The 121,896-nt window shown below is 38.4% G+C and overlaps 9 protein-coding genes, 1 non-coding gene and 1 pseudogene across 11 annotated transcripts; 7 read left to right on the plus strand and 4 right to left on the minus strand.

Annotated features, from left to right (window-relative positions):
- Positions 1-19,370: 19,370 nt before the first annotated feature.
- LOC147930457 (small nucleolar RNA R71) lies at positions 19,371-19,477 on the minus strand. The gene has a single exon (XR_015576780.1). It is a non-coding gene; the product is annotated as a small nucleolar RNA R71 (small nucleolar RNA).
- Positions 19,478-36,292: 16,815 nt separating this feature from the next.
- LOC147930458 (uncharacterized) lies at positions 36,293-39,511 on the plus strand. The gene is made up of 2 exons (XM_087476877.1): positions 36,293-38,820; positions 38,917-39,511. Exons 1-2 carry the CDS (start codon positions 36,293-36,295, stop codon positions 39,509-39,511), a joined length of 3,123 nt encoding a protein of 1,040 aa, XP_087333003.1.
- A 753-nt stretch (positions 39,512-40,264) lies between these two features.
- On the minus strand, positions 40,265-43,393 carry LOC147930459 (uncharacterized). Its single transcript, XM_087476878.1, has 7 exons — positions 43,294-43,393; positions 42,980-43,112; positions 42,396-42,604; positions 41,706-42,278; positions 41,577-41,642; positions 40,888-41,459; positions 40,265-40,807 (listed from the first exon to the last, which is right to left on the minus strand). Exons 1-7 carry the CDS (start codon positions 43,391-43,393, stop codon positions 40,265-40,267), a joined length of 2,196 nt encoding a protein of 731 aa, XP_087333004.1.
- Positions 43,394-46,169: 2,776 nt separating this feature from the next.
- On the plus strand, positions 46,170-47,781 carry LOC104773476 (class V chitinase-like). Its single transcript, XM_087479489.1, has 3 exons — positions 46,170-46,939; positions 47,029-47,427; positions 47,549-47,781. Exons 1-3 carry the CDS (start codon positions 46,273-46,275, stop codon positions 47,569-47,571), a joined length of 1,089 nt encoding a protein of 362 aa, XP_087335615.1. The 5' UTR covers positions 46,170-46,272; the 3' UTR covers positions 47,572-47,781.
- A 24,044-nt stretch (positions 47,782-71,825) lies between these two features.
- On the plus strand, positions 71,826-74,261 carry LOC147930460 (class V chitinase-like). Its single transcript, XM_087478186.1, has 2 exons — positions 71,826-72,585; positions 72,681-74,261. Exons 1-2 carry the CDS (start codon positions 72,294-72,296, stop codon positions 72,890-72,892), a joined length of 504 nt encoding a protein of 167 aa, XP_087334312.1. The 5' UTR covers positions 71,826-72,293; the 3' UTR covers positions 72,893-74,261.
- Positions 74,262-83,896: 9,635 nt separating this feature from the next.
- On the minus strand, positions 83,897-83,997 carry LOC147930461 (small nucleolar RNA R71; annotated as a pseudogene).
- Positions 83,998-88,906: 4,909 nt separating this feature from the next.
- LOC147930462 (class V chitinase-like) lies at positions 88,907-90,602 on the plus strand. The gene is made up of 3 exons (XM_087478019.1): positions 88,907-89,761; positions 89,851-90,249; positions 90,371-90,602. The coding sequence occupies exons 1-3, from the start codon at positions 89,095-89,097 to the stop codon at positions 90,391-90,393; spliced, it is 1,089 nt and encodes a 362-aa protein (XP_087334145.1). The 5' UTR covers positions 88,907-89,094; the 3' UTR covers positions 90,394-90,602.
- A 5,819-nt stretch (positions 90,603-96,421) lies between these two features.
- On the plus strand, positions 96,422-98,869 carry LOC104774053 (class V chitinase-like). The gene is made up of 2 exons (XM_087479746.1): positions 96,422-97,181; positions 97,277-98,869. The coding sequence occupies exons 1-2, from the start codon at positions 96,890-96,892 to the stop codon at positions 97,486-97,488; spliced, it is 504 nt and encodes a 167-aa protein (XP_087335872.1). The 5' UTR covers positions 96,422-96,889; the 3' UTR covers positions 97,489-98,869.
- An 8,021-nt stretch (positions 98,870-106,890) lies between these two features.
- Positions 106,891-108,586, plus strand: LOC104723063 (class V chitinase-like). Its single transcript, XM_010441355.2, has 3 exons — positions 106,891-107,745; positions 107,835-108,233; positions 108,355-108,586. Exons 1-3 carry the CDS (start codon positions 107,079-107,081, stop codon positions 108,375-108,377), a joined length of 1,089 nt encoding a protein of 362 aa, XP_010439657.2. The 5' UTR covers positions 106,891-107,078; the 3' UTR covers positions 108,378-108,586.
- Positions 108,587-114,540: 5,954 nt separating this feature from the next.
- LOC104731580 (class V chitinase-like) lies at positions 114,541-116,158 on the plus strand. Its single transcript, XM_010451002.3, has 3 exons — positions 114,541-115,317; positions 115,414-115,818; positions 115,928-116,158. The coding sequence occupies exons 1-3, from the start codon at positions 114,654-114,656 to the stop codon at positions 115,948-115,950; spliced, it is 1,092 nt and encodes a 363-aa protein (XP_010449304.1). The 5' UTR covers positions 114,541-114,653; the 3' UTR covers positions 115,951-116,158.
- A 165-nt stretch (positions 116,159-116,323) lies between these two features.
- LOC104731582 (bifunctional aspartokinase/homoserine dehydrogenase 2, chloroplastic) lies at positions 116,324-121,584 on the minus strand. 2 transcript variants are annotated; one of them, XM_010451004.3, is made up of 18 exons: positions 121,332-121,584; positions 120,899-121,136; positions 120,436-120,816; positions 120,256-120,344; positions 119,867-120,170; positions 119,742-119,794; positions 119,446-119,654; positions 119,250-119,337; positions 119,044-119,157; positions 118,814-118,912; positions 118,513-118,707; positions 118,355-118,437; positions 117,758-117,983; positions 117,485-117,630; positions 117,244-117,379; positions 117,064-117,147; positions 116,891-116,983; positions 116,324-116,788 (listed from the first exon to the last, which is right to left on the minus strand). In XM_010451004.3, the coding sequence occupies exons 2-18, from the start codon at positions 121,119-121,121 to the stop codon at positions 116,543-116,545; spliced, it is 2,769 nt and encodes a 922-aa protein (XP_010449306.1). In that variant the 5' UTR covers positions 121,122-121,136; positions 121,332-121,584; the 3' UTR covers positions 116,324-116,542. The 2 variants fall into 2 exon arrangements, with proteins under 2 accessions (XP_010449306.1, XP_019089713.1); XM_019234168.2 differs by having other exon boundaries at positions 120,436-120,810; positions 121,332-121,575.
- Positions 121,585-121,896: the final 312 nt, after the last annotated feature.

Raw genomic sequence — 121,896 nt, forward strand, 5'->3', positions numbered from 1 at the left:
AGGATACACAATTGTAGCTTAGATAGTGTTAGTTTAATGAGCATGGGTTTCGGCACAAATAATAGAGGATGAGAGAAAATTGAAAACTGAAGGGTCATAACTGATTCACATATTCATCGGTTGATTTGTTTTGTCTCATCTTCTTCGTCTTTGTTGGGGTTTTTACAGTCTTTAATCTAATATATAGAAACGTGGTATGAAGTTTTTTGTTCTAATTAATGATAAAGAGAATATATCTTTCGTTTAGTAACTTTGTGTTATAAACCACTTAAGGATGGAATCCATAACCAATCCCATTCACGGTCCATAAGTGTTCAAGACTTAAGGCCCATCGGCCAAGGCCTCTCGGTCACACCCTATTACTAAGTCGGTTTAGAGTATTTGTATGGGACTAAGTCCTACACTATATATATGTAACCTCAATGCTTAAAGATCAATAAGAATAAGAGATTTCAACCTTTGAATCCTCTAATTTACAACACGTTATCAGCACGATAGACTCTAAGTCCAGCTGAGAAAAACCCTTACCCTAAAACCCTAAAAGCCGCCGCCTCCTTCCCTTGTTCGAAGCATCTATCGGCGATCGATCCTTACTCATCCGAGTTCTATCCACGGTGAGTTTCTGTTCGGGTTTTGCTCGAGTTCTGTCCGAGGTTCGCGTTTCGTGATTCTGTCCGAGAGATCCGGTTCCTGCTCGAGTTTTTCTGTCCGAGTGCTAACCGATTCCTGTCCGAGGTTTTGTGATCGAGAGAGAGGTACAACCGAGGTCTGTTAGCTCCCGGTTCATATCCAGTCAGACCCTAATTGGTGAAAGGTAAATAAGATCAAAAACCTCCTTAAGAACATATAAATCGAATCCGATCCATTAACTTATTGGAACCCTAAAACTACAAAGTAAGCAATCAACAAACATGTCTTATGCTAAAACCCTATAACTTTAAAACTTAAAATCGGATATCTTGATGCTTAGGGTTGCATAGATTGATTGTGAATTGAACCTATTGATCATGATTAAAAATCGGTTTGGTTGCTATTGCTTGATTGTTTGTTACATGCATCATAAGTAAATCGGACCATGTATAGGATATTATAGAATCGGTTATTGCATAAACTGATTGCATATAATCAAGCTGCATCAACCATTAAAACTCGAGCACATAGACTTGTTTCTTAGGTTGTTAAAACTTCCAATTCAATTCAAGTAATTATCCTAAAAATTTAAGAAACACTAGTTTGATTGTTCTAGGATGAATCTGATTATACATAAAATTGTTTGATAAAATTCTAGAAATTAAAACTTACAAAATCGGAATTAAAATATAGATTAGGATAACTCCTAAAATTAATTCAAGTAATTATCTAAAAGCCTAGAACAATATTTACTAAAATCCTATTTTGAAAAGGAAAACTTAAGAAAAAGAAATTCTATCTAGTAAAAAAGAAATTGTTGCATGCTAGTACCTATCTAGGTTTGTTGTCTTGCATGCATGAATTAAACCACGAAATTATAAGTAAAGGCAAGGCATGTTTCGGTCTCAAATATCGCATGGCCTAAGGCATGTTTCGGTCTCAAATACCGCATGACCTGAATTAATATTGATTGCATGTTTCGGTCTCTAATACTGCATGCTAATGATCGGTTGTCTATTTCTGTATTATGCAGATGGCAAGACTCAAGAACCAAGAATATGGTATTTTGAATGCTTCTGGAGATAACTACTTTCAATGGGCAATGGACACTAACATCCATCTGAAGTCAAAGGACTTGTTTGAATGCATTGAAGAAGATAATGAGTGTACTGACAAGCAAAACTACAAGTCCATTCAGCACATACATCATCACCTTGCCGAGAGTCTCAAGAATCAGTATCTCTTTATAGAAGATCCTTTTGGCCTTTGGACAGAGCTTAAACGCAGATATGGACACCAAAAGACGGTGCTCCTACCAAAGGCCGAGTTTGATTGGAAAAACCTAAGGATCCAGGACTACAAATCCGTGGATGAGTATAACTCTGAGCTTTTTAAGATTGTCTCACTTCTTAGGTTGTGTGGTACTGAAGTGACAGAGAAAGAGCTGCTAGAGAAGACATTGTCTACTTTTAGCGCTCACAACATAGTCTTTCAGCAACAGTATCGGGAAAAGGGTTTTGACAACTATGGGGACCTTATCTCGTGTTTACTGCTAGCTGAGTAGAACAATGAGCTGTTGTTGATGAATAGTGCTATGAGACCTCCTGGTACAACCCCATTACCAGAAGCACACAAGGTTGATTTGGCAAAGAAAAATTCTATAGAGCCTAAAGAGCCCAAAGAGCCTAAGGAGACCAACTATGTCCACAGAGAAAGACACTACGGTCGTGGCCGTGGTGGCAGAGGACGTGGTGGTCGAGGACTCCAAGCTAGCCGGTTTGATGGTTACGGCAGTGGAGGTCGTGGCCGTGGTGGTAGGGGACGTGGGTCCTTTAAACCACAAACCAAGGCTAAATCGGTTTGTCACCGATGTGGTATGTCTAACCATTGGGCAAAGAATTGCAGAACACCCAAACATCTTATTGATGCATATCAAAAGGTCTTGAAGAAGAACCCAGAAGCCAACTATGTGCATCTCGATGGTGAAGGAGACTTTGACTATGAGAATGATGACTCACTAGCCTATGAGACTTCCGATTGCCTTAAGAATGATGATTGAATTTCAGTTTTTATTTTGGTTTAATTTCTATGCTTTTAGGCTTTAATTTCGGTCTATGTATTGAATAATTGCTTTGGTTTAAATTCAAGGATTTTATTTTATATCATTGTGTTATTAAAATTAAAACATAAATTATTGTCCTATATATAGAGATGGCCGAGGACATGAGTGTACTAGTGGTGGACAGTGGTTCCAGCCACACAATATTGAAGGACAAAAGATATTTCATAAACCTCATAATGAAAAGTGCCAATGTTAGTACAATTGCGGGTATAGCAAGCTTAATAGAAGGCTACGGCCGAGCTCACATATTATTACCTAATGGCACACATATTGAACTAAGTGATGCCTTGTACTCACCCAGCTCTAAGAGAAGTTTATTAAGCTTTCAAGACATTAGATTGAATGGTTATCATATTGAAACCAAGGGTGAAGGAAATAAAGAATTCCTATACATTACAGAAATGGTGAAAGGACATAAGAAGGTCCTAGAGACTATACCTGCACTAGCCACTGGTTTATACCATGCTAAGATCAATATGATAGAAGCTAACTTGGCAAAGCACAAAATGTTCAATGAACAATTCACTCTATGGCATGACCGGCTAGGCCACCCGGGTTCGAACATGATGTGTAAATTGATTAAGAATTCGAATGGGCACACTCTTAAAGAAAGAAAAGTTATCCCTAAACATCTCACTTGTGTAGCATGTGCACAAGGGAAACTTATCATAAGGCCATCACCAGTAAAAGTCACTAAAGAGACTTTAAACTTTCTAGAAAGGATAAAAGGTGATATATGTGGACCAATACACCCACCTTGTGGGACATTTAGATATTTTATGGTTATGATAGATGCATCAACTAGATGGTCACACGTTTTCTTGTTATCCACAAGGAACCTAGCATTTGCTAGGCTGTTGGCTCAAATTATAAGGCTAAGAGCACATTTTCCAGATTTTCCACTTAAGACTATACGTCTAGACAATGCTGGTGAATTTACATCCCAAGCGTTTAATGATTACTGTATGTCCATGGGGGTGAGTGTGGAACATCCTGTTGCACATGTCCATACACAAAACGGATTAGCTGAATCCTTCATTAAACGAATACAATTGATAGCTCGGCCATTGTTAATGAGATCGAAGCTCCCTGTGTCGGCTTGGGGACACGCAGTCTTACATGCTGCAGAACTTATACGCATCAGGCCATCTAGTGAACACAAATATTCACCATCCCAACTATTATCGGGTCATGAGCCAGACTTATCCCATCTCAAAATATTCAGGTGTGCTGTTTATGTACCTATTGCTCCACCACAGAGAACTAAGATGGGACCTCAAAAGAGGATGGGAATATATATTAGATATGAGTCTCCCACAGGAGATTTATTTAAGGCCAGATACGCGGACTGTCAATTTGTTGAGTCTGAATTCCCTATGTTAGGTGGTGAGACTAGCAAGCTGGTTAAAGAATTAACATGGAATCAAACATCCTTAATTTGGCAAGATCCTCAAACTCTAGCATGTGATGCAGAGGTTCAAAAGATTGTTCATTTACAGAAGCTAGCTAATCAATTGCCTGATTCCTTTGCTGACCCAAAAAGAGTAACAAAATCGTACATACCAGCTTGTAATGCACCAATACGTATTGATGTTCAAAAGGAACACAATAATCAAGTTGCTACAGAGTCTAAACCACGTTTGAAACGAGGTAGACCATTAGGTTCCAAAGATAAGAACCCTCGGAAGTCTAAAGGTACAAAACAGACCGAGGTTAAGGGAATTACAGAAAAAACAGACATAGCCGCGGCAAAGCCTAAGGTACCAAGTGAGGTTTGGGACGCTGAACCCCAAGGACCTGAAGGTATTGATAATAATGAGATCTCAATCAATTATATAATGTCTGGAATTCAATGGAACCGAAAGGATGTCGACATCAATGAAATATTTGCATACAAGGTAGCACTTGAGATAAATGAGGATCATGAACCCACGTCTATATTAGAGTGCACTCAAAGCAAAGATTGGTTAAAATGGAAAGAAGCTATTGACGTGGAGTTAAACTCTTTAAAGAAGAGAAGTGTGTTTAGTCCGATCATAAGGACAACACCTAATATAAAGCCAGTTGGACACAAATGGGTCTTTGTGAGGAAGAGAAATGAGAATAATGAAATTGTGAGATATAAGGCACGGCTTGTAGCACAAGGATTCTCTCAAAGACCAGGAATAGACTATGAGGAGACATACTCCCCTGTGATGGATGCAACAACATTTAGGTACTTAATAAGTCTGGCTATAAGAGAGAAACTAGATTTGCGGTTAATGGATGTTGTAACCGCATACTTGTATGGTCCACTGGATAATGAAATTTATATGAGATTACCAGAGGGTATTGAGCTCAAAGATAAGAGTGATTCTCGAGAACAGTACTGCATTAGGCTGAACAAATCTCTTTCTGGACTGAAACAGAGTGGTAGAATGTGGTATAATCGATTAAGTGAGTATTTAGCTAAAGAAGGCTATAAGAATGACCCAATCAGTCCATGTATTTTTATTAAGAAGTTTGCAAACAAAGGGTTTGTTATTATAGCAGTTTATGTTGATGATTTAAACATATTTGGAATCCCTGGTGAAATCTCCCAAACAATAGAGTATTTAAAGAGAGAATTTGAAATGAAAGACTTAGGAAAAACTAAGTTCTGTTTGGGGCTACAACTTGAGTACATAAATAATGGAATCCTTGTGCATAAAATGGCATATACAGAAAAGGTACTCAAGAGGTTTAATATGGACCAAGCTCACCCATTGACCAGCCCAATGGTTGTAAGAAGCCTTGACTTGGATAAAGATCCATTTGGTCCAAAGAAGGACAATGAAGAAGTTCTTGGTCCTGAAGTGTCATACCTCAGTGCTATAGGAGCATTAATGTTCTTGGCTAGCCACACTAGACCAGACATATGTTTTGCCGTAAATCTCCTAGCAAGATTTAGTTCTTGTCCAACCAAAAGGCACTGGAATGGTATTAAACATGTTCTGCGTTACCTACAAGGAACGACAGACTTTGGTTTATTTTACACTAACTATAACAGAGAAGGTTTAGTTGGTTTTGCTGATGCAGGTTACTTGTCGGATCCACACAATTCAAAGTCGCAAACAGGCTATGTATTCACACACGGTGGTACGGCGATCTCATGGCGTTCTATGAAGCAAAGCATAGTAGCAACCTCATCTAACCATGCGGAGATCCTAGCAATTCACAAAGCCAGCCGTGAATGTGTTTGGTTGAGATCTATGACTCAACATATCAAGGTCGATTGTGGGATGCAGAGACTTAAAGACTTCAGGGATGCTTAAAACAGGAGGAGCAATGTGTGTTGTACTCTTTTTCTTTCACCATGGTTTTGTCCCACTGGGTTTTCCTGGTAAGGTTTTAATGAGGCAGCATCCCTAAGCACATTGCATCGATTCCTTAGCATCTTGCATGGTTATGTCATCCAAGGAGGAGTGTTATAAACCACTTAAGGATGGACTCCATAACCAAGCCCATTCACGGTCCATAGGTGTTCAATACTTAAGACCCATCGGCCAAGGCCTCTCGGCCACACCCTATTACTAAGTCGGTTTAGAGTCTTTGTATGGGACTAAGTCCTACAATATATATATGTAACCTCAATCCTTAAATATCAATAAGAATAAGAGATTTCAACCTTTGAATCCTCTAATTTACAACACTTTGTATATTGTAATTTCATGAATTTTCTCGTTGACGTCTCTCAAATAGGATTGTGGTGTCTCTTTTTTTTATTTTTACTTCGTTAGTAACTCACTTAAATATTATTTATAATTAATTTCCCTCCATCTCCTCCCTCGGAGAAAAATCGTTGCATATCTTTTAATAGTATAATTGAGCATATCAATGCGAAGTTCAGTGTTGTCCACTTTCTCTATCAATAAGATACGGCAACCCTACTCTCATGTTTTCATATATCTCTTGTTCCTCTTGTCAAAAATGTTTTTTTATAGTTGTTATTGATAATATTCATTTGATATTACGGTTTTTGTTGATTTTATTTCAAATTTATAAATTGTTATATAAACATGGGACATACAGTTCAAAGAAGAAAATGATTGAGGTATCCACTTTGATTAAAAAATGATTGAGATGTGGAAGAAACTTTTTTGGGTTAAATGGGGTGAGAAGAAGATGATATTAATTATGTTAAGTACCGGGTTAAGTCAAACTGGATATATCGCTTAGAACCGTAGTAATTAACTGGGGTAAAAAATAAAGTGGGTATTGTTTATTAAAGAACAAATTTTTATTTTTGGTGTTGTTTAAAGAACCAAAAATGTTGTCTAGGAAAAGGAAGAAAAGTAAAAAAGGGATAAAACACTTACACTGTTTCTGTTTTAATGTTTGATTAGATTGGTAAGGCTTATCCATGTTTACAAAATGGTTAATCTGTTAGGTACATGTTGTAGCTATTAGCATTTGGCAGATTAAATGTTTGCTTCATATCCGTCTAGGTTTTGGTTAGGCACCTAATTAGTTTCTACACATTCTTTAATTTTCAGGTTATGCTTCTTCAATGTACAGCAAAAGAAGGACTTGTATAAGGAAAAGGGTTTCAAATACGGGTAAAAGCGGAGTTTTGCTAGCTAATCTATATTATGAAAGTTGGCCAACTCTCTCCATCATTCTGCCACATCAGCAATGGAGAGAGTGCCATATGTCGATTCTTCTTTATGCTGGTTTACTGATACTCTTCGTCTTCATTTGCTTGATTTATGTAGTACTTGATACTTCGACCCTTTTCGCCTTCTCTTGCTTTAGTAACTGCTCCTTTATAATATCTCTCACATCCTGCTGTTTTTTTCGTAGTGAACGAAGATGTGGAAGATGAAGATCAACTACAGAGAAAGGAGAACTTGAAGATCAAGCATATTCAGAGAGAGTACTCTCAAGAAATCACCAACTAGAATATAGATTAGAATATTGAAGATAAAAGAAGACTGAACTTCCTAAAGAAAGAAAATTGTCTTATACTAATGTTAAGACAATCTTAATATCATCTAGAAATTGTCTAATTGGAACGGATTAGTATGCTTATTATTCCAAATAGTTGTTGGGTATAGCTTGTGGCTTCTTAGGCTTCTCAAGAGTCTATATCCACCCATGAACAAATTTATATTGATTGTAACTGGTTATTTTTTGTAACTTACCTATACTATGTTAATGCATTAGTAATGATTTAATTCTTTTGCTCAAAATAGATTACAAGTTAGTTTCTTCATTATGAGAATTGCATGCTATGTTTTGCTTACTGTTTTCTTCAATTATTCCTATATTTCTTGCTATGGTACGGTGTAGCAGGTTTGAAAAAAATCAAATCCTTATATGGCAGGAGACGTGAATATATAGAGAAAGATGTTTAATTATAGTTCTTCTAATTATTGTTTGTAAGTGATTATATCCATTCTCATCCGATAACACAAGAAAAATCAAAATCTTCTCCTAAGTTTACATTGTTGTGTTGTTTTCCTTGTCTGCAAACTTTTTTCAATTATTCTATCTGCTCAATTATACACAGAATTGCAAGTTCATTCTCACTATGGTGAACCTTAAGGATTTTGTCTTTGAGTGGTGTTGTTTCTAAATTTTTATTTCATGTATCTAGGGCCGATATGTATGTTGTTAAATTTAATCTTACTATATAATAAGAAGAAACTGGTCATTTTGTGTTTGATTCTTAAAATGTATAATAGGTTATGAGACTTGGGAATTGGTCAAATTTACTATAGTTTTTTACCTTACTGCTACAGTGCCAGAGAAAAAGAAGATTCAATCATGTGTAGTGGCTACTCCAAATTTTCAGTCACATGATATGATATTGATTACCATGATTTGTGCTTTCGTTTTCTACTATTCAATACGCAATATGATATTGACAGTAAAAATGTAATTGTTCATATCGCCAAAAGATAACCCGTACAGTGCACGGATACTCATCTAGTTAAAATAAAGGCATGTTAACAAAAAAAAAAAAATATAGGTATGGGAGTATATTGTTTATTATATAGGCTATAATGTGATGTCAAAATATGTGTATATAATGGCTATAGAGGAAAAGCAACAAGTTAAGCTCGGATACTGGAGAATATTTGGTTTTGTTTTGATGATATATGTAAAACAAAACAAAATAGTTTATGAATTCAGATGATTAATAAAATATTAGCAAATATAGTTTCTGTTTGATTAATAATTAAATATTAATTCAGATGATTTATGAATTCCTCCTTTCAATCTCTATAGTTTGAAGTTAGAACCTACTATTTACAGATTGGGGCTTCTATAGTGAAAGCTAGCAATGTGAAACAGAGCAGCGGCTGGAAAATATATCTTCATTGCATAATGTCTCAAGTTACAACTTGTGTCATATTTATAGTAGAAGACACAATACCTTAATGATTACTGAGATAACAAGGTTGATCTCTGACAAGTGTCCCTATCAATAACAAACGATTGATGATGCTAAAGGAGCATATCTGTTCTGCACTTGGACTGTAGTGTGAGCTGGTTGCAGTGTACGGTACAAGGCACATGGAGCATATCTTGCTTCCTCTTTGTTTCCGTTAGTCACAAGAGCAAGTTGACAAATTGCAATGGGCTTCTTATCTTCAAGGTCCATCTTTCTTTCTTTGTTACTCCTTACATCCCCCCGCAAACTTTGTGTGGGAGGACTGACCACACCAAGTTTGTATCGGAGATCACTAAACACTTGAAGTGGCAGAGACTTGGTAAATATGTCCGCAACCTGATGAGCAGAAGGGATATGATAGACAACAAGTGAACCATCTGCAACCTGCTCTCGGACATAGTGATAATGAACCTTAAAATGCTTAGTTTTCTTGTGCAGAGTCGGATTAGCAGAGAGATATACTGCAGACAGATTGTCACAGTATAACTCAGGGGCTTTAGTAGTAGGCATACCAATATTCGCCAGAAGATCCACTAACCAATTCACCTCTGCAGCTGTGTCAGACAAACAACGATATTCAGCCTCTGTGGAGCTACGAGAAACCAAAGTTTGTCTCTTTGCAGACCAAGAAATGAGATTACTCCCCAAGAAGGTGCAAAAGCCACCAGTAGAGCGACTTGTAGTTGGACAACCAGCGTAATTACTATCACTGTAGGCTCTCAAAGTGAAGTCTGCATCCTTGGAGAAGTTGACACCATAATCCACAGTTCCTTTAACATATCTAATGATTCTCTTGAGCAAGTTGAAGTCTGCAACAGTCGGCATATGCATTCTTTGACAGACTAGATTGACAGCAAACTGTAGGTCTGGTCTTGTAAGTGTGAGGTACTGAAGTTTACCAGCAAGACTTCTGAAAAACGTAGGTTGCTCAAATACTTCATCTTGACCTTTGACTTTTTGAAGCTCAAGAGGAAGAGGTGTATCAGCCGGAGCACAGTCTGCCATACCTGCTGCAAGATGTAAATCTTCTGTATATTTATGCTGATTCAGAAACAAATCTTCAGAGTGATAATGCGCCTGAATCCCCAAAAAATAACTAAGCCTTCCCAGATCTTTCATACGAAACTCCTGATTAAGACACTGTAGAAGCTCATCGATCAACACTTTGTTGTTGCCTGTTAGAGCCATGTCATCAACGTACAACAATAATATAATGATGTCATTGCCTTTGAGATATACGAACAGAGAAGGGTCTTTAAAGCTGCATTCAAACCCAAATTTCAACAGAAAGTTACTGAACTTGTCGAACCAGGCTTTGGGAGCCTGCTTTAATCCATAGATAGCTTTGTTAAGCTTCCAAACATGCGAAGGATTCTCATTGTCGACAAACCCTGGAGGTTGTTTCATATACACTGTTTCAGTTAGATCCCCATGGAGAAACGCATTTTGCACATCGAGTTGTTTGACTTCCCAATTCAAGGTTGTTGTAGCATGAAGAATCAAGCGCACTGTGGCAGTTCGAACTACAGGACTATATGTCTCAAGAAAGTCCACTCCTTCCTCCTGGTCATAACCCTTAGCTACTAGGCGAGCTTTAAGCCTATCTAAGCTGCCATCAGCTTTTAGTTTTGTTCGAAACACCCATCTGCAACCAAGAACATTCATGTTCGGAGTGTGCAGAACTGACGTGAACGTGTTGGTTTGAATGAAAGACTCATATTCATCACCCATAGCAGCTGTCCAACCTGGATGTTTGAGTGCTGTAGAAATTATTTTTGGCTCCTTGATTGTTGTATGAGTTACATGAAGAGCATATTTTGGATTTGGTTTACGTAATCCATCTTTACCTCGTGTAATCATAACATGATCATTGACAGTATGAGCTTGCAATGGAGGAAAATCATCTGCAGTAAAAAGCTGTTCATCACTCGAGTTTGCAATGGAGGAAGAACTATCAGTGTCAGTGCGACCCGGAGAAATAGGAGAAGCTGCAGGAGTAGCAGGTGACTCTGGTGCAAAAGGAGTAGTGTCTTGAGCAACAGAGACTGATGCAGGCTCAGCCATAGCAGGAACTGCAGAGTCAGATATTACTCCAGGATCCTGAGATGATGAGATAACTGATGCATCAGAAGCATTTGGAGACAAGAAACTTTGTTGCCAAGCAGTAAGAAGCGGTGTTGTTGCTTGAGGAATAAGAGCAGAGTAATCTGTTTCAAAAGGATAAACATGTTCATCAAAAAGAACATGTCGACTTATGTAGACCCGACCAGTTGGAGGATAAACACATTTGTACCCCTTGTACTTTGCATTGTAGCCAAGGAAGACACACTTAAGCGACTTAGGATCAAATTTGTTGGAGCCGTAAGCTCTCAGTGTAGGATAACAGGTGCTACCAAAAACCCGGAGATGAGAATAGTCTGGCTTTGCTGCAAACAGAACCTCATGTGGACTCTTAAAACCTTGATGAACAGAAGTTGGCAACATATTACTGAGATGATTCGCTGTGAAGAATGCCTCAACCCAGTAAGCTTGTGGAACCTTACTCTGAAACATCATGCTAAGCCCCAGTTCAGTCAAATGTCTGTGTTTTCTTTCTGCTAAACCGTTTTGCTGTGGTGTGTGAGGACATGATATTAGTTGTTTGATTCCATTATTTGCGAGATGAGTTACAAATTGGTTGCTAACAAATTCACCACCTCCATCACACTGAAACATCTTGATTTTCTGACTAAACTGATTCTCAACAAGTCTTTGAAACAGAAGAAAAACTGAGTAGAAATCAGACTTATGCTTCAAAAGATAGAACCAACAATATCTTGAAAAATTGTCAACAAAGATAACATAATAATTAAACCCTTGAGTAGACTTAACAGGAGCAGGACCCCGTAAGTCACAATGCAGTCTCTCAAGTGGTCTAGTAGCAACAAAGGTTGAAGAAGTGAAAGGTAACTGAGCACTCTTTCCAAGTCTGGAAGATTCACATGACTTGTTGGTGTGTTTATTGACAGAAATAGCTGCAGTTGAGGAGAGGTGTTGAAGAATCTCTGCACTCGGGTGCCCCAGACGGTTATGCCAGACATCATCACTAGTAGCAAGCTGTCTCATGGAATAGAAGTCACTGATTGCAGGGTTGTTCAACACATAGTAATCCTTACTCCTGCTTCCTGTTGTGAGGAGCTGTTTGGTATGCTTGTCCTTTACACACACACCATCAGAATCAAACTTAACAGAACAAGGATAATCATCACAAAGTCTAGAGACTGAAAGTAGTGACCTAGTGACATTCGGGCAAACTAGCACATCGTTTAGAGAAAGATATTTACCTGAGAGAGTCTGAAGAGGAACAGAGCCAATATGAGTAATTGGTAAGAATTCTCCATTTCCAACCATTACAGAGTCGTTTCCTTGATATGGTTGTGCCTGCTGCAAGTTTGCTGTCGAGTTTGTAATATGAGCTGTTGAACCACTATCTGGTAGCCATTCGTTACCAGTGTGTTGTTCACCCTCTGAGACTCTTATAGCAGCTAAGACAGTTGGTAGTTCAGGTTGCACATACTCCACAGATTTGACAAGTTGGGCGAGTTCCACCAGTTTTGTTCTGTCTGTTAGAGCCGTTCGGATTGTTGCTGTGTTGAGAGAAGCCATGACCTCTAGTGGAATAATTTCCTCGTCCTCTGGATCCACCATTGGATTGTCCTACGCGATTGTTAGAGCCTCCTCTATCAAAATAACTCTTCTCAGCCTGAAAAGCTAGATGCGGTGTGACCATAGAAGCTGAAGCATACTTCTTCAGTTTGTCATCAAAAGCAGTAACTTTAAACACCACATCTTCATAGCAAAGTCCAGGAACAGTATCCATGGAGTGCTCAATCACAGTAGCAACAGACTCATACTCTTTGCCCAAACCAGACAGTAAACCATGTATTTTCTCCAAATCATTCATAGGATAACCAATAGAATCAAGCTGATCGAAAATTTGCTTAAGTTCACTAAGATAATCTTCCATCGTTTGACCTAACTTATCACAAGCTCTCAAGCGGTTTTGCAAATCGAACTTTCTAGTGGTAGAGACTCTATTAAACTTTTTAGCAAGAGCCATCCATACCTCATGAGCCGAGTGCATCCCGTAGACTACTCTGAGTGCTGGTTCTGACAGAGAGCCGAAGATCCAAGCCATGACAAGCTGGTCATTACGTATCCACTTCGCAAAGTCTAGATTTGGTTCTTCAGAGAGTCCTTCATCAGTGTTAACAGACCGAGTTGCTGGAGGACGAACAACAGAACCATTGACATATCCCAGAAGCATTTGCGGTGAGAGAAAAGACTCAAACTGAGTTTTCCATAAGAGATAGTTGGACTCTGTTAGCTTGAGAGTCACAACCTAAGAAATAGACAGAGCAGAAGAGAGGGAGTCATCAGGAGCCATTGATCGTACTACTGATGCTCTGATACCATGAAAGCTAGCAATGTGAAACAGAGAGAAACAGAGCAGTGGCTGGAAAATATATCTTCATTGCATAATGTCTCAAGTTACAACTTGTGTCATATTTATAGTAGAAGACACAATACCCTAATGATTACTCAGATAACAAGGTTGAAATCTGACAAGTGTCCCTATCAATAACAAACGATTGATGATGCTAAAGGAGCATATCTGTTCTGCACTTGGACTGTAGTGTGAGCTGGTTGCAGTGTACGGTACAAGGCACATGGAGCATATCTTGCTTCCTCTTTGTTTCCGTTAGTCACAAGAGCAAGTTGACAAATTGCAATGGGCTTCTTATCTTCAAGGCCCATCTTTCTTTCTTTGTTACTCCTTACGTATAGTTTATACTTTATATTGATGTACCATTGTTGTATGGCAGATATGCAAGCATCGTTGCAGTTGAAAGTTATCTTGTATGCGCGCGTGAAGCATCCTATGCTTCTAACCTATTGTGTTACTCTTTACTTAGAAGTCATAAAATTACGCAAACACAGATTTTACTTTCTTGATGAGCTAAATTTTGCCATCATCTTATTTTTTATACTAACTAATTAGGTTTGATTGGCCATATAAAACTCGGTTGCGTTAGTTTTGTATATGTAAAGAGAGAAAAACATGACTAAAAATAATGTTCTTAGTAAAACATGCTCAAAAAAAGCTCACTTGTGTGTAACTTCATAAAAAATGAAATAAAACTGAAATAAAACTTTAGGTTTTTTCATCAACAGAAATCAATTACAAGTTAGTGAAAATAATTAATGTGACAACAAAAAAAAGTTAGTGAAAATGAGCAAATGTTAAGTTTTAAACAAACCCGCACTATACAGTTTGTGCGGGGGTACTTTCCTGGTTGTAATAAAAACAAACACCTACGTGTGTATCTTGTATTTCACGCTTGGTTATATCACTGAAAAAAAAAGGGGAATTGGCAGCAATAACGCACAAAAAAATTATATTTCATTGAGTAACCATTCTAACCAAGAGAAGGTAATATTCTCTGTATTTTCTATATTATTTACTTTGTTATTCCTGTTGCATGATCAACAGTGGCCTATCCTATGTCTCTTTCCTACAAGCCAAAGAAAATTAGTGTTAAGTTAGGAAGGAGAGAAAGTTCCTTATGGGTTGTAAAAGAAAGATTTGCCAGGGATTGACGGAGAGAGATCTGATTTTGCAATCAATTTATGTGTGCAAACTAAACACACTTCAATGTCAGAACAGTCAAAAATCGAAACTTTTTGTGTGTTTGTTATATACCTCACAGCCAGGCAACGAATCACGAACGAAATCGATCTCTTGATCAGTCAAATTGAAATTAGCGAGGAACTTGATGCATTCTTCTAAACCAGCAAAGATAGTGTACTCTCCACCAAACGGGTTCTTACGAAAATACAAATCTTTCCCTAAAAGAGAGAATCTAAAAAGATGAAATTTTTCTGGATTCAAAAGATTCGAAATTTAAGGAGTTTTATTTGACATACACAGATCGCTCAGATTGTTTGCCAGTTTCCAGTAAGCATAAGCCATGGTGAATTGGTAAAGATCATTGAGCAGAGGTGTCACCATCGGGCTAGTGGGTCCGTTTATGACCCGACCCAATTGCTTCCCATCATCAACACCGTTCTCTTCCTTCTTCTCCATTAAAAACTCTGGTTTTTTTTGCTGTGTCGTCGTCTCCGACGAGTTTGTTTATAAGTTATAACTCTTTTGAGCTCTATCTATATACATAAAAGTATCTGACTTTGTTTCAAAAACTCTCTCCACTCGCTTGGACTGTGACTGGATCGGAGGGAACAATGGCTAGAAGAGACTGGGAATCGATTCGGCAAATAGAGATTTCAATTGGGGCTTTGATAAGATGCCCGACTATCACTCTGTTTATCTCTCTAAAAACAGAACGGAAAGTAATTTTTTTTTTGTTTTTCTGGGTCATCTTCTCCAATCGAAATGGAATATCTATGGACTCTCCATTATAAAAAAATCGATGCGTCGAAAGAAAATTTTGGTGGGTTTACAACGCCCATCAACAACGACGGCTGATTCAAAGGCATGAGAGGTTGTGGACTCGCTAATCAAAGTGGAGCTTCAAAGGCATGAGTATCTCCGTCTATTCTATTCTATTGGTTCAACATTCTATTCCATTTTCTAATTTTGCAAACAATTATTCTATATCATGTTCGTGTGCAATGCTATTACCTAGTTTGGGTTCTCAAGGTAGTATCTTGTAGGGTTTAGTGACTCTTCTTTTTATGCGTTAAATTCAAAATTGTTTTAATTTATGGATGTGTAATTCTTTTCAAACTTCTGAGGTCTGTCATTTATATCTATAAAAGTATTTATCTTTGTATCTATATACAGAATTTTTAAATTTAAAAAATAAAATTGCAAATTTATTTTTATTCTTATGGTCCCCTGCAATGCAATTTCAGATTTAAATATGAGTTTTATACTATATCAGAGATATTGGGTTAATTTAGCATTAAATACAGTAAAACTATTAAACTACGTTCTTCCAAAAAACTGGTGTAACAAAATTATAAGGTTATGTTAGTGATTAGACAATTTAGGCGTATACACTAAATACACCTACAAAACTAGACCAACAGGTCATTTGTACCCATTGCCAAAACAACAGCACGTGTTTGCCACATAAGAGTAGTTTGGTGGTTGGCCGGGGAGTAAATCGGTAAAATCACACACCCTATGGTTAGTTACATAATTTCATCGATTAGCTTGCTATATTCTTTATTTCATTAGTAAATTTGGTTATCCACCTAATTCGCCCAAAAAAAAAATTACTTTTATGAAATATGAAGTCGAAAATAAAACAAGTTAAACAACGTGCTTACTTTTTTCATAAACGACTAAATGAGTACCCCGCACAGACTGCACAGTGCGGGTTTGTTTACGTCTATATATATAAATATATTGTAATACCTTTTTTTATTCTTATGTTTTCACATTTGAAAGATAGAAAATTACATAATAAAAAATTAAAGTTGTTTTGTGTGAAGGTAAACAATACTAAAAATGAAAGACAAATTGAATTGTATTCCTAAATTTTGTTTAAAGCTAAACATGATTCTAAATTTCCCAGTGATATTTGTAAAACAAAACTATTAGCATATTTTGTTTAGAAAGTGAAAATAATCATACTGTTTGCCTTCTTATTTGATTAGTAGATAAAGAAATTTTAAACATTCAACAATTTTTGTCTAAAACTTAAGTATTTAGATATATTCGTATTTAAATTTCTCAATTAAATATAATACAACACTCAACTTTTTTTTATCAATAAAATTTACATGCAGTTTCGCAAACTCATGGAAGATCTTTCAGATTTTTCTTAGTTTTAGGTGTATTTAATTTTAATTCGTGTAGACATGTGGCGCGTTCTCTACTGGTGATATTTTACTCATATAAAAAGAATTGGTATCTTTTATAGTATAAATTATAATCCAAAAAAGTATATATATATATATATATATATATTTGTCAACCAAACATTAGTTTAAAAAATAACTCCAAGGTTGGTTGCCCAATGATATGTCTATATGTTGTCTCTCCTTAGCATGTATTTGTCATGCATTTAGCTAGGATAACTAGTTGTTTTGCATCATTTTCTAGTCTCTTTTATACACTTTACATATTTAGGTAGTTCTTGCATCATCTTCGCATATATCGTGCATCTCGAAGTATTTCAGGTATCTAGAAGACGTCATAAACGCACCAATCAAACTACCAGTCGAACTACCAGTCGAACTACCAGTCGAGCCACCAGTTGAGCCACCAGTCGAACCACCAGTTGACCTACCAGTCGAACTACCAGTCGAACTACCAGTCGAACCACCAGTCGAGCCAGCCTCCCCGCGCATCATTCGAGCCACCTAGGTCGAGCCATGATGAGATTGCATTCCACTCGACGCGCACTGACTCGATCACACATATCAGGAAGGAAGACGCTCTGTCTCACACGTTTCAGGAGATTCCAAAACCGACTCTTTACCTTGTCGTTTTATGTATAGGGCTTTCCATGTCGATTATATATAAATTTTGTTAAGTCTTTGCCCAAGACATTTTTTATCTCGTTTTTGTTCTTTTCTTGAAGGTTTTACCTAGCCACCTAAACGTTTTGAGACTTTGTATCACGATATCTTTTAATTTATTCAGTTTTTGCATTTGATTTCTTCTACAAAGTTTTTCTTCCCATTTTTATCTATCTAATGATGCTTGATTCAATGTTTTCTGAGTTTGTATCGTTCATGATGGTTTCTAGATCCGAGTAGTGTTAGAGTTCTTGGGGATGGGATAGACTACGTGGAGGATCTTAGGATGTAGAGTGTTTAAGCTTTATTTGCATGATTCCCTTCTGGACTAGAGTTAGGAATACTAGTTTCTCTTTGATCACTTGGAACTAGGTCTTAGACATTTCCACACCCAAAAGGTGTTCGATGAAATGTCTGACCAACTAGTGCCAGAGACTTACATTTCTAGTCTAAGAGATTAGTTGTCTAGGATGTTTGTTGACGTGAATGAAATTGTTTGTCATGCCTGCTTGATCATGTTTCTCTAGCGAGAGCTAGGTTTGGAAGTGGTTGAGTCTGAGTAGCTTATGTCAAGAGATTGGATTAGCTAAGTCGTGATGTTCATTGTTTAGGGATAGTTTGTTTGTGGCATGTTAAACACTCTGTAGACTAGGATACTCCACCAAAATCAATTACTCCCATCCTTAGGACTTCTATCTTTTGATTTATATTGCATTCCTGAGACCGTTTTGCATCTTGCTATTTAGTTCTTGTTTAGACTCGATTTCGTTTTTACTCACGTTTACTTCTTGTCATACATTTTCGTTTCTAGTTGTGTAACTCATTTCTGTTTTGCATTCTTCTCATTCAAGGATTGTTAGACAAAAAAAACACTCTTAGAATTGGCTTGACTTGTTATTACTTGATTGCTAGCATCATCCCATTTGGATTGACACCTTAAGTACTACAAGACATAAGGTTAATTGAACCTGCTAGGATAGATACAAAAATCTTAGTATCAATTTGGCACCGTTGCCATTTGGGATTCGTTTTGCTACATTTAAAATTTCAAGTTTTGCAAGATTAAGTTCTGTTACACTTATCATTCTGAGTCCTAACTTGCTTTGGTTGTCTGCATGTTTGTTTTGCAGATCAGGTACTTGTTGATTGCAACCTTTCATGCACACCAGGTCAAGAGGACCTCAGAATCTCCTTCTTGCTATTGACGACATCAATCGGTTGCAAAGACCATGACAAGCTCGTACTTTCACTGATCGTCCCACACCAGTCAATATGGAACAACCTAACGGACCCAATCCGAGACCGCGACACATTGGTGCTGGAGATGCACCAAACACTCATACTCAGCGTGATGGAATCGTCCCTCCTGTTGTGCAGAATAACAACTTTGAAATCAAAAGTGTTCTGATCTCCATGATCCAAGGGAACAAGTTTCACAGGTTGCCTATGGAGGATCCACTCAACCACTTAGACGAGTTTGACCGTCTGTGCAGTCTCACCAAGATCAACGGAGTGACTGAGGATGGTTACAAGTTGTGACTCTTTCCATTCTCCTTGGGAGACAAAGCTCATCAATGGGAGAAAAACATTCCCAAAGGATCAATCACCACTTGGGACGAATGCAAGAAAGCCTTCTTGGCAAAGTTCTTCTCCAACGCCAGAACTGCACGTCTCAGGAATGACATCTCTGGCTTTGCTCAGAAGAACTCAGAATCATTATGTGAAGCATGAGAGCGTTTTAAGGGTTACTAGAGTCAGTGTCCACATCACGGATTCAGCAACGAGTCATTACTGAGCACTCTCTATCGTGGTGTGCTACTAAAGATACGTATGCTGCTTGACACTGCTTCAAACGACAACTTCCTGAACAAAGACGTCGATGAAGGATGGAAACTCGTTGAAAACTTCGCCCAGTCAGATGGCAATGATAACGAGGATTATGACCGCACAGTTAGAGGAGAGTCTGGTTCTGAGCCGAAGTACATGAAGGACCTCAAGAATTTCAATGAGAAGCTTGACCGCATCTTGCTCAGTCCGCAGAAGACTGTCCACTTCGTATCTGAGGAAAACCCTTTCCAAGCTTAAGACGGGGAGGGTGAACAGTATGAAGAGATCAGCTACATTCAGAATCAAGATGGGTACAATAAGGGTTACAACCCCTATCAGACGAACCCCAATTTGTCTTACAGGAGTACCAACATTGCAAATCCACAGAATCAAGTGTACCCTCCTCAGCAGCAACAACAGGGTCCGCAAAAATGTTTTGTGCCTTACAATCAAGGATTTGTGCCTAAACAAGAGTTCTAGCAAGGTTATGCTCCTTTCGGACCACCACCAGGATTTTCACCTCAACAAGTTCAACCTACTCAAGCTCCAGATCAAGAAATGAAGCACATGATGCAACAACTTCTTCAAGGTCAAGCTAGTTGTTCCCTGGATACTGCTAAGAAGGTTGCTGAACTCAGTCAGCCGATGGAATGTTCTTACAATGATCTGAATGTCAAGTTTGAAGCTCTTAACTCCAAGATGAAATATATGGAAGGCAAGACTGTTTTTACTTCTACCCAAAGAACTGGCCAACTACCTGGAAAAGCAGTTCAAAACCCCAAGGACTATGCTACTATCCATGCCATCACCACTCAAGCTATAGATGTAGGGCTCACTGAGGACAATGAGAGTTTAGATGGGGAGGATTTTCTTCAAGATGAAGTTTAGATAAAAGATCCTGTCGAGGTGCTCAAGGATCCAATTAAGTCAGCCAAGCAATCTGATCCTGAACCTACTAAAGAACCCGCTGCTCCCAAGAATAAACCTGTGATATTTATTCCTCCACCATACAAGCCACCTCTACCATTTCCAGTGAGGTTTAAGAAGCAGCTTACTGAGAAGTATAAAGCTCTGTTTGAAAAACAAGTCAAGGAGATTGAACTTAGGATGTCTTTGTTTGATGCATTTGCACTTGTGCCTCAATATCAAAAGTTTTTAACTGAGTTGGTAAGAGAAAGGACCAAAGAGAAGGAGGGGATAGCTAAAGGAGCTCAAGCTAAGGCTCTGGAAGATGAGAGGGTAGTGCATGTCACAGGTGGGGTTATTCATGAATGCAAGACTGTTATTCAGAAGATTATTATCCCAAAGAAGCTAGAGGACCCTGGTTCTTTCACCTTGCCTTGTTCTCTATATCTATTGGCCTTCACAAAGTGCTTATGTGAACTTGGTGCTTCAGTCAGCCTCATGCCACTCTCTGTAGCTCAGAGGCTAGGATTCAACGAATACAAGTTATGCAACCTCCGCTTAATATTGGCTGATAGGACTACTAGACTGCCTCATGGTCTACTAGAGAACTTGCCCATCAACATTGGACAAGCTGAGATTCCTACTGACTTTGTGGTGCTGGAAATGGATGAAGAGCCTAAAGATCCACTAATCCTGGTAAGACCTTTCTTAGCTACAGCTGGAGCAGTCATTGATGTCAAGAAGGGGATGATTGATCTCAATCTGGGTAAAAACTTCAAGATGAAGTTTGATATCAAGGATTCTAAGAAGAAACCAACTATTGATGGGCATACCTTCGTGATTGAAGAGAAAAATCAGAAAGTTGGGTTTGACATCTTTGAGAGTGTGAATGAGGCAGAAACTGAGGTTTTGGTAACCAAAGAGAAAACTCAAAGTGTCACTCGACCATTCTCCAACTCGAGTGCATTGTTACCCTTCCTAAGCATCGAGACCTACTTCCTGATCACCAACCGCAAGAGACAAGTCCTTCCGCGCTTGACAGTTTGTCTGAACTCCAAACAACCAATATTTTAAGGGATACAGTGACGGAGTTAACAGTCATGTTGGAGGAGATGAGAGGGCAAATCATGCAGCTCCAGGATAAAGTTAAAATTTCTTCTCCAAGAAAAGCAAGACAGAGGTTGGGGATAATGAAGAAGAGAAGATATTTTCTTATTGAACCTGGGCAGGATGTTAAAGAGTATCTGGCTAGACCAAACATTCTAGAGTGGTCTCCAAAGCCTCTCTATGACCCTCCCAAAGCGTAAAGATTATGCAAAGTCAAGCTCTGAGACTTTAAACAAGCTCACTTGGGAAGAAATCCCAAAGGTATCATTGTAAATATTTTTTTTAGGATCCTTGTGTTTTTAATTTTTGTTTTTAGTTTTCTTGTGTTCAAGAGTCTTACGAAGAGATTATGGGCAACAAAGATAGGAGATACAGAGAAAAGAAAGTTTCGTCCACTCTCATCGCACACTCGAGCCAACGTCCTCTTACTCGTTCCTCACCGCGTCTCTCGAGCCACGGTCTGACTGCCTTAATCGACCCACGGTCCGACTGCCTCAATTGAGCCGCATCTCCCTCGACCCGCTGTTCTCGCCGTCCCGACTGCCACAATCGAGCCATGGTCCAACTGCCACAATCAAGCCACGGTCCGACTGCCTCAATCGAGCCATGTTCCGACTACCTCTCTCGAGCCACTCATGACACCCGCTCGAGCCCACATCAGGGCATGCACAGAGTTGAGAAGCAGATCGAACATCAAGGTGATTATCAGCCCACAGAGGTGGTTGTGCTAGTATATATCGGACCATGGTGAGTCCAGAGTCGATGACATGCAGTGTGACGAGCAGCCGAACATGTATCAGAACACGCAAACGGTTGAGCAGCAAGTCGACCAACCAGCTGAGGTCACTCCTGCGGATCCGGAACAAGGTGAAAGAAAAAGTCAATATCATGCTCCTCCTTGGGCGAGCACGGACTCCTTTTTCTACTACTAAGGTACTCCTACCTTTCCTTTGTATATACCATTTAATTCATGCATTGCTTGTGTTGTGATTCTTAAATCCTTCTGCAAATTTTTCTTACATAGGAGAGTGTAATTTAAGTTTGGAGGAAGGTTTGAGATGATGTATCCGATGTTGTGTTTTATGATTCTTATTTCAAAGTCTCATAACTTATACTTATGGTGTTTCCTTTAATTAGATTAATTATACCAAATTCTAATAATTTAATACACCACAATTTAGTCCATGATCACATGGTCCCGATTTAATATCAATCTCAAACCAGCCATCATATCATGTTTGAGTTTGCATCCATCTATTTGAATAGAAAAAAATCAAAAAAAAAATTGAAAAAAGAAAAATCAAAAATTTCCACAAAAACAGAGTGTTCATGTAGTTTGCACTTGCATATTAGGATTGAGTCTAGTGTTATCCATATAGGTTTGTTGCATTTAGCATAGGGGTTGATGATGATTGTAACCTTGGTAGCATGCTGAATTCAATAGGATAGGATCAAGGCCCTTGTTATTAGTTCTTTGATGCTCGTTGATTGAACTTGAAATGTAAGACTGGACCAAGTTTTGAATTCTCAAAATTGCATTCTAGTCTTGATTGAAGCATGTCTTTAATTGACGTCATTCCCTATCTATCTGAACCTAATTTTGACTTGCAATTATCTTGTTATGCATTGAAGTCGAACTCATGGATACCATATACATACTTGGATTGTCTTTCACATTTTTACCACCCTTGTCAATCCAAGTAGCTGATTCCCATCTTTGGAACAGTTCCCCGCACCCTTAACCAACCATTCTTTCAAGACAATTATATTCTTGAGTGTCAGACCTTTTTCGAGTTGAGCTTGCTAGAAAGTATTAGGTTTTAACCGACAAGAGTAGGATCCTATGTAGTTCTAGTTCGCGTTATCCGGACTAGTAGGACTAGGTGAGAACTCGATTTTGGGTATTGGGATGGGATCTGTGCAGAAAAGTGAAGAGTAAAAGAGAAAGCAAAAGGGTAAAGAGTCTTTAGGAGGGATGTGTTTTCAAAGTTTACAAGTCTAGTAAAGGATTTGGGTTGAGCAAAGTAAAAGAGTTATTGGTTCTGGGCATAAAATAAAAAGATTAGACAAAGAAAAGAAAATAAAAACACTTAAGATGTCTAGAGTCCTTAAAAGAAAATAAAAAGAACCATAGTGATAATAAAGATTTCTCAATCCGCTAGAATGATAAGAAGTGAACTCCTCCTAAGACTAAGTGTAAAGAGTTTGAGATGATATTTCTGATAAAGGGTAGAGATAGGACCAACTTCTGGGTTAGAATGTTAGGGCTGAGTTTCCTTGGGGACCTTTGGGTAGACAGGGCGCTGCTCTTGTATGTATTAGTTGGTTTCAACCTTTAGCCTTCTTTTAAGCTCAACTCCTTTTCATGAGAGAACCTTGTTCTGTATTGATAAAACTACTTGAGAAGGAGACCACATTTGTCTCTAACCTTTTACCTTAACCAAATGAGTTTGACGACATTGCATAGCTTGATTCACGGTTCTTTGTTAATAAATGTTAAAGGGAGTGATTGATAGGATTGCATGTGTAAATTAAAGAAATAAAGTTGCTTCACCATGCATCATAGAACTAAAAACAAGGACCTTGATTCTAACTATTTTATTCAGCATGTTTTAGGTTCTGAGACCCCATCTTCACACTTCTCTTCCATACTTTGTTCTTGATTGTTTGCTTGAGGACAAGCAAAGAATAAGTTTGGGAGAGTTGATATGTCTATATTTTTCCTCTCCTTAGCATCTATTTGTCATGCATTTAGCTAGGATAACTAGTTGTTTTGCATCATTTTCTAGCCTCTTTTATATACGTTGCATATTTAGGTAGTTCTTGCATCATCCTTGCATACATCGTGCATCTCGGAGTATTTCAGGTATCTAGAAGACGTCAGAAACGCACCAGTCAAACTACCAGTAGAACTACCAGTCGAACTACCAGTCGAACTACCAGTCGAAATACCGGTCAAACTACCAGTCGAGCCACCAGTCGAGCCACCAGTCGAGCCACCAGTCGAACCACCAGTCAAACCACCAGTCGAACTACCAGTCGAACTACCAGTCGAACCACCAGTCGAGCCAGCCTCCTTTCGCATCATTCGAGCCACCTGGGTCGAGGCACGATGAGATTGCATTCCACTCGACGCACACTGACTCGATCAAACATGTCAGGAAGGAAGACGCTCCATCTCACACGTTTCAGGAGATTCCAAAACCGACTCTTTACCTTGTCGTTTTATGTTTTAGGACTTTCCATGTCTGACTATATATACATTTTGTTAAGTCTTTGCCAAGACATCTTTTATCTCGTTTCTGTTCTTTTCCATGAAGGTTTTACCTAGCCACCTAAATGTTTTGAGACTTTGTATCCCAATATCTTTTAATTTATTCAGTTTTTGCATTTGATTTCTTCTACAAAGTTGTTCTTCCCATTTTTATCTATCTAATGATGCTTGATTCAATGTTTTCTGAGTTTATATCGTTGATGATGATTTCTATATTCGAGTAGTGTTAGAGTTCATGGGGATGGGATAGACTAGGTGGAGGATCTTAGGATGTAGAGTGTTTAAGCTTTGATTTGTATGATTTCCTTCTCGAATAGAGTTAGAAATACTAGTTTCTCTTTGATCAATTGGAACTAGGTCTTGGAAATTTCCACACCCAAAAGGTGTTCGATGAAATGTCTGACCAACTAGTGCCAGAGACTTACATGCCTAGCCTAAGAGATTAGTTGTCTATGATGTTTGTTGACATGAATGAACTTGTTTGTCATGCCTGCTTGATCATGTTTCTCTAGCGAGAGCTAGGTTTGGAAGTGGTTGAGTCTGAGTAGCTTTTGTCAAGAGATTGGATTAGCTAAATCGTGATGTCCATTGTTTAGGGATAGTTTGCATGTGGCATGTTAAACACTCTGTAGACTATGATACTCCACCGACATCAATTACTCCCACCCTTAGGACTTCTATCTTTTGATTGATATTGCATTCCTGAGACCGTTTTGCATCTTGCTATTTAGTTCTTGTTTAGACTCGATTTCATTTTTACTCACGTTTACTTCTTGTCATACATTTTCGTTTCTAGTTTTGTAACTCATTTCCGTTTTGCATTATTCTCATTCAAGAATTGTTAGACAAAAAAAATCACTCTTAGATATGGCTTGACTTGTGATTACTTGATTGCATCTTGATTGCTAGCATCATCCCATTTGGATTGACACCTTAAGTACTACAACACATAAGGTTAATTGAACCTGCTAGGATAGATACAAAAATCTTAGTATCAATTTGGCGTCGTTGCCATTTGGGATTCGTTTTGCTACATTTAAGATTTCAAGTTTTGCAAGATTAAGTTATGTTACATTTATCATTCTGAGTCCTAACTTGCTTTGGTTGTCTGCTTATTTGTTTTGCATATGAGGTACTTGTTGATTGCAACCTTGCATGCACACCAAGGCGCTGACTCTGTGCTCCCAGTAACAACGTTACATCCTCACTATTGCACAGCCACCAGCCTAACCCTTCCAAAGGATCTGATGCCTTTTAAGATCCATCGATCTGGCACCAGGGAACGGGGATCCGGACCTCCAAGGTTAAAGGATCAGAAAGGGTTGAACTGGAAGACCTCGCTTCCTCCCATAACAACTTATCAGTAACTGCCTGATTAAGAACATCACATTGCTCTGCCTCAATACCCTGAAAAACTTTTTTATTCCTATCTTTCCAGATAGACCAGACGATCCATGGTAGGCAAAAAATAATATCCGAGATAGCCGACTGGGACGATGCCCGCCAAATTAGGAAATCTAGATTTGAAAAAAGAGAACCAAAGGGGAATCCATCAATGCATATATCTAGTGGGGACAAATCCAAAATCCGACGCGATCGGGGGCACTCAAAAAGAGCATGATTGATAGTCTCCACCGCCGAGCCATAACGTGTACATAGAGGATCACACCAGACACCCTGATGAGCCAAGCGTTCCAACACAGGAAGGGAGCCGGAAGCAATCTGCCAGAAAAAGTGTTGGATCTTTGGGGGAACCTGAAATTTCCAAGCCTGAGCCCGAAGAGGCGTGCACGTCGGCCCATATTCTACCTCTTTTATTAAATCACGGGCGAGCCGGTAACCAGATTTAACCGAATATTTCCCTGATTTAGTATAATGCCAAATCAGTTTATCCGGTTTAAAAGATTTACTAATCTCCATAGATAAAATTATTTGTATATCTGTCAGATCCATAAACTCCTCTAGGATTGGCATATGCCACTCCTTCGTAGTTGGATTAATCAAATGGTTGACCATTAGATTGGGATGTAACTGCCGACCTCGACCATTTACTGGTCTCGGCTAAATATTCGGAATCCACGGTTCTCGCCACACCGAGACATTACATCCCGAACCTATCGCCCGCCAAGATCCATGTTCCACCAAAGCCTTGGGCCTGATTGGTTCAAACGCAGCGTTTACGGTTGCGGTTGCGAGAGATTGCGGAAGCGGACGATTGCGGTTTCAAGCGTTATTAAGCGTTTTGAATGACTGATTTAGCATTTTAAAATGGGTGCGTTTGCGGGAGTTTAACGACTGGTTGACCAACGGTTGCATTAGCGGTTAAAACATAATAAATGTAATATATAATTATTTAAATATTTAAAAACACCAAAAACTTTATTAAATTTGATTTATAATTAAATATATTTAAAAATACTAAAATAATTATTCAAAAATAAATAAATTTCATATTGAAACACTTATTACTTTATGCATTTGGCTTTTCATCCAAAATTTAATCAAGTAATGTGATAAATGACAAAACTTATGCTTTAGATTATAGATCTTCTCTGCTAAATCTCACACACTCAATAAGTTCCTTACATTGAATTACAAGGTTAAGGTAAATTAATTATGAAAGAGTAAAGAAGAGTCATTGGTAATTTGTTTTAATGTTTTAACAAATAATTTTATCTTCTTAAACTTCTAATGAAATGTTATATTTTTTTTAGATTTAATGGAACGTATGTGCGATGTGCAAATAGTTTTACATCATATTTTTTGGTTTTTTGTTAATTGGAATCTTATTTTCTTGTAATTGTTTATATTCTAATCTCCTCAATCGAATTTGTACTTCAATTTCTCTCATCTTTTATGGGTACAATGGTTAGGTTGAAGATATAAGGAAAAAAAAATTCGTGTTTTTGACTTTTTTGTTTAAAAAAAACAAAATTTCCAACCGCAAACGCTTGCGGGAAGCAGCTTTTGGAATTCAGTGGTCGGAAGCGATTGGGAATAGTTGGAAGCGATTGGGAGCAGTTGGAAGCGATTGGAAGCGATTTGTATGATTGGCACCAATCGCTAGCAGCCGCTACCATCCTCAAAAACAACATTTGCGGGAGGTAGCGGAAGAACCTATCAGCACGGCCAAAAAAAAGTATATTATAAGTTATAACATGCAAATTGATGCATACACGCATATTGGTTTTTATGTTTCAATCGTGCGAGCTGTTTAGGACCACCAATTGGTTAGAGATTCTCCAAATTTGTCTTCTAATATAATACTTTCTTTGTTTCATAATATAATATGTTAAGAGAAGTATTTTTGTTTCATAATATAGAATATTCCAACTTTCTATGCAATTTTAAGATTAATTTTATATTTTTTATTATGTAGTTTTGTTTATAATTTGTTAAACTTTTTAAAAATTACTATTTTTTAATATATATATTTTAATTAAAACATTTTATATTTTAAAACAGAGGAAATATTATTTTTATCGATAAGAGTCGATCTATAATCAATTTCTATTATGCGAATTAACACAAATAATGACCAGTATAATCATCATTGAACGATGCTTCATAAAATATCTAATATCGAGTCGCGATATTATTGTAATGCATGTCAACTAGTATATTGTTTAACAAATAGACTCGTTAGAATTATAGAGTATAACTAAGTCTTTTTATTTTATTTTCTTGATTAATAACACATTCAATGTTTTAAACTAATAATAATAATAAACTTATTTTTGTTACTTTAATCAAGTCTTTATTTTTGTTACTTTTATTTACAAGATGTATGCCGCCACGCACATATATTAGAGCACGTTTTATTGTATTTGACACATTCAACGATATATACTACTAGTATAATTTCATTTATAGTACAATACGATCATATATAATAACAAGAAAAAGGAAAATAAATCACTCAATTTTCAGTTTACACAATTAAGATTATATAAAGACTATGATACAGTCTTTAACTTCTTTTCTTTTTAGCGAAATTAGCCGTACTACTTATTAGCGCACATTTATATAAATCAGAGTAAGTCTTCATAAGTTAATAAGGTTTGGATAAATCAATATAATTTAAAATCAGATTTTGTACAATAGATAAACATAGGGGTAAGAAAACGGACAGTAATCTTTAATACCCCTATTCATCAAAACAATTTCTCAAAAACCCTTCAGTGGTAAAAAGACAATATTACCCTTAATGAAGGTTGTTAAAGGTTAAATATAATTAAATCGGTAAATATTCAACGAAAAACACAATAGCTCAGTGGTTGCGAGTTCCATGCGCACCCGCGCGCCGAGAGTTCGAATCCCACTATGCAGGGTACAACTAGGGTGCAACTGGTACAACTAGGGTGCGACGGGTACAACTAAGATGCGATGGGTACAACTGGAGGTACAACTTAAGGAATATCCAGTACAACTGGATGTAGTTGTACGTTCAATTTTTTTTTCGAAATTGTTAGAGGGTAGTTTCGTCATTTCATTAAAGAAGGGGATAGTGAGAATAAGTGGAGATGATGCAGAAAATAATTTCTGATATAGGGGCACTAGAGAATTAAATCCGTAAGAAAACTGACCATATATGATATGTCACCTAATTAATTACAAATCCGACATATGAAACTGAAATATTCAGAGATGTGTGACATATTCGTTCATCGATTATCCGTTAAATTTGCAAGAAACTAATTTGTGTTATTTTTAAGTATCCCTCTATATTTAATTTGACCAGTTTTAAAATGTTTAGATATATGGACTATAAACGAGTCTTCAAATTAAACTATTATATGGACTATAACCGAGTCTATTTTTATTGTATTCTCTCTATTATATATTGGAAGACTTTACTTTAGTTGATTTCTTAGAGAGTTTGAAAATTGTGCATGAATTATAGATAATTGTATGGGATTTGTGTAAATGATTCACAAGATCGATCTATCTAAATATTTCCTTTAAATTTTTGTAAGAAACTTATTTGTGTTATTTTAAATAACCCATCTATATTTAATTGACCAGTTTGAAATAGTTTTAATATGAAGTCTAATCCCAATACGGCAATACTATTGTAATGCATGCGAATTGTTAATTAAATAAATAGACTTGTTAGATATATCAAGTTTTATTAACAGGAGACTTTTGTTTGTGAGCTATTCATTTTTGTATGTTTATGTTGGAGAGCTATACATATCCTATATCAATAACTAGATATATAAATCTCAGACATATATATATATATATATAATTAAGTAACAAAGCATAAGATGGTAAAATAATGATCTTTGGAATATATTTGAAAATGTAAAGGTTTAGAAATTTGATAGTTAAGTGATTTTTTTCCGTCCATAAAAGTAAGATCTGTAGATAATTTCCAGATATAGAATTATGATGTAGATTTCAAAACTATACTATCAAAATCGGTGATAAAAAGAGTTGACACAACAAAAATTATACTTGAAAATATAAAAGTTTGATCAATATTTATTGAAAAAGATAATATATATAAATATGATATTTTAAATTAATAAATTACTGAACATATCTAACCACAATATTATTGTAAAGCATGTGAAGTTGTGCACCAATACATTGTGAGATAAATAGAGAAATCCTAAGCTGAAAAATACCAGATTAGTGATCAGGTATGTATAAAGCATTCATGACATTCATGGATAATTAAAATCACCGTGGAAATAGTCGGACCGGCCATAAATTAGGTTTGATACGTTACAAGAAATCATATATATGAAAAGAGGCCGATTCTCTCCATACAAGTGACACGTCATCTCATCAGGTAAAGACACGTGTAACTCTTAAAATTGGTTCACCTTTCATAGGTTATGTCTATTTAGGGATTCTAAACTGCTAGGTAGCCAACCTAACATCGATTTGTACAAAAAATTCCTTCTACTTTTTAACAATCACCATAAGTTGAAAACGCCTTCGTCAGTGAGATTCTTAAGATCTCTCACTTCGTGTAAATAGCATTCCCCCCTTTGAAAACCCAAACATCCTCACAACAAAAATTGCATTGCTTCTCACCAAGATGAAGAAGAAAGTATGCCGGACGGCCCGCTGGTACAGAGTAATCTCGTCGATCAGTGATGGAGAATAACTTGTCAAGACGCTTAACAAGTACGTGTAATTCTTGAGGTTCGACCATTGTTTCCTATTCTTTAGGTGCTACAGAATTGCTATAATTGCCTGCTATGTCTTGAGGATTTGCATCTATAGTTCTACTCTTTACTATTATCCCCTGCTTTTATCTCTGAACTTTTGATTAGGATATCCCAAATTTGGCGTTTACAGATTGGATTTTGATAAAGCATGTATTGTGATGACTAATCTCACAATGAAAAACATGTACCATGCCTCCAGATTTATATTTTCCTCACTTCGAAGCTCGTCGTGTCTAAACATATTCATAATTTCGGGAGAAAAAAGTTGTGAGTATTTTCGATACTAAGTAGACTCATCTGGTAGGTTCATAGATTTTGTTGAACCTTTTTTTATGAGGCATGTTGCCTTCATTCTTAACTTATACCGTGATTCTTCTCAGCTGTTCAGCTGGATACAGAAGCAACGATGGAATATATATTGCCAATAGCAAAGTGTACGTTTGCAAGCGATGATGTGGAATAAGAAGGGTCATACCAGAGCGGTGTGGCTGTTTCGAAAATAAAAAAACGAGTCTTTGCCTAATAGATTATTGTCCATAAAGGAACCATGAGTTTTGAAGTCATCATTTTTCTAATGATTATTCTTTCAAGACCGAATATTATTTCTCTGAATCATGGAAAAGGGCATACTCCTTTGCATGGTAGATCTTACTACCAAATGATGGAGTGTTTGGGTGCAAGTTTGGTATTATCTTTTTTACTAAAGCTTATTTGTTGTATATAATGCCATTCTATTGTTATGGTATATGGGCATTTGGTTATATGCTTGTGGTTTGAATTGCTTACCTGTTTCACTAGAAAGTGCTTACTTATATCTTAAGTATTCAAGATAGATAGTTATTTGATGGAGCAAGAAAGGTCTAAATGCAAGCCATTGTTTATTTATCTATTATTGTTGTCACGTTGATTGGTGTAGTCTCTAATAGAGGAGAACAGGTTTGTGATGGTAAAGGAAAAGGAAAACGCTTCAGAGCTGCCATGTCCAAGACCAACTACTGCTTCCCGTGGGTCGAGGCATATATGAGACAAGACGTGCGCTTCTCCATTTGAAATATGGTGGTTGGGTCTATTCTTTATCTCCATTTGTGTAACAACATATCATTAAAAATAAAAAAGGAAAATTATGATGCATTTTGTTATATTCATTCGTACATTACAATATCAACTAAAAATTTGTGTTCGATCTTAAGTTTATTTCATTTAAATCATCTTCATTTTGACTCTGATGTGTAGTTTCTTAAAACTCCTTTTGATTAGATTGCTAAGATTCATTTGTTTGAGACTACTCACAATTTGAAATCATTTCACTCGCTTCTACGTTACATGTTTCTTTAAACATCTAATAAGATATATCTAAGCTCCATCATGCTATTGATGACATTTCCAAAACTTACAATATATTAAATACGCTCTCTACTTCAATGTAATTATCGATGGATTAAACTATGTTGGTCATTTACTCATTTTAATTGAATTACTAATACAACTTAAGGAGCAGAAATAAACCTTAAAAAAAAAAAATGTTGGAAAGATGATCATCACTATGCAAAACGAACAAAAGGTACACGAAATGTAGAAGACATCAATGTTCATTGCAATATGAAAACAAAAACTGATGTCTATGTAAATTTTAACTTTCAACATTAGCGCATGAAAACAAAAATTATAAGAAAATATCTGCATACAATTTTTTAACAAAAAATAAAAAGTATGAAATTTATAAAACTTAAATCTAGTGTTAATTAAATAAGAATACCGCACGTATGATGATAGGGATGAGCTTCTTTCTTAATTGGTGTCACAGTCACAACATTTAGCAAAAGACTTTTGGTTTTCGAAATCAATTAACTTCAATAATTGAATTGGCTGAATTATTCTTGTGAATATTTCAAAATATGTCTTCCCAAGATCACTATAAATAGAGAATGTTGGATATGGGCTTTGCCCCCAACATTTATAGAAGCCCAAGTAGAAGATTTCAAGAAGATTTGGGCCTAAAGTCTTGGATTTAGCCCAGCAGGCCGCAGGGGCAAAACCGTAATTTTACAGAAGATCAGAAGAAACCCTAGGTCATTGGCCCACTATATATAGCAGACGTCATTGTCAGAAAAAGGGATCCGAAATTCTGGGCAATTAGAGAGAGAAGAGCAATTATTTTCGTATTAACTGCGCTTAGCTCCTTAATTGTCATTTTCTGTAAACCCCTCTTCAATTCTACGTTAAATAAAGGACCAGTTCCGATTTATTCCCACACAAATACTCTTATTATTTATATCGTTGATTTCATACATCAACAATTTGGCGCCCACCGTGGGGCCGAACGGAATCCTTACTTTTTGACGAGAAGAATTTGAAGAACAAGGCGTTTTCGGAAAACCAGAAGCATGTCTCAGATCAATCACTCAAGCGACGAAGGCGTGAACTCCTCCCCAGCCCGCGACGTGTCTCCTCCACGCACCGTATGGGGGCGCACCCGTGCGAGGACCAACCAACTCCAAGGCGTCAACAGACCCGAAGCAATTACGAGCGAGGACGCAACGCTCACTGACCGCGCAGCCATAGGCGCTACGCGTGTCGCTCCCACCAATGGCGTTGCCGCAGGCGTTACGTTTCCTGTTCGTGAAACCACTGGAGACGATCCAACTGACCGTGAAGCCGTAGGCGTTACGCGTGTCGCTCCGACAAATGGCGGAACCAATGGAGCAATCCTTCCTGATCGAGTAGCTGTTGCAGACGCTCCAAATGGCTGCGAAGATATGGGCACTACGCGCGACATTTACCCCCGTCGATCGTCCAGACACATGAAAATCAGTCAGGCCGCACTTGACGAAGCTGTACGAAGAACCTTGGATAAGATGAGCGGGCAGGCGGCGCAGATAGAATCGCAAGGACGCAATGGCCATGCAAGGCATCATCGGCGACAGGAGGATGACGCATTGGCACCAAGCACTCCGCGAGCTGACCTCAACGCTCCGCGAGCTGACCTCAACGCTCCACGAGCTGATCTCAACGCTCCGCGAGCTGACCTCAACGCTCCGCGAGCTGACCTCAACGCTCCGCGAGCTGACCACCATGCTCCGCAAGCTAACCATCACACCGCTAACATACCGAGAGCTGAGCACAACACTAATGGAAGGCCCCGTCTCTCGTCGATCATCGTCGGACCCAATGGCGAGCAGCCAAGGGTACATTTTCAGGCCAGCCAGGTCTCCGCAGATCAGCGTGCTGATCCAAGTCGCTCCGAGAACGCTGAGAATCACGCGCTACGGCAAGAACTTCAGCAGATGCAAGCCCAGCTACAGACGCTTACGACTCAGATGCACAGAGCAACGAGCGGAGCCCCGGAACTCGAGACTGTATTAGCAGAGGCGCGACGCTCGCCCTTCACCACAAAAGTATCGGGCGTCAGAGTAAGACGCAATCCCGATACCAACAAAAACAAGCCAATACCGTACGACGGCAAGGGGGATCCCACTATCTTCTTGAAGTCTATGTCTATCTATATTGGAAGTTCATACTTTTCTCCCGAGGAGGAGGACGCGGGAAGTTGTCAACTGTTCGTCGAAAGCTTAACCGGGGAAGCATTGAACTGGTTTTCAAAGCTCAAGGCCAATTCGATCGATGGTTATGAAGCACTCACAACTGCCTTTCTTCAGCATCACCAATGTTTCATGCACGTCCCTGCGTCAAACGCCGAATTATGGAGAATGCGTCAGAAGCCCAACGAGTCGCTGCGAACTTTCATGGCAAGATTCAGAGGAGTTGTAACCCAGCTCGCCATCAGCGACGAAGCCGCTATCGGAGCTCTAAGGGACGCACTCTCCCGCGGAACCAGGTTCAAGGAAGACCTAACAATCTTACCCCTCCAATCCCTGTGCGAAGTCTTTGCGCGTGCAAACCGATACATGCTGGTGGAGGAAGACCAAGGGAAAGAAAGCCACGATCAAACTGATGCGGCAGAAAAAGCGTCCGAGAAGGCTCCGAGCTCAAAGGGTAAAACCATAGACGAGTACCATGAACCACGCCAGCACTACAACAGGGACTACGCCCGAGGCGAGAAAGGAAGAAAAGCGACGATGTTCGCTATAGAAGTAAAAGAGCCACAGAATAAGTCTTGGAACAAATGGCACCGTGAATCTGATAATCCCGGCTTCAAAGGCAAGCGCCCGTATTGCGAGTTCCACAGGTTCAACAATTCAACTGAAGAGTGTAAAACACTTCAAATGCTGCTTCTCGAAAAGTACAAGAAAGGTGGCGTCGATGTAGAGCGAGAGCGCAGAAAAGTTGTCGCACACAAAGATAATCAGTATTGCCTAAGAGACGAACAACAGCACGACAGACGGCACGAAGAGGAAACTGCAGCACAGGATGACCGAGCTTGGGCACAAAATGACCGAGAACGGGAAGTTGCTTGTTTACCTCCTCCCCCCAGAAGGAATCGCGAAGCAGAAGAGCACGATGAACCACCAGCTCCTCGCCGAAGGATCAACATGATCATGGGTGGCCTGTCAACATGTCGCGATTCTGTTCGATCTATCCAAGCCTACTGTCGCGAAACAGAAACAAAGCGCAACACGCCTTCTCACAGCAACATGTTCAAGACATCCACCGCACCAATTACCTTCACTGAAGAAGATGCGCGCAACGCTAGTCCGAACAACGATCCACTTGTCGTGGAAATGGTAATCGGCGAGAGCTCAGTAACAAGGATTCTTATTGACACCGGGAGTTCAGTCAACGTGATATTCAAGGACGTGCTGATCCAGATGGAGATTGATCTGCGCAACACGGTCTATGAAACGCAGCCTTTGACAGGATTCGACGGGGACACCATCATGACTGTCGGGACTATAACGCTTCCAATTTACGTTGGCGGTACGATGCAGTGCTTCAACTTCGCAATTGTGGACAAACCCATCGTCTACAATATTATTCTGGGAACGCCCTGGCTCCACAAGATGCGCGCTGTCGCTTCTACGTATCACCAATGTGTCAAGTTCCCGAACGCATACGGAATCTATACGCTGCGCGGAGACCCTCTGATGGCACGGACCTGTTTTATCATTGAGAAAAAGATGCGCAACGCAAGGGCTTTCGTAATCGCCCAATCAGCACCACCACGAGATCCACGTACACCACCTCCGAAGGAGTCTGTGATTCAAGTTAACATCGACTTGTCTGATCCTAAGCGTTGCGTCGGAATAGGAGCCGAGCTGCCAGTCGCATTAAGAGACGAGCTCGTCCATTTTTTGCGTAAGAATGCAACCACATTCGCATAGACTATAGATCACATGACTGGAATCGATCCAAGTATTACTAGCCATGAGCTCAACGTTGACCCGACCTATAAGCCCGTCAAACAGAAGCGACGAAAGCTCGGAGCGGAGCGCACTGCCGTGGTCAATGATGAGGTAAAGAAACTACTTGATGCTGGATCAATCACTGAGGTTCGCTACCCAGATTGGCTGAGTAATCCCGTGGTCGTCAAGAAGAAGAATGGTACGTGGAGAGTCTGCATCGACTTCACAGATCTCAACAAGGCTTGTCCGAAAGACAGTTTTCCACTTCCGCGCATTGATCAGCTCGTCGAAGCCACAGCAGGAAACGAATTGTTATCTTTTATGGATGCGTTCTCGGGTTACAATCAGATAATGATGCACAAAGACGACCGTGAGAAGACTGCTTTCATCACCGAGCAAGGCACTTATTGTTACAGAGTCATGCCGTTTGGATTGAAGAATGCAGGAGCCACATATCAGCGACTGGTGAACCGCATGTTTGCAAGTCAACTCGGAAGAACAATGGAAGTCTATATTGACGACATGCTCGTCAAATCAGCTCAAGCCGCAGATCACGTCGCACACCTGAAGCAATGTTTCGAGATACTCAACAAGTACAGCATGAAGCTGAATCCAGCGAAATGCACATTTGGGGTCACTTCCGGGGAATTCTTGGGATACCTCGTCACGAAACGTGGCATAGAAGCTAATCCGAAACAGATTTCGGCTATCATCAATCTTCCGTCACCACGGAATACACGTGAAGTACAGAGGCTTACTGGGCGAATTGCCGCACTAAATCGTTTCATCTCTCGTTCAACAGACAAGTGTTTGCCGTTTTATCAGCTCCTCCGCGGGAATAAACGCTTCGAATGGGATGAGAAATGCGAGCTAGCATTCACACAGTTGAAGGAGTACCTATCGTCTCCACCAGTCCTGGCCAAACCCGAGCAAGGAGAAACGTTGTATCTCTACATCGCCATCTCCTGTTCAGCTGTAAGTGGTGTGCTCGTCAGAGAGGATCGTGGAGAGCAACATCCGATCTTCTATGTGAGCAAAACTCTCGATGGCGCAGAACTTCGGTACCCAACTCTTGAGAAGCTCGCATACGCAGTCGTCATTTCAGCTCGCAAGCTCCGCCCGTACTTCCAATCACACATTGTTGAAGTCCTAACTAATCAGCCGCTGCGCACGATCCTTCACAGCCCGAGTCAATCAGGACGTCTGGCAAAGTGGGCAGTTGAATTGAGTGAGTACGACATTGAGTACAAGAATCGCACATGCGCTAAGTCACAGGTTCTCGCGGATTTTCTCGTAGAGCTCTCTCCTGAACTCGAAGCTGACAACCCCCCACCCGAGATATGGTCTCTCCACGTTGACGGCGCTTCATCGAAAATGGGCTCGGGAGCAGGCGTACGCCTAACCTCGCCAACAGGGGAAATCTTGGAGCAGTCATTCCGCCTTGCTTTCACTGCCACAAACAACGATGCTGAGTATGAAGCGCTAATCGCCGGGTTACGTCTCGCACACGGAATCGGAGTCAAAAAGATACAAGCTTACTGCGATTCACAGCTGGTCACGCACCAATTCAGTGGAGACTATGCAACGAGACACGCACGCATGGATGCTTATCTGAAAGTCGTCCGCGACCTCTCACAACAGTTCGAGTTCTTTAAGCTCGTCAAGATTCCACGCAGCGACAATGCTCCCGCAGACGCACTTGCAACACTAGCCTCAACATCGGACCCAGACCTCCGCCGAGTAATTCCGGTAGAAAGCATTGATCAACCAAGTATTGACATCGAACTCATCGAAGCCGCACTCTCAACAGAAGCATCAGCAAACCCGAGCGCTAGCTCGACAATCGTCTTGGCAGTCACGAGATCAGCCTCAGCGGCCACAAACGCAAACACTAACGCCACGCCCATTCCAACCCCAGCACCTCCAGTTACCACCATACCTGCACCACCCGCCTCCAAAAGACAAGAAGATTGGCAAACCGAGATTATAGCATTCATTGCGGATGGGATCATGCCAAAGGACAAGTGGGAAGCACGACGTCTTCACGTCAAGAGCGCGCATTACACGCTGTTGGATGGTAGTTTGTTCCGTTGGGAGGCCAATGGCGCACTTCTCATCTGTGTTAATACAAAGGACGTCAATGACATCATGCGAGAGGTCCACGAAGGCGCTGGAGGTAACCACTCGGGGGGGCGAGCATTGGCACTTCGAATTCGCCGCAACGGCCATTTCTGGCCGACTATGGTTGCCGATTGTACTGCATTCGCAAACAAGTGTGAAAAGTGTCAGCGACATGCACCATTCATCCATTCTCCGACAGAACTTCTAAGGACCACATCACCACCTTACCCCTTCATGCGATGGGCGATGGACATCGTCGGCCCTTTAACTCCGTCAAATCAAAAGAAATATCTCCTCATTATGACGGACTATTTTACAAAATGGGTTGAAGCAGAATCGTACGCCTCGCTCGAAGCTAATGAAGTCCAGAACTTTGTGTGGAAGAATATTATATGCAGGCATGGACTTCCATACGAAATCGTATGTGACAATGGTCCACAATTTATTTCTCTCCAGTTTGAAGGTTTCTGCGCTGGGTGGTGAATACGTCTTAGCAAGTCAACTCCACGATACCCGCAGGGCAACGGACAAGCAGAAGCAACAAACAAGACAATCCTCGCTGGGATTAAGAAACGTCTCGACGCGAAGAAAGGACTTTGGGCAGACGAACTCGACGGCGTTTTGTGGTCTCACCGAACTTCCCCGCGCACCTCCACCGGACGAACCTCGTTTTCACTCGCGTACGGTATGGAGGCACTCGCACCAGCCGAAGTGGGAATCCTGACACTCCGACGATCTATGCTTGTACACAATCCGGAGCTGAATGACAAAATGCTATGTGACAGACTCCTTTTCATCGAAGAAGAGCGCGATCAGGCTCTGCTGCACATCCAGAACTACCAGCAAGCTGCCGCAAAGTTCTACAACAAAAAGGTCAAGTCTCGTTACTTTGACGAGGGAGATCTCGTCCTCCGCAAAGTCTTCGAAAACACCGTGGAGAAGAACGCAGGAAAGCTGGGCGCGCATTGGGAAGGTCCCTACTTAGTCTCGAAGATCGTCAAGCCAGGAGTCTATCAGCTACTCGAAATGGACGGTACACCAGTCCCGCGATCCTGGAATTCCGCCAACCTCAAGCGCTACTACCATTAGTCAATCAACTTAGAGCATGTTTTTAAAAAAAAAAAAAAACCATCTCGTCACCGAGCATTCTTATGTAACACGAACTACGATTGGTTTGATCCCTCTCGAGGGTACGTAGGCAGCCTTTCACGAGGTCCAACTATTACTTTAATAAAAAATAGAATTTTCCAGCAAATCCTTTGTCTTCACGCTGACGCCTTGGCCAGGTGTACAGTTCTACGTTCCGCATGAATGTAATGGTGAAATAATCCATACTTTACTTCGGTAAAGAATAAAAGCCGAGTCCATACTCGCAAGCGCTCCGCATGAGTGCCGTGGTGAAATAATCCACGTCCTTACTTCGGTAAGGATTTATAAGCCGAGCCCAGACTCGCAAAGCTAGCAGGGCGCAGAGTGAATAAGCCGAGCCCAGACTCGCAAAGCCTGCAGCACCCACAGGGTAAGCCGGTCACGACTGAACGCACCTAACTAGTACGACGAGTCCGTCTTGTCCACTCTCGCCGTTACGGGGAATAACATATCCAGGATAAGCCAGGAGACGTCCTGCACCGCAAAATATGCCCCGCAACGATAAAAAAAACGAAAGCAACTTCGGCAATAATCAACACTTATGCGAGAAAGCGAATAACCAAGTTTATAAACGAAAGCAAACGAGTTTGCAAATATATGAAGGAAAAGTACAGAAGCGCTCAGCATCCAAGTACGAAATAACAAGAGGTGAAACTCAAAAGCAACAACAATAAGTAATAATACGAGGACATATCACTCGTTTGTGACATCATCAGCACCTCCACCGGCAGCTCCCGGGAACGGCTCGAGATCATCATCACGAAGCGGCGGCACCACAACCCCGTTCGATTTCGCCGTGAACTCCTTCTCGCCAGCAGCAAGACGCACCATCCTCTCTGCGGGAATAGCAATACCCCTACTGATCAACTTCGTCAAACATTGCCTAGTTCCGGTCACCTGGCTAAGAGTGAGTAAATGGGGCTGTTTCTTGCGTGTTGCGATCACGTGCTCCCTAAAGCGATCGATACGCTCTTCATGTGACTTGATCACGATAGCAGCCTTGGCGCGCTCCTCCTCTCCGCGCTCATCCCTCGCTTTCCTGAGTCGCTCCGTCTCGGAGGTGAACTTGCGCTCAGATTGCTTGAGTGAAACCGTGAGCTCCTTGACCATCACTGCGTTTTCTTTGCTTGATCGCTCAGCCTGAACACGCGCGTCCTGAGCAAGCGAGGCCTCCTTCCTAGCGGCGCGCACCTTTTCATCACAGTCGCCAGCGAGATGGTTGATCCAGCTCATCGCCTAAAGCACCAAGCAAAATAATTCGATTATGACTAAGTAAAATCCGTATCGGGGCGAACTGGGAAGTAAAAAATGCAAACCTGAAATTGTCGACGAACGGCTTGCTTGTACGAGTCTTGACAAGCCAACTCGCGAGAAGTAAGAAGCGGAACAGAGTCACCATCAATCCTGCTGGCGAGGTCTGCACAAGCTCGCGAGTTCCCAACGAACGCCTGGTCCTTCACGTCGTAGCGAAATGAGAAGGAGCGATCATCTTCACGACCACCTTCCGTCTGCGGGATGAACTCATCGCGCCCATCTTCTGCATGGTGAGGACGCCTAGAAGTACCTCCAGCATCACTCCGAGGACTCGAACGTAATGATCTCTTCCGGGAGCGATCGCCACCAGCTGCTGAAACACTCTTACGAGACCCCAAGGAAGGCTTCTTCGCGGCACGAGCAGCAGCAACTTCGACAGAACAGGATCTGCGGTCAGTCTCACCTACGGGAGCAAGTACCTCGCCATCCTCGAGCTCCACAGCAACGACCTCTAAGCCGGTCTCGGCGTCTGGCGCAACAACCTCGGTAGCAACAACTGGCACCTCCTTGGCGTCGAACAGATCAGCGTAACATGGCATTGGACAGTCCCCCATTTGCAATCCAGTCCGCGAACCTACAGCATAAATAGACGCCTTAGTCACGAGAGCACATAAATCCCAAAAATAAGAAAACTATCAAAACTCACAAGTCTTAAGATGAGAAAGAACTCTCGGCCACCGCAAAGCCTTACACCAAAGAAAAGGAACGCCTTTGTCGACAATGCTCAAATCGCGCGCAGCTGAAGATGGCGGTTTTCCTGCAAAAATAAAACGAACGGTCAGAAAACGGTTAGGAGCACCAAAACGATAGGAACGGCTACCGGGGGTGAAGTTCCAAGAAGCAGGACAGGTCGTGCCGGGATCTTCGACCAATGCGTCGTTTATCTCCACGAAGAAAAATCGCCTCCGCCAATCGTGGATATGACTCCTCTGCCCATTCATGATCGTGAGTCCGTCTGCACAACAGGCAATGCATAGCCCCGATTTGTCACGTAGAAATCGAGTCAGCAACTCAAAGAGATCCGTGCTCATCTTGACTTTCATATGGCTACCAATTATCGCAAGCCCCACTGCATTACGGACGCTGGAAATCGACAACTGCGAGAGCGCAATCTCTCGACGCGCACAAAAGCTCGTCAGAAATTCCGGGATAGGAAACCACAGGCCGCCATCGGTAAAATAATCTTCGTAAACGCAGAAGTGACCTTCAGGGCAGTCCCACGGGCGCTCGTCGTCACTCGGCATCACGAACTTCAGACCGTTTGACGTTTGGAATAGATCAAGGACACGGGCTATGGAATCCTCATCGCATAATGTACTCCCTGCATCGCGGGAAGTGCGTTCCTTATTTCCCGTACGATCTCTACGGCACCTCGGAACTCCATCACCAACGGCTAGTCCAGCGACCAGAGATCTAGGAGAACCCTCCACAACAGTTCATTCTTCGTACGGAAAAACCTTCCCGCGACGCCGATTCGGAGGAAGAGGAATCAGACTGAGTGCTTGGTTACCCGTCGGGAACATTACTTCGAGCTCCCGGACCTCATCTACCGAAAGATCCGCCAAATCCGACATAACACCGTTTCCTTCAGACGGCTCCCACCAAGGAAATTCCCTACCCGTCTCGTCAAGGTCTCCTTCTGACGCGCCATACTGGTCATCTTCAAGCTCCTCCGGAATATCACCAAAGAAGTCGTCTCCCGAAGCCATGGTGCGATACCTGGCAAAACCGAGCAAACGGTCAGCGTGGAGTAAAGACATCTTGAAAGCACCACAAAATCCGGATAGAACGATCACACCCGAACGAACCACGTACTGCGTACTACGCATCACCAACTGACTACCACGCGCATCAGCCTCACCTTCCCGCAAACCTCATCGCATCACAGGAACATTGACGAGCTCTCCACCAATAGCCTCATCTCGCCACCTTGTCAAAGATGCGAGCTCGCCAAGGTTCGATACGATCTCGCCACTCGGGCTCGCCAAGGTTCGAATACGATCTCGCCACTTGACCTCGCCTCAGTCATGACCTCGCTCGCCCACAGCAATCCTCACCAGGATCACATCCAAGCTCGCCCACAGCAATCCTCACCAGGATCGGCAAGTCTCCAGCTCGCCAGCTTCGTACACACCATTAACTTGGGAATTCTCCATCTCGCCAGGATCCCATACGTTACAGTCTTGTGTTCCCGCTACGAGCTCGCCACCCTCTAGCTCGCCATATCCTATATACGATGTCCTGAATTTGAGCTCACCGAAGTCCCACACGCGGCACTATCGGCCTCCCCGAAGGCTCCGTACGCGGAAGTGATCTTGTCAATCTCGCCATCTCGCCCAATTCCCGAAGCTATCCTTGATCTCACCGAGTCACGCGCACCGAGCTCGCCAAACGCGTTATCACCTTACCTCCGAAGTCACCTGCGCGAGCTCGATAGTCCCACCTCGCCTCCGAAGAGTTCCACCTCACCTCCACCTCGCCGAATTCTCGTACGAAGCATTCCAGCATCTCATCACGCCACTCTAGCTCAGCAGTTAGTCAACATACGATGTCCCGAATTTGAGCTCACCAAGGCCCCATACGCGGCAATATCGACCTCATCATCATTGAATTCGACCTCGCCACGGCGTCACGCGAGCATGCTCCCCCACGCGACTTCGAAGAGAGAACTGCTCCACCTCGTCACCAAACAACGTTCAAGCCCAAACTCAAGTACCCCACACGACGTGAACTCGCCGGCCTCCATCTCATAAAATCGTGCTCGCCCCGGTTCGGATACGAGCCGCTTCGACATCACTTCTCAATACGATCCCCATTCAAGCTCGCCCAAGCCTTAACCTCGCCCCCTCGACCTCGCAGCTCGCACAAGTCCGGAACACAAATGAGCTCGCCTTCGAAGTCACAAACGCACAAGTCCGCGAGAATCGATCTCGCCTTCATCCTCATACCTAGCAGCTCGCCGCCTTGCCACACCAGATACCTCAATTTCGGTACGTCATTCCGCAAGCACGCCCCAGAACACTCGAAGTCGCCAATCTCGATCCCGACTATCGTGTGAGCTCGCCAACTTGAGCTCGATAGAGTCACACGCGTGTTGACCCCGTACACGTTTTGACCTCACCAATAATCACATCACTCGAAGCTCGCCCAGACAGCAACACCACCAAGCTCACATACAACCCCACAACTTGTCAAATACGAATATTAACATCTCCGTATCTAATCCCGCGAACTCCACCATCAACCCAAACTCGAGCTCGCCCTCCTCCATCTCTCAAAACCGAGCTCGCCAGTCGCAGACCTCGTACACAATTCGCAAGCCTCACCTTGCTTCGCCGTCGATACTTAGATCACGAACACATCACGAGCACTCAGTATCGATCTCGCCTACACGGTCTCGATGTTCCTAGCTCGCCAAAACTCCAACCCATCTCAATCCCACACGACTACCTCGCTCAGTTCCGTGCAACGTCCATCTCTCAAGTCTGGTGACACGCGCACCTCGTAAGAACGCAAACGAGCTCGCCTCCGAGCATGTCATCTCGCTACACTTCCACATCTCGCACACGATCTCGCCACCTCGCCATAATCCAAGGGATATCACGCTCGAATTCGCCTTTGTTCTCGTATCTCGCGCGAGTTCACCAAATTCGATCTCGCAAAGTCTCGTACGCAAAATTTTGACCTCGCCAGGAATCGCCAACCACCCACCACGCCATCTCTCCGAATCACCGCGCCATCTCTCCGAATCACCGCGCCATCTCTCCGTATCACCGCGCCATCTCACCGTATCACTGCACCATCTCTCGGCATCACCGCACCATCTCTTCTCGCCACCACGCACCGACATCTTGCCTCGTGCGGGGACCAAGACGCCTCACGGTCCCGGTCTGAGGACGGCAACGATTGTTCGACGGAACAAGCCAAGCGGCGGAGGAAGGGAAGCACCGGCGGGACAGACTGGCCGGCTCGGCCGATGGCGAAATAGCGGCATGGAACGGCGTTGTCAGTGGCGGCAGAGGGCAAGGCCGGGACGCCTAACGGTCCCGGCCAGATCCGGCGGTTTGGCACAGCGTGAGCGGCAGCGGAGCACCATGACCGGAGAAGAAACCACAGTAGGCGGCGGAAATTTCGGGAGAACCACCGGCGAGAACGAACGGCGGCCGAGAACAGAACCCCCACGGCGACAAGCAAACAAGCAGGCGACGGAGACAACGAGCTCGCCGGCGGGTAAAGACGGCGGCTTGAACACTCCATGGCAGCATGAATCTTCCACGGCGGCACAGGCAGGAACCATATCCGGCGGTAAGAAGCTTAATTTTCGAGCTTGGTCTCCCAAGAAAAGGAAAGCTTGGATCGGTTTCTCAAACAAGGGAACACAAAAAAAAATCTAAAGTAAAAAGAAGGAGATAAGGAAGAGAGAAGAGGAGAATTTACCTTTTGGAGAGAAGAAGAATAATGAGTAAAGACTAGGTCAAAGACATATATATGGGGGGACCAGCACATTGACCGAGGAAACCCTAGTTTTTAAGCTGTCTCTATTTCCCGAACCTCGGGAAACGTGCAGAATACACAAAACTCCCGTAGAAAGCCCAACAGACCTTGAAAAACGTGCCCGACGCACTGTTCATCTCGGAATCTCCCGGATACCTCGAAAAACGTGCCCGACGCACTGTTCATCTCGGAATCTCCCTGATACCTTGAAAAACGTGCCCGACGCACTGTTCATCTCGGAATCTCCCGGATACCTCGAAAGACGTGTGTAACACACTATTCATCCCGGAGCCCTCCGGAAGGCGACAAAACTCTCGAAATCTTCTATCCTTCCCGCAAGACGGACGTGAAGACACATAGTCGGATCCGACGGGCTCAAGCAAGCCATCGCACATCGGACTAGGGGGGGTACCATTGTTGGATATGGGCTTTGCCCCCAACATTTATAGAAGCCCAAGTAGAAGATTTCAAGAATATTTGGGCCTAAAGTCTTGGATTTAGCCCAGCAGGCCGCAGGGGCAAAACCGTAATTTTACAGAAGATCAGAGGAAACCCTAGGTCATTGGCCCACTATATATAGCAGACGTCATTGTCAGAAAAAGGGATCCGAAATTCTGGGCAATTAGAGAGAGAAGAGCAATTATTTTCGTATTAACTGCGCTTAGCTCCTTAATTGTCATTTTCTGTAAACCCCTCTTCAATTCTACGTTAAATAAAGGACCAGTTCCGATTTATTCCCACACAAATACTCTTATTATTTATATCTTGATTTCATACATCAACAGAGAAGGGAATTCTTAGTTTGTATCACCACCACTACAAAGCACATCAAACAAAGAAACACATCTAGAGAAAGCATTTTGTTAAACGTTAAAAGACTTCGAGACCAAAAAATGTCTGGTCAGTATACGGAAGCCCCCACCTCCGAGGTAAAAGCTTCGTACTGGTTCCCAGATGGAGAGAACCCGGAACAAGATCCCAAAACCTCGGCCGAAAAAATTGACTCAGCTCTCTTCACTCACCTTTTCTGCGCCTTCGCCGATCTCGACGCTGCCACCCACAAAGTTATTATCTCCCAAGCGCACCAACTCATATTTTCAACCTTTACTGAAATCGTCAAGATTAAAAACGGACAGGTGAAGACCGTCTTGTCGGTCGGCGGAAGAAGTGCAGACAATACTGCGTTTGCGTCCATGGCAAGTAAACAAGAGTCTAGGAAATTGTTCATTGATTCTTTGATTTCGATCGCTTTATCAAACGGATTCAATGGTATCGATTTAGCCTGGGAGTACCCTAACAGTGACGCTGAGATGAAAGACTTTGGGGCCCTAGTTGGGGAATTGCGAACAGCGGTTGACGCGGAGCACACACGCACAACCAAACCGACTTTGCTGTTGACAGCTGCGGTATACTACTCCTCGGTTTACGAGACGTTTAACTACCCGGTTGAAGTGATGAAAAAAAACTTGGATTGGGTTAATATCTTTGCCTTTGATTTTTTCGGTTCGTCCATTACCATTGGTCCACCCGCCGGTCTGTATAATTTTTCAAACCCAAAAGGTAAAGTTTACTATATACCATAATAAACATAACTGGATTTATTTCCCTACGATCCAAATATGAGTATTTTTTTTTGTTTAATTTGACAGGTCCATGCGGCGACTCCGGTTTGAAACAGTGGACTAAGGCCGGATTACCAGAGAACAAAGTAGTATTTGGATTCCCATATGTTGGCTGGACCTGGACTCTTAAAGACGACAAGCATCAAGGTGAAGATGCTGCAGCCACCACCCCAGACGCGGTGTCAGCTGACGGTTCCATCAACTATAATCAGATAAGTAATTTCATAAAGCATAAGGGTGAGCAAACTAAAATGTTTTATGACTCGGAAGTCGTGAGTGATAACTCTATCTCCCGGACGGCTTTCATTGGGTTCGACGACATTCAGAGCATCGTGACGAAAGTGAGATACACCAAGGACAACGGTCTGCTTGGTTACTTTGCTTGGAACGTTGGAGCTGACGATGATTCCTATCTATCTCGTACAGGTTTGTCTTTTGTACTTTCACATATTCTTTTTTTTTTTTTTAATAAGAATTTAGATACTTTAGCGTCCTTTCGAATAAACAACAGTATAGTCTCTTACATCTGGATTTTGTAAATATACAGCATCGATAACATGGGATGTTTAATAGACAACCATGGGAGTGAAAACGAAGAAATAAATAAATACTGACGCGTGAAGAATAAAACATGTTTGATTATGTTATTGTAAGATGAAAATAAAACAGTCGTATGTTTGCTTATCTTGTTTTTTGTAATAAAAATGAAAACGTTTGCTTACATTATGGTAAACAAAGTTAACTAAATAAAGTTTATTTCTGTGTTGTCAAAAAAAAAAAGTTTATTTATGTGAAAAATATGCATCGGAGAAAGAAAAAAGGGATTTTTACCATTTATGCCATATTTTTAAAAATTCTTTTCAAATGTGCCATATATTGTTTTAACTTTTCAAAAATGCCATATACGTTAAATATGGCACATTTAGTTTTACTAGATTACCCTTATAATTAAATTTCTATTGATGGTGGCACATGGAGAAAGACGGGCGCGTGATCAGAAGCATTTCCCAAGACGTGTGGACAAGAATTTCCTGAGACGCGTAGACAAGAATTGGTGGACAATAGATAAATATATACTAACAAAGTGGTGGACAACATAATGATATCAAAACAAGTCCACGAAGTTGTGGACAATATATTAAGTTGAGACAAATCCACATAATGGTGGACACAATATATTCATATTAGAACTTTTCCACCCACCCATATCAAGTGGACAACAAATAAAATGGTAGACAATATTTTTTGAAAACGAGTTAGTCTACTGATTTACTAGGGTGTCAAGAACAAACAACCTTCCAATTACACATGATAGACAATATTATAGTAGACAATAATAATAACAAAACGATTTCGTCTACTAAGGTTTAGTCTACTGAGTTACTAGGTTGTCCAGACAAAACGATTTTCCAGATACCATATCTGGTCCAACCAAGTGCGAATTTGTCTACTCCAATTTCTATAACTTCATAAAGATAATATCACAGTAGACAACAACAAGAGACATGACTTAACTGAACCGGAGACATAATGATAGACAAAATCTAACACAAAATAGACAAATTCAAAAGAACACTACACTTCATGATAGACAATATTTTTGTGGACAATAATAATAATACACCGATTTCGTCTACTGAGATTTAGTCTACTGAGTTTATATGTTGTCCACAATAAATGTTTCTCCAGATTCTAGATCTGGTCCATAATGTGAAGGGAATCTACTGTGTTTTCTCGTTGACGGAAGCAGACGGATTTGTTGAACCACTATCAGGACCACTTTCAGAGAGCGATGGACTCCAGAAATTTGGAAACACAATTATAGTTATAAGTTGATTTGTTGATTTGTTTAAAAGAGAAGAGAGCAACACACAGAGAACCGCGTGAGAGAGAACAGGAAAAAAAAACAAAAATGGAAGATGAAGATATTGCAGATTTTGCCAGGGACAATTTAGTCTTTCTCTTCTCCCTTCATGCCATCGCAATGGCACATTAGAAAAGACTTTAACGATTATGGCACACTTGAAAAGAAAATTAACTATTCATGGCACATTAGTTAGTTTTCTCAAGAAAAAACATACGTGCTTACTATATTTTTTTGGTTATTTACATTCTAAGCTTAGAACGACAACTATTTATAGAGAGTCAAATAGACTTGTTAGAAATATTATTTATAACTGAGTCTTTTTTATTTATTTTCTTAATTAATAACAGACTTAATTATTTTACATTAATTTATATAATAATAACAATCCGAATAAATGCGACCAAAATATTTTCTGAAAAGTCGTGATGAATCATTAGAACGGCTATTTATGAAAAATTACAACTGTTTACTGTAAAGTTGTGTTGGTTGAAACATTCATATCTTTTGAAATCTATATATTTGTCTGATTGAACTATTTTCATTTTTTTGCCATGACACAAAATCAACTAAAATTTAAATCTCAACGATTTATACATTTTCTAAATTATTTTCTAGCATTCATTCTTTTAAAAGTCAAGAATTTCCACTAATTATTGATTTAACAAACGATTTTTGGAATGATGAATCTAATTTATATCTTTTAGTTCATTTTAAATATAAAAGTTTAATGAAAATACCTAGAGTGTTTTTCCAAGATTTAGATAGATTACATAGTGAGTTGTAACGATTTAATGAAAATGCCTAGAGTGTTTTACAATTTCAACAGTATGTTTTACAAAAAGTTGCGATTGTTCATTGTAACGATTTTTTTTGTAAAATTGCAACTGTTCATTGTAGAGTTGTGTTTATTCGAATATTCGTATCTTTTGAAATCTATATGTTTGAACTGTTTTCATTTTTTTGCACGACACAAAATAATATAAAATGTTAATATCAACCATTTTTACAGCTTTCTAAATTATTTTCAAGTATTTATTCTGTTAAAAGTAAAGAAACTCTTCCAATTCTTGATTTAACAAAATATTTTTGGAATGATGAATCTAATTTACAACTTTTAGTTACTTTTAAATATAAAAATCTAATGTCTATATATAATAGCAATCCGAATAAATACCTCCAAAAATTATGTTTTTTCAACCACTTTTTGGCTAATTTTTTAAAAAAAAAATCTATAGAAAAATTAAATTGTGTGTTTTACAAAAAGTTGCGATTATTCATTATAACGGTTTTTTTTTGTAAAGTTGCAACTGTTCATTGTAGAGTTGTGTTTATTCGAATATTCATCTCTTTTAAAATTTAGAAATATTTGTCTTTTTGAACTGTTTTCTTTTTTTTGCCATGACACAAAATAATATAAAATTTCAATATCAACATCTTTTACAGCTTTCTAAATTGTTCTCTGACATTCATTCTTTTAAAAGTAAAAATATTCCTCCAATTCTTGATTTAACAAAAAAAATTTGGAATGATTAATCTAATTTACAACTTTTAAGTAATTTTAAATATAAAAATTTCATGAAAATACTTACAGTTTTTTTTTTCAAGAGTTAGATGGATTATATAGTGAATTTTTGAATTTGACTACTCTATATGGTAATAAAGATATCTTCTATTTAAAAGCAGTTTATATGGGTTAGGTGAAATTAAGCGCAAACACAACATTTGCGATTTTTCATAGCACCTTTTCATAATTTTTTTTAAAATTCAAACCGTTGTATATGTTTATTGTAAAGTTGTGTCTTTTCACTATATTTTATTTATATCTTTTCATCACATCTTTTCGGTCTAATAGGTGTGTCTATTTAAATAGTCATGTCTTTTAGTCCATTTTATGTTGAATCTAAATAATTAAATATCTAATATTCAACGTTATTCTATAAACTAACTAAAATTTTAGAAATGATTATAGCAATAGAGAAATTTAATACAACTTAATATAGAATTTACAGTTGCGTCTATTTTTGTCGTAACTTTTTGTTAAAAAAAATAGTTTAATATTTAAAAATAAGAATAACAATCTGAATAAATATGAACAACAGTTGCGACTTTGCTTAGTATTTTTTTGTAAGAAAATTGTTTATCCTTTTTTAAAAACTCAAACAGTTGTATCTGTTCATTTCAGAGTTGTATCTTTTCACTATATTTAATTCATATTTTTCATCACAACTTTACGTTCTAATAGGTGTGTCTATTTAAATAGTCATGTCTTTTGAACTTTCTATATATTTTTCTTTTTCATCAATAACTAACAAATCATTCGTTGAAACAAATTTTCCGTTTTTATGTTTAATCTAAATAATTTGAATATTAATATCTAATATTCAACATTATTCTATAATCTAACTCAAATTTTAGAAATTTAATAAAACTTAATATAGAATTTATAGTTGCGTTGCATCTATTTATCGTAACTTTTCATAAAAATTATTTTAATATTTAAAATTTATACTTCTTCCGTTTCAAAATATAGTATGTTTAAGGTAAATGCATACATATTAAGATAGTTTATTTTTCTTTTAAAAAGTATCATATATATTTCAATTAAAACATTTTCAAATAATCATAAAGAAGACTGTAAAAAAATGATTACAGAATATTAAATATATATTAAATTTTGCATGAAAAATTACAAAACATCTTATATTTCGAACAAAAAAGAGAGGACAAAACATCTTATATATTGAAATAGAGGGAGTATTATTTTGGTTTTAATTATATTTATTTAATAGAAAATTATATTTACTCATTACAACCATTAGTTCAATATTTGCAGTTAGGATTACTTTGTCATAATTATTTTTTTAATTTTAGCTTTACCATAATTCTTCATAAAAAAACCTTATATTTATAATACTTTAAACAATATTTTTTTGCAAAGTTGCGTCTATTCTACATAATATTTTTTGTTATAAATTTTTATTTTGATGGTTGTGTTTTTTGTAGCAGTTTATGTTTAATGTTTATATATTCAAACTATTTTATTACATTCAAATGATTTTATAATGTATAATTTTAAATTTTATTTACTATTTTTTCTAAAATACTTTTCCCGCGATATCGCTGGGGGTCTGAGTCCTAGTAGTAGTAATAAGAATGATAATAAACTTATTTACTGTTGATGTTGAGAAATTTATAATTATGATGTTGAGAAAATTATAATTAAGATATATAGACTACAATCAAGTCTTTATTATTTTTATTTTTATTTACAACAAGGATGTGCCACCCACATGTATTAGAGCACATTATAAATCTAATTCACAATAAAAATAATCACACACGTTTTCTTGTATTTGACAAAATGATACTCTCTCTTTTAAAATAGGTGTTGTTCTAGGCTTAATTTTTTGTTTCAATTTAGTTGTTGTTTCTGTTTTCCAATATTATTTTAGTAAAAAATTATCTAGATAATACTGTTCAATAAATGAAAAAAAAATTAAAAATTATAATAGTTAAATAAAAATATAATAAAATATTTCTCTATTTTTTTAATTTATGTAAAAAAAACTAAAATGGAAAATAATAAAAATACGGAAGGATTACTAGTATTCTTTTCTTTTATAGTACAAGATGATCATCTTCTTTTACCAAGAAAAAGAAAGTGAAACACACCTTTATCAAGTTTCTTTTATTGTCTTTTACTTCTTCTTTTTTTGGAGAACTCCGACGTGCTTGCTACTACTACAGTACTACCTGATTAGCGCATTTATAAACATTCTCAATAATAAAAATCACACAAAATCTTTAAATCAATCACACATTTAAAAAATAATATATTGATGCAATTGTATATCATCTGCTACTATAAAATATATTTTCATTACATTTTTAGATAAAAATTTACTAATTTTAATCAGACTAATTCTTAAAGTTAATATAAGGTCTTGAATAAAATTAATTTATAATCAGATTTGTACAATAGGGGTTAGAAAACCTCCCAAGGGTCACACATCTCTGAATTTTCAGTTTCATATCATCATATGTCGGATTTGTAAATAGGTTATGTTAATTTTAGCAGAGATAGATTTTGTCTTCATAGAAAGAAGACTTGAGCATTGGCTGGATTACATATCTTTGATCATAGTAGACATGAATCCAAGTCTCTAGGAAGAAAAAAAATTCGACTGGATTACTTTAGGTGGCTGGACTACTTTAGGTGGAGACTAAGGCTAAATAAGAGGATACTTTAGTTGATTTCTTTTATAATTTGCAAACTTGTGCAAGACTTATAAATTGTATGCGATTTATGTAAATGATTCACCAGATCTATCTAAAAGTTTCCGTTAAAATTTTGTAAGAGTAATCTGTGTTATTTTTAAGTCTAATCTTTAATTTGATTTGACCAGCTTAAAATAGTTTAAATATCAAGTCTAATCCCAATATTATTGTAATGCATGTGATCATATCATCATGCATGTACATTGTTAGACAAATAGACTTGTTAGATATATCTCTGTTTTAAAAATCCCCGCCTAGCACCGATTACGCCCCGCAAAATTGCTAGGCCCACTCTCTCCGCCTCGATTAATGACTAATCCCTGCCTAGCATCGATTATCCGATTATGCATGTCTAGTCCGATTATTTTCCGCTTAATTCCGCTTAATTTTGTGTATACCAATTTTTTTAGAACCAAATAAAAATCAAACATATATATTTTTGTTATTTATGATTTAAGAGATTATGATGTTTTACAATAACTAATGTATAATTTTTAACAAAAATCATAAAATTTTCTTTTAAAATAATATTTTTATGTGTTTACAATTGAAACAACCGACCTTTTTTTTTTTTTTAATAATAAATAATAAATATAATATATTAAAATAAACTACAGCTAGTGGTTCCATACCCACTAGCCACCTAACCACAACACATTCAACAGCGGAATAACATAATCAATATCCAATAATAAACCAATAATAAACCAGTATTATAGCAAGGCAATATCTCAATACCAAACAACAAGAAACATGAAACCAGCAACCTAGCAATGTTTCTAATGACTCAACTCTAGCACCCTAGCAAATGCCAGACAACATCCAATCGAGTCCCTAGAACATCCTCCTCTTCATTGCCTTTGATTCCACGATCACACTTTGCCTTTACCTGCACCACAAACACAAATTGAGATGCATGAGTATTTGATAAACACTCAGTGAGGCAATCCTCCCATCTACTGGGCTATACACACAAGCAATAAGATCTCTACATGCCACAAACAACAATCAATAAAACAAACCAGGCAATATACATAGCATGCAACGTCCATCGTAACTGAACAAGGGGTGTTGACCGACACCAGATGGTGTCGATCGACACTAACTTTCTGGTGTCGACCGACACCAAACTGGTGTCGACCGACACCCTGCCCGACACTCCCGAAAACCCTAGTTTGCGTCGACCGACACCTCCACATGGCATCGTTCGACACTCGCTAAAGTCCCGAGCCGTCCTCGCGTTGGTGTCGACCGACACTAATGCCGAGCAGCGATTTCCCTCGATCAGAAATTCCGAATCTTGCCTCCAAGCTTCTCCAATCCGCTCCTTGCACTCCCAGAAGCCAAACCCAGCCCAGACAGCAACGAAATATCATAGAGAACTCAAAGAAACAACCACATAAGCACCAAATCACATAGAATCTAGAGATCTTAGCTTAGATAAGCCATGGTCATGCACTCACCTCTTCCAAGAAGATTCTGACCAATAAGAACGAATTCCCTCACTCCTAGCAAGCTTCTAACACCTCTCCAGCCTTAGATCTCCCAAGAACAGCAAGGAATCTCTCAATCTCTTCCCAAAAGCTCAAGAACACTCTCTCTTTTGTTTTTCTCTCAAAAACGGCGACTAACTCCAAATAACACGACCCTAGGTCGTTTTCTACCTCTAAAAACTCGATTTAGGGATTCCCTAAACCAACCACGCAAACCGGACAATTAAAATTGAACCGACCAAACCGGCCACAACTGGTGTCGATCGACACTCCCCCTGTGGTGTCGATCGACACCCTTACCAAAATACCAAAAATTGGTTTGCGGGTGTTACAATTCTCCCCCACCAATCTAGATTCGTCCTCGAATCTCGAACAACCATCAGCCAAGGACTCCCGTGCAACCGTCTCCATGGCCCGCACTTCTCCGACCGATCTACAGAAGGTCACCTCTAGGCGATAGACTCACGCTCCAGGCGTCATTTGCTCTTGACTTTTTGGACTTCCCTTTACTCATAGGCCTAAACCTTGAGTTTTTATTGGCTCCTCATCAGACCTAAGTCTGCATGCCAAATGATATAAGGAAAAATCCAAACTCGTGTCTCGGGTTGCCACCCTACAGCGCGCCCCCGGATCGTCATCCGGAGTCGATATACCAACCATACTCCCGAGCCACAAAGTCTCTGAAAAATGGCAGTACTAGGAGAACCTAAGTCCCCCATGAGTCGCGAGCAAACAATTCTGAACACGTCTGAGTCCTATCCCTATCCAGGTTTCCTTCCCGTGGCTCGCGTAAAACATCTCAATGTCTTACCAACCACATATTCCCACACCGGGATACCCCATGACCGCACAAGGATCATATATACGCCACAAGGGCCGCCACAAAGGCCAACAAAAATGTCCTCACGAGGACCGCCACCAAGACCAAACAAAATGTCCTAAAAAGGACCGCCACCAAGGCCACTCGTCCCCAAAGGACCGTCACAAAGACCGTCTGTCCCGAAGGACCGTCACAAAGACCATCTGTCCCGAAGGACCGTCACAAAGACCATCTGTCCCGAAGGACCGTCACAAAGACCATCTGTCCCGAAGGACCGTCACAAAGACCATCTGTCCCGAAGGACCGTCACAAAGACACTCTGGCTAAACAGCCCGCCACAAAGGCCAACAAATGGCTAAAAGCCCGCCACAAAGGCCACACAATTGGCTAAAAGCCCGCCACAAAGGCCATACAATGTCTAACAATACCGCCACACACAGGCACTCTGACTCAAAAGTCCGCCACAAAGGCACAAAAGCCCCTCCCAAGGCTTCCCACCGCTAAAATGGACAAAATTCTGACTCCCACAAAACTTTCCATATTTAACACTTTCCATTTTTTTGGAAACTCCTCTTCACAACCCTGCCTCACGGAAACTTTGTACCCCAAACACCACCTCATCTTGTTACTGAGTCGCACAGCCAACCACCCCAAGCGACCGAGTAACAAGAGAGATGGGCTGGAATACTCCATTCCCGCTCCAGCCACGGATTACAGATGGGACCAGGCTAAACAAGCTCAAGTCGCGGCTTGCTTCTCATACCACTTCCTGAACCTTGCCTTCATCTTTGCCTCAGGCTCCCAAGTCTGTTCCTCAACACCATCACAGTCCCACAGGACTCTCATCAAAGGAATCTTCTTCTTCCGAAGTTCCTTGATCCTCCTCTCGAGAACCCTCACTGGTCTCGCCTCCAAAGTCATGTTAGGCTGAAGATCCTCAGGAATCTTAGCCAACACCTCCTCTCCCTCACGGAGACACTTCCGCAACATAGACACATGGAAAACCTTATGGAATGCACGCATCACCTCAGGTAACTCCAATCTATATGCCACTGGTCCAACCCGCTCAATCACCCTGAATGGACCCATATACCTCGGACTCAACTTAGTCTCTGACAATGACCTGTTCGGACCCCGCAACATGGCCATCTTGAGGTACACTCTGTCTCCCACCTGAAACTCAAGATCTCTCCTCCTCCTATCTGCATAACTCCTCTGCCTATCCTGAGCCTCCTTCATGTTCAGCTTGAGAACCCGAATCTTCTCTGAGGTCTCCTGAACAAAACTAGCACCAAACATGCTCCTCTCCCCCACCTGAGTCCAGCATAATGGTGTACGACATGGCCTACCATACAAAGCCTCATAAGGAGCCATCTTAATACTCGCCTGATAGCTGTTGTTGTAAGCAAACTCTACCAGGTTCAGGTGATCTGCCCAATGGCCACCCCAATCCAACACACACATCCTCAGCAAATCCTCCAGCGTCTGGATCGTCCTCTCTGACTGTCCATCAGTCTGGGGATGATAAGCTGTACTCATATGCACCTTAGTGCCCATCTCTGCCTGAAACGCCTTCCAGAACACCGAAGTGAACTTGGAATCCCTATCAGACACAATGCTCGCTGGCACCCCATGCAACCTGACTATCTCCCTCACATACTTCTTAGCCAAGACCGCTGCTCCATCAGTCTTCTTAATGGCCAGAAAATGTGCTGACTTAGTCAACCGGTCCACAATGACCCAAATAGCGTCAAAGGTCCGTGACACTGGCAATCCCACCACAAAATCCATAGTGATCATATCCCACTTCCACTCATGAATGGGTAAACTCTTCAGTAACCCGCCAGGAACCTGATGCTCAGCCTTCACTAGCTGACACACATCACACCTCGAAACCCAACTAGCTACATCTTTCTTCATCCCGACCCAATGATAGTACCTCTTGAGATCACGGTACATCTTAGTCGCTCCTGGATGAATGGACAACTTGCTCGCATGAGCCTCTCTCAGAATCTCCTGTCTCAACTCCTCATCCTTGGGCACACAAACCCGACCGTGCACCAAGATAGTATCATTATCTGAGACCTGATACTCTGAATCCACATCCTTAGAGGCATTCACCAGCCCCAAATCCTTCTCCTGAGCCAACCGCACTCTACTCAGAAGATCTGCTCTATCTACTGCTTCCAAACCCAACGGTTCCTGTGAAACAGCACATAAGCTCAACGCACTGATCTCCCCTACCAGAGACTCCATCTCCTGCTCCTGAGCCGAAGCTACCCTCTTCCGACTCAGAGCATCTGCAACAGTGTTAGCCTTTCCAGGATGATAGGCTATCTCCAAATCATAATCTGCCACAAGCTCCATCCACCGCCTCTGTCTCAAATTCAGCTCAGGCTGAGTGAATATATACTTCAGGCTCTTATGATCTGTAAACACCTGTACCTTTGCACCATAAAGATAAGACCTCCAAATCTTCAGGGCAAAAACTACCGCACCCATCTCCAAATCATGAGTAGGATAGTTGCCTTCATGCACCCGCAACTGCCGCGAAGCATAAGCAATCACCTTCCCATGCTGCATCAGAACACAACCCAATCCAACTCTAGATGCATCTGTATAAACCACATAGGGTTCTCCCTGCTCAGGCAAAGCCAACACTGGTGCAGTAGTCAACATCTCCTTCAGGCTTGCAAAGCCTTCCTCACACTCTTCTGTAACACCCGCAAACCAATTTTTGGTATTTTGGTAAGGGTGTCGATCGACACCCTCTAGTGAGGCATCGATCGACACCAGTTGTGGCCGGTTTGGTCGGTTCAATTTTAATTGTCCGGTTTGGGGAGTTGGTTTAGGGAAAACCCTAACTCGGGTTTTTTAAGAGGGGAGCTCGAGTTTTTCTCCTCTCTTGGCCGCTTTTGTCAAAAACAGAGAGAAAAGAAGTGTTCTTGAGATTGTGAGTGAGATTGTGAGATTTCTTGGCTGTTCTTGAGAGATTGGAGGCTGGGAAGGTGCTAGAAGCTTGCTAGGAGTGAGGGATTCGTCCTTATTGGTCAGAAACTTCCTGCAAAGAGGTGAGTGCATGACCATGGCTTATCTAAGCTAAGATCTCTAGATTCTATGTGATTTGGTGCTTATGTGGTTGTTTCTTTGAGTTCTCTATGTTATTTCGTTGCTGTCTGGGCTGGGTTTGGCTTCTGGGAGTGCAAGGAGCGGATTGGAGAAGCTTGGAGGCGAGATTCGGAGTTTCTGATCGAGGGGAAATCGCTGCTCGGCATCGGTGTCGGTCGACGCCAGTTGGGGTGTCGGTCGACACCAACGCGAGGACGGCTCGGGACTTTAGCGAGTGTCGAACGATGCCATGTGGAGGTGTCGGTCGATGCAAACTAGGGTTTCCGGGAGTGTCGGGCAGGGTGTCGGTCGACACCAGTTTGGTGTCGGTCGACACCAGATGTTCAGTATCGATCGACACCATCTGGTGTCGGTCGACACCCCTTGTTCAGTTACAATGGACGTCGCATGCTTTGTATATGGCCTGGTTTGTTTTATTGGTTGTTGTTTGTGGCATGTAGAGATCTTATTGCTTGTGTGTATAGCCCAGTAGATGGGAGGATTGCCTCACTGAGTGTTTATCAAATACTCATGCATCTCAATTTGTGTTTGTGGTGCAGGTAAAGGCAAAGTGTGATCGTGGAATCAAGGCAATGAAGAGGAGGATGTTCTAGGGACTCGATTGGATGTTGTCTGGCATTGCTAGGTTGCTAGAGTTGGGTCATTAGAAACATTGCTAGGTTGCTGGTTCCTTGTTTCTTGTTGTTTGGATTGATTATTGTTGATGATTTTGGTTATGGGTTTTTTATTGGAGTATTATTGGATATTATGTTGGTATTGTTATTTCCGCTGATGTTTGTGATTGTGGTTAGGTGGCTAGTGGGTATGGGACCACTAGTTGTAGTTCTGTTTATTATATTATTATTTATTAAAAAAAAAAAAAAAAAAGGGTCGGTCGTTTCATTTTGGTATCAGAGCCCTTACGGTTCTAGGTTTGGGTTCACTAGGTTTCTGTTGTAGATGTTTGGGATTGCATGTCTTGATTGATTATGTGAGTTAGTCAATGGTGTGTGGCATGGAGTCCTAGAACATCCTCTTCGAGCCTTCAATGAGATTCCACGGTGAGTTATTGTTATGTTTCTTTGTGTGGTATTGATTTGTTTTCTGCTTGTTAGCCTCTGTTCTTGGAAGATCAGTGGTTAAGGTGTTTGAGTTGTTGGTCGTGGACGGGGACGTGGTCGTGGTCATTGTCGGGCGGGTCCCGAGGCCAGCGAGTGTGTAGTCCAGAGTTCCACGAGGAGGTACGTCAGAGGGTCGCAAGCGTATCAGGAGGGACCAGAGGGGATTAGCCGGTGAGCGTGCCGGGGGTGCTGGGAACCCAGGTGTGGGGTTGCAGCAGGTGGAGCCCAGGGTCGAGATGATCGCTTGGCGGATCTGTTGGCGTGCTGTTGGAGCGGTTACCGAGAGGGGTACCAGTGTAGGCTCCAGTTGTGCCACATGTGGCGGGGTGCAGTCGAGGGCTGCGGATGTTGAGGACTTTCCAACTTACGTTAAGAGGATGGAGCGGTTGTAGATGACCGGTATGAGATTATTCTCAAGAGGTATCGGGCCTAGAGAGGCGGATATGTGGGCATATGCAGTTGGAGCAGATATTTCTCTGCTTGGTGGTTAATCCAGTTGGATATTATAAGTTGAGTGGGCAGGTGTAACATTGCAATGTTATACTCGGACCACAGGAGGTACTTGTGTCGAGAGATGTTTATAGTCGTTAAGGATTGTTGCTCCTGAGGGGATGGTGATTCCCCTGAATACCGATAGCTCGAGGGGTTAAGGGCTCCGAGAGTGGCAGAGGGGATGTTGTTCTCCTGAGGGGATGAGTAGTTCCCCTGATATCGAGATCTCGAAGACGCTGGTCTGAGAGTGAGATCGGTATAACTCGAAGGTTGCGACCTAAGAGTGGAAGAGTTGGGAGCAAGCAATGTATAGAACGTGAGTGTAAACATAACGACAGAATGTAGGCCTCGAGAGTGATGGTGGTTTAATCTTGGATTTTAGGATTATGTTGGCCAGTGGGACAGGGTTTTATGACCAGAGCGGTTATAAATGTTTGGCTGTGCGCCAGGATTGTGAGGCCGGTGGTGCTGGAGTCCCGAGAAGGGGAGTTACAGCAGGTTTGAGCCGGGAAAGGCATGTTTGCCAGATACATAAGTTCACGAGAAGCCTTCATGGAAGGATAAACTAATCGTTGCGACGATACTGGATGAAGTTCATTGGAGATGGACAGGGTTGCTAGATTCAAGGTTTTGGTAATCTTGTTGGAGGGAATAAGTCAAGTGGTTTGAGTAAGCGGCCTGCAAAGCATTTGAAGCGGTGAATCAGAATATGCAAATGTATGGTACTTGTTTGTTTTATTACGTTCGTATTGATGATTTGCTGTGGAGAATTGCCAAGCGGAAAGCTATCTTTGGAATAAGCTAACTTGTGGAAGTTTCCCTAACTGGCAAGTAACTAGAGGTTCTTGGAGGAACAAGAGGGTTGATATTCAGGTGGCGGCGAGTTGATGTCGGCATACTTGAGTATTTGTTTGGTTGAGCTGAGTAAGTAACTAGAGGATTTATGGAGCAAGGGATTCATACGCTCTAGTGTATCACCGTGGAGAGCACCGGTGTTGTTTGTTAAAAAGAAGGACGGAAGTCTCCGCTTGTGTATAAATTAATGGGGTTTGAACCGTTACTGTGAAGAACAAGTATCCTCTTCCCAGAATTGATGAGTTGTTGGATCAGTTGAGGGGTGGTACTTGGTTCTCTAAGGTATATCTAGCGTCGTGTTATCATCAGATACTGATAGATGAGGCAGATGTGAGGAAGACGACTTTCAGGATGAGGTATGGGCATTATGAGTTCGTGGAGATGCCTTTTTGGGTTGACTAACGTGCCAATGGCGTTTAGATTGATGAACAGTGTATTTCAGGAGTTTCAGGACGTGTCTGTCATCTTTTTCGTTGATGATATCCTGGTATTTTCTAAGAGTCCTGAGGAGCATGCAGTGAATTTGAGGGCAGTTCTGGAGAAGCTGCGGGAGCAGAAGTTGTTTGCCAAGTTGAGCAAGTGTAGTTTCTGGCAGCGTGAGATGGGCTTTCTGGGTCACATTGTTTCTGCAGAGGGGGTTTCTGTAGATCCAGAGAAGATTCAGGCTATCAGAGATTGGCCTAGACCGCAGAATGCCACAGAGATCAGAAGTTTTCTTGGGTTGGCAGGTTATTACAGGAGATTTGTGCAGGGGTTTGCAAGCAGAGCACGTCCTATGACTAAGTTGACAGGGAAGGATGTTCCTTTTGTCTGGTCAGAAGAGTGTGAGGAAGGCTTTGCAAGCCTGAAGGAGATGTTGACTACTGCGCCAGTGTTGGCTTTGCCTGAGCAGGGAGAACCCTATGTGGTTTATACAGATGCATCTAGAGTTGGTTTGGGTTGTGTTCTGATGCAGCATGGGAAGGTGATTGCCTATGCTTCGCGACAGTTGCGGGTGCATGAAGGCAACTATCCTACTCATGATTTGGAGATGGGTGCTGTAGTTTTTGCCCTGAAGATTTGGAGATCTTATCTTTATGGTGCAAAGGTGCAGGTGTACACAGATCATAAGAGCCTGAAGTATATATTCACTCAGCCTGAGTTGAATTTGAGGCAGAGGCGGTGGATGGAGCTTGTGGCGGATTATGATTTGGAGATAGCCTATCATCCTGGTAAGGCTAACACGGTTGCAGATGCTCTGAGTCGGAAGAGGGTAGCTTCGGCTCAGGAGCAGGAGATGGAGTCACTGGTAGGGGAGATCAGTGCTTTGAGCTTGTGTGCTGTTTCACAGGAACCGTTGGGTTTGGAAGCAGTAGATAGAGCAGATCTTCTGAGTAGAGTGCGGTTGGCTCAGGAGAAGGATTTGGGGCTGGTGAATGCCTCTAAGGATGTGGATTTAGAGTATCAGGTCTCAGATAATGGTACTATCTTGGTGCACGGTCGTGTGTGTGTGCCCAAGGATGAGGAGTTGAGACAGGAGATTCTGAGAGAGGCTCATGCGAGCAAGTTATCCATTCATCCAGGAGCGACTAAGATGTACCGTGACCTCAAGAGGTACTATCATTGGGTCGGGATGAAGAAGGATGTGGCTAGTTGGGTTTCGAGGTGTGATGTGTGTCAGCTAGTGAAGGCTGAGCATCAGGTTCCTGGCGGGTTACTGAAGAGTTTACCCATTCCTGAGTGGAAGTGGGATATGATCACCATGGATTTTGTGGTGGGTTTGCCAGTGTCACGGACCTTTGATGCTATTTGGGTCATTGTGGACCGGTTGACTAAGTCAGCACATTTTCTGGCCATTAAGAAGACTGATGGAGCAGCGGTCTTGGCTAAGAAGTATGTGAGGGAGATTGTCAGGTTGCATGGGGTGCCAGCGAGCATTGTGTCTGATAGGGATTCTAAGTTCACTTCGGTGTTCTGGAAGGCATTTCAGGCAGAGATGAGCACTAAGGTGCATATGAGTACAGCTTATCATCCCCAGACAGATGGACAGTCTGAGAGGACGATCCAGACGCTGGAGGATTTGCTGAGGATGTGTGTGTTGGATTGGGGTGGCCATTGGGCAGATCACCTGAACCTGGTAGAGTTTGCTTACAACAACAGTTACCAGGGGAGTATCAAGATGGCTCCTTATGAGGCTTTGTATGGGAGACCATGTCGTACACCATTATGCTGGACTCAGGTGGGGGAGAGGAGCATGTTTGGTGCTAGTTTTGTTCAGGAGACCTCAGAGAAGATTCGGGTTCTCAAGCTGAACATGAAGGAGGCTCAGGATAGGCAGAGGAGTTATGCTGATAAGAGGAGGAGAGATCTTGAGTTTCAGGTAGGAGACAGAGTGTACCTCAAGATGGCCATGTTGCGGGGTCCGAACAGGTCATTGTCAGAGACTAAGTTGAGTCCGAGGTATATGGGTCCATTCAGAGTGATTGAGCGGGTTGGACCAGTGGCATATAGATTGGAGTTACCTGAGGTGATGCGTGCATTCCATAAGGTTTTCCATGTGTCTATGTTGCGGAAGTGTCTCCGTGAGGGAGAGGAGGTGTTGGCTAAGATTCCTGAGGATCTTCAGCCTAACATGACTTTGGAGGCGAGACCAGTGAGGGTTCTCGAGAGGAGGATCAAGGAACTTCGGAAGAAGAAGATTCCTTTGATGCGAGTCCTGTGGGACTGTGATGGTGTTGAGGAGCAGACTTGGGAGCCTGAGGCAAGGATGAAGGCAAGGTTCAAGAAGTGGTATGAGAAGCAAGCCGCGACTTGAGCTTGTTTAGCCTGGTCCCATCTGTAATCCGTGGCTGGAGCGGGAATGGAGTATTCCAGCCCATCTCTCTTGTTACTCGGTCGCTTGGGGTGGTTGGTTGTGCGACTCAGTAACAAGATGAGGTGGTGTTTGGGGTACAAAGTTTCCGTGAGGCGGGGTTGTGAAGAGAAGTTTCCAAAAGTGGAAAGTTTCCAAAAATGGAAAGTGCTAAATATGGAAAGTTTTACGGAAGTTAGAATTTGTCCATTTTAGCGGTGGGAAGCCTCAGAGGGGCTTTGTGGCCTTTGTGGCGGACTTTCGAGTCAGGGTGCATGTGAGTGGCGGTCTTTTTAGACAGTGTGTGTAGCCTTTGTGGCGGGCTTTTAGCCAATTGTTGGCCTTTCTGGCGGGCTGTTTAGCCAGAGTGTCTTTGTGACGGTCCTTCGGGACAGATGGTCTTTGTGACGGTCCTTCGGGACAGATGGTCTTTGTGACGGTCCTTCGGGACATATGGTCTTTGTGACGGTCCTTCGGGACAGATGGTCTTTGTGACTGTCCTTCGGGACAGACGGTCTTTGTGACGGTCCTTCGGGACAGATGGTCTTTGTGACGGTCCTTCGGGACGAGTGGCCTTGGTGGCGGTCCTCTTTAGGACATTTGTTTTGGCCTTGGTGGCGGTCCTTGTTAGGACATTTTGATGGCCTTTGTGGCGGCCCTTGTGGCGTGTGTATGATCCTTGTGTGGTCATGAGGTATCCCGGTGAGGGGATATGTGGTTGGTAGGACATTGAGATGTCTCTACGCGAGCCACGGGAAGGAAACCTGGGTAGGGATAGGACTCAAACGTGTTCAGAATCGTTTGCTCGCGACTCTTGGGGGACTTAGTTTCTCCTAGTACTGCTATATTCAGAGACTTTGTGGCTCGGGAGTATGGTTGGTATATCGACTTCGGATGACGATCCGGGGGCGCGCTGTAGGGTGGCAACCCGAGAGACGAGTTTGGGCTTTTCCTTATATATTATGGCATGCGGGCTTAGGCCTGATGAGGAGCCAACATTGGGATGCAAACTTAGGTCTGATGATGAGCCGATGAAACTCAGGGTCTAGGCCTATGAGTAAAGGAAAGTCCAAAAAGTCAAGAGCAAATGACGCCTGGAGCGTGAGTCTATCGCCTAGAGGTGACCTTCTGTAGATCAGTCGGAGGAGTGCGGGCCGTGGAGACGGTTGCACGGGAGTCCTTGACTGATGGTTGTGTGAGATTCGAGGATGAATCTAGTTTGGTGGGGGAGAATTGTAACACCCTCTAGTGAGGCATCGATCGACACCAGTTGTGGCCGGTTTGGTCGGTTCAATTTTAATTGTCCGGTTTGGGGAGTTGGTTTAGGGAAAACCCTAACTCGGGTTTTTTAAGAGGGGAGCTCGAGTTTTTCTCCTCTCTTGGCCGCTTTTGTCATAAACAGAGAGAAAAGAAGTGTTCTTGAGATTGTGAGTGAGATTGTGAGATTTCTTGGCTGTTCTTGAGAGATTGGAGGCTGGGAAGGTGCTAGAAGCTTGCTAGGAGTGAGGGATTCGTCCTTATTGGTCAGAAACTTCCTGCAAAGAGGTGAGTGCATGACCATGGCTTATCTAAGCTAAGATCTCTAGATTCTATGTGATTTGGTGCTTATGTGGTTGTTTCTTTGAGTTCTCTATGTTATTTCGTTGCTGTCTGGGCTGGGTTTGGCTTCTGGGAGTGCAAGGAGCGGATTGGAGAAGCTTGGAGGCGAGATTCGGAGTTTCTGATCGAGGGGAAATCGCTGCTCGGCATCGGTGTCGGTCAACGCCAGTTGGGGTGTCGGTCGACACCAACGCAAGGACGGCTCGGGACTTTAGCGAGTGTCGAACGATGCCATGTGGAGGTGTCGGTCGATGCAAACTAGGGTTTCCGGGAGTGTCGGGCAGGGTGTCGGTCGACACCAGTTTGGTGTCGGTCGACACCAGATGTTCAGTATCGATCGACACCATCTGGTGTCGGTCGACACCCCTTGTTCAGTTACAATGGACGTCGCATGCTTTGTATATGGCCTGGTTTGTTTTATTGGTTGTTGTTTGTGGCATGTAGAGATCTTATTGCTTGTGTGTATAGCCCAGTAGATGGGAGGATTGCCTCACTGAGTGTTTATCAAATACTCATGCATCTCAATTTGTGTTTGTGGTGCAGGTAAAGGCAAAGTGTGATCGTGGAATCAAGGCAATGAAGAGGAGGATGTTCTAGGGACTCGATTGGATGTTGTCTGGCATTGCTAGGTTGCTAGAGTTGGGTCATTAGAAACATTGCTAGGTTGCTGGTTCCTTGTTTCTTGTTGTTTGGCTTGATTATTGTTGATGATTATGGTTATGGGTTTTTTATTGGAGTATTATTGGATATTATGTTGGTATTGTTATTTCCGCTGATGTTTGTGATTGTGGTTAGGTGGCTAGTGGGTATGGGACCACTAGTTGTAGTTCTGTTTATTATATTATTATTTATTAAAAAAAAAAAAAAAAAGGGGTCGGTCGTTTCATCTTCTGACCAGACAAAAGGAACATCCTTCCCTGTCAACTTAGTCATAGGACGTGCTCTGCTTGCAAACCCCTGCACAAATCTCCTGTAGTACCCTGCCAATCCAAGGAAACTCCTGATCTCTGTGGCATTCTGCGGTCTAGGCCAATCTCTGATAGCCTGAATCTTCTCTGGATCTACAGAAACCCCCTCTGCAGAAACAATGTGACCCAGAAAGCCCATCTCACGCTGCCAAAAACTACACTTGCTCAACTTGGCAAACAACTTCTGCTCCCGCAGCTTCTCCATAACTGCCCTCAAATGCACTGCATGCTCCTCAGGACTCTTAGAATAGACCAGAATATCGTCGATGAAAATGATGACAGATACATCCAGAAACTCCTGAAACACACTGTTCATCAATCTCATAAACGCTGCTGGCGCGTTAGTCAATCCGAAAGGCATCACCACAAACTCATAGTGCCCATATCTCGTCCTGAAAGCAGTCTTCCTCACATCTGCCTCATCTATCGGTATCTGATGATAACCCGACGCCAGATCTACCTTGGAGAACCAAGTAGCACCCCTCAACTGATCCAACAACTCATCGATCCTAGGAAGAGGATACTTGTTCTTCACAGTGACCCGGTTCAAACCCCGATAATCAATACACAACCGGAAATTCCCATCCTTTTTCTTCACAAACAACACCGGCGCTCCCCACGGTGATACACTAGGACGGATGAATCCCTTACTCAACAAATCTTCTAGCTGCTTCTTCAGCTCTGCCATCTCTGCTGGAGCCATTCTGTAAGGAGCCTTGGATAACGGTGTCGTCCCCGGTTCCAGTTCAATGGTAAAGGGATCCGACCGAGATGGTGGTAATCCCTGCAAAGACTGAAACACATCTTCAAACTCTTCCACTACTGGAATACCGCTAACCGTAGATTTCCCCACTGACTCCGGCATAGATATAGTAACCAGATAAGCCTCACGGCCCTTCTCGATCATCTTCCCAGCCTGAATGGCTGAGATCACGAGACTCCCCGAAGTCGGTCTAATACCCTGAAAAACCAACTTCCCTCCTGAACGCTCAAACTCCACTCTACCCCGATGGCAATCCAAATGCACCCTATGCCGATGCAACCAATCCATCCCGAGAATAAGATCATACAGCTCCACTAGACTGATAAGCAAATCTGCTGGCCACGACTCTCCTGCGATCTGAATATCAATTCCTCTAGCTCGTCCAATCACTCTCAGGAACTCGCCTCCCGCAACCCTGACAACTCCTGCACGCTCTCCAGGATCCCCGCTGATCCCCGCACACTCTGCACACTCTGGAGTAATGAAGCTATGCGAAGCTCCAGAATCAAACATAACATGGGACTTAAACCCGCCCACCAACAAGGTCCCTACACAAACCTCATGTGTTGAGAACCTAACACTTTATCACAGGAAACATATACAATCTGAACCTACTAAAATTCACAAAGTTTAAGTACCAGAAAATATACCTGTGATCGCCCCGGCACTGGTTCCACCAGTCTCAGCTGTCGTGTAAACCCGAGGCCCCTGCTCAATCCGTGCCACCTGCTGACCACCAGGCTGCACCTGCTGCAACGCTGCCACGGCTGCCGGCTGCAACTTGGGACAAAAAGGCCTGATGTGCCCTGTCTCCCTACAGTGATAACATACCCGAGGTCCTGTCGACGGAACACTCCTCTTGGGACAACTAGCAACCCTGTGATCTCTGCTCCCACAACCGAAGCAACCTGCACCACTCGGCTTCTGCGTAGCCTCCCACTTCCTCTTGGTTCCCTGAGCATGCCTACCGCCCCTGCTAGAACCACCCTGCTGCTGATCCTTACTAGGCTGAACTGCTGGAGTAACCGACACTGACTGTGCCCGGATATCCTCCTCAATCTCTGCTGCAGTCTCAACCAGCTCTGCACGCGTAGCATAGTACCTCCCTCTACAATGAAATCTCAAATCATCCCGTAGAGCTCTCATGAACCTCCTGACCTGAGCCTCCTCAGACTCCATGGCCCGACCCCCATAACATAGAAGTCGATAGAACTCCAAGTCCAGCTCCCGCACTGACCGCGTCCCCTGAGATAACTGAAGGAACTGCACCTCCAACCGGTCCAATGCCTCCCTAGGAAAATACTTGCGGTTGAACTCCAAGACGAAGTCAGCCCAAGTCATCTCCCTCTGCACCCTCCTAGCAACCACGGATCTCCACCACAACTCAGCATCACCACCCAAAAAGTAGACCCCTATGTCCACCCAAAACTCCACAGGACATCTCAGAGTATGGAAGTTACGTTCCACACTCGTCCTCCAAGCATCCGCAGCTGTAGGATCTGTACCACCCAAAAACCTCTCAGTGAACAGACCCTTCATCTCCTTGAGCATAGCCAAATAACGTCCATGCTCTCCCACATCCGCAACCACTGGCTGCCGCTCCTCCGCCACCACTGGTGGCACTACCTGAGCCCGAGCCGGTACCACAGGTGGTAACCGCTCTAACACATGTGCTAGCAAAGCCGCAATGTCAACACCAGGGACTCCACCCGCTGGGACCCCCACACCCGGGACCCTAGCATCACCGGCCACTGGAGCATCAATACCGCCCCCTCCTGCCACACTCACGGAATCCCCCGGAACATCCTGCGACTCGCCAACACCCTCAGCTGTCACACTCTGGTCCTCGGTCTCACTAACCACTGGGGCTCTACCCCTACCACGACCACGTCCGCGACCACGTCCGCGTCCACGACCTCGACCAGTCACAGCATCCTCTCTAACCATCTGCACTACCATGAACAGAAGGCTAAGCAAACAATTTCTATTATAACACAGAAACATAAACTCACCGTGGAATCACACACTCGGCTCGAAGAGGATGTTCTAGGACTTCATGCCACACACAATTGACTAACTCACATAATCAATCAAGACATGCAATCCCAAACATCTACAACAGAAACCTAGTGAACCCAAACCTAGAACCGTAAGGGCTCTGATACCAAAATGAAACAACCGACCTTTTTTTTTTTTTTTTTTAATAATAAATAATAAATATAATATATTAAAATAAACTACAGCTAGTGGTCCCATATCCACTAGTCACCTAACCACAACACATTCAACAGCGGAATAACATAATCAATATCCAATAATAAACCAATAATAAACCAGTATTATAGCAAGGCAATATCTCAATACCAAACAACAAGAAACATGAAACCAGCAACCTAGCAATGTTTCTAATGACTCAACTCTAGCACCCTAGCAAATGCCAGACAACATCCAATCGAGTCCCTAGAACATCCTCCTCTTCATTGCCTTTGATTCCACGATCACACTTTGCCTTTACCTGCACCACAAACACAAATTGAGATGCATGAGTATTTGATAAACACTCAGTGAGGCAATCCTCCCATCTACTGGGCTATACACACAAGCAATAAGATCTCTACATGCCACAAACAACAATCAATAAAACAAACCAGGCAATATACATAGCATGCAACGTCCATCGTAACTGAACAAGGGGTGTCGACCGACACCAGATGGTGTCGATCGACACTGACTATCTGGTGTCGACCGACACCAAACTGGTGTCGACCGACACCCTGCCCGACACTCCCGAAAACCCTAGTTTGCGTCGACCGACACCTCCACATGGCATCGTTCGACACTCGCTAAAGTCTCGAGCCGTCCTCGCGTTGGTGTCGACCGACACCCCAACTGGTGTCGACCGACACCGATGCCGAGCAGCGATTTCCCTCGATCAGAAACTCCGAATCTCGCTTCCAAGCTTCTCCAATCCGCTCCTTGCACTCCCAGAAGCCAAACCCAGCCCAGACAGCAACGAAATATCATAGAGAACTCAAAGAAACAACCACATAAGCACCAAATCACATAGAATCTAGAGATCTTAGCTTAGATAAGCCATGGTCATGCACTCACCTCTTCCAAGAAGATTCTGACCAATAAGAACGAATTCCCTCACTCCTAGTAAGCTTCTAACACCTCCCCAGCCTTAGATCTCCCAAGAACAGAAAGGAATCTCTCAATCTCTTCCCAAAAGCTCAAGAACACTCTCTCTTTTGTTTTTCTCTCAAAAACGGCGACTAACTCCAAATAACACGACCCTAGGTCGTTTTCTACCTCTAAAAACTCGATTTAGGGATTCCCTAAACCAACCACGCAAACCGGACAATTAAAATTGAACCGACCAAACCGGCCACAACTGGTGTCGATCGACACTCCCCCTGTGGTGTCGATCGACACCCTTACCAAAATACCAAAAATTGGTTTGCGGGTGTTACAACAATAATTTTAAAAACAATACTATAGCTTTATAGTTTATTTGATATTTTCCTTTTAACATAAACAGAATTATACATATATTAAGTACAATATATTTTTATTTTATTGTTAATTTAATAAAATAACCCTAAAACTAGTCCCCGATTAATCCCCGTTTAATTTCCGATTTTCTCGCTAGGCGCTAAGCCCACCTCGACTGTCCGACTAGCGCCTAGCAATTTTTAAAACAAGGGATATATCATATATCCAATGGGTTTTTTTTTTTTAGCAACCATCCCATTGTTTTTTTTGTCAACTATCCAATTGTTTCTTTTCTCTTTTTTTATTAATTAACAGGAGACTTTCTTTTGTGAGCTGTTAATTTTTTATGTTATGTTCGAGAGCTATACATATCCTATATTAATAACTAGATGTATGAATCTCATATATATAAATATATAATTAAGTAACAAAGCATAAGATTGTAAAATTATGATCTTTGGAATATATTTGAAAATGAAAAGGTTTAGAAATTTGATAGTTAAGTGAGTTTTATTCGTCAACAATGGTAAGATCAGTAAATAATTTTTGATATAGAATTTTGAAGTAGAACTGGAAACTATACTATCAATTGTATCTCAACTGAACTATAATATCTGTATCTCAACAAAATATGTATACCTATAAATATATGTATACTTATAAAAATATATCGCTTTTTATAGTTTAGTTGACCCCGGTAAGATCAATTTCTGGGGCCATCACTATGCACTAATACATTGAGTGAGACAACTAGAAAAAATCCTAAGCTGAAAGCCTAATAGCAGACTAATGATCTGGTATGTGTAAAAGCATGTATTCATGACATTCACAATAATTAAAATCACCGTGGAAACAGTTGGACACTAATTTTTAAAACTAGTATAGTCTAAACTCTTCAACCACCATTTAAAACTTTACATGCAAGTGTTAATTAAATAAGAATACATCAAGCATGATAATAGGGATGAGTTTCTTTCTTAATGGTATGTGTCACAGTCACACCATTTAGCAAAGACTTTTGGTTTTGGAAATCAATTAACTTCAAGACTTAAATTTGTCTAAAGTCTTTTAAATATTTCAAAATAACTCTTCCCAAAATCAATATAAGTAGAGAAAGGAAGCACCCTCTTAGTTTGTATCACCACCACAACAAAGCACCAACAAACAAAGAAACACAGCTAGAGAAAGCATTTTGTTAAAAGACTTTGAGACCAAAAATGTCTTCTGATGAGAATCAGGGAACCCCAGCCTCCGTGGTAAAAGCTGCGTACTGGTATCCAGATGGAGAGACCCCTGAGGCCATAACTTCGGCCGAAACCATTCCCTCAGCTCTCTTCACTCACATTTTCTGCGCCTTCGCAGATATCGCGACTGACAGCTACAGAGTTTATATCCCCCCAAAGCACGAGTACATGTTTTCCACTTTCACTGACACTGTCAAGATAAACAACGACCAGGTGCAGACCCTCTTGTCGATCGGCGGAAGAAATGGAAACAATTCTGCGTTTGCGTCCATGGCAAGTAAACAGCTGCTTCGCACAATGTTCATTGATTCTTGGATATGGATCGCTAGATCTTACGGATTCCATGGTCTCGATTTATCATGGGAGTACGGTACTCCGAGTACCCAAACAGTGATGCTGAGATGAACGACTTTGGGGACCTAGTTAGAGAAATGCGAGATGCGGTTGACGCCGAGTACTCGCTCACCAACCGACCGATTTTGCTGTTGACGGCTGCCGTTTACTACTCCCCGGTCTACAAGAAGTTTACCTACCCTGTTGAAGTGATGAAAGATAGCTTGGATTGGGTTAATATCATAGCCTATGATTTTTGCGCTCCGTCCAGTATTACCCCTGGTCTGCCCGCTTGTCTTTATAATCCATGGGATGAAGGTATAATGTTTATATTATAAACATAACTGAATTATTTCCCTACGACCCAAATATGAGTATTTTTTGCTTAAACTCAAATAAAATTTGGTTGACAGATCCATGCGGAGACTCTGGTTTGAAACAGTGGATTAAGGCCGGACTTCCAGAGAGGAAAGCAGTCTTTGGATTCTCATACCTTGGCTTGTCCTGGTCCTGGAATGCCGAAGACGACAAGGATCACGGTAATGATGCTGCAGCCATCACCCGAGGGGGAGTAGCATTGTCACCTAACGGAAATTTTACAGCATCGCAAGCATGGGATGCTTAATACACAACCATCGGAGGAGTTCCACAACGGAAAAAAAAGTGAATGAAAAAATAAATAGATAAAAGACGAGTGAAGAATAAAGGGAAACACGTTTGCTTATGTTTTCAAAGTTTACAAGTCTAGTAAAGAATTTGGGTTGAGCAAAGTAAAAGAGTTATTAGTTCTGGGCATAAAATAAAAAGATTAGACAAAGAAAAGAAAATAAAAACATTTAAGATCTCTAGAGTCCTGAAAAGAAAATAAAAAGAACCATAGTGATAATAAATATTTCTCAATCCGCTAGAATGATAAGAAGTGAACTCCTCCTAAGACTAAGTGTAAAGAGTTTGAGATGATATTTCTGATAAAGGGTAGAGATAGGACCAACTTCTGGGTTAGAATGTTAGGGCTGAGTTTCCTTGGGGACCTTTGGGTAGACAGGACGCTGCTCTTGTATGTATCAGTTGGTTTCAACCTTTAGCTTTCTTTTAAGTTCAACTCCTTTTCATGAGAGAACCTTGTTCTGTATTGATAAAACCACTTGAGAAGGAGACCACATTTGTCTCTAACCTTTTACCTTAACCAAATGAGTTTGACGACATTGCATAGCTTGATTCACGGTTCTTTGTTAATAAATGTTAAAGGGAGTGATTGATAGGATTGCATCTGTAAATTAAAGAAATAAAGTTGCTTCACCATGCATCATAGAACTAAAAACAAGGACCTTGATTCTAACTATTTTATTCAGCATGTTTTAGGTTCTGAGACCCCATCTTCACACTTCTCTTCCATACTTTGTTCTTGATTGGTTGCTTGAGGGCAAGCAAAGAATAAGTTTGGGGGAGTTGATATGTCTATATTTTTCCTCTCCTTAGCATCTATTTGTCATGCATTTAGCTAGGATAACTAGTTGTTTTGCATCATTTTCTAGCCTCTTTTATACACTTTGCATATTTAGGTAGTTCTTGCATCATCCTTGCATACATCGTGCATCTCGGAGTATTTCAGGTATCTAGAAGACGTCAGAAACGCACCAGTCAAACTACCAGTAGAACTACCAGTCGAACTACCAGTCAAACTACCAGTCGAAATACCGGTCAAACTAACAGTCGAGCCACCAGTCGAGCCACCAGTCGAGACACCAGTCGAACCACCAGTCGAACTACCAGTCGAACCACCAGTCGAGCCAGCCTCCTTGCGCATCATTCGAGCCACCTGGGTCGAGGCACGATGAGATTGCATTCCACTCGACGCACACTGACTCGATCAAACATGTCAGGAAGGAAGACGCTCCATCTCACACGTTTCAGGAGATTCCAAAACCGACTATTTACCTTGTCATTTTATGTTTTAGGACTTTCCATGTCTGACTATATATACATTTTGTTAAGTCTTTGCCAAGACATCTTTTATCTCGTTTCTGTTCTTTTCCATGAAGGTTTTACATAGCCACCTAAACGTTTTGAGACTTTGTATCCCAATATCTTTTAATTTATTCAGTTTTTGCATTTGATTTCTTCTACAAAGTTGTTCTTCCCATTTTTATCTATCTAATGATGTTTGATTCAATGTTTTCTGAGTTTATATCGTTGATGATGATTTCTATATCCGAGTAGTGTTAGAGTTCATGGGGATGGGATAGACTAGGTGGAGGATCTTAGGATGTAGAGTGTTTAAGCTTTGATTTGTATGATTCCCTTCTGGAATAGAGTTAGAAATACTAGTTTCTCTTTGATCAATTGGAACTAGGTCTTGGAAATTTCCACACCCAAAAGGTGTTCGATGAAATGTCTGACCAACTAGTGCCAGAGACTTACATGCCTAGCCTAAGAGATTAGTTGTCTATGATGTTTGTTGATGTGAATGAACTTGTTTGTCATGCCTGCTTGATCATGTTTCTCTAGCTAGAGCTAGGTTTGGAAGTGGTTGAGTCTGAGTAGCTTTTGTCAAGAGATTAGATTAGCTAAATCATGATGTCCATTGCTTAGGGATAGTTTGCATGTGGCATGTTAAACACTTTGTAGACTACGATACTCCACCGACATCAATTACTCCCACCCTTAGGACTTCTATCTTTTGATTGATATTGCATTCCTGAGACCGTTTTGCATCTTGCTATTTAGTTCTCGTTTAGACTCGATTTCATTTTTAGTCACGTTTACTTCTTGTCATACATTTTCGTTTCTAGTTTTGTAACTCATTTCCGTTTTGCATTATTCTCATTCAAGGATTGTTAGACAAAAAAAATCACTCTTAGATATGGCTTGACTTGTGATTACTTGATTGCATCTTGATTGCTAGCATCATCCCATTTGGATTGACACCTTAAGTACTACAACACATAAGGTTAATTGAACCTGCTAGGATATACAAAAATCTTAGTATCAATTTGGCGTCGTTGCCATTTGGGATTCGTTTTGCTACATTTAAGATTTCAAGTTTTGCAAGATTAAGTTATGTTACATTTATCATTCTGAGTCCTAAGTTGCTTTGGTTGTCTGCTTATTTGTTTTGCATATGAGGTACTTGTTGATTGCAACCTTGCATGCACACCAAGGCTCTGACTCCGTGCTCCCAGTAACAACGTTACATCTTCACTATTGCACAGCCACCAGCCTAACCCTTCCAAAGGATCTGATGCCTTTTAAGATCCATCGATCTGGCACCAGGGAACGGGGATCCGGACCTCCAAGGTTAAAGGATCAGAAAGGGTTGAAGTGGAAGACCTCGCTTCCTCCCATAACAACTTATCAGTAACTGCCTGATTAAGAACATCACATTGCTCTGCCTCAATACCCTGAAAAACTTTTTTATTCCTATCTTTCCAGATAGACCATACGATCCATGGTAGGCAAAAAATAATATCCGAGATAGCCGACTGGGACGACGCCCGCCAAATTAGGAAATCTAGATTTGAAAAAAGAGAACCAAAGGGGAATCCATCAATGCATATATCTAGTGGGGACAAATCCCAAATCTGACGCGATCGGGGGCACTCAAAAAGAGCATGATTGATAGTCTCCACCGCCGAGCCATAACGTGTACATAGAGGATCACACCGGACACCCTGATGAGCCAAGCGTTCCAACACAGGAAGGGAGCCGGAAGCAATCTGCCAGAAAAAGTGTTGGATCTTTGGGGGAACCTGAAATTTCCAAGCCTGAGCCCAAAGAGGCGTGCACGTCGGCCCATATTCTACCTCTTTTATTAAATCACGGACGAGCCGGTAACCAGATTTAACCGAATATTTCCCTGATTTAGTATAATGCCAGATCAGTTTATCCGGTTTAAAGGATTTACTAATCTCCATAGATAAAATGATTTGTATATCTGTCAGATCCATAAACTCCTCTAGGATTGGCATATGCCACTCCTTCGTAGTTGGATTAATCAAATGGTTGACCATTAGATTGGGATGTAACTGCCGACCTCGACCATTTACTGGTCTCGGCTAAATATTCGGAATCCACGGTTCTCGCCACACCGAGACATTACATCCTGAACCTATCGCCCGCCAAGATCCATGTTCCACCAAAGCCTTGGGCCTGATTGGTTCAAACGCAGCGTTTACGGTTGCGGTTGCGAGAGATTGCGGAAGCGGACGATTGCGGTTTCAAGCGTTATTAAGCGTTTTGAATGACTGGTTTAGCATTTTAAAATGGGTGCGTTTGCGGGAGTTTAACGATTGGTTGACCAACGGTTGCATTAGCGGTTAAAACATAATAAATGTAATATATAATTATTTAAATGTTTAAAAACACCAAAAACTTTATTAAATTTGATTTATAATTAAATATATTTAAAAATACTAAAATAATTATTCAAAAATAAATAAATTTCATATTGAAACACTTATTACTTTATGCATTTGGCTTTTCATCCAAAATTTAATCAAGTAATGTGATAAATGACAAAACTTATGCTTTAGATTATAGATCTTCTCTGCTAAATCTCACACACTCAATATGTTCCTTACATTGAATTACAAGGTTAAGGTAAATTAATTATGAAAGAGTAAAGAAGAGTCATTGGTAATTTGTTTTAATGTTTTAACAAATAATCTTATTTTCTTAAACTTCTAATGAAATGTTATATTTTTTTTAGATTTAATGGAACGTATGTGCGATGTGCAAATAGTTTTACATCATATTTTTTGGTTTTTTGTTAATTGGAATCTTATTTTCTTGTAATTGTTTATATTCTAATCTCCTCAATCGAATTTGTACTTCAATTTCTCTCATCTTTTATGGGTACAATGGTTAGGTTGAAGATATAAGGAAAAAAAAATTCGTGTTTTTGACTTTTTTGTTTAAAAAAAACAAAATTTCCAACCGCAAACGCTTGCGGGTAGCAGCTTTTGGAATTCAGTGGTTGGAAGCGATTGGGAACAGTTGGAAGCGATTGGGAGCAGTTGGAAGCGATTGGAAGCGATTTGTGTGATTGGCACCAATCGCTAGCAGCCGCTACCATCCACAAAAGCAACATTTGCGGGAGGTAGCGGAAGAACCTATCAACACCGCCAAAAAAAGTATATTATAAGTTATAACATGCAAATTGATGCATACACGCATATTGGTTTTTATGTTTCAATCGCGCGAGCTGTTTAGGACCACCAATTGGTTAGAGATTCTCCAAATTTGTCTTCTAATATAATACTCTCTTTGTTTCATAATATAATATATTAAGAGAAGTATTTTTGTTTCATAATATAGAATATTCCAACTTTCTATGCAATTTTAAAATTAATTTTATATTTTTTATTATGTAGTTTTGTTTATAATTTGTTAAACTTTTTAAAAATTACTATTTTTTAATATATATATATTTTAATTAAAATATTTTATATTTTAAAACAGAAGAAATATTATTTTTATCGATAAGAGTCGATCTATAATCAATTTCTATTATGCGAATAACACAAATAATGACCAGTATAATCATCATTGAACGATGCTTCATAAAATATCTAATATCGAGTCGCGATATTATTGTAATGCATGTCAACTAGTATATTGTTTAACAAATAGACTCGTTAGAATTATAGAGTATAACTAAGTCTTTTTATTTTATTTTCTTGATTAATAACACATTCAATGTTTTAAACTAATAATAATAATAAACTTATTTTTGTTACTTTAATCAAGTCTTTATTTTTGTTACTTTTATTTACAAGATGTATGCCGCCACGCACATATATTAGAGCACGTTTTATTGTATTTGACACATTCAACGATATATACTACTAGTATAATTTCATTTATAGTACAATACGATCATATATAATAACAAGAAAAAGGAAAATAAATCACTCAATTTTCAGTTTACACAATTAAGATTATATAAAGACTATGATACAGTCTTTAACTTCTTTTCTTTTTAGCGAAATTAGCCGTACTACTTATTAGCGCACATTTATATAAATCAGAGTAAGTCTTCATAAGTTAATAAGGTTTGGATAAATCAATATAATTTAAAATCAGATTTTGTACAATAGATAAACATAGGGGTAAGAAAACGGACAGTAATCTCTAATACCCCTATTCATCAAAACAATTTCTCAAAAACCCCTCAATGGTAAAAAAACAATATTACCTTTAATGAAGGTTGTTAAAGGTTAAATATAATTAAATCGGTAAATATTCAACGAAAAACACAATAGCTCAGTGGTTGCGAGTTCCATGCGCACCTGCGCGTCGAGAGTTCGAATCCTACTATGCGGGGTACAACTAGGGTGCAACTGGTACAACTAGGGTGTGACGGATACAACTAAGATGCGATGGGTACAACTAGAGGTACAACTTAAGGGATATCCAGTACAACTGGATGTAGTTGTACGTTCAATTTTCTTTTCGAAATTGTTAGAGGATAGTTTCGTCATTTCATTAAAGAAGGGGGTAGTGAAAATAAGTGGAGGTGATGCAGAAAAGAATTTCTGGTATAGGGACACGAGAGAATTAAATCCGTAAGAAAACTGACCATATGTGATATGTCACCTAATTAATTACAAATCCGACATATGAAACTGAAATATTCAGAGATGTGTGACATATTCGTTCATCGATTATCCGTTAAATTTGCAAGAAACTAATTTGTGTTATTTTTAAGTATCCCTCTATATTTAATTTGACCAGTTTTAAAATGTTTAGATATATGGACTATAAACGAGTCTTCAAATTAAACTATTATATGGACTATAACCGAGTCTATTTTTATTGTATTCTCTCTATTATATATTGGAAGACTTTACTTTAGTTGATTTCTTAGAGAGTTTGAAAATTGTGCATGAATTATAGATAATTGTATGGGATTTGTGTAAATGATTCACAAGATCGATCTATCTAAATATTTCCTTTAAATTTTTGTAAGAAACTTATTTGTGTTATTTTAAATAACCCATCTATATTTAATTGACCAGTTTGAAATAGTTTTAATATGAAGTCTAATCCCAATACGGCAATACTATTGTAATGCATGCGAATTGTTAATTAAATAAATAGACTTGTTAGATATATCAAGTTTTATTAACAGGAGACTTTTGTTTGTGAGCTATTCATTTTTGTATGTTTATGTTGGAGAGCTATACATATCCTATATCAATAACTAGATATATAAATCTCAGACATATATATATATATATAATTAAGTAACAAAGCATAAGATGGTAAAATAATGATCTTTGGAATATATTTGAAAATGTAAAGGTTTAGAAATTTGATAGTTAAGTGATTTTTTCCGTCCATAAAAGTAAGATCTGTAGATAATTTCCAGATATAGAATTATGATGTAGATTTCAAAACTATACTATCAAAATCGGTGATAAAAAAAGTTGACACAACAAAAATTATACTTGAAAATATAAAAGTTTGATCAATATTTATTGAAAAAGATAATATATATAAATATGATATTTTAAATTAATAAATTACTGAACATATCTAACCACAATATTATTGTAAAGCATGTGAAGTTGTGCACCAATACATTGTGAGATAAATAGAGAAATCCTAAGCTGAAAAATACCAGATTAGTGATCAGATATGTATAAAGCATTCATGACATTCATGGATAATTAAAATCACCGTGGAAATAGTCGGATCGGCCATAAATTAGGTTTGATACGTTACAAGAAATCATATATATGAAAAGAGGCCGATTCTCTCCATACAAGTGACACGTCATCTCATCAGGTAAAGACACGTGTAACTCTTAAAATTGGTTCACCTTCCATAGGTTACGTCTATTTAGGGATTCTAAACTGCTAGGTAGCCAACCTAACATCGATTTGTACAAAAAATTCCTTCCACTTTTTAACAATCACCATAAGTTGAAAACGCCTTCGTCAGTGAGATTCTTAAGATCTCTCACTTCGTGTAAATAGCATTCCCTCCTTTGAAAACCCAAACATCCTCACAACAAAAATTGCATTGCTTCTCACCAAGATGAAGAAGAAAGTATGCCGGACGGCCCGCTGGTACAAAGTAATCTCGTCGATCAGTGATGGAGAATAACTTGTCAAGACGCTTAACAAGTACGTGTAATTCTTGAGGTTCGACCATTGTTTCCTATTCTTTAGGTGCTACAGAATTGCTATAATTGCCTGCTATGTCTTGAGGATTTGCATCTATAGTTCTACTCTTTACTATTATTCCCTGCTTTTATCTCTGAACTTTTGATTAGGATATCCCAAATTTGGCGTTTACAGATTGGATTTTGATAAAGCATGTATTGTGATGACTAATCTCACAATGAAAAACATGTACCATGCCTCCAGATTTATATTTTCCTCACTTCGAAGCTCGTCGTGTCTAAACATATTCATAATTTCGGGAGAAAAAGTTGTGAGTATTTTCGATACTAAGTAGACTCATCTGGTAGGTTCATAGATTTTGTTGAACCTTTTTTTATGAGGCATGTTGCCTTCATTCTTAACTTATACCGTGATTCTTCTCAACTGTTCAGCTGGATACAGAAGCAACGATGGAATATATATTGCCAATAGCAAAGTGTACGTTTGCAAGCGATGATGTGGAATAAGAAGGGTCATACCAGAGCGGTGTGGCTGTTTCGAAAATAAAAAACGAGTCTTTGCCTAATAGATTATTGTCCATAAAGGAACCATGAGTTTTGAAGTCATCATTTTTCTAATGATTATTCTTTCAAGACCGAATATTATTTCTCTGAATCATGGAAAAGGGCATACTCCTTTGCATGGTAGATCTTACTACCAAATGATGGAGTGTTTGGGTGCAAGTTTGGTATTATCTTTTTTACTAAAGCTTATTTGTTGTATATAATGTCATTCTATTGTTATGGTATATGGGCATTTGGTTATATGCTTGTGGTTTGAATTGCTTACCTGTTTCACTAGAAAGTGCTTACTTATATCTTAAGTATTCAAGATAGATAGTTATTTGATGGAGCAAGAAAGGTCTAAATGCAAGCCATTGTTTATTTATCTATTATTGTTTTCACGTTGATTGGTGTAGTCTCTAATAGAGGAGAACAGGTTTGTGATGGTAAAGGAAGAGGAAAACGCTTCAGAGCTGCCATGTCCAAGACCAACTACTGCTTCCCGTGGGTCGAGGCATATATGAGACAAGACGTGCGCTTCTCCATTTGAAATATGGTGGTTGGGTCTATTCTTTATCTCCATTTGTGTAACAACATATCATTAAAAATAAAAAGGAAAATTATGATGCATTTTGTTATATTCATTCGTACATTACAATATCAACTAAAAATTTGTGTTCGATCTTAAGTTTATTTCGTTTAAATCATCTTCATTTTGACTCTGATGTGTAGTTTCTTAAAACTCCTTTCGATTAGATTGCTAAGATTCATTTGTTTGAGACTACTCACAATTTGAAATCATTTCACTCGCTTCTACGTTACATGTTTCTTTAAACATCTAATAAGATATATGATATATCATGGTTTTTATGGTTTTTAACCATGATATAAGGAGTCTTTTAGTGTCTTTTCATTTGTTTCTAGATTGTTTTTGAGTCTTTACAGGTTTTTAGCATGAAAGGAGCGAAATGGAGCAATTTGGATCGTTTTGGAGCAGAAATCTCGGATCAAGACAAGAGTGTCGATCGACACCACTTAAGAGCATCGGTCGACACCCCTTTCTGCCGACTCAAGACCCAAAAATTGGAAGTTTTAGAAAAGTTGCCCCAAAGTTTTCCATATTTGCAACATAAGTCCCTGACGTGTTTTAGGACATATATATATAGTTTTTAGGTTTTCCAAACCCTTTAAGTTATTTTCTAGCAGTTTTTGAGAGAGAGATATTGAGAGCTTTTTGGGAGAGATCTGATCTTCATTGAGAGAAGAATTTCTAAACTCTTTCTTATTCTTCTAATATCTATTCATGTTATTCAGAATTATGATTTGTTCTTCTTTGATCATGTCTGAGTAATTTGCTTGTTAGGTTTAGGGTTTTTCATAGGGTTTTTATGATTTATTAGATCTGATATTTTTAGGGTTCTTAATCTTTTATGATCTTCATCCTTGGTTGTTCTTCACAATAATTCTTGATTGATCACCTAGAATTGTTATCTTAGGGAAATAAATTGATATGAGAATATAATTGTTTTCCTGATTAAACCATTGATGAGCAGAATTGTTTATTACAAAGAGATTTGAATTAATAATTCTGTGAACTTATCTAAACCTGTTTTTAAAGCTGATTTATTACTTGGAATTTTACAAAGAGATTTGGATTTTCTGGTTTTAAATTTAGATATTATCTGCAGTGAGAACTGATTTAATTTATCAAAAGTTTAGAGTTCTAGATCTGATTTTTATTGCTTGAACCTTAAATTAATTTATCTGATTTAATATTTCATAATTTCCTGAGAAATTCCCTAGGCTTAGCTCTTTTGATTTTCTGAATTCACATCACTTTTATTTAAATATTTGCATTGCTTTATTTCAATTCAATTTAACTTGTTTAGCGTAATTTACAAAACTTTACAATCTATTGTGTTTGATCTTGAGTCTCTGTGGATTCGACCCCTAAGTACTGCAATTGATCTCTTGTTTGAGAGAGTAGCTCTAGGGATTAATTTGAGCATATCAAATTTTGGCGCCGTTGCCGGGGACTCTCTGATTCTACCATTAGATTTAAGTTTTTAATTTCGTCTAAATTTTTCTTTTATTTTCTACTTACACGTTTTTGTCTTTTTTTCTTCTCTTTGGTGTTTCAGGTGCATGCCTCCTAAACCTCACACAAGGAACAACAAGTCGGGTCCTACTGTGAATTTGTCAAACAAAGAGTTGGGAAAGCTTGAACGTGAGAACAGAAAGGCAGCTAAATCTCTGAAGATGGTTAATACGATCATTCTGATGCGTGATGAGGCTGGTGTTTTGAGGGATCAAGAGGGCCACTTGCGCAATGAGCATGGCCAAAAGCTTGATGCAGAAGGAAACGTGATTCCTGAACCTGTTGTCAACGAGCAGGCTGTTGTGAACCAGCAAGGTGGTGTCGTTGGAGGTCAGGCTGTTGTCAACGAGCAGGCTGATCCGGATCTTGGTGTCGATCGACACCAACCAGGTGGCATCGATCGACACCCACCTGCAGACGTGCGTGGAGCTGCCAACCACGTACAGAACCCTGTTCGAAGACAGGAGAACAACCGGGATCTGATCAGGACCATTGCTGACTACAATCGGGCCGATCTGGTGTATGAGAACCGGTCTGCTATTGTTCCTCCTCCATTCCAGAGGAATGACCTTGAGCTGAAGCCTGCTTACTTTCAGCTAGTTGGGCAGAGACCTTTCTCTGCTTTGCCCCATGAGAAGCCTCTGGACCATATTGAGCATTTTGAGGATCTTGTGACCAGTATCAAGGCTAATGGAGTGACTGAGGACTTCATATTCTGCAAGCTCTTCCCATACTCACTTGCAGGTGAGGCATCTCAGTGGTTGAAGCAGTTGCCAGCTGGATCTTTGACATCTTGGCAACAAGTCAAAGTGGCTTTCCTCAACCATTTCTATGATGATGCAATGTCAGATGAGTTGAGAGTCAAGCTATCCACTTTCAAGCAAAGACCAGATGAAGCATTCAAGGCAGCTTGGGTGAGATTCAAAGCTTATCAGAGGGACTGTCCACACCATGGTTTTTCAAGGGTTCAATTGCTGAGTATTTTCTTCAGAGGGTGTGACTGGAAGTATCAGTTAGCTTTGGATGCTGCAAGTCATGGGAATTTCAAGACAAGAATGCCAGAAGATGCTGAAGTTTTGATTGAGAATTTGGCTTCTAGCAATAGCACTAAGGGAGCAGATGCTGAAAGGAAGAGATTGCATGGAGGATTTGATTCAAACCAGTTAGCTTCTGTCAATGCTAAGCTTGATTCAGTGCACAATCTTCTTGTGGGAAAGAAGTCAGTCCAATTTGCTGCTGAAGTTGAGACATTTGAGCCAGAGCCAGAGAATTCAGAGGAGGATGTCAACTATGTGTATGGAGCTGGGTATCAGGGACAGCGGTTTGGAACTCAGCAAGGCAATAGGCCTTACAGTGGGAACTATTCAGGCTACACTTCCAAGCCAGAGTATCAGCAGCAACAACAGAATAATGGCCATACAAGGACATATGGGAACTCATCTTATCAGTCTCCACCTCCTAAGACTTCTTCTGAGAGTAGAATGGAGGCCATGCTTGAGCAGATTCTACAAGGTCAAGAGAATTTGACAGTGACATTCAATGGAAAGATTGACAATGTCTACACTGAGCTGAATGGGAAGATAGAAGCATTGAACATTCATGTCAAGAAGTTAGAGAATCAGGTTATTCAGACTGCTGGGTCTGTCAAACGACAAGAGGGTTTTCTTCCTGGAAGAACTGAGTTAAACCCCAAGCATGCTTGCAATGCCATATCAGTGAGAGATGAAGATGATGGTGACATTTTTTCTGCAGAACAAGGAGAAAAATCGGCCAATCTGTCGGATCCAGATGATGGCATCGATCGACACCACCTGGGTGTCGATCGACACTCTAGCCAGACGAACCCAGAAACTGCAAAATCTCAGGTTCCAACAGTTGAAAGGGTCTACAAGCCTAAGGTTCCTTTTCCCAAGCCAAGAAAGTCTAAGCAGGAGATGGAAGAAGCTAGATGCAAGGCAATGATGGATAAGGTGATGATTGAGATGCCTTTGATTGATGCAATAAAGCTTTCACCACCACTTAGGCGCTATGTCAAGAGAATGGTATCAAATGGTTTGAGCCCTGAGGAAGGAACACTGCTTACAAAAGATGTTAGTGCAATTCTGTTGAACCAGCCTGTTCAGAGGAAGAAGGAGAGAAAGCAAGAGGTGGTTGTCTCTAAGGAAGTGAGTGCAATCATTCAATGTAAGACTGCAGAGAAGTTACCAGATCCTGGAAGCTTTGTACTTGATTGCTCTATCTCAGCAGGAAGGTTTTCACACTCACTTTGTGACCTTGGTTCTAGCATCAACTTGATGCCACATTCTGTTGCTGTGAGACTTGGGATGACAGAATTCAAGCCAACTCAGATTTCTCTAATCCTAGCTGATAGATCCAGAAGAACTCCTGAAGGTATTTTAGAGGATATTCCAGTTGAGGTTGGCAACTTCATGATTCCCACTGACTTTGTGGTGCTGAAGTATGATCAAGAGCCTAAAGATCCTCTTATCTTAGGAAGGTCTTTCTTGGCTACAGCTGGTGCAGTCATTGATGTGCAGAAGGGACACATAACACTGAATGTGGATGGATTGAGTATGCATTTTGAGATGGATAAGCTGAGGAGAGCTCCTACTATTGATGGACAGACTTTTTCTGTTGAAAAAGTTTCTGCAACACGAGCATCAGGCTCAGTGTCGATCGATGCCACCAAGACGGTATCGATCGACACCCCTCCACGACCGAGACAGAACAGCTCCAAAACTGATGTTCTAAGTCAGAATCCTGTTCCCCAACAGAAAGTCTCTCAATCCACACTCCAAAGCCCTCAGGTAAGGCAAAGGTACACCTCTCTTTCTCCTAAACCTCTTCAAATCACCAATAAGAATTTCAAAGAGATAAAAACTGTTTTGCAGTTAACCAAGCCACGAGATTATCGTAGAGCGCTTGTTTCTTCTGTTGATGATTTTGCAGGAAAGAAAAGATACCCTCCCATACCTAAATCCCGCCCTGGTCCTGTTCCTAACATCCTTGGCAGACCTCATGCACCTAAAGCTTATACACCACCATGGATGAAGAGGATTTCAATGTCATGTTCTGCTCCACCAGGTTCCTGAGCTCCAGCACAGTCAAGCTAATGACTGAAAACAAGCGCTTAGTGGGAGGCAACCCACTGGTAAGTTTTTCTTTTTCTTTTGATTTTGATTTCTATTTATTTTATTTTTATTTTTGCTTTCCTCTTACTTGATAACACTGGGGACAGTGTTGTTTAAGTCTGGGGGAGGTTAGTACTAACTATGTTTTCTGTTTTTGAGTTTCAGTTGTGTCAGTCAAAACCATAAAGTTTGAGTCAAATTTTTCAAATTTTTCTTTTTGTCTTTGGGAATTATGATCTTGATTAATGATTTCTCTTATTTGGCTAACACTCTAATGATTATTTGTTTATGCTTGATCTCAAAACTGAATCTTAGAAAGACTATGAGCCTTATCAACAATCCTGAAAGCCCTTATTCAATGGATATCTGATTGATCTAACGTTGTCTCAACCTTTATCAGGATTTTTAACCGGACTTAATCTCTTACTTTGGGGTTGGAAATCAGTGGACTAGACTTCTTCTTCAGGCCATACAAGACAGTGCAATTTTTCAAAGTATGTCTCCCCTCTCTCTTCCCTTCAGTGCTTAAAAAAATCAGAAAAAAAAGAGAATAAAAGATGAGATGATTTTGATCAGTTTAGAGAGGTAGGTAAATTACCAGTGACCTCATTATTCTACTCTTGAGTCAAATGATCACACAAAGCTTGGAAGTGAGGGGTAGGTAAATTACCGATGACCCCGGTATTCGCTTACACCTTTGATTAAGAAAAAAAAAATAGAAAGAAGAAAAAAAAAAGGAAGTGAGAAAAGGGAGAGGAAAGGAGATGTAAGAAGAATGTCTTGGCCTGAAAAGAATCCATATGCCACTGTTCGATACACCCAAGGTAAGAACTCACATGTACTTGCTTTAATTTATATAATGAGATGACAATGGAGATTTCAGAGATTCCAAAGGATTGTGGGATTTGAGTAAGGAATGTTGATGCTAATCATGGTTGAGTATAAGAAGTAAGTTCTTGAGTCAGGTAAATGAAGAGTGTGAATAAGAATAATCTGCAATTGAGTGAGTTCCCTGTTTTCAAACCTCTTTCACAGGTCTAAGCTTATGTTTTGCTTGAGGGCAAGCAAAGGCTAAGTCTGGGGGAGTTGATATATCATGGTTTTTATGGTTTTTAACCATGATATAAGGAGTCTTTTAGTGTCTTTTCATTTGTTTCTAGATTGTTTTTGAGTCTTTACAGGTTTTTAGCATGAAAGGAGCGAAATGGAGCAATTTGGATCGTTTTGGAGCAGAAATCTCGGATCAAGACAAGAGTGTCGATCGACACCACTTAAGAGCATCGGTCGACACCCCTTTCTGCCGACTCAAGACCCAAAAATTGGAAGTTTTACAAAAGTTGCCCCAAAGTTTTCCATATTTGCAACATAAGTCCCTGACGTGTTTTAGGACATATATATATAGTTTTTAGGTTTTCCAAACCCTTTAAGTTATTTTCTAGCAGTTTTTGAGAGAGAGATATTGAGAGCTTTTTGGGAGAGATCTGATCTTCATTGAGAGAAGAATTTCTAAACTCTTTCTTATTCTTCTAATATCTATTCATGTTATTCAGAATTATGATTTGTTCTTCTTTGATCATGTCTGAGTAATTTGCTTGTTAGGTTTAAGGTTTTTCATAGGGTTTTTATGATTTATTAGATCTGATATTTTTAGGGTTCTTAATCTTTTATGATCTTCATTCTTGGTTGTTCTTCACAATAATTCTTGATTGATCACCTAGAATTGTTATCTTAGGGAAATAAATTGATATGAGAATATAATTGTTTTCCTGATTAAACCATTGATGAGCAGAATTGTTTATTACAAAGAGATTTGAATTAATAATTCTGTGAACTTATCTAAACCTGTTTTTAAAGCTGATTTATTACTTGGAATTTTACAAAGAGATTTGGATTTTCTGGTTTTAAATTTAGATATTATCTGCAGTGAGAACTGATTTAATTTATCAAAAGTTTAGAGTTCTAGATCTGATTTTTATTGCTTGAACCTTAAATTAATTTATCTGATTTAATATTTCATAATTTCCTGAGAAATTCCCTAGGCTTAGCTCTTTTGATTTTCTGAATTCACATCACTTTTATTTAAATATTTGCATTGCTTTATTTCAATTCAATTTAACTTGTTTAGCGTAATTTACAAAACTTTACAATCTATTGTGTTTGATCTTGAGTCTCTGTGGATTCGACCCCTAAGTACTGCAATTGATCTCTTGTTTGAGAGAGTAGCTCTAGGGATTAATTTGAGCATATCAATATATCTAAGCAAGCATGATGACATTTCCAAAACTTACAATATATTAAATACGCTCTCTACTTCAATGTAATTATCGATGGATTAAACTATGTTGGTCATTTACTCATTTTAATTGAATTACTAATACAACTTAAGGAGCAGAAATAAACCTAAAAAAAAAAAATTGTTGGAAAGATGATCATCACTATGCAAAACGAACAAAAGGTACACGAAATGTAGAAGACATCAATATTCATTGCAATATGAAAACAAAAACTGATGTCTATGTAAATTTTAACTTTCAACATTAGCGCATGAAAACAAAAATTATAAGAAAATATCTGCATACAATTTTTTAACAAAAAATAAAAAGTATGAAATTTATAAAACTTATATCTAGTGTTAATTAAATAAGAATACCGCACGTATGATGATAGGGATGAGCTTCTTTCTTAATTGGTGTCACAGTCACAGCATTTAGCAAAAGACTTTTGGTTTTCGAAATCAATTAACTTCAATAATTGAATTGGCTGAATTATTCTTGTGAATATTTCAAAATATGTCTTCCCAAGATCACTATAAATAGAGAAGGGAATTCTTAGTTTGTATCACCACCACTACAAAGCACAACAAACAAAGAAACACATCTAGAGAAAGCATTTTGTTAAACGTTAAAAGACTTCGAGACCAAAAAATGTCTGGTCAGTATACGGGAGCCCCCACCTCCGAGGTAAAAGCTTCGTACTGGTTCCCAGATGGAGAGAACCCGGAACAAGATCCCAAAACCTCGGCCGAAAAAATTGACTCAGCTCTCTTCACTCACCTTTTCTGCGCCTTCGCCGATCTCGACGCTGCCACCCACAAAGTTATTATCTCCCAAGCGCACCAACTCATATTTTCAACCTTTACTGAAATCGTCAAGATTAAAAACGGACAGGTGAAGACCGTCTTGTCGGTCGGCGGAAGAAGTGCAGACAATACTGCGTTTGCGTCCATGGCAAGTAAACAAGAGTCTAGGAAATTGTTCATTGATTCTTTGATTTCGATCGCTTTATCAAACGGATTCAATGGTATCGATTTAGCCTGGGAGTACCCTAACAGTGACGCTGAGATGAAAGACTTTGGGGCCCTAGTTGGGGAATTGCGAACAGCGGTTGACGCGGAGCACACACGCACAACCAAACCGACTTTGCTGTTGACAGCTGCGGTATACTACTCCTCGGTTTACGAGACGTTTAACTACCCGGTTGAAGTGATGAAAAAAAACTTGGATTGGGTTAATATCTTTGCCTTTGATTTTTTCGGTTCGTCCATTACCATTGGTCCACCCGCCGGTCTGTATAATTTTTCAAACCCAAAAGGTAAAGTTTACTATATACCATAATAAACATAACTGGATTTATTTCCCTACGATCCAAATATGAGTATTTTTTTTTGTTTAATTTGACAGGTCCATGCGGCGACTCCGGTTTGAAACAGTGGACTAAGGCCGGATTACCAGAGAACAAAGTAGTATTTGGATTCCCATATGTTGGCTGGACCTGGACTCTTAAAGACGACAAGCATCAAGGTGAAGATGCTGCAGCCACCACCCCAGACGCGGTGTCAGCTGACGGTTCCATCAACTATAATCAGATAAGTAATTTCATAAAGCATAAGGGTGAGCAAACTAAAATGTTTTATGACTCGGAAGTCGTGAGTGATAACTCTATCTCCCGGACGGCTTTCATTGGGTTCGACGACATTCAGAGCATCGTGACGAAAGTGAGATACACCAAGGACAACGGTCTGCTTGGTTACTTTGCTTGGAACGTTGGAGCTGACGATGATTCCTATCTATCTCGTACAGGTTTGTCTTTTGTACTTTCACATATTCTTTTTTTTTTTTTTAATAAGAATTTAGATACTTTAGCGTCCTTTCGAATAAACAACAGTATAGTCTCTTACATCTGGATTTTGTAAATATACAGCATCGATAACATGGGATGTTTAATAGACAACCATGGGAGTGAAAACGAAGAAATAAATAAATACTGACGCGTGAAGAATAAAACATGTTTGATTATGTTATTGTAAGATGAAAATAAAACAGTCGTATGTTTGCTTATCTTGTTTTTTGTAATAAAAATGAAAACGTTTGCTTACATTATGGTAAACAAAGTTAACTAAATAAAGTTTATTTCTGTGTTGTCAAAAAAAAAAGTTTATTTATGTGAAAAATATGCATCGGAGAAAGAAAAAACATATCGTACAACCATTTGCAGCCTATATTTTTTGGTTATTTACATTCTAAGCCTAGAACGACAACTATTTATAGAGGGTCAAATAGACTTGTTAGAAATATTATTTATAACTGAGTCTTTTTTATTTATTTTCTTAATTAATAACAGACTTAATTATTTTACACTAATCTATATAATAATAACAATCCGAATAAATGCGACCAAAATATTTTCTGAAAAGTCGTAATGGATCATTAGAACGGTTATTTATAAAAAGTTACAACTGTTTACTGTAAAGTTGTGTTGATTGGAACATTCGTATCTTTTGAAATCTATATATTTGTCTGATTGAACTGTTTTCATTTTTTTGCCATGACACAAAATCAACTAAAATTTAAATCTCAACGATTTATACATTTTTCTAAATTATTTTCTAGCATTCATTCTTTTAAAACTCAAGAATTTCTTCTAATTCTTGATTTAACAAAGGATTTTGGAATGATGAATCTAATTTACATCTTTTAGTTTATTTTAAATATAAAAGTTTAATGAAAATACTTAGAGTGTTTTTCCAAGATTTAGATAGATTACATAGTGAGTTGTAACGATTTAATGAAAATACCTAGAGTGTTTTACAATTTCAACAGTATGTTTTACAAAAAGTTGTGATTGTTCATTGTAACGATTTTTTTGTAAAATTGCAACTGTTCATTGTAGAGTTGTGTTTATTCGAATATTCGTATCTTTTGAAATCTATCTGTTTGAACTGTTTTCATTTTTTTGCCACGACACAAAATAATATAAAATGTTAATATCAACAATTTTTACAGCTTTCTAAATTATTTTCTAGTATTCATTCTTTTAAAAGTAAAGAAAGAAACTCTTCCAATTCTTGATTTAACCAAATATTTTTGGAATGATGAATCTAATTTACAACTTTTAGTTAATTTTAAATATAAAAATCTAATGTCTATATATAATAGCAATCTGAATAAATACCTCCAAAAATTTTGTTTTTTCAACCACTTTTTGGCTAATTTAAAAAAAAAAAAAAATCTATAGAAAAATTAAATTGTGTGTTTTACAAAAAGTTGTGATTATTCATTGTAACGGTTTTTTGTAAAGTTGCAACTGTTCATTGTAGAGTTGTGTTTATTCGAATATTCGTCTCTTTTAAAATTTAGATATATTTGTCTTTTTGAACTGTTTTCTTTTTTTTTTGCCATGACACAAAATAATATAAAATTTCAATATCAACAGCTTTTACAGCTTTCTAAATTATTCTCTGACATTCATTCTTTTAAAAGTAAAAATATTCTTCCAATTCTTGATTTAACAAAAGATTTTTGGAATGATTAATCTAATTTACATTTTTAAGTAATTTTAAATATAAAAATTTCATGAAAATACTTACAGTTTTTTTTTCAAGAGTTAGATGGATTATATAGTGAATTTTTGAATTTGACTTCTCAATATGGTAATAAAGATATCTCTATTTAAAAGCAGTTTATATGGGTTAGGTGAAATTAAGCGCAAACACAACATTTGCAATTTTTCGTAGCACCTTTTCATAATTTTTTTTTAAATTCAAACCGTTGTATATGTTTATTGTAAAGTTGTGTCTTTTCACTATATTTTATTTATAACTTTTCATCAAAACTTTTCGGTCTAATAGGTGTGTCTATTTAAATAGTAATGTCTTTTAGTCCATTTTATGTTGAATCTAAATAATTAAATATCTAATATTCAACGTTATTCTATAAACTAACTAAAATTTTAGAAATGATTATAGCAATAGAGAAATTTAATACAACTTAATACAGAATTTACAGTTGCGTCTATTTTTGTCGTAACTTTTTGTTAAAAAAAATAGTTTAATATTTAAAAATAAGAATAACAATCTGAATAAATATGAACAACAGTTGCGACTTTGCTTAGTATTTTTTTGTAAGAAAATTGTTTATCCTTTTTTAAAAATTCAAACAGTTGTATCTGTTCATTTCAGAGTTGTATCTTTTCACTATATTTAATTCATATTTTTCATCACAACTTTTCGTTCTAATAGGTGTGTCTATCTAAATAGTCATGTCTTTTGAACTTTCTATATATTTTTCTTTTTCATCAATAACTAACAAATCATTCGTTGAAACAAATTTTCCGTTTTTATGTTTAGTCTAAATAATTTGAATATTAATATCTAATATTCAACATTATTCTATAATCTAACTAAAATTTTAAAAATTTAATAAAACTTAATATAGAATTTATAGTTGCGTTGCATCTATTTATCGTAACTTTTCATATAAATTATTTTAATATTTAAAATTTATACTTCTTCCGTTTCAAAATATAGGATGTTTAAGGTAAATGCACACATATTAAGATAGTTTATTTTTCTTTTAAAAAGTATCATATATATTTCAATTAAAACATTTTCAAATAATCATAAAGAAGACTGTAAAAAAATGATTACAGAATATTAAATATATATTAAATTTTGCATGAAAAATTACAAAACATCTTATATTTTGAAACAAAAAAGAGAGGCCAAAACATCTTATATATTGAAATAGAGGGAGTATTATTTTGGTTTTAATTATATTTATTTAATAGAAAATTATATTTACTCATTACAACCATTAGTTCAATATTCTCAGTTAGGATTACTTTGTCATAATTATTTTTTTAATTGTAGCTTTACCATAATTCTTCAAAAAAAACCTTATATTTATAATACTTTAAACAATATTTTTTTGCAAAGTTGCGTCTATTCTACATAATATTTTTTGTTATAAATTTTTATTTTGATGGTTGTGTTTTTTGTAGCAGTTTATGTTTAATGTTTATATATTCAAACTATTTTATTACATTCAAATGATTTTATAATGTATAATTTTAAATTTTATTTACTATTTTTTCTAAAATACTTTTCCCGCGATATCGCTGGGGGTCTGAGTCCTAGTAGTAGTAATAAGAATGATAATAAACTTATTTACTGTTGATGTTGAGAAATTTATAATTATGATGTTGAGAAAATTATAATTAAGATATATAGACTACAATCAAGTCTTTATTATTTTTATTTTTATTTACAACAAGGATGTGCCACCCACATGTATTAGAGCACATTATAAATCTAATTCACAATAAAAATAATCACACACGTTTTCTTGTATTTGACAAAATGATACTCTCTCTTTTAAAATAGGTGTTGTTCTAGGCTTAATTTTTTGTTTCAATTTAGTTGTTGTTTCTGTTTTCTAATATTATTTTAGTAAAAAATTATCTAGATAATACTGTTCAATAAATGAAAAAAAAAAAAAATTATAATAGTTAAATAAAAATATAATAAAATATTTCTCTATTTTTTTAATTTATGTAAAAAAAATCTAAAATGGAAAATAATAAAAATACGGAAGGATTACTAGTATTCTTTTCTTTTATAGTACAAGATGATCATCTTCTTTTACCAAGAAAAAGAAAGTGAAACACACCTTTATCAAGTTTCTTTTATTGTCTTTTACTTCTTCTTTTTTTGGAGAACTCCGACGTGCTTGCTACTACTACAGTACTACCTGATTAGCGCATTTATAAACATTCTCAATAATAAAAATCACACAAAATCTTTAAATCAATCACACATTTAAAAAATAATATATTGATGCAATTGTATATCATCTGCTACTACAAAATATATTTTCATTACATTTTTAGATAAAAATTTACTAATTTTAATCAGACTAATTCTTAAAGTTAATATAAGGTCTTGAATAAAATTAATTTATAATCAGATTTGTACAATAGGGGTTAGAAAACCTCCCAAGGGTCACACATCTCTGAATTTTCAGTTTCATATCATCATATGTCGGATTTGTAAATAGGTTATGTTAATTTTAGCAGAGATAGATTTTGTCTTCATAGAAAGAAGACTTGAGCATTGGCTGGATTACATATCTTTGATCATAGTAGACATGAATCCAAGTCTCTAGGAAGAAAAAAAATTCGACTGGATTACTTTAGGTGGCTGGACTACTTTAGGTGGAGACTAAGGCTAAATAAGAGGATACTTTAGTTGATTTCTTTTATAATTTGCAAACTTGTGCAAGACTTATAAATTGTATGCGATTTATGTAAATGATTCACCAGATCTATCTAAAAGTTTCCGTTAAAATTTTGTAAGAGTAATCTGTGTTATTTTTAAGTCTAATCTTTAATTTGATTTGACCAGCTTAAAATAGTTTAAATATCAAGTCTAATCCCAATATTATTGTAATGCATGTGATCATATCATCATGCATGTACATTGTTAGACAAATAGACTTGTTAGATATATCCCTGTTTTAAAAATCCCCGCCTAGCACCGATTACGCCCCGCAAAATTGCTAGGCCCACTCTCTCCGCCTCGATTAATGACTAATCCCTGCCTAGCATCGATTATCCGATTATGCATGTCTAGTCCGATTATTTTCCGCTTAATTCCGCTTAATTTTGTGTATACCAATTTTTTTAGAACCAAATAAAAATCAAACATATATATTTTTGTTATTTAGGATTTAAGAGATTATGATGTTTTACAATAACTAATGTATAATTTTTAACAAAAATCATAAAATTTTCTTTTAAAATAATGTTTTTCTGTGTTTACAATAATTTTAAAAACAATACTATAGCTTTATAGTTTATTTGATATTTTCCTTTTAACATAAACAGAATTATACATATATTAAGTACAATATATTTTTATTTTATTGTTAATTTAATAAAATAACCCTAAAACTAGTCCCCGATTAATCCCCGTTTAATCTCCGATTTTCTCGTTAGGCGCTAAGCCCACCTCGACCGCCCGACTAGCGCCTAGCAATTTTTAAAACAGGGGATATATCATATATCCAATGGGTTTTTTTTTTTTAGCAACCATCCCATTGTTTTTTTTGTCAACTATCCAATTGTTTCTTTTCTCTTTTTTTATTAATTAACAGGAGACTTTCTTTTGTGAGCTGTTAATTTTTTATGTTATGTTCGAGAGCTATACATATCCTATATTAATAACTAGATGTATGAATCTCATATATATAAATATATAATTAAGTAACAAAGCATAAGATTGTAAAATTATGATCTTTGGAATATATTTGAAAATGAAAAGGTTTAGAAATTTGATAGTTAAGTGAGTTTTATTCGTCAACAATGGTAAGATCAGTAAATAATTTTTGATATAGAATTTTGAAGTAGAACTGGAAACTATACTATCAATTGTATCTCAACTGAACTATAATATCTGTATCTCAACAAAATATGTATACCTATAAATATATGTATACTTATAAAAATATATCGCTTTTTATAGTTTAGTTGACCCCGGTAAGATCAATTTCTGGGGCCATCACTATGCACTAATACATTGAGTGAGACAACTAGAAAAAATCCTAAGCTGAAAGCCTAATAGCAGACTAATGATCTGGTATGTGTAAAAGCATGTATTCATGACATTCACAATAATTAAAATCACCGTGGAAACAGTTGGACACTAATTTTTAAAACTAGTATAGTCTAAACTCTTCAACCACCATTTAAAACTTTACATGCAAGTGTTAATTAAATAAGAATACATCAAGCATGATAATAGGGATGAGTTTCTTTCTTAATGGTATGTGTCACAGTCACACCATTTAGCAAAGACTTTTGGTTTTGGAAATCAATTAACTTCAAGACTTAAATTTGTCTAAAGTCTTTTAAATATTTCAAAATAACTCTTCCCAAAATCAATATAAGTAGAGAAAGGAAGCACCCTCTTAGTTTGTATCACCACCACAACAAAGCACCAACAAACAAAGAAACACAGCTAGAGAAAGCATTTTGTCAAAAGACTTTGAGACCAAAAATGTCTTCTGATGAGAATCAGGGAACCCCAGCCTCCGTGGTAAAAGCTGCGTACTGGTATCCAGATGGAGAGACCCCTGAGGCCATAACTTCGGCCGAAACCATTCCCTCAGCTCTCTTCACTCACATTTTCTGCGCCTTCGCAGATATCGCGACTGACAGCTACAGAGTTTATATCCCCCCAAAGCACGAGTACATGTTTTCCACTTTCACTGACACTGTCAAGATAAAAAACGACCAGGTGCAGACCCTCTTGTCGATCGGCGGAAGAAATGGAAACAATTCTGCGTTTGCGTCCATGGCAAGTAAACAGCTGCTTCGCACAATGTTCATTGATTCTTGGATATGGATCGCTAGATCTTACGGATTCCATGGTCTCGATTTATCATGGGAGTACGGTACTCCGAGTACCCAAACAGTGATGCTGAGATGAACGACTTTGGGGACCTAGTTAGAGAAATGCGAGATGCGGTTGACGCCGAGTACTCGCTCACCAACCGACCGATTTTGCTGTTGACGGCTGCCGTTTACTACTCCCCGGTCTACAAGAAGTTTACCTACCCTGTTGAAGTGATGAAAGATAGCTTGGATTGGGTTAATATCATAGCCTATGATTTTTGCGCTCCGTCCAGTATTACCCCTGGTCTGCCCGCTTGTCTTTATAATCCATGGGATGAAGGTATAATGTTTATATTATAAACATAACTGAATTATTTCCCTACGACCCAAATATGAGTATTTTTTGCTTAAACTCAAATAAAATTTGGTTGACAGATCCATGCGGAGACTCTGGTTTGAAACAGTGGATTAAGGCCGGACTTCCAGAGAGGAAAGCAGTCTTTGGATTCTCATACCTTGGCTTGTCCTGGTCCTGGAATGCCGAAGACGACAAGGATCACGGTAATGATGCTGCAGCCATCACCCGAGGGGGAGTAGCATTGTCACCTAACGGAAATTTTACAGCATCGCAAGCATGGGATGCTTAATACACAACCATCGGAGGAGTTCCACAACGGAAAAAAAAGTGAATGAAAAAATAAATAGATAAAAGACGAGTGAAGAATAAAGGGAAACACGTTTGCTTATGTTTTCAAAGTTTACAAGTCTAGTAAAGAATTTGGGTTGAGCAAAGTAAAAGAGTTATTGGTTCTGGACATAAAATAAAAAGATTAGACAAAGAAAAAAAAATAAAAACATTTAAGATCTCTAGAGTCCTTAAAAGAAAATAAAAAGAACCATAGTGATAATAAATATTTCTCTTTCCGCTAGAATGATAAGAAGTGAACTCCTCCTAAGACTAAGTGTAAAGAGTTTGAGATGATATTTCTGATAAAGGGTAGAGATAGGACCAACTTCTGGGTTAGAATGTTAGGGCTGAGTTTCCTTGGGGACCTTTGGGTAGACAGGACGCTGCTCTTGTATGTATCAGTTGGTTTCAACCTTTAGCTTTCTTTTAAGCTCAACTCCTTTTCATGAGAGAACCTTGTTCTGTATTGATAAAACCACTTGAGAAGGAGACCACATTTGTCTCTAACCTTTTACTTTAACCAAATGAGTTTGACGACATTGCATAGCTTGATTCACGGTTCTTTGTTAATAAATGTTAAAGGGAGTGATTGATAGGATTGCATGTGTAAATTAAAGAAATAAAGTTGCTTCACCATGCATCATAGAACTAAAAACAAGGACCTTGATTCTAACTATTTTATTCAGCATGTTTTAGGTTCTGAGACCCCATCTTCACACTTCTCTTCCATACTTTGTTCTTGATTGGTTGCTTGAGGGCAAGCAAAGAATAAGTTTGGGGGAGTTGATATTTCTATATTTTTCCTCTCCTTAGCATCTATTTGTCATGCATTTAGCTAGGATAACTAGTTGTTTTGCATCATTTTCTAGCCTCTTTTATACACTTTGCATATTTAGGTAGTTCTTGCATCATCCTTGCATACATCGTGCATCTCGGAGTATTTCAGGTATCTAGAAGACGTTAGAAACGCACCAGTCAAACTACCAGTAGAACTACCAGTCGAACTACCAGTCAAACTACCAGTCGAAATACCGGTCAAACTAACAGTCGAGCCACCAGTCGAGCCACCAGTCGAGCCACCAGTCGAACCACCAGTCGAACTACCAGTCGAACTACCAGTCGAACCACCAGTCGAGCCAGCCTCCTTGCGCATCATTCGAGCCACCTGGGTCGAGGCACGATGAGATTGCATTCCACTCGACGCACACTGACTCGATCAAACATGTCAGGAAGGAAGACGCTCCATCTCACACGTTTCAGGAGATTCCAAAACCGACTATTTACCTTGTCATTTTATGTTTTAGGACTTTCCATGTCTGACTATATATACATTTTGTTAAGTCTTTGCCAAGACATCTTTTATCTCGTTTCTGTTCTTTTCCATGAAGGTTTTACATAGCCACCTAAACGTTTTGAGACTTTGTATCCCAATATCTTTTAATTTATTCAGTTTTTGCATTTGATTTCTTCTACAAAGTTGTTCTTCCCATTTTTATCTATCTAATGATGTTTGATTCAATGTTTTCTGAGTTTATATCGTTGATGATGATTTCTATATCCGAGTAGTGTTAGAGTTCATGGGGATGGGATAGACTAGGTGGAGGATCTTAGGATGTAGAGTGTTTAAGCTTTGATTTGTATGATTCCCTTCTGGAATAGAGTTAGAAATACTAGTTTCTCTTTGATCAATTGGAACTAGGTCTTGGAAATTTCCACACCCAAAAGGTGTTCGATGAAATGTCTGACCAACTAGTGCCAGAGACTTACATGCCTAGCCTAAGAGATTAGTTGTCTATGATGTTTGTTGATGTGAATGAACTTGTTTGTCATGCCTGTTTGATCATGTTTCTCTAGCTAGAGCTAGGTTTGGAAGTGGTTGAGTCTGAGTAGCTTTTGTCAAGAGATTGGATTAGCTAAATCATGATGTCCATTGCTTAGGGATAGTTTGCATGTGGCATGTTAAACACTCTGTAGACTACGATACTCCACCGACATCAATTACTCCCACCCTTAGGACTTCTATCTTGTGATTGATATTGCATTCCTGAGACCGTTTTGCATCTTGCTATTTAGTTCTTGTTTAGACTCGATTTCATTTTTAGTCACGTTTACTTCTTGTCATACATTTTCGTTTCTAGTTTTGTAACTCATTTCCGTTTTGCATTATTCTCATTCAAGGATTGTTAGACAAAAAAAATCACTCTTAGATATGACTTGACTTGTGATTACTTGATTGCATCTTGATTGCTAGCATCATCCCATTTGGATTGACACCTTAAGTACTACAACACATAAGGTTAATTGAACCTGCTAGGATATACAAAAATCTTAGTATCAATTTGGCGTCGTTGCCATTTGGGATTCGTTTTGCTACATTTAAGATTTCAAGTTTTGCAAGACTAAGTTATGTTACATTTATCATTCTGAGTCCTAAGTTGCTTTGGTTGTCTGCTTATTTGTTTTGCATATGAGGTACTTGTTGATTGCAACCTTGCATGCACACCAAGGCTCTGACTCCGTGCTCCTAGTAACAACGTTACATCCTCACTATTGCACAGCCACCAGCCTAACCCTTCCAAAGGATCTGATGCCTTTTAAGATCCATCGATCTGGCACCGGGGAACGGGGATCCGGACCTCCAAGGTTAAAGGATCAGAAAGGGTTGAAGTGGAAGACCTCGCTTCCTCCCATAACAACTTATCAGTAACTGCCTGATTAAGAACATCACATTGCTCTGCCTCAATACCCTGAAAAACTTTTTTATTCCTATCTTTCCAGATAGACCAGACGATCCATGGTAGGCAAAAAATAATATCCGAGATAGCCGACTGGGACGACGCCCGCCAAATTAGGAAATCTAGATTTGAAAAAAGAGAACCAAAGGGGAATCCATCAATGCATATATCTAGTGGGGACAAATCCCAAATCTGACGCGATCGGGGGCACTCAAAAAGAGCATGATTGATAGTCTCCACCGCCGAGCCATAACGTGTACATAGAGGATCACACCGGACACCCTGATGAGCCAAGCGTTCCAACACAGGAAGGGAGCCGGAAGCAATCTGCCAGAAAAAGTGTTGGATCTTTGGGGGAACCTGAAATTTCCAAGCCTGAGCCCAAAGAGGCGTGCACGTCGGCCCATATTCTACCTCTTTTATTAAATCACGGGCGAGCCGGTAACCAGATTTAACCGAATATTTCCCTGATTTAGTATAATGCCAGATCAGTTTATCCGGTTTAAAGGATTTACTAATCTCCATAGATAAAATGATTTGTATATCTGTCAGATCCATAAATTCCTCTAGGATTGGCATATGCCACTCCTTCGTACTTGGATTAATCAAATGGTTGACCATTAGATTGGGATGTAACTGCCGACCTCGACCATTTACTGGTCTCGGCTAAATATTCGGAATCCACGGTTCTCGCCACACCGAGACATTACATCCTGAACCTATCGCCCGCCAAGATCCATGTTCCACCAAAGCCTTGGACCTGATTGGTTCAAACGCAGCGTTTACGGTTGCGGTTGCGAGAGATTGCGGAAGCGGACGATTGCGGTTTCAAGCGTTATTAAGCGTTTTGAATGACTGGTTTAGCATTTTAAAATGGGTGCGTTTGCGGGAGTTTAACGATTGGTTGACCAACGGTTGCATTAGCGGTTAAAACATAATAAATGTAATATATAATTATTTAAATGTTTAAAAACACCAAAAACTTTATTAAATTTGATTTATAATTAAATATATTTAAAAATACTAAAATAATTATTCAAAAATAAATAAATTTCATATTGAAACACTTATTACTTTATGCATTTGGCTTTTCATCCAAAATTTAATCAAGTAATGTGATAAATGACAAAACTTATGCTTTAGATTATAGATCTTCTCTGCTAAATCTCACACACTCAATATGTTCCTTACATTGAATTACAAGGTTAAGGTAAATTAATTATGAAAGAGTAAAGAAGAGTCATTGGTAATTTGTTTTAATGTTTTAACAAATAATCTTATTTTCTTAAACTTCTAATGAAATGTTATATTTTTTTTAGATTTAATGGAACGTATGTGCGATGTGCAAATAGTTTTACATCATATTTTTTGGTTTTTTGTTAATTGGAATCTTATTTTCTTGTAATTGTTTATATTCTAATCTCCTCAATCGAATTTGTACTTCAATTTCTCTCATCTTTTATGGGTACAATGGTTAGGTTGAAGATATAAGGAAAAAAAAAATCGTGTTTTTGACTTTTTTGTTTAAAAAAAACAAAATTTCCAACCGCAAACGCTTGCGGGAAGCAGCTTTTGGAATTCAGTGGTTGGAAGCGATTGGGAACAGTTGGAAGCGATTGGGAGCAGTTGGAAGCGATTGGAAGCGATTGGAAGCGATTTGTGTGATTGGCACCAATCGCTAGCAGCCGCTACCATCCGCAAAAGCAACATTTGCGGGAGGTAGCGGAAGAACCTATCAACACCGCCAAAAAAAGTATATTATAAGTTATAACATGCAAATTGATGCATACACGCATATTGGCTTTTATGTTTCAATCGCGCGAGCTGTTTAGGATCACCAATTGGTTAGAAATTCTCCAAATTTGTCTTCTAATATAATACTCTCTTTGTTTCATAATATAATATATTAAGAGAAGTATTTTTGTTTCATAATATAAAATATTCCAACTTTCTATGCAATTTTAAGATTAATTTTATATTTTTTATTATGTAGTTTTGTTTATAATTTGTTAAACTTTTTAAAAATTACTATTTTTTAATATATATATTTTAATTAAAACATTTTATATTTTAAAACAGAAGAAATATTATTTTTATCGATAAGAGTCGATCTATAATCAATTTCTATTATGCGAATAACACAAATAATGACCAGTATAATCATCATTGAACGATGCTTCATAAAATATCTAATATCGAGTCGCGATATTATTGTAATGCATGTCAACTAGTATATTGTTTAACAAATAGACTCGTTAGAATTATAGAGTATAACTAAGTCTTTTTATTTTATTTTCTTGATTAATAACACATTCAATGTTTTAAACTAATAATAATAATAAACTTATTTTTGTTACTTTAATCAAGTCTTTATTTTTGTTACTTTTATTTACAAGATGTATGCCGCCACGCACATATATTAGAGCACGTTTTATTGTATTTGACACATTCAACGATATATACTACTAGTATAATTTCATTTATAGTACAATACGATCATATATAATAACAAGAAAAAGGAAAATAAATCACTCAATTTTCAGTTTACACAATTAAGATTATATAAAGACTATGATACAGTCTTTAACTTCTTTTCTTTTTAGCGAAATTAGCCGTACTACTTATTAGCGCACACTTATATAAATCAGAGTAAGTCTTCATAAGTTAATAAGGTTTGGATAAATCAATATAATTTAAAATCAGATTTTGTACAATAGATAAACATAGGGGTAAGAAAACGGACAGTAATCTCTAATACCCTTATTCATCAAAACAATTTCTCAAAAACCCCTCAATGGTAAAAAAACAATATTACCCTTAATAAAGGTTGTTAAAGATTAAATATAATTAAATCAGTAAATATTCAACGAAAAACACAATAGCTCAGTGGTTGCGAGTTCCATGCGCACCTGCGCGCCGAGAGTTCGAATCCTACTATGCGGGGTACAACTAGGGTGCAACTGGTACAACTAGGGTGCGACGGGTACAACTAATATGCGATGGGTACAACTAGAGGTACAACTTAAGAGATATCCAGTACAACTGGATGTACTTGTACGTTCAATTTTCTTTTCGAAATTGTTAGAGGATAGTTTCGTCATTTCATTAAAGAAGGGGGTAGTGAGAATAAATGGAGATGATGCAGAAAAGAATTTCTGGTATAGGGACACCAGAGAATTAAATCCGTAAGAAAACTGACCATATGTGATATGTCACCTAATTAATTACAAATCCGACATATGAAACTGAAATATTCAGAGATGTGTGACATATTCGTTCATCGATTATCCGTTAAATTTGCAAGAAACTAATTTGTGTTATTTTTAAGTATCCCTCTATATTTAATTTGACCAGTTTTAAAATGTTTAGATATATGGACTATAAACGAGTCTTCAAATTAAACTATTATATGGACTATAACCGAGTCTATTTTTATTGTATTCTCTCTATTATATATTGGAAGACTTTACTTTAGTTGATTTCTTAGAGAGTTTGAAAATTGTGCATGAATTATAGATAATTGTATGGGATTTGTGTAAATGATTCACAAGATCGATCTATCTAAATATTTCCTTTAAATTTTTGTAAGAAACTTATTTGTGTTATTTTAAATAACCCATCTATATTTAATTGACCAGTTTGAAATAGTTTTAATATGAAGTCTAATCCCAATACGGCAATACTATTGTAATGCATGCGAATTGTTAATTAAATAAATAGACTTGTTAGATATATCAAGTTTTATTAACAGGAGACTTTTGTTTGTGAGCTATTCATTTTTGTATGTTTATGTTGGAGAGCTATACATATCCTATATCAATAACTAGATATATAAATCTCAGACATATATATATATATATATAATTAAGTAACAAAGCATAAGATGGTAAAATAATGATCTTTGGAATATATTTGAAAATGTAAAGGTTTAGAAATTTGATAGTTAAGTGATTTTTTCCGTCCATAAAAGTAAGATCTGTAGATAATTTCCAGATATAGAATTATGATGTAGATTTCAAAACTATACTATCAAAATCGGTGATAAAAAAGTTGACACAACAAAAATTATACTTGAAAATATAAAAGTTTGATCAATATTTATTGAAAAAGATAATATATATAAATATGATATTTTAAATTAATAAATTACTGAACATATCTAACCACAATATTATTGTAAAGCATGTGAAGTTGTGCACCAATACATTGTGAGATAAATAGAGAAATCCTAAGCTGAAAAATACCAGATTAGTGATCAGGTATGTATAAAGCATTCATGACATTCATGGATAATTAAAATCACCGTGGAAATAGTCGGATCGGCCATAAATTAGGTTTGATACGTTACAAGAAATCATATATATGAAAAGAGGCCGATTCTCTCCATACAAGTGACACGTCATCTCATCAGGTAAAGACACGTGTAACTCTTAAAATTGGTTCACCTTCCATAGGTTACGTCTATTTAGGGATTCTAAACTGCTAGGTAGCCAACCTAACATCGATTTGTACAAAAAATTCCTTCCACTTTTTAACAATCACCATAAGTTGAAAACGCCTTCGTCAGTGAGATTCTTAAGATCTCTCACTTCGTGTAAATAGCATTCCCTCCTTTGAAAACCCAAACATCCTCACAACAAAAATTGCATTGCTTCTCACCAAGATGAAGAAGAAAGTATGCCGGACGGCCCGCTGGTACAAAGTAATCTCGTCGATCAGTGATGGAGAATAACTTGTCAAGACGCTTAACAAGTACGTGTAATTCTTGAGGTTCGACCATTGTTTCCTATTCTTTAGGTGCTACAGAATTGCTATAATTGCCTGCTATGTCTTGAGGATTTGCATCTATAGTTCTACTCTTTACTATTATTCCCTGCTTTTATCTCTGAACTTTTGATTAGGATATCCCAAATTTGGCGTTTACAGATTGGATTTTGATAAAGCATGTATTGTGATGACTAATCTCACAATGAAAAACATGTACCATGCCTCCAGATTTATATTTTCCTCACTTCGAAGCTCGTCGTGTCTAAACATATTCATAATTTCGGGAGAAAAAGTTGTGAGTATTTTCGATACTAAGTAGACTCATCTGGTAGGTTCATAGATTTTGTTGAACCTTTTTTTATGAGGCATGTTGCCTTCATTCTTAACTTATACCGTGATTCTTCTCAACTGTTCAGCTGGATACAGAAGCAACGATGGAATATATATTGCCAATAGCAAAGTGTACGTTTGCAAGCGATGATGTGGAATAAGAAGGGTCATACCAGAGCGGTGTGGCTGTTTCGAAAATAAAAAACGAGTCTTTGCCTAATAGATTATTGTCCATAAAGGAACCATGAGTTTTGAAGTCATCATTTTTCTAATGATTATTCTTTCAAGACCGAATATTATTTCTCTGAATCATGGAAAAGGGCATACTCCTTTGCATGGTAGATCTTACTACCAAATGATGGAGTGTTTGGGTGCAAGTTTGGTATTATCTTTTTTACTAAAGCTTATTTGTTGTATATAATGTCATTCTATTGTTATGGTATATGGGCATTTGGTTATATGCTTGTGGTTTGAATTGCTTACCTGTTTCACTAGAAAGTGCTTACTTATATCTTAAGTATTCAAGATAGATAGTTATTTGATGGAGCAAGAAAGGTCTAAATGCAAGCCATTGTTTATTTATCTATTATTGTTTTCACGTTGATTGGTGTAGTCTCTAATAGAGGAGAACAGGTTTGTGATGGTAAAGGAAGAGGAAAACGCTTCAGAGCTGCCATGTCCAAGACCAACTACTGCTTCCCGTGGGTCGAGGCATATATGAGACAAGACGTGCGCTTCTCCATTTGAAATATGGTGGTTGGGTCTATTCTTTATCTCCATTTGTGTAACAACATATCATTAAAAATAAAAAGGAAAATTATGATGCATTTTGTTATATTCATTCGTACATTACAATATCAACTAAAAATTTGTGTTCGATCTTAAGTTTATTTCGTTTAAATCATCTTCATTTTGACTCTGATGTGTAGTTTCTTAAAACTCCTTTCGATTAGATTGCTAAGATTCATTTGTTTGAGACTACTCACAATTTGAAATCATTTCACTCGCTTCTACGTTACATGTTTCTTTAAACATCTAATAAGATATATCTAAGCAAGCATGATGACATTTCCAAAACTTACAATATATTAAATACGCTCTCTACTTCAATGTAATTATCGATGGATTAAACTATGTTGGTCATTTACTCATTTTAATTGAATTACTAATACAACTTAAGGAGCAGAAATAAACCTAAAAAAAAAAATTGTTGGAAAGATGATCATCACTATGCAAAACGAACAAAAGGTACACGAAATGTAGAAGACATCAATATTCATTGCAATATGAAAACAAAAACTGATGTCTATGTAAATTTTAACTTTCAACATTAGCGCATGAAAACAAAAATTATAAGAAAATATCTGCATACAATTTTTTAACAAAAAATAAAAAGTATGAAATTTATAAAACTTATATCTAGTGTTAATTAAATAAGAATACCGCACGTATGATGATAGGGATGAGCTTCTTTCTTAATTGGTGTCACAGTCACAGCATTTAGCAAAAGACTTTTGGTTTTCGAAATCAATTAACTTCAATAATTGAATTGGCTGAATTATTCTTGTGAATATTTCAAAATATGTCTTCCCAAGATCACTATAAATAGAGAAGGGAATTCTTAGTTTGTATCACCACCACTACAAAGCACAACAAACAAAGAAACACATCTAGAGAAAGCATTTTGTTAAACGTTAAAAGACTTCGAGACCAAAAAATGTCTGGTCAGTATACGGGAGCCCCCACCTCCGAGGTAAAAGCTTCGTACTGGTTCCCAGATGGAGAGAACCCGGAACAAGATCCCAAAACCTCGGCCGAAAAAATTGACTCAGCTCTCTTCACTCACCTTTTCTGCGCCTTCGCCGATCTCGACGCTGCCACCCACAAAGTTATTATCTCCCAAGCGCACCAACTCATATTTTCAACCTTTACTGAAATCGTCAAGATTAAAAACGGACAGGTGAAGACCGTCTTGTCGGTCGGCGGAAGAAGTGCAGACAATACTGCGTTTGCGTCCATGGCAAGTAAACAAGAGTCTAGGAAATTGTTCATTGATTCTTTGATTTCGATCGCTTTATCAAACGGATTCAATGGTATCGATTTAGCCTGGGAGTACCCTAACAGTGACGCTGAGATGAAAGACTTTGGGGCCCTAGTTGGGGAATTGCGAACAGCGGTTGACGCGGAGCACACACGCACAACCAAACCGACTTTGCTGTTGACAGCTGCGGTATACTACTCCTCGGTTTACGAGACGTTTAACTACCCGGTTGAAGTGATGAAAAAAAACTTGGATTGGGTTAATATCTTTGCCTTTGATTTTTTCGGTTCGTCCATTACCATTGGTCCACCCGCCGGTCTGTATAATTTTTCAAACCCAAAAGGTAAAGTTTACTATATACCATAATAAACATAACTGGATTTATTTCCCTACGATCCAAATATGAGTATTTTTTTTTGTTTAATTTGACAGGTCCATGCGGCGACTCCGGTTTGAAACAGTGGACTAAGGCCGGATTACCAGAGAACAAAGTAGTATTTGGATTCCCATATGTTGGCTGGACCTGGACTCTTAAAGACGACAAGCATCAAGGTGAAGATGCTGCAGCCACCACCCCAGACGCGGTGTCAGCTGACGGTTCCATCAACTATAATCAGATAAGTAATTTCATAAAGCATAAGGGTGAGCAAACTAAAATGTTTTATGACTCGGAAGTCGTGAGTGATAACTCTATCTCCCGGACGGCTTTCATTGGGTTCGACGACATTCAGAGCATCGTGACGAAAGTGAGATACACCAAGGACAACGGTCTGCTTGGTTACTTTGCTTGGAACGTTGGAGCTGACGATGATTCCTATCTATCTCGTACAGGTTTGTCTTTTGTACTTTCACATATTCTTTTTTTTTTTTTTAATAAGAATTTAGATACTTTAGCGTCCTTTCGAATAAACAACAGTATAGTCTCTTACATCTGGATTTTGTAAATATACAGCATCGATAACATGGGATGTTTAATAGACAACCATGGGAGTGAAAACGAAGAAATAAATAAATACTGACGCGTGAAGAATAAAACATGTTTGATTATGTTATTGTAAGATGAAAATAAAACAGTCGTATGTTTGCTTATCTTGTTTTTTGTAATAAAAATGAAAACGTTTGCTTACATTATGGTAAACAAAGTTAACTAAATAAAGTTTATTTATGTGTTGTCAAAAAAAAAAGTTTATTTATGTGAAAAATATGCATCGGAGAAAGAAAAAACATATCGTACAACCATTTGCAGCCTATATTTTTTGGTTATTTACATTCTAAGCCTAGAACGACAACTATTTATAGAGGGTCAAATAGACTTGTTAGAAATATTATTTATAACTGAGTCTTTTTTATTTATTTTCTTAATTAATAACAGACTTAATTATTTTACACTAATCTATATAATAATAACAATCCGAATAAATGCGACCAAAATATTTTCTGAAAAGTCGTAATGGATCATTAGAACGGTTATTTATAAAAAGTTACAACTGTTTACTGTAAAGTTGTGTTGATTGGAACATTCGTATCTTTTGAAATCTATATATTTGTCTGATTGAACTGTTTTCATTTTTTTGCCATGACACAAAATCAACTAAAATTTAAATCTCAACGATTTATACATTTTTCTAAATTATTTTCTAGCATTCATTCTTTTAAAACTCAAGAATTTCTTCTAATTCTTGATTTAACAAAGGATTTTGGAATGATGAATCTAATTTACATCTTTTAGTTTATTTTAAATATAAAAGTTTAATGAAAATACTTAGAGTGTTTTTCCAAGATTTAGATAGATTACATAGTGAGTTGTAACGATTTAATGAAAATACCTAGAGTGTTTTACAATTTCAACAGTATGTTTTACAAAAAGTTGTGATTGTTCATTGTAACGATTTTTTTGTAAAATTGCAACTGTTCATTGTAGAGTTGTGTTTATTCGAATATTCGTATCTTTTGAAATCTATCTGTTTGAACTGTTTTCATTTTTTTGCCACGACACAAAATAATATAAAATGTTAATATCAACAATTTTTACAGTTTTCTAAATTATTTTCTAGTATTCATTCTTTTAAAAGTAAAGAAAGAAACTCTTCCAATTCTTGATTTAACAAAATATTTTTGGAATGATGAATCTAATTTACAACTTTTAGTTAATTTTAAATATAAAAATCTAATGTCTATATATAATAGCAATCTGAATAAATACCTCCAAAAATTATGTTTTTTCAACCACTTTTTGGCTAATTTAAAAAAAAAAAAAAAAAATCTATAGAAAAATTAAATTGTGTGTTTTACAAAAAGTTGTGATTATTCATTGTAACGGTTTTTTGTAAAGTTGCAACTGTTCATTGTAGAGTTGTGTTTATTCGAATATTCGTCTCTTTTAAAATTTAGATATATTTGTCTTTTTGAACTGTTTTCTTTTTTTTTGCCATGACACAAAATAATATAAAATTTCAATATCAACAGCTTTTACAGCTTTCTAAATTGTTCTCTGACATTCATTCTTTTAAAAGTAAAAATATTCTTCCAATTCTTGATTTAACAAAAGATTTTTGGAATGATTAATCTAATTTACAACTTTTAAGTAATTTTAAATATAAAAATTTCATGAAAATACTTACAGTTTTTTTTTCAAGAGTTAGATGGATTATATAGTGAATTTTTGAATTTGACTTCTCAATATGGTAATAAAGATATCTCTATTTAAAAGCAGTTTATATGGGTTAGGTGAAATTAAGCGCAAACACAACATTTGCAATTTTTCGTAGCACCTTTTCATAATTTTTTTTTAAATTCAAACCGTTGTATATGTTTATTGTAAAGTTGTGTCTTTTCACTATATTTTATTTATAACTTTTCATCAAAACTTTTCGGTCTAATAGGTGTGTCTATTTAAATAGTAATGTCTTTTAGTCCATTTTATGTTGAATCTAAATAATTAAATATCTAATATTCAACGTTATTCTATAAACTAACTAAAATTTTAGAAATGATTATAGCAATAGAGAAATTTAATACAACTTAATACAGAATTTACAGTTGCGTCTATTTTTGTCGTAACTTTTTGTTAAAAAAAATAGTTTAATATTTAAAAATAAGAATAACAATCTGAATAAATATGAACAACAGTTGCGACTTTGCTTAGTATTTTTTTGTAAGAAAATTGTTTATCCTTTTTTAAAACTCAAACAGTTGTATCTGTTCATTTGAGAGTTGTATCTTTTCACTATATTTAATTCATATTTTTCATCACAACTTTTCGTTCTAATAGGTGTGTCTATCTAAATAGTCATGTCTTTTGAACTTTCTATATATTTTTCTTTTTCATCAATAACTAACAAATCATTCGTTGAAACAAATTTTCCGTTTTTATATTTAGTCTAAATAATTTGAATATTAATATCTAATATTCAACATTATTCTATAATCTAACTAAAATTTTAAAAATTTAATAAAACTTAATATAGAATTTATAGTTGCGTTGCATCTATTTATCGTAACTTTTCATATAAATTATTTTAATATTTAAAATTTATACTTCTTCCGTTTCAAAATATAGGATGTTTAAGGTAAATGCACACATATTAAGATAGTTTATTTTTCTTTTAAAAAGTATCATATATATTTCAATTAAAACATTTTCAAATAATCATAAAGAAGACTGTAAAAAAATGATTACAGAATATTAAATATATATTAAATTTTGCATGAAAAATTACAAAACATCTTATATTTTGAAACAAAAAAGAGAGGCCAAAACATCTTATATATTGAAACAGAGGGAGTATTATTTTGTTTTTAATTATATTTATTTAATAAAAATTATATTTACTCATTACAACCATTAGTTCAATATTCTCAGTTAGGATTACTTTGTCATAATTATTTTTTTAATTGTAGCTTTACCATAATTCTTCATAAAAAACCTTATATTTATAATACTTTAAACAATATTTTTTTTGTAAAGTTGCGTCTATTCTACATAATATTTTTTTGTTATAAATTTTCATTTCATTTTGATGTAAAGTGACCTTAGTGCAGTGGCAGGAGGTAAGTCCATTTGTAGAAGGCACCATCACACCCGGGATCGAGTCCCGGCTCCTACGAATGTAGGAATTTGGCTAATGGGCCGGTCAGTTGTGGCCCAATGGTTGACAAAAAAAAAAAAAAAATTCATTTTGATGGTTGTGTTTTTTGTAACAGTTTATGTTTAATGTTTATATATTTCAACTATTTTATTACATTCAAATGATTTTATAATGTATAATTTTAAATTTTATTTACTTTTTTTTTCTAAAATACTTCCCCCGCGATATCGCGGAGGTCTGAGTCCTAGTAGTAATAATAATAATGATAATAAACTTATTTACTGTTGATGTTGAGAAATTTATAATTATGATGTTGAGAAAATTATAATTAAGATATATAGACTACAATAAAGTCTTTATTATTTTTATTTTTATTTACAACAAGGATGTGCCACCCACATGTATTAGAGCACATTATAAACCTAATTCACAATAAAAATAATCACACACGTTTTCTTGTATTTGACAAAATGATACTCTCTCTTTTAAAATAGGTGTTGTTCTAAGCTTAATTTTTTGTTTCAATTTAGTTGTTGTTTCTGTTTTCTAATATTATTTTAGTAAAAAATTATCTAGATAATACTGTTCAATAAATGAAAAATTATAATAATTAAATAAAAATATAATAAAATATTTATCTATTTTCTTAATTTATGTAAAAAATCTAAAATGGAAAATAATAAAAATACGAAAGGATTACTAGTATTCTTTTCTTTTATAGTACAAGATGATCATCTTCTTTTACCAAGAAAAAGAAAGTGAAACACACCTTTATCAAGTTTCTTTTATTGTCTTTTACTTCTTCTTTTTTTAGAGAACTCAGACGTGCTTTATCAATGTAAATGCTACTACTACAGTACTACCTGATTAGCGCATTTATAAACATTCTCAATAATAAAAATCACACAAAATCTTTAAATCAGTCACACATTTAAAAAATAATATATTGATGCAATTGTATATCATCTGCTACTACAAAATATATTTTCATTACATTTTTAGATAAAAATTTACTAATTTTAATCAGACTAATTCTTAAAGTTAATATAAGGTCTTGAATAAAATCAATTTAAAATCAGATTTGTACAATAGGGGTTAGAAAACTCCCCAAGGGTCACACATCTCTGAATTTTCAGTTTCATATCATCATATGTCGGATTTGTAAATAGGTTATGTTAATAGCACAGATAGATTTTGTCTTCATAGAAAGAAGACTTGAGCATTGGCTGGATTACATATCTTTGATCATAGTAGACATGAATCCAAGTCTCTAGGAAGAAAAAAAATTCGACTGGATTACTTTAGGTGGCTGGATTTCTTTAGGTGGAGACTAAGGCTAAATAAGAGGATACTTTAGTTGATTTCTTTTATAATTTGCAAAATTGTGCAAGACTTATAAATTGTATGCGATTTATGTAAATGATTCACCAGATCTATCTAAAAGTTTCCGTTAAAATTTTGTAAGAGTAATCTGTGTTATTTTTAAGTCTAATCTTTAATTTGATTTGACCAGCTTAAAATAGTTTAAATATCAAGTCTAATCCCAATATTATCGTAATGCATGTGATCATATCATCATGCATGTACATTGTTAGACAAATAGACTTGTTAGATATATCCCTGTTTTAAAAATCTCCGCCTAGCACCGATTACTCCCTGCAAAATCGCTAGGCCCACCCTTTCCGCCTTGATTAATGACTAATTCCTTCCTAGCATCGATTATCCGATTATGCATGTCTAGTCCGATCATTTTCCGCTTAATTTCGCTTAATTTTGTGTATACCAATTTTTTTTAGAACCAAATAAAAATCAAACATAAATATTTTTGTTATTTCGGATTTAAGAGATTATGATGTTTTACAATAACTAATGTATAACTTTTAACAAAAATCATAAAATTTTCTTTTAAAATGATGTTTTTATGTGTTTACCATAATTTTAAAGACAATACTATAGCTTTATAGTTTATTTGATATGTTCTTTTTAACATAAACAGAATTATACATATATTAAGTACAATATATTTTTATTTTATTGTTAATTTAATAAAATAACCCTAAAACTAGTCCCCGATTAATCCCCGTTTAATCTCCGATTTTCTCGCTAGGCGCTAAGCCCACCTCGACCGCCCGACTAGCGCCTAGCGATTTCTAAAACAGGGGATATATCATATATCCAATAGGTGTTTTTTTTTTTGCAACCATCCCATTGTTTTTTTGTCAACTATCCAATTGTTTCTTTTCTCTTTTTTTATTAATTAACAGGAGACTTTCTTTTGTGAGCTGTTAATTTTTTATGTTATGTTCGAGAGCTATACATATCCTATATTAATAACTAGATGTATGAATCTCATATATATAAATATATTAAGTAACAAAGCATAAGATTGTAAAATTATGATCTTTGGAATATATTTGAAAATGAAAAGGTTTAGAAATTTGATAGTTAAGTGAGTTTTATTCGTCAACAATGGTAAGATCAGTAAATAATTTTTGATATAGAATTTTGAAGTAGAACTGGAAACTATACTATCAATTGTATCTCAACTGAACTATAATATCTGTATCTCAACAAAATATGTATACCTATAAATATATGTATACTTATAAAAATATACCGCTTTTTATAGTTTAGTTGACCCTGGTAAGATCAATTTCTGGGGCCATCACTATGCACTAATACATTGAGTGAGACAACTAGAAAAAATCCTAAGCTGAAAGCCTAATAGCAGACTAATGATCTGGTATGTGTAAAAGCATGTATTCATGACATTCACAATAATTAAAATCACCGTGGAAACAGTTGGACACTAATTTTTAAAACTAGTATAGTCTAAACTCTTCAACCACCATTTAAAACTTTACATGCAAGTGTTAATTAAATAAGAATACATAAAGCATGATAATAGGGATGAGTTTCTTTCTTAATGGTATGTGTCACAGTCACAGCATTTAGCAAAGACTTTTGGTTTTGGAAATCAATTAACTTCAAGACTTAAATTTATCTAAAGTCTTTTAAATATTTCAAAATAACTCTTCCCAAAATCAATATAAGTAGAGAAAGGAAGCACCCTCTTAGTTTGTATCACCACCACAACAAAGCACCAACAAACAAAGAAACACAGCTAGAGAAAGCATTTTGTCAAAAGACTTTGAGACCAAAAATGTCTTCTGATGAGAATCAGGGAACCCCAGCCTCCGTGGTAAAAGCTGCGTACTGGTATCCAGATGGAGAGACCCCTGAGGCCATAACTTCGGCCGAAACCATTCCCTCAGCTCTCTTCACTCACCTTTTCTGCGCCTTCGCCGATATCGCGACTGACGGCTACAGAGTTTATATCCCCCCAAAGCACGAATACATGTTTTCCACTTTCACTGACACCGTCAAGATTAAAAACGACCAGGTGAAGACCCTCTTGTCGATCGGCGGAAGAAATGGAAACAATTCTACGCTTGCGTCCTTGGCAAGTAAACAGCTGCTTCGCACAATGTTCATTAATTCTTGGATATGGATCGCTAGATCTAACGGATTCCATGGTCTCGATTTATCATGGGAGTACCCAAACAGTGATGCTGAGATGAACGACTTTGGGGACCTAATTAGAGAAATGCGAGATGCGGTTGACGCCGAGTACTCGCTCACCAACCGACCGATTTTGCTGTTGACGGCTGCCGTTTACTACTCCCCGGTCTACAAGAAGTTTACCTACCCAGTTGAAGTGATGAAAGATAGCTTGGATTGGGTAAATATCATAGCTTATGATTTTTGCGGTCCGTCCATTACTACCCCTGGTCTGCCCGCTTGTCTGTATAATCCTTGGGATAAAGGTATAAAGTTTATATCATAAACATAACTTAATTATTTCCCTACGATCCAAATATGTGTATTCTTTTGGTTAAACTCGAATAAAATTTGGTTTACAGATCCATGCGGAGACTCTGGTTTGAAACAGTGGATTAAGGCCGGACTTCCAGAGAAGAAAGCAGTCTTTGGATTCTCATACCTTGGCTTGTCCTGGTCCTGGAATGCCGAAGACGACAAGGATCACGGTAATGATGCTGCAGCCATCACCCGAGGGGGAGTAGCATTGTCACCTAACGGTTCTATCAGCTATAGTAAGATAAAGGAGTTCATAAAGGATTACGGACCTACAACGGAACATGACAAGGTAGTGGTCGAAGATTACTGTTTCTCCAAGGAGATTTTGATTAGATACGACGATACTCAGAGCGTCGTGACGAAAGTGGGATACGCTAAGCAGAACGGTCTGCTTGGTTACTTTGCCTGGAACGTTGGAGCTGACGATAACACTCTTCTATCCACCGCAGGTTCGTCTCTTTTTTTCCTTTCATAAATATTATTTTTCGTTTCGATTCTTTTATTTTCCAGCAAATATATATACTGAGTCGCTTCTATATGTATTTTGAAATTTTACAGCATCGCAAGCATGGGATGCTTAATACACACAACCATCGGAGGAGTTCCACAACGGAAAAAAAAGTGAATGAAAAAATAAATAGATAAAAGAGGAGTGAAGAATAAAGGGAAACACGTTTGCTTATGTTATTGCTGTCTACTTATGTTTTCTAAAATAAATAAAAAATAAGAATGCTTGCTTATATTATTGTAAACAAAATTAATTAAATTGGAAAAATCTTTTTGTGCATTTATTCTGCATGTCCAGCTGCTGGGACTCACCGAGTCACCGTCTACTAGTTTTTTCCAACAAATGCCTTACCAACTTGCTCCAGCGCAATTCCAACGAAACTTATAAAAAGAAGATAAAAATTCTAATTGACCTCGACCACCGAAGTAAAATAGATACTCCACGTATTCTAAATAAATGCTTCGTATTATTAAATTGCACATCGTTTTGATGTATAAAACAAAAAAAAAATTCAAAAAAAAGATAACAAAACTAGTTGCTATTGTACATGTTACCACAAAAATTACAAAGACCAGCAAAAAAGTTGTTGATTCGTCGTAGCTGATAGTTTAAGCGTGAAAATAGATAGCAAAACTGATAATTAATGTGGGGTTTTTTTCCAACGGTTAGGACGGTGCACCGAGATAAGATGCGAGCCTTAGTATGTCGCTGAATACACCACCGGCCGTGACTTGAGCACCAGCTCCAGGTCCTCGGACAATAAGTGGATGGTCCTTGTACCTTGTTGTTGTGAATGCTATTATGTTGTCTGAACCCGCCAGCTGCGCGAATGGATGTTCTTTCTTGTATCTCCGAAGTTCAACTGTTCCCTTTTGGTTAATTGCGTCCACCACACCAACATATCTCAGGACCTGAATCAGAGTTTACATTATAGTTAATATGATCAAACGGGAATGATCTTTAGCCGGAGTTAAGATCATCAAACTGAAAAAGTTTATGGTGTTTGATCTTACCTCCCCGGAGTTCTCAGCATCTAGCCTTTCTTTTGCTAGGTCCCCGTCATACAGTGGAAGTTTCTCCATGAATTCTTCAGCAGAAGCGCATCCCTGAAAGTAGATTAGGAAGAACATTAGATACAGAAGATGCTAATTTTAATGATAATGAAAGGTATATGTAGATCATTTACTTTTAGCGGTTCAGGGACGAGGCTTCTAATAGGAAGATCCGCGAGGTCCAATTTCAGTCCAGATTCTCGAGCGAGGATAATCACCTACACAAACAGAAGAGTTTAGGTTTCATGAGAGAGACTACCATCATTTGCAGAACTTTGCTGTGCCAGTTTGATACGTAAGAAGCAATAACGTACCTTCCTTGCAACATCGGTTCCAGATAAGTCATCTCTTGGATCAGGCTCAGTGAAACCTGCGTTCTTTGCTTCAGCGACAACCTCGCTGAAACTTTGGTCTCCAACAAAGTTGTTGAATAGGTAACTCAAAGTTCCACTGGAGGAAAGAACCAAAACAACAAAATACAAAGGAGAAATCATCAGAAATGATACCAGAAAGGAACTCAGAGTCAAACTGTGGTGGAACTGTTAACTAACAGACCTAAAAATACCCTCTATGCGTAGTATCTTGTCTCCTGTCTCAAGGAGACCACGTAAAGTGCTGATAATTGGAAGACCAGCTCCAACAGTGGCTTCATAGAAGTAATGAGTATAGGATTTCCTTTGAAGATCTCTCAGTTTCAAGTACTGAGCACACACAAAAAAAGGAACATCAGTGGAGTAACAAACCAACCCAGGACAGGAATATTTCCTATTGAGTTTCTCTAACAGATTCAAAAGAAATACACTTGATGAGATGAGACGAATATAACACCTGATCAAGGGGACCCGAGTTAGCCTTTTTATTGGGGGTAATGACGTGGATTCCCTTCCGTAACCAATCATAATAACGGCTCGCAATAATAGAGTCTGCTGTACAATCAACCAATACAGAGTTGGGGATAAAATGATTTCCATGCACTTGCTGAGTGAATTTATCCATATTGGCCTCTGTTCCCTTCTCGTTTAGAAGTTCTCTCCATCTCGACAAATCAATACCACTGCAATAAACAACATAGGTACGAGTCATGTGGTGTTAAAACAGAATGATCATCCGCAGTTTGGAATTGAGCTTAGATTTTGTCAGAAAATGTCAGCTGTCCAATATTAATGTTCACGTCATTACTACATCAACCGACAGATAAAACACACGATAACAATCAAGGGAGAGCCATGGCCAGGTATGCGAAACAGTAAACTAAGTAAATCTTCTAGGATGCATACGGATTCGGATCAACAGTTTGGGATATTTTTCTCTCCAGAGAAAAGTAAAATATGCTGTCATGCCATCAAGAATGGATTCGTATGTCCTTCAGATAAAATCCTACAACGTGTCAGAAACAAAGAACTGTACAGAATAAGTTATTCTTACATGTCACTTAATAGCATAGTCTTTGAACCAGTGATTCCTAAAACACGCAGATCAATGTTGAATTCTTGTTTGAGAACAGCAGCCTGGAAAACATAATTTAATGCTTAATCAGCTTCTTAAAGGATTTTGAAAATACTGAACAACATTATGAAGTTCACCTGGTCCCTCAGCTGGTCAAGTAATGTAGCACCTATCAGACCCGGTCCAATGATTCCCACTGCTAATGTCGTTCTTGACAAGAAAAACCTCGAGTGGACAGCTCTTAATGCCTTAACGCTATCTTCACGTTTAATAACGACAGTAACATTGTACTCAGAACAGCCTTGAGATATAGCTCGGACATTAATATTAGCCTGCAAGTGAGATACAAAAACAAGTACAAGGGAGCAATCAAGCAAAAATGTATATGAGATGGAATGATCCCTTATAATAATGGTTACAGTTTTAAGTAATAAGCACCTTCGCCAAAGCACTGAAAAGTGTACAACTAACTCCAGGTGTACTAGCCATTTTCTGGCCAACTGCCGCTAAGATGCTACAGTTTGGTATAACCTCAATCTGCGAAAAAGAATTATACGATTGTTACTGAAACTGGCGAAGATAAAAATTATCAAATATATATGGTTAATTAGAATACACAGGGAAGAGCTGTGCTAGGAGTAAAACAGAAATCAGAGAGATAGAGAGACCTGAGAAAGACGTCCAGCTTGTAAAGCTTCACTAAATCTCGACCGCAGTGCCTCAGAAACAGCTTTTACTTCCTTCTCAGGCACTGCAAAGCACACAGAATGCTCACTGCTAGCCTGGACAATGAATATATCAATAGCATAAGCCTCTGCCTCTCAAAATGAAGAAAATTGCGATAATGCTAAGGCAGGCTTTGAAATAAAGGCACCTGTGATATCATAATCACATTAGCTCCAACATCTTTTACACAGCCAAAAATGTCACTAGCAGTACCGGGTACCCCAGCCATTCCAGTACTGTCAGAATGAATTGGAAGAAGGCAGTCAACAGGGGAGGTATAAATGCCGCTTGTCAATTAAAAGAACAGAAATAAAACTCGAACAACAACGGCAAAGGTAGCTTACCCTTCAACATTTATGAGAGCCAAATTGTCAATAGTTGCAAATCCTTTGACAGGAGTAGTCAGTTTAAGGTCATAATCATCTTCCGGAGGTTGACAGATTATTGTTCCCGGTGCAGATAGATTGAAAATATTTCTGATCACAATCGGAATATTATATCGCATCACAGGAATGATGGTGCGAGGATGTAAAACATTTGCCCCAAAATAAGACTGCATGAAGTTAAATGTTTTGATCAAAAGTTTGTACTTGGCATGATGAAGCTCCTAAATCTAGGATAACAAGAACGCTAAGTTTACCATTTCCCAGGCCTCTTGATAAGAAAGTGTCTGGAGTATTACTGCCTCATTAACTGCAGGCAAAACTTCTTGTTAAAAATACATCCTAGAATAAAAGGGATTAGAGGTAGAAGAATAGGACAGACCTTTACGAGGGTCCGCACTGTATACACCATCAACATCTGTCCAGATTGTTACTTGACGAGCCCTCAATAGAGCACCCATGATAGCTGCAGAGAAATCACTCCCATCTCTTTTCAAAGTTGTTGGAATATTTTGTGGAGTGCTAGCAATGAACCCAGTTGCAATAATAATTTTCGATGGATTTGAGGAGAACCACTTATCGAGTCTCTTCTCAGATTCACCAAAATCAGGATCGACCTGATTAGAGCTGGTGGGATTAACAATGAGCACATCTCTAGTATCCATCCACTTGCACTCAAGCCCAGTCTACAGTGAAAAGAATAGAGAGATCACAAAGTGTACAGCCTCAATTGTGTCACATGAATGCAATCATCATACGCATCATTCAAACCTTTCTGACAACATATGATAGCATCTGAGCAGACCAAAGTTCCCCATGTCCCGCAACAAAATCTGAAAACGACTCTGATGCATGGCCAGCTGCAAATGGAAGATGTCAGTACTCAGTTCTTCTTCTGAAATCAGACTTAAAGTAAACAGGAAACACAAATAAGATTACTAATCACGCTACCTATGTAAATGGCACGAAGCATCGCTTTAAGATTACTAATATCATTATGCAAATGTGACAAGAAACTAGCGAGATCATCCCCATCGAGTAGGTCACGAGCCGTCAACCGATGCTTTTCCAGGACAGCTTCCAAGGCGGATAAATAAGAATCATCTCGTGATTGTGCCTTGCGGATTAAGTCATACATCATATCTGTCACCTTGGACATTGCAGAGACAACCACAAGTTTCCTTTCAGAATTATCATTGATTATAACCTCAGCTACATTCCTAATCCTCTGAGAGTTCCCAACACAAGTCCCACCAAACTTATGAACACTCCACATTTCACCCTTAGGAATCTGAAATTCATCCACTGATTTCTCAGTCGATACACCTGAAACTGCAACCAAATTGAGTAATTACTTTGACTACAATTCCAACACTCATAATCAGATCAAATATGAAACAAAACAAAAACTAACCAGTAGTAGCTGTAGCTGATAGATGAAAATCCGGAAGTTCACATCGAATCATACCGCCGCCGCCGCCGCCGCCAATAGTCTGCCGAAGCCTGGGTAATACAAGACGCCGCCGGAGACAAGGAGGTTTCGGGACACGGACAAGGCATTGCGGCGGAAAACATCCAAATCTAATCGGATTAGTATTCGGCGGAGAAACAGTAAACGACGGCTTCAGAGTCGCCATGTTTATCGAATACACCTGCAATGAAATCACAGAGTTACAAGCTTCCATTAACTGAACTCTGAAGAATCAAATCGAAACTCTTCAAAACTCAACGAATCAATCGACTAAAATACCACTTAAGTCGTTTACAACAGTGAAGTATTAAACCCTAAATTAGATTTTCGCAGATAAAATTAAAAGAAAAAAAAAAGATATGAGAAGAAGACTAACAGTGATAATTTCCCGGCGGCGCGGCGGCGGAGAAAGGGAGAAATTAAATTTATAAAAAGGTGTACGGCTTTTATCAGTGCGGCGAAATAGCGCGAGCGATTTGAAATGTAGTCAAAAAAGGTTTTTAAGAGTTTTATCAGAAAGACCTCACGAGTCCACCAGAGAGAGAGAGAGTGAAGGAAGAATCTCCAAGAAGCGGCTTCACGATTTTTGTCTATCAACAATAAACTGCCACGTGGCTATCTGCGTCAACGACGTCCAAGTAATTAATTATCACGTTTTTTATTTTGTCTTTATTCTCTTCTGATTAAAGGCCTTTTGGCCCGTTAAAATTAATTTACAGTTTGGGCTTACAAAAGAAGCCTCATTTTTTTTTATATAAGATGTCGATATCAAGTTTTGGATTTGTTTATTCAAAGATTAGTGCATATATGTCTTAGGAGTAGTTGACAATTAAATCGGATGGGTGAACCAATTTGATTTCAATTTTATAACTACTAGATGAGAGCATACTATAAAAAAAACATATTTGAACGCAATGATCATGTCTATGCATTGTATATGA

Source organism: Camelina sativa, chromosome 12, assembly GCF_030686135.1.
Source record: "Camelina sativa cultivar CO46 ecotype springtype chromosome 12, ASM3068613v1".
In the NCBI taxonomy this organism is placed as follows: Eukaryota; Viridiplantae; Streptophyta; class Magnoliopsida; order Brassicales; family Brassicaceae; genus Camelina; species Camelina sativa.

What these genes read in the sequence shown, in the direction of transcription:
- LOC147930458 (XM_087476877.1), top strand. Translation starts at nt 36,293, where the DNA reads ATGACTGGAATCGATCCAAGTATTACTAGCCATGAGCTCAACGTTGAC. An exon ending in TGGAAGAATATTATATGCAG is followed by an intron (nt 38,821 to 38,916) that starts GCATGGACTTCC and finishes AATACGTCTTAG; the next exon opens with CAAGTCAACTCCACGATACC.
- LOC147930459 (XM_087476878.1), bottom strand. Translation starts at nt 43,393, where the DNA reads ATGCTGGAATGCTTCGTACGAGAATTCGGCGAGGTGGAGGTGAGGTGG. An exon ending in CTGGAGACTTGCCGATCCTG is followed by an intron (nt 42,605 to 42,979) that starts GTGAGGATTGCT and finishes CGGTTTTGCCAG; the next exon opens with GTATCGCACCATGGCTTCGG. An exon ending in CGAAGTAATGTTCCCGACGG is followed by an intron (nt 42,279 to 42,395) that starts GTAACCAAGCAC and finishes TCGCTGGACTAG; the next exon opens with CCGTTGGTGATGGAGTTCCG.
- LOC104773476 (XM_087479489.1), top strand. Translation starts at nt 46,273, where the DNA reads ATGTCTGGTCAGTATACGGAAGCCCCCACCTCCGAGGTAAAAGCTTCG. An exon ending in TAATTTTTCAAACCCAAAAG is followed by an intron (nt 46,940 to 47,028) that starts GTAAAGTTTACT and finishes TTAATTTGACAG; the next exon opens with GTCCATGCGGCGACTCCGGT. An exon ending in TTCCTATCTATCTCGTACAG is followed by an intron (nt 47,428 to 47,548) that starts GTTTGTCTTTTG and finishes GTAAATATACAG; the next exon opens with CATCGATAACATGGGATGTT.
- LOC147930460 (XM_087478186.1), top strand. Translation starts at nt 72,294, where the DNA reads ATGGGAGTACGGTACTCCGAGTACCCAAACAGTGATGCTGAGATGAAC. An exon ending in TTATAATCCATGGGATGAAG is followed by an intron (nt 72,586 to 72,680) that starts GTATAATGTTTA and finishes TTTGGTTGACAG; the next exon opens with ATCCATGCGGAGACTCTGGT.
- LOC147930462 (XM_087478019.1), top strand. Translation starts at nt 89,095, where the DNA reads ATGTCTGGTCAGTATACGGGAGCCCCCACCTCCGAGGTAAAAGCTTCG. An exon ending in TAATTTTTCAAACCCAAAAG is followed by an intron (nt 89,762 to 89,850) that starts GTAAAGTTTACT and finishes TTAATTTGACAG; the next exon opens with GTCCATGCGGCGACTCCGGT. An exon ending in TTCCTATCTATCTCGTACAG is followed by an intron (nt 90,250 to 90,370) that starts GTTTGTCTTTTG and finishes GTAAATATACAG; the next exon opens with CATCGATAACATGGGATGTT.
- LOC104774053 (XM_087479746.1), top strand. Translation starts at nt 96,890, where the DNA reads ATGGGAGTACGGTACTCCGAGTACCCAAACAGTGATGCTGAGATGAAC. An exon ending in TTATAATCCATGGGATGAAG is followed by an intron (nt 97,182 to 97,276) that starts GTATAATGTTTA and finishes TTTGGTTGACAG; the next exon opens with ATCCATGCGGAGACTCTGGT.
- LOC104723063 (XM_010441355.2), top strand. Translation starts at nt 107,079, where the DNA reads ATGTCTGGTCAGTATACGGGAGCCCCCACCTCCGAGGTAAAAGCTTCG. An exon ending in TAATTTTTCAAACCCAAAAG is followed by an intron (nt 107,746 to 107,834) that starts GTAAAGTTTACT and finishes TTAATTTGACAG; the next exon opens with GTCCATGCGGCGACTCCGGT. An exon ending in TTCCTATCTATCTCGTACAG is followed by an intron (nt 108,234 to 108,354) that starts GTTTGTCTTTTG and finishes GTAAATATACAG; the next exon opens with CATCGATAACATGGGATGTT.
- LOC104731580 (XM_010451002.3), top strand. Translation starts at nt 114,654, where the DNA reads ATGTCTTCTGATGAGAATCAGGGAACCCCAGCCTCCGTGGTAAAAGCT. An exon ending in GTATAATCCTTGGGATAAAG is followed by an intron (nt 115,318 to 115,413) that starts GTATAAAGTTTA and finishes TTTGGTTTACAG; the next exon opens with ATCCATGCGGAGACTCTGGT. An exon ending in CACTCTTCTATCCACCGCAG is followed by an intron (nt 115,819 to 115,927) that starts GTTCGTCTCTTT and finishes GAAATTTTACAG; the next exon opens with CATCGCAAGCATGGGATGCT.
- LOC104731582 (XM_010451004.3), bottom strand. Translation starts at nt 121,121, where the DNA reads ATGGCGACTCTGAAGCCGTCGTTTACTGTTTCTCCGCCGAATACTAAT. An exon ending in TATCATATGTTGTCAGAAAG is followed by an intron (nt 120,171 to 120,255) that starts GTTTGAATGATG and finishes TTTTCACTGTAG; the next exon opens with ACTGGGCTTGAGTGCAAGTG. An exon ending in TTGACCAGCTGAGGGACCAG is followed by an intron (nt 118,438 to 118,512) that starts GTGAACTTCATA and finishes TATGTTTTCCAG; the next exon opens with GCTGCTGTTCTCAAACAAGA.